This window comes from Ascaphus truei, chromosome 15 (genome assembly GCF_040206685.1).
Source record: "Ascaphus truei isolate aAscTru1 chromosome 15, aAscTru1.hap1, whole genome shotgun sequence".
Taxonomy (NCBI): domain Eukaryota; kingdom Metazoa; phylum Chordata; class Amphibia; order Anura; family Ascaphidae; genus Ascaphus; species Ascaphus truei.
The window spans coordinates 7,587,290-7,724,258 of NC_134497.1; the positions used below are offsets into that span (position 1 = coordinate 7,587,290).

At 45.0% G+C, this 136,969-nt stretch overlaps 3 long non-coding RNA genes across 10 annotated transcripts; 1 reads left to right on the forward strand and 2 right to left on the reverse strand.

Moving 5' to 3' along the window:
* Positions 1-30,251: 30,251 nt before the first annotated feature.
* Positions 30,252-39,264, reverse strand: LOC142466969 (uncharacterized). Of its 2 annotated transcripts, none has more exons than XR_012788281.1 (3): positions 39,135-39,264; positions 35,849-35,912; positions 30,252-30,508 (listed from the first exon to the last, which is right to left on the reverse strand). It is a non-coding gene; the product is annotated as an uncharacterized LOC142466969 (long non-coding RNA). The 2 variants fall into 2 exon arrangements; XR_012788280.1 differs by lacking the exon at positions 39,135-39,264 and adding an exon at positions 37,995-38,484.
* Positions 39,265-59,750: 20,486 nt separating this feature from the next.
* LOC142466461 (uncharacterized) lies at positions 59,751-109,918 on the forward strand. 7 transcript variants are annotated; one of them, XR_012788159.1, is made up of 8 exons: positions 59,751-60,204; positions 60,451-60,555; positions 60,822-60,998; positions 66,451-66,628; positions 104,106-104,205; positions 107,595-107,729; positions 108,547-108,724; positions 108,827-109,918. It is a non-coding gene; the product is annotated as an uncharacterized LOC142466461 (long non-coding RNA). The 7 variants fall into 7 exon arrangements; XR_012788160.1 differs by lacking the exons at positions 104,106-104,205; positions 107,595-107,729 and having other exon boundaries at positions 108,547-108,745; XR_012788156.1 differs by lacking the exons at positions 104,106-104,205; positions 107,595-107,729.
* Positions 73,611-120,294, reverse strand: LOC142466463 (uncharacterized). The gene is made up of 3 exons (XR_012788163.1): positions 120,124-120,294; positions 114,795-114,919; positions 73,611-73,774 (listed from the first exon to the last, which is right to left on the reverse strand). It is a non-coding gene; the product is annotated as an uncharacterized LOC142466463 (long non-coding RNA).
* Between the last annotated feature and the right edge of the window lie 16,675 nt (positions 120,295-136,969).

A 136,969-nucleotide genomic window follows, 5' to 3' on the forward strand; every position in this document is an offset into this window, starting at 1 on the left:
CACGTGGTAAACCTAGACAAGTCCACGTGATAACCCTAGGCAAGTCCACGTGGTAAACCTAGACAAGTCCACGTGATAACCCTAGACACGTCCACGTGGTATCCCTAGACACGTCCACGTGGTAACCAAGGCAAGTCCACGTGGTAACCCTATGCATGGCCACGTGGTAGCCCTATGCAAGGCCATGTGGTATCCATATGCAAGTCCATGTGGTAACCCTAGGCAAGTCCACGTGGTAACCCTATACAAGTCCACGTGGTAACCCTATGCAAGTCCACGTGGTAACCCTATGCAAGGCCACATGGTAACCCTATGCAAGTCACATGGTAACCCTATGCAAGTCAACGTGGTAACCCTAGGCAAGTCCACGTGATAACCCTAGACAAGGCCACGTGGTATCCATAGGCAAGTCCACGTGGTAACCCTATGCAAGGCCACATGGTAACCCTATGCAAGTCACATGGTAACCCTATACAAGGCCACATGGTAACCCTATGCAAGTCACATGGTAACCCTATGCAAGGCCACATGGTATTCATATGCAAGTCCACGTGGTAACCCTAGGCAAGTCCACGTGGTAACCCTAGACAAGTCCACGTGGTAACCCTATGCAAGGCCATGTGGTAACCCTATGCAAGTCACATGGTAACCCTATGCAAGGCCACATGGTATCCCTATGCAAGGCCACGTGGTAACCCTATGCAAGGCCACGTGGTATCCATATGCAAGTCCACGTGGTAACCCTAGGCAGGTCCACGTGGTAACCCTATGCAAGGCCACATGGTAACCCTATGCAAGTCACATGGTAACCCTATGCAAGGCCACATGGTAACCCTATGCAAGTCACATGGTAACCCTATGCAAGGCCACATGGTATTCATATGCAAGTCCACGTGGTAACCCTAGGCAAGTCCACGTGGTAACCCTATGCAAGGCCACATGGTAACCCTATGCAAGGCCACATGGTAACCCTATGCAGGTCACATGGTAACCCTATGCAAGGCCACATGGTAACCCTATGCAAGTCACATGGTAACCCTATGCAAGGCCACATGGTATTCATATGCAAGTCCACGTGGTAACCCTATGCAAGGCCACATGGTAACCCTATGCAAGGCCACATGGTAACCCTATGCAAGGCCACATGGTAACCCTATGTAGGTCACATGGTAACCCTATGCAGGTCACATGGTAACCCTATGCAAGGCCACATGGTAACCCTATGCAGGTCACATGGTAACCCTATGCAAGGCCACATGGTAACCCTATGCAGGTCACATGGTAACCCTATGCAGGTCACATGGTAACCCTATGCAGGTCACATGGTAACCCTATGCAAGGCCACATGGTAACCCTATGCAGGTCACATGGTAACCCTATGCAAGGCCACATGGTAACCCTATGCAAGGCCACATGGTAAACCTATGCAGGTCACATGGTAACCCTATGCAAATCCACGTGGCTCTTCATATCCTTCCGTTTCCACCAAATTCTGTAGAAAAAAAATCTAACTTCTGGCGAAATTAACACAACCCTGTGACACACTGATATATACAATGATATACACAGATATGCACATAAACATGTACTAAGATGCACACAAACCCACACATGCGTACATACTGTTGTATACTGCCACATTTGTTTGTAAACGTGCATTCAAACCCTTTCACTGTATGCCAGAGGTGTTCAACCTTTTTCTTGTTGAGGAACTCTATAATTATATTGTGAAATTCTGCGGAAACCCAACCCTCTCTCATAGCGCGTCTGAGATCAGATGCAGTGTAAGGAACCCCAACCCTCTCTAATAGCGCGTCTGAGATCAGATGCATTGTAAGGAACCCCAACCCTCTCTCATAGCGCGTCTGAGATCAGATGCATTGTAAGGAACCCCAACCCTCTCTAATAGCGCGTCTGAGATCAGATGCATTGTAAGGAACCCCAACCCTCTCTCATAGCGCGTCTGAGATCAGATGCATTGTAAGGAACCCCAACCCTCTCTCATAGCGCGTCTGAGATCAGATGCATTGTAAGGAACCCCTACCCTCTCTCATAGCGCGTCTGAGATCAGATGCAGTGTAAGGAACCCCAACCCTCTCTAATAGCGCGTCTGAGATCAGATGCATTGTAAGGAACCCCAACCCTCTCTCATAGCGCGTCTGAGATCAGATGCAGTGTAAGGAACCCCAACCCTCTCTAATAGCGCGTCTGAGATCAGATGCAGTGTAAGGAACCCCAACCCTCTCTAATAGCGCGTCTGGGATCAGATGCATTGTAAGGAACCCCAACCCTCTCTCATAGCGCGTCTGAGATCAGATGCATTGTAAGGAACCCCAACCCTCTCTCATAGCGCGCCTGAGATCAGATGCATTGTAAGGAACCCCAACCCTCTCTCATAGCGCGTCTGAGATCAGATGCAGTGTAAGGAACCCCAACCCTCTCTAATAGCGCGTCTGAGATCAGATGCATTGTAAGGAACCCCTACCCTCTCTCATAGCGCGTCTGAGATCAGATGCAGTGTAAGGAACCCCAACCCTCTCTAATAGCGCGTCTGAGATCAGATGCATTGTAAGGAACCCCAACCCTCTCTCATAGCGCGTCTGAGATCAGATGCAGTGTAAGGAACCCCAACCCTCTCTAATAGCGCGTCTGAGATCAGATGCAGTGTAAGGAACCCCAACCCTCTCTAATAGCGCGTCTGGGATCAGATGCATTGTAAGGAACCCCAACCCTCTCTCATAGCGCGTCTGAGATCAGATGCATTGTAAGGAACCCCAACCCTCTCTCATAGCGCGTCTGAGATCAGATGCATTGTAAGGAACCCCAACCCTCTCTCATAGCGCGTCTGAGATCAGATGCAGTGTAAGGAACCCCAACCCTCTCTCATAGCGCGTCTGAGATCAGATGCATTGTAAGGAACCCCAACCCTCTCTCATAGCGCGTCTGAGATCAGATGCAGTGTAAGGAACCCCAACCCTCTCTAATAGCGCGTCTGGGATCAGATGCATTGTAAGGAACCCCAACCCTCTCTCATAGCGCGTCTGAGATCAGATGCATTGTAAGGAACCCCAACCCTCTCTCATAGCGCGTCTGAGATCAGATGCAGTGTAAGGAACCCCAACCCTCTCTCATAGCGCGTCTGAGATCAGATGCATTGTAAGGAACCCCAACCCTCTCTCATAGCGCGTCTGAGATCAGATGCATTGTAAGGAACCCCAACCCTCTCTCATAGCGCGTCTGAGATCAGATGCAGTGTAAGGAACCCCAACCCTCTCTAATAGCGCGTCTGAGATCAGATGCATTGTAAGGAACCCCAACCCTCTCTCATAGCGCGTCTGAGATCAGATGCAGTGTAAGGAACCCCAACCCTCTCTAATAGCGCGTCTGAGATCAGATGCAGTGTAAGGAACCCCAACCCTCTCTAATAGCACGTCTGGGATCAGATGCATTGTAAGGAACCCCAACCCTCTCTCATAGCGCGTCTGAGATCAGATGCATTGTAAGGAACCCCAACCCTCTCTAATAGCGCGTCTGAGATCAGATGCATTGTAAGGAACCCCAACCCTCTCTAATAGCGCGCCTGAGATCAGATGCATTGTAAGGAACCCCAACCCTCTCTAATAGCGCGTCTGAGATCTGATGCATTGTAAGGAACCCCAACCCTCTCTAATAGCGCGTCTGAGATCAGATGCATTGTAAAGAACCCCAAACCTCTCTAATAGCGCGTCTGAGATCAGATGCATTGTAAAGAACCCCAACCCTCTGTAGTAGCGCGTCTGAGATCAGATGCATTGTAAGGAACCTCAACCGTTTTCTTGTTGAGGAACTCTATAATTATATTGTGAAATTCTGCGGAAACCCAACCCTCTCTCATAGCGCGTCTGAGATCAGATGCATTGTAAGGAACCCCAACCCTCTCTCATAGCGCGTCTGAGATCAGATGCATTGTAAGGAACCCCAACCCTCTCTCATAGCGCGTCTGAGATCAGATGCAGTGTAAGGAACCCCAACCCTCTCTAATAGCGCGTCTGAGATCAGATGCATTGTAAGGAACCCCAACCCTCTCTCATAGCGCGTCTGAGATCAGATGCAGTGTAAGGAACCCCAACCCTCTCTAATAGCGCGTCTGAGATCAGATGCAGTGTAAGGAACCCCAACCCTCTCTCATAGCGCGTCTGGGATCAGATGCATTGTAAGGAACCCCAACCCTCTCTCATAGCGCGTCTGAGATCAGATGCATTGTAAGGAACCCCAACCCTCTCTAATAGCGCGTCTGAGATCAGATGCATTGTAAGCAACCCCAACCCTCTCTAATAGCGCGCCTGAGATCAGATGCATTGTAAGGAACCCCAACCCTCTCTAATAGCGCGTCTGAGATCTGATGCATTGTAAGGAACCCCAACCCTCTCTAACAGCGCGTCTGAGATCAGATGCATTGTAAAGAACCCCAACCCTCTCTAATAGCGCGTCTGAGATCAGATGCATTGTAAGGAACCCCAACCCTCTCTAATAGCGCGTCTGAGATCAGATGCATTGTAAGGAACCCCAACCCTCTCTAATAGCGCGCCTGAGATCAGATGCATTGTAAGGAACCCCAACCCTCTCTAATAGCGCGTCTGAGATCAGATGCATTGTAAGGAACCCCAACCCTCTCTAATAGCGCGTCTGAGATCTGATGCATTGTAAGGAACCCCAACCCTCTCTAATAGCGCGTCTGAGATCAGATGCATTGTAAAGAACCCCAACCCTCTCTAATAGCGCGTCTGAGATCAGATGCATTGTAAAGAACCCCAACCCTCTGTAGTAGCGCGTCTGAGATCAGATGCATTGTAAGGAAACTCAACCCTCTCTAATAGCGCGTCTGAGATCAGATGCATTGTAAGGAACCTCAACCCTCTCTAATAGCGTGTCTGAGATCCGATGCATTGTAAGGAACCCCAACCCTCTCTAATAGCGCGTCTGAGATCAGATGCATTGTAAGGAACCCCAACCCTCTCTAATAGCGCGTCTGAGATCAGATGCATTGTAAATTCTTCTGTATTTGGTACAATTGTTAAATGACCTTAGAATTGCAGGAACCCCTGTTATAAAACACTGACGTATGTAGTGTTGCAGGCCTCACTAGCAGCCATGGTGCATTCACAAGTGGTAAAAAAAAATGTCCAATAACGTCAAAGACTCAGAATTGATCTGCTGGTGAAAGTGGAGAGGAGAGAATGGCTTGGGAGGCGGAATGAAGATTTGTTGCTGATAGTTAAGATAGCTTTATCTATAGCTGAAAGAAGCCCCCACCAGCCCTTCAGCACTGCACACCCTTTCCCTGCCTGTCCTGTCCACCCAGGCCTGTAAACATTTCCATGCGTAGATAGAAGTTAATACCCATTATCTGACTGACTTGTTATAATAGTAAGAAAGATAAGAAAGTAACCAAGTCAAACAGAATAATTTAAGGTAAGGACACACAATAACAAACAGAGATATCCGGAGAGAGATGAATTTCCTCCACTATTTGCGTCTGTATATTTCTGGGCGATGTCGAAAAGGCTTTTTCATTTTACACACAGCTAGTTTCTTTTTTCCCCTGCTTTATTTTGTTGAGTTTTAGGGGACTATATAAAATAGAAGTATAAGGATCCAGCGGGTTTATTATCTACTGATTACATACATAATAAGTCACCTCCCAGGATAAATATTAATTTTTATTTATTTATAAAAATGTTTTACCAGGAAGTAAAACATTGAGAGTTACCTCTCGTTTTCAAGTATGTTCTGGGCACAGAGTTATAAAAAATACATGGTTACATTAAAAGAACAGGGTAATACAGTGAACTCACAGACATTTCATGGACAACAAGTATGATGGGCTGAATATTTATAAGAGTGATTTAATTTCATATGTTCATCAAAAACAGGTCCAGGTGTAAAGGAATTTCCCATAAGAGGTCGCGGCAAAAGAGAGTCTTCTAAGTAAAGCCGTAATACCCAAGACCTGTATTGTCAAATATTAATCCATTGGTGAGTTGTTCACTTTGCCGGCTGTGACAGCCTTACTGCAGGGTTTGGAGACACATCATATTGCCAGCAGAGGGCAGTATTGAGAAATAATAGCACAAATATAGTGTCATTGGCTAGCGGCTCAATGATCTTCAGAGAATTAGACTAGAGCCGGTTGGAGAGTCGTTGAGTCCAGTGGAGCAGTGATGTGTCATTTAACCTCACAGAGGACCTGGCATCAGCACTTCAGCGCTCTATGCATTGATGGCTAATGAATACACTGCTGGCCTGAACATTCCTTGCATTTGAATTCTTGGCCGGTCAGAGAAACACAGGATCCGTTCCATATAACGCTCTTTTATTGCATATTATACAATACAGTATATCCTGTTATAAAGGATTGTCAGTGTAAATACGGTGCTGTATATAGCGGACACAGGCAAATTAAAACCATGCTCCAGAGAATATAACAGGAGGAGTTATCAGAGCCATGTTATAATTAAATATTATATGTATATAATACTATATATAACTGTGTGTGAATATATATATATATATATATATATATATATATATATATATATATATATATATATATATATATATATCACATTAAGCCCTTGGTCTTTTGATATCCCTTGGGATCCAGTTGACCACTGATGGTCGTTTCTTCTTGCAACATGTCCGGGCCACCCCATGTTCTTCTCGTCACCCTGATCAGAGTTTCGTTTCCTTTGGAACCCATTCCTTCTTTTCCCTGTCTCTTTGGGTAATACCCAGCATGCATCTCTCCATACTTCTTTGAGTTATCTGAAGCTCCTGAATTAGCTTCACATTTAGGGTCCAGGTTTCACATCCATACGTGAGAGCGGGCAGGATACACGGGTCACATCCATATGTGAGTGCAGGCAGGATACACGGGTCACATCCATACGTGAGTGCGGGCAGGATACACGGGTCACATCCATACGTGAGCGCGGGCAGGATACACGGGTCACATCCATACGTGAGAGCGGGCAGGATACACGGGTCACATCCATACGTGAGCGCGGGCAGGATACACGGGTCACATCCATATGTGAGTGCGGGCAGGATACACGGGTCACATCCATATGTGAGTGCGGGCAGGATACACGGGTCACATACATATGTGAGTGCGGGCAGGATACACGGGTCACATATATATGTGAGTGCGGGCAGGATACACGGGTCACATCCATACGTGAGTGTGGCCAGGATACACGAGTCACATCCATACGTGAACACGGGCAGGATACACGGCTCACATCCATACGTGAACACGGGCAGGATACACTTTCTTCTTGAGGCTTAGGGGAAGGTACCCTTGAAAGATTGCCTTGTTCTTTCTAATACCTCCATCCCATTTTCATTCTTTTATTGATTTCATTATATATAAAATAGTAATTATATATATATATATATATATATATATAGATATATATACATGCATTTTCTGTACCTTGGTGCGTATTTATTTCATCAAGAAATGCAAGAAACTTGCTTAACGAGTTACTGGCAGGTGGTGGCGATCAGCCACTTATCGGCAGGTTCTGAATCCCCCGCAATTCTAGTTGCCCCGATTAGTTTATCGAGGCTAATGGCGGCTCTAGAATGGCGAGTTTCTCCCAAAATCCTCACGCCAAGAAAAGTTGGCGTGAAGCTGGGGAGAAGCTGCAGAGTAGGCGATAGAGGACTTGGAAAAGAAAATGCATTTTTCCTGCCTCAGATTGATGCCGGGGGTCTCCGTAGCTGATACCCCTTAATATCAGCACCGGAGACCCCCGGCATGAATCCCATGCAATAAAAATGCATTGACAGGCAACTTCATTACCTTAGCGTCTAACCGCTAAGGCAATGAAAGGGTTAACTACCGGTGCAATGTTTATTGTGGGTAGTGGGGGTGGGTGAAGGTGGGTGTTTAGTGGGTGGGTTTAGGTCTTGCAGGGGGGTTGCGGGTGGAGTTAATCCCTTCATTACCTTAGCGGTAATGAAGGGGTTAACTCCTCCCGCTACACACCCGGTAGGTATAAACACCCACCAAGGGACAAATACCAACTTCATCCATCCTCGCTACCCACAATAAACATTCAAAAACACAACAACACTAATACCCACCTCCTCTACCCCTAACAACCCCCCCCCAACACATACAGTACATTAATGGGCAAAATGACTATTGTCCACATATGAATAATAGTGCATTTGCCCATTATAAAATCAAACATTAGCCAGCCAGCATAAATAAAGTAAATACAACTTTCTTCTTACCCCTGCCATCATGAAGGGCGTATTCGTCAGCATACTCCAGGTCCATGTCCTCCGTTGCCAGAAAGTCTTTTTTGAATTTATTTTTTAAGGATGTGATGTCATCTCCAAGGGAGGTATGTCACAACCTTAAAACTCCATGGCTGATATCACATGGTATTACAGCCAATGGGATTGCAGACAATCCCATTGGTTCCTGTACCAAGTGATGTCACATCCTTTTTAGAATGGAACATATGATTTTTATTAGGTTGACCATTGACTGCTATAGTGGCTTATCAGGCCCATATTATATTGGCTTGATGTACCACTGTGCCAATCAATGGGTAGAGGGTGGGTATAGTGGGCCTGGGGTGGGTGGTTAGGGCTCCCGGGTGTGTAGCGGGGAAGGTGGGTTAACCCCTTAATTACTATAGCGGTTATTAATCGCCAAGGTGATTAAGGGGTTAGGGGCCATTAGATTGTATTTTTTCATGTACATCGTACATGATGCCTCCTGGCATCAGAGGACATGGACCTGGAGTATGCTGACGAGGACACCCTTCAAGATGGCAGGGGTAAGTAGAAAGTTTTATTTACTTTATTTATGCTGGCTGGCTAATGTTAGATTTTGAATGGACAAGTTAGCTATTATCCATATCTGGATAATAGTTATTTTGCCCATTAATGTGCTGTATGTGTTGGGGGGGTTGTTGGGGGTAGAGGAGGTGGGTAGTAGGGTTGTTGTGTTTTTTTTTGTTTCTTGGGGGTAGAGGGATTGGGTGAAGGGGGTAGTAGTCCCAAGGGTGGGTGTTTAGGCCTTCCGGGGGGTAGCAGGACTGGTTAACCCCTTCATTACCATAGCGGTTCATACCGCTATGTAGTGAAGGGGATAACTCCTCCCGCAACATTCCAGACAGGCCTAACCCCCCACCCTGGGTCTACTACCCCCTTTATTCACCTCCTCTGCCCCAAGAAACAGGCCATTGAGGTTTAACCCCTTCATTGCCTTAGCGGCTAGCCGATAAGGTAATGAAGCTGTTTTACTATAAATTTGTGTAGATGAGCAGGGGGTCTCCAGAGCAGAACCACATCGATTTCAGGTCCAGGAACCCCCTGTTTCTGGAGATACAGGCCCCGTTATGGGGTGCCGGTATCTCCTACGCATTTAAATCCCACAGTGACGCGAGACAATTAAATGCATAGGAGATACCGGCACCTCATAATGGGGCCTGTTTCTCCAGAAGCAGGGGGTCCCCGGACCTGAAATCCACGCGGTTCTGCTCCGGGGACCCCCTGCTCATCTACAGTAGTATTAAAATGTTATTAAAACCCTGCGATCGCTGGTGAGATATGCGCAGGGAGAGCGGCAGATCGCCGCAGAGCGCCGGGTGAGCACTTCTGAGACAGGCGAACATCTCGTCGCCGGCTGCTCAGCAGTTTGGGGTATTTTGCTATCGCAGGTAATCGAGGCGTTCTGATACCGTGATAGCAACGCTCCAAAAACTGGCGGCGAAACCGGACCAGCGATTATTTTTAATGAAGGCTTCAAGCACGGGCCCCATAGTGTTACTCAGAGTACATAGGCCCCATAGTGTTACTCAGAGTACATAGGCCCCATAGTGTTACTCAGAGTACATAGGCCCCATAGTGTTACTCAGAGTACATAGGCCCCATAGTGTTACTCAGAGTACATAGGCCCCATAGTGTTACTCAGAGTACATAGGCCCCATAGTGTTACTCAGAGTACATAGGCCCCATAGTGTTACTCAGAGTACATAGGCCCCATAGTGTTACTCAGAGTACATAGGCACCATAGTGTTACTCAGAGTACATAGGCCCCATAGTGTTACTCAGAGTACATAGGCCCCATAGTGTTGCTCAGAGTACATAGGCCCCATAGTGTTACTCAGAGTACATAGGCCCCATAGTGTTACTCAGAGTACATAGGCCCCATAGTGTTACTCAGAGTACATAGGCCCCATAGTGTTACTCAGAGTACATAGGCCCCATAGTGTTACTCAGAGTACATAGGCCCCACAGTGTTACTCAGAGTACATAGGCCCCACCCATAGTGTTACTCAGAGTACATAGGCCCCACAGTGTTACTCAGAGTACATAGGCCCCACCCATAGTGTTACTCAGAGTACATAGGCCCCACAGTGTTACTCAGAGTACATAGGCCCCACAGTGTTACTCAGAGTACATAGGCCCCACAGTGTTACTCAGAGTACATAGGCCCCATAGTGTTACTCAGAGTACATAGGCCCCATAGTGTTACTCAGAGTACATAGGCCCCATAGTGTTACTCAGAGTACATAGGCCCCATAGTGTTACTCAGAGTACATAGGCCCCATAGTGTTACTCAGAGTACATAGGCCCCATAGTGTTACTCAGAGTACATAGGCCCCATAGTGTTACTCAGAGTACATAGGCCCCATAGTTTTACTCAGAGTACATAGGCCCCATAGTGTTACTCAGAGTACATAGGCCCCATAGTGTTACTCAGAGTACATAGGCCCCATAGTGTTACTCAGAGTACATAGGCCCCATAGTGTTACTCAGAGTACATAGGCCCCATAGTGTTACTCAGAGTACATAGGCCCCATAGTGTTACTCAGAGTACATAGGCCCCATAGTGTACTCAGAGTACATAGGCCCCATAGTGTTACTCAGAGTACATAGGCCCCATAGTTTTACTCAGAGTACATAGGCCCCATAGTGTTACTCAGAGTACATAGGCCCCATAGTGTTACTCAGAGTACATAGGCCCCATAGTGTTACTCAGAGTACATAGGCCCATAGTGTTACTCAGAGTACATAGGCCCCATAGTGTTACTCAGAGTACATAGGCCCCATAGTGTTACTCAGAGTACATAGGCCCCATAGTGTTACTCAGAGTACATAGGCCCCATAGTGTTACTCAGAGTACATAGGCCCCATAGTGTTACTCAGAGTACATAGGCCCCATAGTGTTACTCAGAGTACATAGGCCCCATAGTGTTACTCAGAGTACATAGGCCCCATAGTGTTACTCAGAGTACATAGGCCCCATAGTGTTACTCAGAGTACATAGGCCCCATAGTGTTACTCAGAGTACATAGGCCCCATAGTGTTACTCAGAGTACATAGGCCCCATAGTGTTACTCAGAGTACATAGGCCCCATAGTGTTACTCAGAGTACATAGGCCCCATAGTGTTACTCAGAGTACATAGGCCCCAAAGTCTTACTCAGTACATAGGCCCATAGTGTTACTCAGAGTACATAGGCCCCATAGTCTTACTCAGTACATAGGCCCATAGTGTTACTCAGAGTACATAGGCCCCATAGTGTTACTCAGAGTACATAGGCCCCATAGTGTTACTCAGAGTACATAGGCCCCATAGTGTTACTCAGAGTACATAGGCCCCATAGTGTTACTCAGAGTACATAGGCCCCATAGTGTTACTCAGAGTACATAGGCCCCATAGTGTTACTCAGAGTACATAGGCCCCATAGTGTTACTCAGAGTACATAGGCCCCATAGTGTTACTCAGAGTACATAGGCCCCATAGTGTTACTCAGAGTACATAGGCCCCATAGTGTTACTCAGAGTACATAGGCCCCCATAGTGTTACTCAGAGTACATAGGCCCCATAGTGTTACTCAGAGTACATAGGCCCCATAGTGTTACTCAGAGTACATAGGCCCCATGGTGTTACTCAGAGTACATAGGCCCCATAGTGTTACTCAGAGTACATAGGCCCCATGGTGTTACTCAGAGTACATAGGCCCCATGGTGTTACTCAGAGTACATAGGACCCATAGTGTTACTCAGAGTACATAGGCCCCATAGTGTTTCTCAGAGTACATAGGCCCCATAGTGTTACTCAGAGTACATAGGCCCCATAGTGTTACTCAGAGTACATAGGCCCCATAGTGTTACTCAGAGTACATAGGCCCCATAGTGTTACTCAGAGTACATAGGCCCCATAGTGTTACTCAGAGTACATAGGCCCCCATAGTGTTACTCAGAGTACATAGGCCCCATAGTGTTACTCAGAGTACATAGGCCCCATAGTGTTACTCAGAGTACATAGGCCCCATAGTGTTACTCAGAGTACATAGGCCCCATAGTGTTACTCAGAGTACATAGGCCCCATAGTGTTACTCAGAGTACATAGGCCCCATAGTCTTACTCAGTACATAGGCCCCATAGTGTTACTCAGAGTACATAGGCCCCATAGTCTTACTCAGTACATAGGCCCCATAGTGTTACTCAGAGTACATAGGCCCCATAGTGTTACTCAGAGTACATAGGCCCCATAGTGTTACTCAGAGTACATAGGCCCCCCACAGTCTTACTCAGTACATAGGCCCCATAGTGTTACTCAGAGTACATAGGCCCCCATAGTGTTACTCAGAGTACATAGGCACCATAGTGTTACTCAGAGTACATAGGCCCCATAGTGTTACTCAGAGTACATAGGCCCCATAGTGTTACTCAGAGTACATAGGCCCCATAGTGTTACTCAGAGTACATAGGCACCATAGTGTTACTCAGAGTACATAGGCCCCATAGTGTTACTCAGAGTACATAGGCCCCATAGTGTTACTCAGAGTACATAGGCCCCATAGTGTTACTCAGAGTACATAGGCCCCATAGTGTTACTCAGAGTACATAGGCCCCACAGTGTTACTCAGAGTACATAGGCCCCACCCATAGTGTTACTCAGAGTACATAGGCCCCACAGTGTTACTCAGAGTACATAGGCCCCACCCATAGTGTTACTCAGAGTACATAGGCCCCACAGTGTTACTCAGAGTACATAGGCCCCACAGTGTTACTCAGAGTACATAGGCCCCACAGTGTTACTCAGAGTACATAGGCCCCATAGTGTTACTCAGAGTACATAGGCCCCATAGTGTTACTCAGAGTACATAGGCCCCATAGTGTTACTCAGAGTACATAGGCCCCATAGTGTTACTCAGAGTACATAGGCCCCATAGTGTTACTCAGAGTACATAGGCCCCATAGTGTTACTCAGAGTACATAGGCCCCATAGTGTTACTCAGAGTACATAGGGCCCCATAGTTTTACTCAGAGTACATAGGCCCCATAGTGTTACTCAGAGTACATAGGCCCCATAGTGTTACTCAGAGTACATAGGCCCCATAGTGTTACTCAGAGTACATAGGCCCCATAGTGTTACTCAGAGTACATAGGCCCCATAGTGTTACTCAGAGTACATAGGCCCCATAGTGTTACTCAGAGTACATAGGCCCCATAGTGTTACTCAGAGTACATAGGCCCCATAGTGTTACTCAGAGTACATAGGCCCCATAGTTTTACTCAGAGTACATAGGCCCCATAGTGTTACTCAGAGTACATAGGCCCCATAGTGTTACTCAGAGTACATAGGCCCCATAGTGTTACTCAGAGTACATAGGCCCCATAGTGTTACTCAGAGTACATAGGCCCCATAGTGTTACTCAGAGTACATAGGCCCCATAGTGTTACTCAGAGTACATAGGCCCCATAGTGTTTACTCAGAGTACATAGGCCCCATAGTGTTACTCAGAGTACATAGGCCCCATAGTGTTACTCAGAGTACATAGGCCCCATAGTGTTACTCAGAGTACATAGGCCCCATAGTGTTACTCAGAGTACATAGGCCCATAGTGTTACTCAGAGTACATAGGCCCATAGTGTTACTCAGAGTACATAGGCCCCATAGTGTTACTCAGAGTACATAGGCCCCATAGTGTTACTCAGAGTACATAGGCCCCATAGTGTTACTCAGAGTACATAGGCCCCATAGTGTTACTCAGAGTACATAGGCCCCATAGTGTTACTCAGAGTACATAGGCCCCAAAGTCTTACTCAGTACATAGGCCCCATAGTGTTACTCAGAGTACATAGGCCCCATAGTCTTACTCAGTACATAGGCCCCATAGTGTTACTCAGAGTACATAGGCCCCATAGTGTTACTCAGAGTACATAGGCCCCATAGTGTTACTCAGAGTACATAGGCCCCATAGTGTTACTCAGAGTACATAGGCCCCATAGTGTTACTCAGAGTACATAGGCCCCATAGTGTTACTCAGAGTACATAGGCCCCATAGTGTTACTCAGAGTACATAGGCCCCATAGTGTTACTCAGAGTACATAGGCCCCATAGTGTTACTCAGAGTACATAGGCCCCATAGTGTTACTCAGAGTACATAGGCCCCATAGTGTTACTCAGAGTACATAGGCCCCATAGTGTTACTCAGAGTACATAGGCCCCATAGTGTTACTCAGAGTACATAGGCCCCATAGTGTTACTCAGAGTACATAGGCCCCCATGGTGTTACTCAGAGTACATAGGCCCCATAGTGTTACTCAGAGTACATAGGCCCCATGGTGTTACTCAGAGTACATAGGCCCCATGGTGTTACTCAGAGTACATAGGCCCCACCCATAGTGTTACTCAGAGTACATAGGCCCCACAGTGTTACTCAGAGTACATAGGCCCCACCCATAGTGTTACTCAGAGTACATAGGCCCCACAGTGTTACTCAGAGTACATAGGCCCCACAGTGTTACTCAGAGTACATAGGCCCCACAGTGTTACTCAGAGTACATAGGCCCCATAGTGTTACTCAGAGTACATAGGCCCCATAGTGTTACTCAGAGTACATAGGCCCCATAGTGTTACTCAGAGTACATAGGCCCCATAGTGTTACTCAGAGTACATAGGCCCCATAGTGTTACTCAGAGTACATAGGCCCCATAGTGTTACTCAGAGTACATAGGCCCCATAGTGTTACTCAGAGTACATAGGCCCCATAGTTTTACTCAGAGTACATAGGCCCCCATAGTGTTACTCAGAGTACATAGGCCCCATAGTGTTACTCAGAGTACATAGGCCCCATAGTGTTACTCAGAGTACATAGGCCCCCATAGTGTTACTCAGAGTACATAGGCCCCATAGTGTTACTCAGAGTACATAGGCCCCATAGTGTTACTCAGAGTACATAGGCCCCATAGTGTTACTCAGAGTACATAGGCCCCATAGTGTTACTCAGAGTACATAGGCCCCATAGTTTTACTCAGAGTACATAGGCCCCATAGTGTTACTCAGAGTACATAGGCCCCATAGTGTTACTCAGAGTACATAGGCCCCATAGTGTTACTCAGAGTACATAGGGCCCCATAGGTGTTACTCAGAGTACATAGGCCCCATAGTGTTACTCAGAGTACATTAGGCCCCATAGTGTTACTCAGAGTACATAGGCCCCATAGTGTTACTCAGAGTACATAGGCCCCATAGTGTTACTCAGAGTACATAGGCCCCATAGTGTTACTCAGAGTACATAGGCCCCATAGTGTTACTCAGAGTACATAGGCCCCATAGTGTTAACTCAGAGTACATAGGCCCCATAGTGTTACTCAGAGTACATAGGCCCCACAGTCTTACTCAGTACATAGGCCCCATAGTGTTACTCAGAGTACATAGGCCCCATAGGTGTTACTCAGAGTACATAGGCACCATAGTGTTACTCAGAGTACATAGGCCCCATAGTGTTTACTCAGAGTACATAGGCCCCATAGTGTTACTCAGAGTACATAGGCCCCATAGTGTTACTCAGAGTACATAGGCACCATAGTGTTACTCAGAGTACATAGGCCCCATAGTGTTACTCAGAGTACATAGGCCCCATAGTGTTACTCAGAGTACATAGGCCCCATAGTGTTACTCAGAGTACATAGGCCCCATAGTGTTACTCAGAGTACATAGGCCCCACAGTGTTACTCAGAGTACATAGGCCCCACCCATAGTGTTACTCAGAGTACATAGGCCCCACAGTGTTACTCAGAGTACATAGGCCCCACCCATAGTGTTACTCAGAGTACATAGGCCCCACAGTGTTACTCAGAGTACATAGGCCCCACAGTGTTACTCAGAGTACATAGGCCCCACAGTGTTACTCAGAGTACATAGGCCCCATAGTGTTACTCAGAGTACATAGGCCCCATAGTGTTACTCAGAGTACATAGGCCCCATAGTGTTACTCAGAGTACATAGGCCCCATAGTGTTACTCAGAGTACATAGGCCCCATAGTGTTACTCAGAGTACATAGGCCCCATAGTGTTACTCAGAGTACATAGGCCCCATAGTGTTACTCAGAGTACATAGGCCCCATAGTTTTACTCAGAGTACATAGGCCCCCATAGTGTTACTCAGAGTACATAGGCCCCATAGTGTTACTCAGAGTACATAGGCCCCATAGTGTTACTCAGAGTACATAGGCCCCATAGTGTTACTCAGAGTACATAGGCCCCATAGTGTTACTCAGAGTACATAGGCCCCATAGTGTTACTCAGAGTACATAGGCCCCATAGTGTTACTCAGAGTACATAGGCCCCATAGTGTTACTCAGAGTACATAGGCCCCATAGTTTTACTCAGAGTACATAGGCCCCATAGTGTTACTCAGAGTACATAGGCCCCATAGTGTTACTCAGAGTACATAGGCCCCATAGTGTTACTCAGAGTACATAGGCCCCATAGTGTTACTCAGAGTACATAGGCCCCATAGTGTTACTCAGAGTACATAGGCCCCCATAGTGTTACTCAGAGTACATAGGCCCCATAGTGTTACTCAGAGTACATAGGCCCCATAGTGTTACTCAGAGTACATAGGCCCCATAGTGTTACTCAGAGTACATAGGCCCCATAGTGTTACTCAGAGTACATAGGCCCCATAGTGTTACTCAGAGTTACATAGGCCCCATAGTGTTACTCAGAGTACATAGGCCCCATAGTGTTACTCAGAGTACATAGGCCCCATAGTGTTTACTCAGAGTACATAGGCCCCATAGTGTTACTCAGAGTACATAGGCCCCATAGTGTTACTCAGAGTACATAGGCCCCCATAGTGTTACTCAGAGTACATAGGCCCCATAGTGTTACTCAGAGTACATAGGCCCCAAAGTCTTACTCAGTACATAGGCCCCATAGTGTTACTCAGAGTACATAGGCCCCATAGTCTTACTCAGTACATAGGCCCCATAGTGTTACTCAGAGTACATAGGCCCCATAGTGTTACTCAGAGTACATAGGCCCCCATAGTGTTACTCAGAGTACATAGGCCCCATAGTGTTACTCAGAGTACATAGGCCCCATAGTGTTACTCAGAGTACATAGGCCCCATAGTGTTACTCAGAGTACATAGGCCCCATAGTGTTACTCAGAGTACATAGGCCCCATAGTGTTACTCAGAGTACATAGGCCCCATAGTGTTACTCAGAGTACATAGGCCCCATAGTGTTACTCAGAGTACATAGGCCCCATAGTGTTACTCAGAGTACATAGGCCCCATAGTGTTACTCAGAGTACATAGGCCCCATAGTGTTACTCAGAGTACATAGGCCCCATAGTGTTACTCAGAGTACATAGGCCCCATGGTGTTACTCAGAGTACATAGGCCCCATAGTGTTACTCAGAGTACATAGGCCCCATGGTGTTACTCAGAGTACATAGGCCCCATGGTGTTACTCAGAGTACATAGGCCCCACCCATAGTGTTACTCAGAGTACATAGGCCCCCACAGTGTTACTCAGAGTACATAGGCCCCACCCATAGTGTTACTCAGAGTACATAGGCCCCACAGTGTTACTCAGAGTACATAGGCCCCACAGTGTTACTCAGAGTACATAGGCCCCACAGTGTTACTCAGAGTACATAGGCCCCATAGTGTTACTCAGAGTACATAGGCCCCATAGTGTTACTCAGAGTACATAGGCCCCATAGTGTTACTCAGAGTACATAGGCCCCATAGTGTTACTCAGAGTACATAGGCCCCATAGTGTTACTCAGAGTACATAGGCCCCATAGTGTTTACTCAGAGTACATAGGCCCCATAGTGTTACTCAGAGTACATAGGCCCCATAGTTTTACTCAGAGTACATAGGCCCCATAGTGTTACTCAGAGTACATAGGCCCCCATAGTGTTACTCAGAGTACATAGGCCCCATAGTGTTACTCAGAGTACATAGGCCCCATTAGTGTTACTCAGAGTACATAGGGCCCCATAGTGTTACTCAGAGTACATAGGCCCCATAGTGTTACTCAGAGCTACATAGGGCCCCCATAGTGTTACTCAGAAGTACATAGGCCCCATAGTGTTACTCAGAGTACAATAGGCCCCATAGTTTTAACTCAGAGTACATAGGCCCCATAGTGTTACTCAGAGTACATAGGCCCACATAGTGTTACTCAGAGTACATAGGCCCCCATAGTGTTACTCAGAGTACATAGGGCCCCATAGTGTTACTCAGAGTACATAGGCCCCATAGTGTTACTCAGAGTACATAGGCCCCATAGTGTTACTCAGAGTACATAGGCCCATAGTGTTACTCCAGAGTACATAGGCCCCCATAGTGTTACTCAGAGTACATAGGCCCCATAGTGTTACTCAGAGTACAATAGGCCCCATAGTGTTACTCAGAGTACATAGGCCCCATAGTGTTACTCAGAGTACATAGGCCCCATAGTGTTACTCAGAGTACATAGGCCCCATAGTGTTACTCAGAGTACATAGGCCCCATAGTGTTACTCAGAGTACATAGGCCCCATAGTGTTACTCAGAGTACATAGGCCCCCATAGTGTTACTCAGAGTACATAGGCCCCATAGTGTTACTCAGAGTACATAGGCCCCATAGTGTTACTCAGAGTACATAGGCCCCAAAGTCTTACTCAGTACATAGGCCCCATAGTGTTACTCAGAGTACATAGGCCCCATAGTCTTACTCAGTACATAGGCCCCATAGTGTTACTCAGAGTACATAGGCCCCATAGTGTTACTCAGAGTACATAGGCCCCATAGTGTTACTCAGAGTACATAGGCCCCATAGTGTTACTCAGAGTACATAGGCCCCATAGTGTTACTCAGAGTACATAGGCCCCATAGGTGTTACTCAGAGTACATAGGCCCCATAGTGTTACTCAGAGTACATAGGCCCCATGAGTGTTACTCAGAGTACATAGGCCCCATAGTGTTACTCAGAGTACATAGGCGCCCATAGTGTTACTCAGAGTACATAGGCCCCATAGTGTTACTCAGAGTACATAGGCCCCATAGTGTTACTCAGAGTACATAGGCCCCATAGTGTTACTCAGAGTACATAGGCCCCATAGTGTTTACTCAGAGTACATAGGCCCCATTGTGTTACTCAGAGTACATAGGCCCCCATAGTGTTACTCAGAGTACATAGGCCCCATAGGTGTTACTCAGAGTACATAGGCCCCATAGGTGTTACTCAGAGTACATAGGCCCCATAGTGTTACTCAGAGTACATAGGACCCCATAGTGTTTCTCAGAGTACATAGGCCCCATAGTGTTACTCAGAGTACATAGGCCCCATAGTGTTACTCAGAGTACATAGGCCCCATAGTGTTACTCAGAGTACATAGGCCCCATAGTGTTACTCAGAGTACATAGGCCCCATAGTGTTACTCAGAGTACATAGGCCCATAGTGTTACTCAGAGTACATAGGCCCCATAGTGTTACTCAGAGTACATAGGCCCCCATAGTGTTACTCAGAGTACATAGGCCCCATAGTGTTACTCAGAGTACATAGGCCCCATAGTGTTACTCAGAGTACATAGGCCCCATAGTGTTACTCAGAGTACATAGGCCCCATAGTCTTACTCAGTACATAGGCCCCATAGTGTTACTCAGAGTACATAGGCCCCATAGTCTTACTCAGTACATAGGCCCCATAGTGTTACTCAGAGTACATAGGCCCCATAGTGTTACTCAGAGTACATAGGCCCCACAGTGTTACTCAGAGTACATAGGCCCCACAGTCTTACTCAGTACATAGGCCCCATAGTGTTACTCAGAGTACATAGGCCCCATAGTGTTACTCAGAGTACATAGGCCCCATAGTGTTACTCAGAGTACATAGGCCCCATAGTGTTACTCAGAGTACATAGGCCCCATAGTCTTACTCAGTACATAGGCCCCATAGTGTTACTCAGAATACATAGGCCCCATAGTGTTACTCAGTACATAGGCCCCATAGTGTTACTCAGAGTACATAGGCCCCTTGGTGTTACTCAGAGTACATAGGCCCCATAGTGTTACTCAGAGTACATAGGCCCCATAGTGTTACTCAGAGTACATAGGCCCCATAGTGTTACTCAGAGTACATAGGCCCCATAGTGTTACTCAGAGTACATAGGCCCCATAGTGTTACTCAGAGTACATAGGCCCCATAGTGTTACTCAGAGTACATAGGCCCCATAGTGTTACTCAGAGTACATAGGCCCCATAGTCTTACTCAGTACATAGGCCCCATAGTGTTACTCAGAGTACATAGGCCCCATAGTGTTACTCAGAGTACATAGGCCCCATAGTGTTACTCAGAGTACATAGGCCCCATAGTGTTACTCAGAGTACATAGGCCCACATAGTGTTACTCAGAGTACATAGGCCCCATAGTGTTACTCAGAGTACATAGCCCCATAGTGTTACTCAGAGTACATAGGCCCCATAGTGTTACTCAGAGTACATAGGCCCCATAGTGTTACTCAGAGTACATAGGCCCCACTAGTGTTACTCAGAGTACATAGGCCCCATAGTCTTACTCAGTACATAGGCCCCATAATGTTACTCAGAATACATAGGCCCCATAGTGTTACTCAGTACATAGGCCCCATAGTGTTACTCAGAGTACATAGGCCCCCTTGGTGTTACTCAGAGTACATAGGCCCCATAGTGTTACTCAGAGTACATAGGCCCCATAGTGTTACTCAGAGTACATAGGCCCCATAGTGTTACTCAGAGTACATAGGCCCCATAGTGTTACTCAGAGTACATAGGCCCCATAGTGTTACTCAGAGTACATAGGCCCCATAGTGTTACTCAGAGTACATAGGCCCCATAGTGTTACTCAGAGTACATAGGCCCCCATAGTGTTACTCAGAGTACATAGGCCCCATAGTGTTACTCAGAGTACATAGGCCCCATAGTGTTACTCAGAGTACATAGGCCCCATAGTGTTACTCAGAGTACATAGGCCCCATAGTGTTACTCAGAGTACATAGGCCCCATAGTGTTACTCAGAGTACATAGGCCCCATAGTGTTACTCAGAGTACATAGGCCCCATAGTGTTACTCAGAGTAACATAGGCCCCCATAGTGTTACTCAGAGTACATAGGCCCCATAGTGTTACTCAGAGTACATAGGCCCCATAGTGTTACTCAGAGTACATAGGCCGCATAGTGTTACTCAGAGTACATATGCCCCATAGTGTTACTCAGAGTACATAGGCCCCATAGTGTTACTTCAGGTTACATAGGCCCCATAGTGTTACTCAGAGTGCATATGCCCCATAGTGTTACTCAGAGTACATAGGCCCCATAGTGTTACTCAGAGTACATAGGCCCCATAGTGTTACTCAGAGTACATAGGCCCCATAGTGTTACTCAGAGTACATAGGCCCCATAGTGTTACTCAGAGTACATAGGCCGCCATAGTGTTACTCAGAGTACATATGCCCCATAGTGTTACTCAGAGTACATAGGCCCCATAGTGTTACTCAGAGTACATAGGCCCCATAGTGTTACTCAGAGTACATAGGCCCCATAGTGTTACTCAGAGTACATAGGCCCCATAGTGTTACTCAGAGTACATAGGCCGCATAGTGTTACTCAGAGTACATATGCCCCATAGTGTTACTCAGAGTACATAGGCCCCATAGTGTTACTCAGGTTACATAGGCCCCATAGTGTTACTCAGAGTACATAGGCCCCATAGTGTTACTCAGAGTACATAGGCCCCATAGTGTTACTCAGAGTGCATAGGCCCCATAGTGTTACTCAGAGTGCATATGCCCCATAGTGTTACTCAGAGTACATAGGCCCCATAGTGTTACTCAGAGTACATAGGCCCCATAGTGTTACTCAGAGTACATAGGCCCCATAGTGTTACTCAGAGTACATAGGCCCCATAGTGTTACTCAGAGTACATAGGCCCCATAGTGTTACTCAGAGTACATAGGCCCCATAGTGTTACTCAGAGAACATAGGCCCCATAGTGTTACTCAGAGTACATAGGCCCCATAGTGTTACTCAGAGTGCATAGGCCCCATAGTGTTACTCAGAGTGCATAGGCCCCATAGTGTTACTCAGAGTGCATAGGCCCCATAGTGTTACTCAGAGTGCATATGCCCCATAGTGTTACTCAGAGTACATAGGCCCCATAGTGTTACTCAGAGTACATAGGCCCCATAGTGTTACTCAGGTTACATAGGCCCCATAGTGTTACTCAGAGTACATAGGTCCCATAGTGTTACTCAGAGTACATAGGCCCCATAGTGTTACTCAGAGTACATAGGCCCCATAGTGTTACTCAGAGTACATAGGCCCCATAGTGTTACTCAGGTTACATAGGCCCCATAGTGTTACTCAGAGTACATAGGCCCCATAGTGTTACTCAGAGTACATAGGCCCCATAGTGTTACTCAGAGTACATAGGCCCCATAGTGTTACTCAGGTTACATAGGCCCCATAGTGTTACTCAGAGTACATAGGCCCCATAGTGTTACTCAGAGTACATAGGCCCCATAGTGTTACTCAGAGTACATAGGCCCCATAGTGTTACTCAGAGTGCATATTCCCCATAGTGTTACTCAGAGTACATAGGCCCCATAGTGTTACTCAGAGTACATAGGCCCCATAGTGTTACTCAGGTTACATAGGCCCCATAGTGTTACTCAGAGTACATAGGTCCCATAGTGTTACTCAGAGTACATAGGCCCCATAGTGTTACTCAGAGTACATAGGCCCCATAGTGTTACTCAGAGTACATAGGCCCCATAGTGTTACTCAGGTTACATAGGCCCCATAGTGTTACTCAGAGTACATAGGCCCCATAGTGTTACTCAGAGTACATAGGCCCCATAGTGTTACTCAGAGTACATAGGCCCCTTGGTGTTCAAAATGAAACAAAAACATGCTGAGAATGAACTTACCTGACTTCATTAGGAACATGTGTTGGTGCAATCCCTGGATGGTCTTACTTATAATTAAATGTCTTCTTAGTATTCGTATCGAGTGCGTCATGTTAAATTATATGGACATAAATATGTCGTAAGTGTTAATGAAACCCAATAAAAAAAAGTACATGAATTATAAAGATATATAAAAAGGTTTCCTCTTATCCAACCATTGTCCTCATATCTCACTAATATCCAAATGCGCAGCGCATCAATGATATAGAAAGAATGGGCACTTATTAGGTCAGGGGCGGCCAACTCCAGTCCTCAAGGGCCATCAACAGGTCAGGTTTTCAGGATATCCCTGCTTCAGCAGAGGTGGCTCAATAGGTCCCTGCTTCAGCACAGGTGGCTCAATAAGTCCCTGCTTCAGTACAGGTGGTTCCATCAGTCCCAGCTTCAGCACAGCTGGCTCAATCAGCTGTGCTGAAGCAGGGATACTCCTACTACCTGACTTGTTGGTACCCCTTCAGGAATGGAGTTGGCCACTCCTGGTCTAATTGCACTTGTTGTTTACCCCCCACTCCCCACCCCCCCAAAAAAAACAATTTTGACACATTTATGACACCCAGAAGTGGGGCCTGAAGTTTAATATTATATATCACTGATATATGTGTGCATAAACTCCCCCTCTAACTGCCCCTAGTAGTGTTATTTCTTTTTTTTGGGAAAAAGATGTTGACGCACAACATAGCAAAATTGGTTTTACACATTGCGGCACCGATACACAGAAACCCCCGGACAGAAACGCTTTACACTTTGCCCCCCTGATGTTTATGCACAAGGTAAATATTCACAAAACAAAAGAGCGAAGGTTGCGGTTTGTGTCCGATTAGTCACTTGATTAAAATGATCTTCTAAAATGATACAGTATTAAGTATATAGACGTGAGTTGGAAACAATAGGAAGGTTAAACAGTGACAAGATGGCACAAGGTTGTACAATTGCTGACTAGCATTGTCAGAGTGAATGCTCAAGGGGTGTCACTGTGCACCCCTTATCTTCAGCTGAGGGCATCCAAACACAGTATTTCATTTGGGATTGCCTTGGAATGAAAACCAGCCTGGCATTCCAGCATCACGTTGTGTGAAGCGCAGCAGGATAACTGATTGATGGGCTCTGCAAAAGACTGGGAATCTGCAAAGAAGTCTCCGTCTGGCGTGGAGAAGTCCCAGCAAATTAGCCATTTGTTCAGGATAGACTTGTAAGGACCAAGTGCCAAGAAGGAGACAGCGAAGTGCTTCGTTTAAACTGGGAAATGAGTTAATGCATGGAGATACTCAATATAATTATATACTGCAGCATGTTTCTATGCAGAGGTGCCGCTTTCCCTCCTGAGGAAATTTTTTGAGTAGTACAAGGGAACAGCAGCAGAACTGGGTTGGAATGGTACCCGCCAAGTAATGTATGAGGATATATCTAGCGAGGTGCAGAAGGAAGATACTGTATTTACAGAAAACAAGAAATTCTACAAAACCCGAGTTTTTATGTGATACTGGATAAGGCAGAATAGAAAATAACACAATTATATATTTGTTTGTAAACAGGAGGGTGGTTGCACAGACCAGCTAATCAGCATTCAATGAACCACACACAGAAGCAGAAATACATTTAGATGTAGAATATTTGGCAAAATTAAAAAATATCCCCATGGAATTAGGAGTAAAAATCAGACGTGGAAAAGGATGCTAGGTTTTACAGAAACCTGTTACAGCTGGCGTCCCAAGTGACTTGTACCTCCATTATTTTATGTGTGAATATTTACATATTACAATTGTGGGCGAGTGTACTTTATAACGTGTGTTGTTTACAAAGCCTACAAAGTCGACGAGGCACAGGGACACTAACGGTTAACTCCATAAAGTAATTCCATACCACTGTGCCAGAATATTACTTATAAAAATAAAAACAATTTGGAATCCACTCATTTTACTGCAGCAAATTCCAGTATGAGATCCGAGGGCAAAAAGAGCATTAAAATGCTGACAACGGGGTAGACGGTGACAATGACGTGGTCTCCTCGCAGCTGTGGAAAAGCAGGTAAGTGTCTGTGAAAACTTCACCAGCAATCAATATTTCTATGGAATGTGGTTGTGGTGCAAACAGTAGCAGTGCGTAATACACAAACAAGAGTGCTGTGATGGCAGCATCAGCTGTTACCCTATTAGGAATAGGTCTATACTGTATACAGGTGAGGAGGTGTTCGCTCACTACTCTACTTAGCTGAAACATCCCATGATTCTACCAATGGGAGCTGGAGTGCGACAGTGGGAATCTGCTCCCGATTCCACTCTGACAGCTTGGAAAAAAAGACAAATGATTTGGCATGAACGGGGTCCGTTTAGGTGTGCCAACGAAACCGAGGTCGGTGGGAGAGCTCGGACAGTTTCATTCAGCCCAGTTGTCTTTTCTCAAATGAAATAGAAGGCAACACATGCCATCTTAAGAAAGATAGGGGGGGGGAGAACAGAATTAACCTTGTTAATTGTTCCTGTTGTGAGGTGCACGGTAGGAGGAGGAGGAGGAGCGGCCGGATTCCTTGTTGAACCGTGAAACAGACTTTTGGAGTCAGAGCTTGTTCCGATAGGAGGGTAGCTTGCCCAGAAAGTATTTGAAGGCAAAACAGGAAAAATGTACTTTGCGTCTGGACGCAAGGATTAGTCAATCTAGTTCTTGGACCATTACACAGTGATGTGTGTTGCTGTTATATTGTAGGACAAAGCGGCATATTAAGTTGTAGATGGTGTCTAGTTTGCTAAGGTGGGTTTGGGGTGCTGTACCATATATTATGTCCCCATAGTCTATAATTGGTATTAGCATCTGCTGTGCGATGCGCTTTGAGACAAAGCAGGCTTAGGGAGGATTTGTTCCTGTAAAGTACACCTAGTTTGGCATAGGTTTTGGATGTCAGAGTATCAATGTGCAACCCAAATGTTAAATGGGAATCAAGCCATATGACCAGATATTTAAAACTAGTGATAGGGGTTAACAATGGTGTTAAAGAGTTGGTTCTGATCTGTAGCTCTGTTGTTGGAAGCTTTACAAATGTAGCCTTAGGCCCAAATACCATAGTTACAGTTTTGTCAGTGTTCAAAAACAGTTTATTTTGGGGAATCCAGTATTCAAGTCTTGAAAAATCAGATTGAAGTTCGTGTCCAAAGTCAGAGAGGCTAGGGCTGTGTGCATATAAGATTGTGTCCTCCGCATACATGTGCATTGAAGCTTCCTTACAAGCTGTAGGTAAATCATTAATAAAGACTGAAAAGAGTAGGGGCCCCAGAACAGAGCATTGCAGGACCCCACAGGTGACATCCAAAGGGTCGGAGTTAGAGCCTGAGATAGACACATGTTGGGATCTATGCAATAGGTAGGACTGAAACCAGTTTAAATATGTTATTCCCCTATTCCAGAGTACTAGAGCTTGTTTAACAAGATAACATGATCAACAGTATCAAAAGCCTTTGCAAAATCTAGGAATATTGCCCCAGTAATTCGTCCCAGTTCCATTCCACACTGAATCTCTTTGCAAACTTTTATGAGTGTGGTTACCGTGGAGTGTTTTGTGTGAAAGCCGGATTGGAGTTGGCTAAGGAAATTTGTCATGGTATAGCAATCGCTTAATTGGGAGTGGGCACATTTTTTCATGACTTTGGATAGTATTGGCAGACGAGATTGGTCTGTAGTTTGAGACAGTGTTTTTGTCTCCACTTTTGTAGACTGGGACAACTCTGGCAGTTTTCCAGGTCTATGGGATATGGCCCAGGATACTGTAGACAGGATACTGTAGAGTTGATTAGGGAGGCACGCGGGTTGGCAATGGCTGGGGTACCTAGTCGTAGGAACTTTGATTGCAGCAGGTCAGGCCCACACTGGCTGCTTAGTCTTAATGTTAGAAACGCCTATCTAATCTCTTCAGATACTGGGACAAATTGAAATTGTATGCACTGTTGGAAGGGGGTCGGACTATAGGGCTTCTCTCAGGTTGGGTTTCATGGTTGTAGTTCGGGTTGCGCTTGGGAAGTTGCACACCCCACAAAGTATTCATTTAATACGTTTGCTATGTCAGCGGGATTTGTCAGAGTGATATCATCCTTTTTGATATTAGATGGTTGTTGATGGCTAGAAGGCTGGAATATATTGTTGATAACCTTCCAGAAGTTTCCTGGATTTGGTGTATTCTTGTGAAGATTGTCAGAGTAATATTGGGCTTTTGCGTGTCTTGTTTGCCTTCATAAAGATCCTTGGTAGTGCCAGTTACTGTGTAACTTTTCCACAAGACATCCCTAAAATGGTAAAGTGCAGTAAGGTCGGATGTACCCTACGGAAGGTGGGCCCCCCGTACTCTCATTCTGCGTAGCGTAGCATGGGGTATCACAGAGATTTAAGACCTCTGCATGGAAATAATCAAGTGCAGAATCGGGGCCAGGCATGCAGTTGATTCTGTACCAAGGGCAGTTGGTAAGGTCAGCCAGAAACTGTGTTAACGTTTCTAAATGTTCTAGTGAGTACAACTTTAGGGTTTGATTTGGGTGGTTTGAACCTTGGGACTATTGCTTCTTCTAAATGTTCTCTGATCTGGCCCCTTTGGAGAACTGGTGGAAGAGCCCTGTTCTACATGTATAAATACAGAAGAGTTTAGCCACCAGTGTGAAACAGCTGCCTCGTACACAGGGCCCTGCCGAGCCGTCCATGTGTACACTCAACAACTACAGTATGAACTGTGACAGCGAATGCATACTGCCCCTCCAATGTGCTGATGTCCCTGATGTAGTCAAGGAATGTCCGTATTGGACTCTGTGCAAAAACTGCCAGGCTGGGTGCTACTTTGTGGCAACAATGACAACTGTATTTATAGGACCTGGCCAATGGATGCCCATTCATTTTTCAGCCAGATGGCAACAAGCATGCGGTCCCTGGCAGTGCCAGGTTGGAATGGGCAAAGCACAGTAGAAGCTAAATACTCCGACACACAGCCACAAGTTCACCCCCCCCCTGAGACTCTCCCCTTTCTCTTTCATAGCATAATTGTTGTATAAATCCTTCACAAACGTGGCCCAAATCGTTGCTCTGCAATGTTTAATACATTTAGCAATGAGGCAGTAAATTGGGAATCGTTTCTATAAACCACATCAACCACTGTTTGGCAAATATCAAACCCACATTTTATTTTTTTTAAGCACAGTAAAGATTTTACAAGTATTATTTGGAATATGTCAGCAATGTGAGTAACAGGATGGACGGATTTTAAAACTGCGGGGCCCGTTAATTAATGCAAAGGGACGTAGATGCGAATCTGATACAACTTGCATAGTTTTCCATTTCATCAATTGCTGTAAAACTGCATCAGTTGTGGGTCACTTGCAGCACAGATAACCTTGCAATCACTGCTTATGTGCAATACGAACCCATACAAACTGACATTGGTAAACACATTTACATTAGATGGTAGCGTGTGTGTAAACTGCCTCCGCTTAATGTCTGTGTCATTGCTCAGTAAATAATAAATGACACTGTTTGAATACTGTGCCTCTTTAGATTAAGATGCAAAATACTTTTTATTTTATTTATTTCCTCCAAGAAAACGTCAATTTTCTGACCAATAATTCTTAGCTAAAACACTACACGTGTTCTTGTGTATTGCGGCACACAGCTATACAGGGGAGTCTCTGCACAAACTGATCACATTCACTTACATTGTTTGAGTAAGAGCCAATACATTTCCCTATATTTTGTGCATTCTGACAACAAATGGGCTATAAAAGTCCCTTTAATCTGCCGTTTGTAATACTGGTTAATTACTAGCCTGGGACACATACATTTGGGCTTTATCTGCGCCTGTCATCTCACGCTGAGCATTTTATTTGACACTGCAGCAAAGTGTTCCCTTCCAACACAAGCTTGAGTCATATCAGAGTTTCGTTGCCAAATGCTGTAGCTGTGCGCCTTTCTTTTTTGAAGGACTTTGGCGCAAGTAAAGAAAAAACCCGGACTCAGCATCAACTGGTTTCTAAATCCTTGAACAAGGGTTCCTGCAATCCCTACCTCAGTCTGCAGGCCTTCCCCGAGACATGGGGTTACATTACGCAGCAACACACTGCAGGGCCATGTCATAGTTCAATGTTACAAAAGACCAATACATAGCTGTTTGATGGTAACAATGTTCCCTCCGTGAAGATGCCGGATTCCTCTCTTTGTACTGTTGATTATGTATATATATTAGGGCTGCCACATTTAAGTTTTTATAATATGGAAAACCCCCTTGCAATACACAGAAACAATCACCCCACAACACACACAGTCCTCCCCCACAAAACACACACAATCCCCCCCCCCCCCCACACACAATCACCCACAACAGACGCACAATCCCCCAACACGCACAATCCCCCCCACAACACACACACCCTTCACAACAGGCACACAATCCCCCCCACAACACACACACAACCCATCACAACACACACCCACAATCCCCCCTCCCTCCACAACACACACATACAATGCCTCCTACCACAACACACACTCACATACTTGGGGGGTTGAGGTCTCTGATACTGTCTCAATCCCGTGGGCGGGTGCAGAAGTTGGGCCTGACTTCTGCCGGGCCCAATTTCCGTCGCCGACTGGCACACGTTAGGTGGCATGGAGTGAAGGTCGGGCGCAGCTGGAGAGAGCTGGTGCCCAGCAACCAACAAAGACCCGGTAGCTGGACGCAGAAGGTCGAGTCCAACTTCCAGCGCCGGCTGGCCCACCTGCAGCCAACGGGCCCAGTACAGTTGTCCCAGCTCTCCCCCCGGAAAATACGGGACAGTTATGCATCCTGACAGACCTTTCAGGGAGAACGGGGCTATTCAATGGAAAAGGGGACAATCCCGTATAGCTAGGACATCTGCAACGCTAATATATAACTATCTAGAGGAAGCAAGCACAAACAGAAATGCCGCCACAAATAGTGCTGTAAGGTTTATTATATTAAAATAATAATTTGTAGAAGACAAATAAATACCCCCAATCTGTGCTTGTAAAAACAAGCATTAAGCACGGTTGGAGATTCAAGTAGGGGGAACCGCCGCTTCGCCAGCCTGCCTTGGTCCTCTCCGCTCTGCAGTTCAGGCTTCGCTGGGTCGCTGTGGTGACAACGGCGTCCTGATCTCCACAACGGGGCTTGGAACGCTCACAATGCCTGGCCGACGCATTTCACCGGTCTCTACAAACTTCATCAGGGGTATAAAGACGCCATTAAAGCATGTATTTATAGGCATATTCATCGGCATAACAACCATTAGCGCATATTCCCACTACTATATCAGAGCCAATGATATATATATATATATATATAATCAAAAAATAAATAGATGATACCGTTCTGTGGCTAACGAAATGCTTTTATTTGTGCGAGCTTTCGAGATACACTGATCTTTTCTTCCGGCGATGTTACAATAACATCGCCGGAAGAAGAGATCAGTGTATCTCGAAAGCTCGCACAAATAAAAGCATTTTGTTAGCCACAGAACGGTATCATCTATTTATTTTTTGATTATTGAAGCTCAGCTAACACGGTACTGATACCTCTACATGTATATATATATATATATATATATATATATATATATATATATATATATATATATATATATATATATTTTTTTTTTACCAGAACACCCATTCTTTTCTGATATTAAAGCTGATATTACAAATTCTACCTCAGGAATCCCAAATAGACTATAATTCCATGAGATTGACACACTCACTGATATCAACGGGGACCTAATCATAAATACAAATATAAATATCTCTATAAAAACACCTTTAATATAATAATGATAATATAATAATGATAATATAATAATGATATCTTTTTAACACTAACAATAAATAAACAGTCTCACATGTCAAATCTGTAGTATATCATATACAGTATATGGTTACGAACGGAAACGTTGATCTCTTTAATTAATAAATATAGTTCACATTTGCAAGACCTACTTGTGCTTTTCTTCATGCCTTGTAGGAATGCCTTGGCTGTGACCTATTAGGAGTGCCTTAAATGTCTTTGTTTTTTTAAATATATAACTACACATTATATAATAATGGGATGGGCAGTGTGGTCCAGTAGAGGCATAGAGACAGGGGGAGTTACAGTGTTATATGTATCGTCACTTAGCATCAGTATCTTTCACAGGGTATAAATCCTGTATTTCCCCATCACAGAGAGATCTCTAGGAGGGAGGGTTCATGTTGCCTTAGCTGCTGTACATGGCGTACAAGCAGGGCTAAAATAACGATAGCGAATTATTAGTACAAGCACCAGAATTTAGAACATATATCAAATAGTTTTTATAAACCACATTAACCACTGTTTGGCAAATATCAACCCCAGATTTTATTTTGTATGTACAGTAAAGATTTTACAAGTATTATTTGGAATATGCCACAATTTAGAACATGTATAATATATATATATCTATATCTATATATATATATTGTAGCAATACATTTTAAATGTGAAATATTTTTATTTATTTATAAAAATGTGTTACCAGGGAGTAAGACATTGAGAGTTACCTCTCGTTTTCAAGTATGTCCTGGGCACAGAGTTATAAAAAAAATACATGGTTACACTAAAAGAACAGGGTTATACAGTCAATTCACAGACATTTCATTGTATATCTATCTATATTTACTATATTTAATAACATTGCAGGTGCGTATCATTTTTCAGAAGCAAATCCATGTCGCGTAGCCGTCTGGGCTGAAGAGCTTACACTCCAAGGACCTTGTTCTTGTAGTGAATGTGCTCACTGCACCATTTGATGATTGAACCCATTATATAGATTAGGTCCCTAAATACAGGCAGGGCAGACAAGGCAAGGAATACAAAATTAAAGGGATACAGGGAGTCCTATCAGAAATAGTTAACCCTTTTTGTACCTGAAGAAGGGGTTAAACCCCACCACCTTACACCAGCAGCCCTGAGTACTTAGCATTATGCAGAGTTGAGAGAAAGTTCTTCTCTGATCACTGGCTTCCTGAGAGATTCTGCTGGAAGGTGTCCAGAGAACATGATTTATCTCACTGCAGAAATCCCAGCAGGCGTCTCCTTTTATTTCTCCCTTCTTTCCACAGCAGGGACCTGAGGGCAGCACGTCGTGGGGAGGATGGGCTGTGGGAATGCGGAGTGCTGGGGGGAGTCCTCCTCCCCCCCCCCCCCCCACTACGCTGCACTGCAGGTTTGGTGTGAAATGCATAGCTGGTGAGCAGCACAGGGAACCGCATGTGCAAACTGCAGAACATGAGCAGGCTTCCATCACGTCATCCCTGCTGCTACTACTTACTCAGGATGCTCAGTGCTTTGCTATGTGATCTACATTGCATGGATGGTGTACACTACATGAACCCATTCTTATGCTAATATACTGTTATATGTTGCTGGAGTTGAAGTTGTTCTATGGGGGGCAACACGCCTGATGTTGGCACTTGAGGTCAGGACCAGGCTCCTAGTTCTCTGATTATCCCACCAGAGGTCCAGTGCCTCTGGAGAGGGCTACTCTGCAAGCACATCAATGGTTCCCTTTTCCTGTAAGCCGCACGTTGTCAGCAGCGCTGAGTTACAATGACATGTTCCTGGAATACCCAGCATGCCAGGTGATGTATGGCTTTGCCAGCCAGGAGAGAGTGTTCTCGGTATCTCCAGCCCGGGCAGTGACAGATGAGCGGTTTGGAAATAAAACACCCCACTGACACCTGACACCATTTACCCCTTGTCTCTGCATTCAGAATCCCCTCCCCCCCCCCCCCCCCCATGTTCACCAGCTCTTACTGATCTCTCTCTCTCTGTGTAGCATCTCACTCCTGGGTTTCAGGTGCTGCCCATGTGTCTGCCAATGACTTTACTCGATTCCCACTGGATGTCACATAGAAGAGATGACATTGCATGTAAGGGACAGGCAGAGGCTTGGTGGCGAGCTCACTGTCATTGAAATGGACGAACCCAGTGTGAGCCCCAGTGGTAGATTCTTGTGACCTTGGGAGACCTCCCCTCCTGGTGCAGATACAGTAATGCAAAGGACACCATCACTTTCTTACGTACAGTGCCATGTCAGAACTGACACTTTTGGAGCTTGGCCCACAGACCTTGGTGACTGAATTCCCCTAAATAGAAGTCTGTTTTATATATCTAACTTTAGGAAGCTACTCTTGCTAAGCCCTCTAAAAGCATCGTGGGTTGTACATAACACAATATAAAGATTTGTATCACTTGGAAGGGTGAAGGAGATTACTACAGCAGAGAGGGGATCCAGCAACCAGGAGCCTTGCATGGCTAGCTTCCACTTCAGGGCGTGCTGTGTGGGGCACTCGTAGGGCCCTACAGATTAACTGTCTCTTTGTTTTAGGCATGCCCGAGTATTCTGCTGCAACATTTCCATGGAATACGATGGGAACTCTTGAGGTATGCCTCGTTATTTTGAGGTATCGGTGGAGTAAGGGAGTCTGGATACAACTGTATGCACTAGGGCAACATCGGAGCGAAATTAGCACATATTCCATCATTTTCGCATTGCGCCAATGTATCATGGATGTTGTATCAATTGCCATGTGGGTCTGCTTGTTTTTTTGGGGGTGTATCAATAGGAAGAGTTAGGGAGGTGTTACATAACACTTTTCTCCTGTAAATCTTCATCAGAACATCTGCCAGAATTGAAGTGGCAGTAACTTTCTATCTTGGAAATCTGTTCCCAATTTAAGAAAGTGGAGCCATGCACCACGTTTGGTACTCAACACAATTTTCAAGCAAAGTTGGTGGAGGATGCCAGTACAAGCTTTCCAGTGCGTTGATACACAGGCAAAGTTTTCTGAAACTTGATACCAAGGTAAAATCAGCACTTGTGACTTTGTTGTCCAAAACCGGGCAGCAGAAAGAATAATTGAGAAGTAGAAATACACAATATAGTGCAATAGGCCTAATGCAAGGCGAGTGGTGTGGATTGGTGATAGGTGTTATATTCACATATTCCCCAAACAATATAGGCTTTTCCCAAATCAGTGATAATGTGTTTCGCTGGTAGTCTGGTAGAAGAAGACCTTTTCAGAAAAAGCCAGAGAGAAAAGACTAATAGTGCTGACTGTAAAACTACTCTTTATATAGTACCAGCAATAAAAGTTAACACTCACACTGTGTCAATTCTTTAAAAGAACATTTGTGTCAAAGTGAAGCGATGTTTTGGTGGAAGGTAGCGCTCTCACCACCTCTTCCTCCCTTACAGACTTGGCGTCCCACTGGAGAGTTTCCGCACTTCGGCTTTGGGTCCCAGGATGTTTGCCTCCACTGCCCATGCGTCCCTCTCTATCTTGGATACCTACAGGCACTCTACGCGTTTCACCGCTGGCAGTTTCATCAGGAATATTTTCCTCTCCTCTCAGACTATTCCTAAATACAGCTCAACCCCCTTATAACGCTGTTCTTGGGGTCCAAAGAATCACATCGCGTTATAAGCGGATCGTGTTAGAAATAATGTACAATTGTATGCATTGTACAATAAAGTATTTAAGATACCAACAATTGTGTTGTAAAGTATTCATAAATAGGAAGATTGGGAGCCACGCTTGCATCGCGTTATAAGCGGATTCGTGCTGTAACAGACCGCGTTATAACGGGGTTGAGCTGTACTACCCGAAGTCCATCAATTGGACCAAATACCAACATCTATCAGATGAGTTTAAAGGGGAAAATGACTTTTTCCATTCTCAGCAGACTGTTAGATCAACATGCATCTTTCAGTCCAAATAGTTACAATAAAACAAATCTCATATACATAGTAAATCTGGTCGCCGTGGTACCAAAGTGATGGTTAACCAGTACGCATTTGAAATACCTGCAGATGAGAAAAGGCCTAGCTGGATATATATGCATTTACTGATGCAAATGGAAAAAATCTGCAATACCATCCAAAGATGTATCCAAATAAGGTCTACAATGAGACACCATGGATGTATAAACACCTGACCTCCATTTTTGGTACACAGTGCAATTTTGAAGCAAATTTGGTGGAGAATGCCAGCACAAGTTTTTCAGTGCGTTGATAAACAGGCAAAGGTTCTGGAACTTGATACCAAGGCAAAGTCATTGCTTGTGACTGCCTGAATCAGAGCTCTCTCTGACAGCTGCGACTTACTGAAATGGGTACTCTGAACATTTACAGGGATCCGGTTACAAGATACGATGTCCTCTTCTCAACCAGGACTGGTGTGTAATGTAACCTTTAAATCACTGATGAGGGAGGCATGAGGAGACAAAAAGGCACGGAGAACGAGAGCCACAGAAAGGGGGGGGGGGGAGGAGGGTGGAGAAGAAACAAGAAGAAGTGTATGAAGAAAGATTATTAAATATTGTACAGCTCAAAAGGTTAAAGGATACACATTTTAATCTTTACGTTCAGGAGGAGCTTAGGTTGCACAGATCAGCGAGGGCTGGAAGCCCATTTCACATTTTTAGGAGTTACATCAGCAATACATTGTAGCAGAGGAGAAAATGCTGCTTTAGCAAATATACTTACAGAGGGAGTGTACTGGGTTAAAAAGCTGCTCCTTGTATTCAGTTGCAGTATTTTCCATAGTGACCTTGAAGGTAAAACGTAAAAAATTAAAGGGATTTAGGGCCATATTTACGAAACAGTCCTGTGCCAAGGGGCACTTCCTGGCACCGGAGGCCCTGTGCCAAGGGGCACTTCCTGGCACCGGAGGCCCTGTGCCAAGGGGCACTTCCTGGAAGACACTTTACAGCCCATTGACTTGAATGAGCTGCGAGGCGTCTTCCAGCGCTGGAACATTATCTTATGGCGGAAGACCGCATAGTAAATATGGGCGTGAATAAAGTACTTCGCTAACTCCTTTCTAACGTCATTTCCATCACCGATACTTCTGAAAACCTGATTCCATCCCAACGCTCACCACAAGAAAAAGAAAACGACCTTCTAGTGAAAAATATGATTTAGTACCCAAATAAAGGCCATAACCATTCCACGCTTACAGGGAGAATTTGAGATAGGTAAACATGTGATTTAGGATGTATAGTGTGTATAGTGTGTCTGTCCATAAAAAGTGCTCAGCAAAGCAAATAAAATTCCGAGTGCAAACACTTTATCTCTGTCCCTCCCCCAGCAGAGGCCTGTGAGTTGCTGATGTTATGCTAGGGAGAAACAACCAATACAACTAAATAATGCATTCCCACTGCAATCATCTCTGCTTCCCGCCTCGCTGCACAGGGGGGCACTGAAAGGGTGTGTGGCATGAAACTGTCCTACATGTGACACGTCCAACCCCAGGGGCAAATAACAGCATAAGCATTACGTACGCTGCGTTACCGTACATTTCTATGTTACAGGCATCAAAAAAACCCCATCATTTGAAATGACTGTAAAATGCCCGAGATAAACACTCTCAAACCTTGGGCGCCTTGTATTGCTGGACACCCATTAATGCACAAGCCCAATAGCATCTTCAGAGGAGATTGCATCCCCCTTCATAGCACTATGTCATTAAAACGTCACACAACTTTACACAAACACGGCCCATCGCTACCAGATTTTGACCTGGCCGAGTGTACGTGAGTCAGCGATATATATATATATATATATATATATATATATATATATATATATATATATACGCGATACAGAGATTACAACTGGAATGTGTGATCATTTATTTCAAAGGTAACGGAGTTTTGGTGGCTTTATTTTCTGCTGGTCACAGTTGCCCTTCCCTTTGTGCCCCCTATGTGTAAGCCTGGATGGTGCGGGATAAACACGGATATTTAGTAACCTTGAGAAGTATCAGGATGGAACAATCTGCCACATTTGGATGCGTGTAAATGTGCCCCAGGGCGTGTGGATGAAGTGTGTTCATCTGGTTTCTGGGATTTTGTGCAGATTTCACACGAGTGGAGGACAACTCACACTCACCCTCACACCTGCCAACCTTTATTGGGTTTAAAAAAAAGACAGAAAAACTGCCCCCGTTATAGGCGCAAACCTTGATAATCTTATTATAGTATTATGCTAATTCTCTCCTCCCCCAACACCTTCTGTAACCGCTCCCCAAACCGCTCACTGGAGCACGTGTAACAAAGCAACTTGAAACATTGACACATATAAAGTGACACAACTGGACCAGTTTTTGAAGCAACATTAGTAAATTATTTCAGGTTACTATGTCTCCATAGCAGAAAACTACCAGATGATTTCATAGCACAGCGTGATCAATAAGAGAACAGGCGTCTTGTGCGGGAAATCTTTTTTTCTTAACAGGGGTGTGGATACAGGGAACAGCCAACCAGCAACGGTATTGTGGAGCATAATAAGGTTGAACAGTGCTTGTGATATGTGCACAGAACGCCTGTGAGGTTAGGACATCAACACAAGCCTGTCAGCTTGTCCACGATGTCCCACCACATGCAGTCACCCAATGTGACTGTTCAGCAAAACAAATAAAGACTATCATTATTACAAGGAGTGTTATATGTACGACCAAAGTGAGCTTCTGGCCGCGCTGTGTTGTTTACATCCAGGTGATTATGATGCCTTTAAAATAATGTCAGACAAACAGAAGTATTTCCTTATTATCTTACAATGATGTCGCACCTGGCCTAATACGGCACGCTGGCAGCGGAGGCCCCCCTGTAGAAATAGGTAAGGTTCTTACCCCGCCGGCCCGGGTGATTCTTTGAAGGGCGGCCTTCCCCCTGCAGTGTAGCGGCGTAATGATGTTGCGGCGTCATGGCAATACGGCATCAGGTGACATCACGTTGTCATGGCCATGCGTCACGTGACGTTGCTGCATCATTTGATGTTGGGCCGCCATGACGACGTGACGCTGGAAGGCCGTTCCAGAGAACGTAAGACCCCCCCTCTCAACACACACACACACAGCTCCCTTACCTCTCCGGAGGCCCTGCCCTACCTCCTCCTTCGGTCGGGCGGAGGTCGGGTCCCAGCGCCGACACGAGGAAGGAGAGGAGGGAGTGCGTGGCCCCCCCAAAAGCACGGGGCCCAAAGCAGCCGCCTTAAGGGCAGCGCTAAATAGTTGCAGCACCAAAAATAACTCCTAACTGTGGAATGGGGATGTAGTTTCTTTTCCTTCCCGTAGCAAACTTTCAGCACTTGTTTACCCCCAGAAGGCCCATGGGGGCGGGATCACGAGCTGGCACTCCAGACTTTTGCCAGGGATAATACAGTGTTGAAAATTCCAGAGGAGTTAAAAGTAGTGTGTTCTTTTCCCGTCCTCTATCATTAAAACCCAATCAATCCAAGGTGGAATAGATATAGCTATGCATATACATACAGGGGGGCGGCACACTGTGCTACTGCCTTTACAGCTGGCATGCAAATGTGTAATCCAATCATTTTTGGGAGACAATATTACTGTCATTGGGACCTCCCATAAAAGTTACCCATCCGTTGCTTCCCATGGCGTTACAGTGTTTCCGTTAACGCCGGCTGTAACTCTCGGCTAATGGATGACTTTCTGCAATGCTGAGATTAATGTGAATTAGGATGGCACTCTCATCAACTTAACCCTTTCTCTGCTGAGCTCCCTCTCCGGCAGTGAGTATATACGGTTCAGATGAGCAACACAAATGTAAAATGTACCGTGGGCAGGGAGTCATTAATATGAATCGACACAAACGCACACATAGTGCAACAGGAAAGGAACCATCGGCCTGCGTGATAACAATCCGAAGATTGATACAGGCATCCCTAAACCCTAAAATATATGTCCACAGAGTTGTAAAACAGCAAGTAATGCAGTGAAAGTATTAAATAAAACAAAGAGCATATCTACCATTGTGAATCCCCTTTCTGTGTCTCGGCATTGTGACTTCGCTCTGCCAGTGTCGCTGGACTCTGCCCATTTCTGGCTACATACTAGAAACAAAATGAGGAGTTGGTGGAAACCACTTGAATTTTTGGAGGTCCACTTGAAATGCCTAAAAGAGTTAGCAGTTCTGGCTTTAACATTCAAAGTTGCATGAACTACGGATGATCAGGTATCAGTGTCTGTTTACACGGCTGATTAACCAGGGAGAGCTCTCGTCAGCATGATTTCCACCAGCTAGGAGCCATGTGTCACTGCAACAGAACTCAGGCTCCTTATTATGTATGCATAGTTGTATTGGTGTAGTACCACCAATGTAAGCAGCCCCTTACAGAATTAGCAAGACAGTACAGAGAGATTGTAGGAGATGAGTGCAGAGGTACAACCACAGAGACATAGATTGGGGAAATAAACATTGGCTTTTCTTAACCGGTATCTTCCAAAAACAAAACAGCTTTAAGGCAGCACACAGATAAACAAAACAGCCTATCCCTGTGTAAGGCTGGGCCTCTTACCAGCCTGACCCAAAGAGGTAGCCATTATCTGGGGCTCTTTCCCTCAGTCTGGGTCGGTGTCCGTGGGGTGCACCCTCTTGCAGGTTCCAGGGCCCCCATGTGTCCTGATCTAGTTCCTTGGGAGCTCTCTCTGGCAGCACACACCTCCCCTGTGCTAGAGAGATCCCTGCAGTTTAGGAGGCTTTTCTACCTGACTGATGAGCCAGGTGGAAACTAGCTAATTGTCTGTAGCTGTAATGAACCAGCTCCCTGCTGGACACCACAGCCAGATACAGGCTTTCTATTGGGATCCCTTTGAGAGAGGAGTTAAGGCCCTGTCACAGAGATCTTATTCAGTTTCACAAGTGCTTTAAATAAGAAGTTAAATGGGAATTAGGGAGTCCCTGCGCCAAAGAGTTAACACTCTACATAGAATAATGGGAGACTTATAGAAGCAAGTGTAGTATAGAACATATTTCAGTGGGTAAGTGAATTAGGGGTGCGATGAGTAGTCACGGGCCCAAACTAACCAAATTATTTGTCGAATAGGTGAGAAATCAGGTGTGACTTGAAGATCGGGAGGGATGTGGATTGGTGATTGCTGAGGAGGGAGTTCCATAGGTAGGGAGCCACAATTGAGAAAGGTTTCAGGCCTACGAGTGCTGTAGAAACAAATGGAGCAGAGAGGAGACGGACGAGAAGGGGTATAGCAGGAGATTAGAGCCGAGATGTAAGAGAAGACATCCTTTCTCTCCACCTTTAGGACCTTTCTTAAAACACACCTCTTTAACAAAGCATTTGCTGGCTGATACTTTACATCTCGGATGCACTGACCCCTTGCAGATGCGGTTACCTTAATACCATCCTACTGCCTCTGTAAATTCCCCCTACTTAACACTTAGATTGTAAGCTCTTCAGGGCAGGAACTACCTTTCCTATTGTTACTTTCATGTCTGAAGCGCTATGTATCTGGATGGTGCTTAATAAATAAATACATCTATACATACAGAATAATGTAAGGCTGTGAAGGAGAATTTAATAATGATGGGGAGTTGGATGGGGCCCCATTGAGGGGATTTTAGGAGGAGAGAGGCAAAGACAGACTGCATGCTGCACTTTTCGAGCTGACTTTATAAAGGGTCTTCAACCCCCTCCAGCCTCTTTCGATGCAGGGGACTTTTTCAGTGTCCATGAGCAGATGACGCAGACTCTTGGAATTATTCAGCCATGTTGAAGATTACTTTATATTGCAATATATATTCATTTTGAGGTCCACAGAGCACCCGATCTGAAATTCCAATGTACACAAGTTTAATAGTCACCCTGCCCAACCTTTCCTTAGAACACTCCTCCGCCTCTCCAATCACTTACTTCCCTTCAGCATTTCCTTTCCCCCTTCCTATATATTTGCGTTGTCTCGAATATATCAATAGTCCCCTTGTAGCGGATTAAAAAAAAAAGTGATCAACAGAAGGGTTATGATTCACATCTCCTAATATACATACATATAAGTACAGGAGAAACAAAATAGCCCTAAGCATAGATCTGGGATACTACGAGGTTATACAGTCATATGTGGAAGTGCATGCACACCGCTAAATGGTGCTGAAAGGGGGGTACTTATCTGCCGGTGCGCTGTGTCCAGAGAGGACCAGACATCCCAAAGGAGATCAGCAAAGAAAATGGAAGCAGGCACACGGTCTTCTGAAGATGCAGTTTAATGTGCCACCAAAGGGACCCTTTGGTGGCACATTAAATTGCTTCTTCAGAAGACCGTGTGCCTGCTTCCATTTTCTATACTATAAGGTTATGACAAATACACCCCCATAAAGAAATAGGGGCAGAAAAGAAGTCTTCAATATGGGCCCCCTATTTCTTTCTGGGGGTATATTTCTCTTGTATTGCGATTTCTGCACAGGAGCACCATATATTCTGCTCTGGACGTATTTATTTTAGGTTGTAGTGCACTTTCTGTCTACTCTTTATACCAGTTGTTCTCAACTCCAGTCTCTTCGACTGAGCCACTGATTGACCCACCTGTGCTGAAGCTGGGTTATCCTCAATACCTGACCTGTTGGGGGGTCTTGAGGACTGGAGTTGAGGAAACCCCTGCTTTATACTATAAGGTTACCCAGAAACAGGCCTTCCCTTTTCTATTCAGCTATGAACACTATTTGTCTCCATCACTTTCCATTTCGGATGTTGGGCTCTCCCAATATTTGTTCCGCATACGTGCTTAAAATGATGAACTCTCAGGAGAAAATCCGCGCCAACTGGAGGCATTTCTTGAGCAGAATGTGCATGCTTCGTGTGTGAAGAGATTATTTAGGGCTTTTAATATTCGCCCTTCATTGAAATGCAATGAGGTGCTGCCATACAAATAGTCTAATCCCATCATTGGCACGTTTTTTGGGGGGTGAATCCTGTGCATTATGGCATTAATCATTTGTGATGAATAAAGATATTTACATGTTGTAATCTCTGATATCCCAAATCAGACATCCATTCTTTTATAATGAATTCCCGCTACCTATGAACAGCCTTTATTTTTAACTCAATATAGTTTCTGGCATTGTCCCTGTATATTGAAGTATTTTGCTTATTTATTTATTTTGTATATTTTTCATACCCTTCCATTTTGGAAGCAGATTATGGCATCACTTAAGAGTTCCAAAGATCCAACATTAATCATCGTTAATTTTCAGTTCTGCAGGATAATCCTGAGCGGCATTCTCTTATAATAGATTACTGTACTGATAGATGTCTCAGCGTCTCCCCTGCTGAAATCCCTCTTCTGGCTTCCTATCAAATCCCGTATCACACACTCTATTCTTCTCCTCACTTTTAAAGCTTTACACTCTTCTGCCCCTCCTTACATCTCAGCCCTAATTTCTCGCTATGCACCATCCCGACTCCTGTGTTCTGCTCAAGGATGTCTTCTTTCGACCCCCTTTTTATCTAAAGCCCTCTCCCGCCTTAAACCTTTCTCACTGACTGCCCCACACCTCTGGAATGCCCTTCCCCTCAATATCCGACTAGCCCCCTCTCTCTCCACCTTTTAAGACTCATCATAAAACACACCTCCTTAAAGAATATGAGTAGCACCAAGGCTAATACTATACACGATACATAAACCTTGACCCTTTGCAGACGCACTTACCAGAACACCTTCCTACTGTCTCTATTTACCAATTAGATGATAAGCTCTTCGGGTCAGGGACTCCTCTTCCTAAATGTCACTTTTATGTCAGAAAGCACTTCTTTCCATTATGTGTTACTTGTATTATTTGTTAATTATACTGCGGACGCACTATGTACATTAATGGCACTATAAAAATAAAGATATACATACATACATACATGGATATGGAGTAGCTAACCTCTGAAGTGGTTGTTCCCACATCCAAACCCAATGCCAGAACCTTGTGTAGATTTGTTTTATCTTCTGATACTAAAGTGGATTGTAAGCTGTTTGGGTCAATCTAAAGTGCTCTTTATAATTAAATACTTTTGACCACAATGCATACTCCTGAAGAAGTCCCGGTATTTACAGCAAAAGAATGGAAGTGATAGTTGAAGAGCTCTCTGCTGCTGCACAGATACACTAATCTTATCAGCGATGCTCTCTGGCCCAAGCTATCAATGGAAAATGTTTTTTCTAATGAAGTAAATGTATTAATCATATAATTAAATTAGGGTTCCTGAACCAAGAAGCCGCATGTTGGGTGTTCTGTTAGGTAATGTCCTTTATTTATGGTTCTTTCTGAGAAAAGGGAAATAAAATCCCAGCTGCTTTAAAGACCTCTTAAGATAAAATACATTTAAAAATAAAATCATTTATTGCATATTTGCCCTTCTGTCCCTGAAAATGAGCATAATACACTGTTAACCCTTCTCCAAGGTATTTATTGTAGCATATATAGAGCCAAAACCAGCACAGGTTCCCTCAGTTTGAACGTAATGACCCGTGTCTCCTTCCATTCGAAATGTACCGTGACCCCTTCAGCAGTGGAGGGGTTAATAGAACTGATTTACCTATCCAGCAGCAAAGGGCCGTTTCTTTAAAAAAAAAAAAAAATCTAATTATTTATATTCTACATCAATGAAACGCAGAGCACGTCAGCAAATCCAGCATCTCTGGAAATGTATGAAGCCAACATGTTTTTTTGTGTGAACAATTGGTTAAATGAATCCTGTTCTCGTGTCTGCGGTAATCTGCTCGCTTCTTCTTTTATGCGGCTTGTGTGCTCACTGTCCAACTCTTCCTGTTTAGCAGTGAGATTCCCGGATCATTTGTGGGAAAACGCACTTTCTCTGTAATAAAAGTTATTTCAGCCCGGCTGCAGTTCGGTGGGAGAAGAATATCTCTTCGCATATTCCTCTGAGATCCAACACGTGCGTGTGGTCAGTGTCTCCCAGTCGCCATAGTACAGCTCTACGGATTATATTGGCATCCTGACCCTGTCTCTGCCAGAGAAACCAGGAACGCATTGCAAAGCAATATAGTATCATGCATGCATGCATGTATGTATGTATGTCTTTATTTATATAGCGCCATCATGTACATAGCGCTTCACAGCAGTAATACACGTGACAATCATATAAATAACAAATAATACATAAAGGGAAGAAGCGCTTTCTGACATAAAAGTGACATTTAGGAAAAGGAGTCCCTGCCCCGAAGAGCTTACAATCTAATTATGCAACGCAATGCGTGCTTGCTGGCAGAATAATAATAATGACACCATTGCTTGGTCTGTTCTTACAGATCCCCCCGGACACCCGGTCCTCACACCTTCCCCCGTAAGCCGACAGTGAGAAATGATCGTCCTCGCATCCAGGGAGCCATGTGTTAGCATGCCACTACCGCCTAATTAATGGAAACGTGAGGTGACAAACACTAGCTGAGCCCCCTGCCCGGGCAGGAAACTATTATCGCTCAAAAAGGAATAATAAAACCAAAAAATAAATAAAAGACACATGCATGAAGCACGGCGATTCCAGCGGTGATATAATCAGCAGGGTTTGTAGTGGAGACGCAGTAAAGCCGCATAGAGCAGTGCAGGCAGGACATGGAAAGGACTTTCATTGTGTAAGGTGGGGGCGGGAGTTATAGCTGCGTTTAACACGGTTAATATGGCAGTAAAGTTTTTCCCCAGTGCAACGCACTTAAACCGTCTTTACAGCAGCAGTTCTTGTATGTGAGAGACAAGTGGCAATATAGACCATTTGATAATAAACGTATGGCTCGCTGTACAGACACTGAGTATTCACTTACCCAGGGTAAAGTTACTGTCATGCTTCACATGTATTGTCATGGTTCACAGACCAAGCACATAGTGTCATTATTATTATTATTATTATTCTGCCACATTACTGCTACATTACTTATTGGGATGTACCTTTTAAGAGAAATAAATTATTAAACTTTTTTTTTTTTTAGGTAAATACATTTTATAGGAACATTTAAAAATAAACAAACTGATAATACTAATTATGACCGATAATAGTCATTATAATGAAAACAAATCCATCTATGTTTAACTTCCTCACTGGTTAAAGGTGTTTGTAACAGTAATGAGGCTAGAAAGCCCGGAATGTTACTTTCTGATAATTTATTGCAAAGTCTGTGATAACAGCATCATATAGCATCTTTCTAAGGCCTCGGGCATGGTCAGCGCATAATGCTGACGCGCGCTGCTGCTCGGCAGTGAGCCCCCGCAGCCGCAATGAGAGCGGCTTTAGCAGGGGCTCGCTTACGCTTACGCAAGCGTGCGGAAGCGTAAGTCTTAGAACATTTTTAAATTCAAGCGCTCACGGGAGCGCAGGGCCGGTCACGTGAGTGGTTCGCCCAATGAGGGGGAAACCAGCTCCGTGACGTCACTGGCCCGCCCCCCGACACGCCCCCGGACGGCGTGCTAACCAAGGCCAGGGAAAGCACCCGCTTTCCCTCAGCCTCAGCGCGCCTCCGCACGGGCTGAGTCACCATGGACTCAGCCTAATGGCCATAGAACTAGTGAAGAAGAATTGAAGGGGTTTCAAGGGATACCTCCTGAGAATGACCATGCTCAAACTAACAATGAAACGTGTAACCGCACATTCCACCCACTGAATTCAGCTCCTGGCTACTGCCACAGTAACCTCAGACCTTTCTGTTGTTGTGGCAATAAGGCACTCAAGATGTAATAAACCCAATGTGACATTACTATGTATTAAGCCGACTGCCGGAAACACAAGTTGCTGTTGTGTCTTTCTTTAGGTTGGTGATCCACATTGGCTCCTGTAAGCTCCAGGATCTAAAGCAGCTCACATCAACGCAACACACTTGATACGCTGGTACCTGGATGTATGGTCAAAATGCTTTCCTTAGTATCAATTTAACTGCAAAAATGCCACCACGGTCATCGATAGTGCTACAGTACTTACTCCGCTATTTGCATAAAACAGCATGAATTCTTTGCAGTGCTATTTTAACAATGCACTGTATAGAAAGTATTCCTTTTAAACTGTACCATCGCCTGTCTTCATATTTTTTGCAAGCCAGCTTTTCTTGGGCAAATCTCTTTTCCCGGGAAATTTAGAAGAGTTGTGACTCCTCTGACATCCATGGGGCCCACAGTTAAAGCGATGGAAGCCGCACAGTGCACAGTTCTAAATATCAAACCCAGTATAAATTCTGCCTTTTCTCTAACTCATCTCCTGGAGGGATGCTCCGGGTGCCTGAAGAGACGAAGTGCTTCTAGGGGACCAGCTGTTCACATTGGGGTTATTCCATTTCATTTTGCTGGAAGATGGATGAGGCTCAGGAGATATGCAAGACTGGCTGCCCAGGAGTCACTGCAAGAAAATATCCCTTCCATTGGGTTATTATAGTATCCTGGAATGGAACCATTGAACACAACAGAATCCACTATAGTAAGAACAGAGTACACTTTGGGGCCTATGCTATAAGCGTTCATATAGAAAACCGCCGGGCCATTTAAATCACCTGTTTTTTGAGCATTGCAATCACGGTATTCAGAAAGCCTCGATTATCTGTGATAGCAAAATTCCCAAAACTGATTTCAGGTCTGGGGACCCCCTGCTTCCCGAGATACAGGCCCCGTTATGGGGTGCTGGTATCTCCTATGCATTTTATTCCCACGGCCACGAGACGCAGGACATTTAAATGCATAGGAGATACCGGCACCCCATAACGGGGCCTGTATCTCGAGAAGCAGAGTGTCCCCGGAACTCAAATCAATGCAGTTCTGCTCCGGAGACCCCCTGCTCATACACTACTATTAACATTTATATTAAAACAGCTGATACCCACAATAAACATTAAAAACACAACAACACTAATACCCACCTCATCTAACCCCACATGATTGATACCAGAGGCCGCGGGTGCCCGGGGGTCTCAGGTGGTCCCCGTGGGCCCTCGGGTGGTCTCCGTAGGTGTCCGGAGGTCCTCAGGTGTCTGTGGGCACTTGAATGGTCTTTGTAGGTGTCCTGGGGTCCTAAGGTGGTCCACGCAGGTGTCTGTGGGCCCTCGGGTGGTCCCCGCAGGTTTCCGGGGGTCCTCAGGTGGTCCCGCTGGCCTGCGGTACCAATCCTGTGGCAATTGTTTTTGCAATACATTGAAATAAATACACCCAACACATACAGATATGGACAATAGCTCATTTGCCCATTATAAAAGCAAACATTAGCCAGCCAGCATAAATAACGTAAATAAACTGTTCTACTTATCCCTGCCATCATTAAGGGCGCCCTCATCCGCATACTCCAGGTCCATGTCCTCCGTTGCCAGAAAGAATACAAGAAAATATACAATCTAATGGCCCCTAACCCCTTAATCACCTTAGCGGTTAATAACAATGGCAAATAGCAAAAAAGAATTTGACACAGGATTGGTACCACAGGCCAGCGGGACCACCTGAGGACCCCCGGACACCTGCGGGGACCACAGGAGAGCCCCCAGACACCAGCGGGGTCATCTCGAGAGCCCTCAGACAACTGCGGGGACCAGCTAAGCACACTCGCGGCCTCTGGTATCAATCATGTGGGGGTAGAGGTGGGTATTAGTGTTTATTGTGTGTAGCGGGGGTGGGTGAAGGGGGTATTTGGCCTTTGGCGGGTAGCGGGAGCGGGTAACCCCCTCATTGCCTTAGCGGTTAGTTAATGCATGGGATTCATGCCAGGGGTCTCCGGTGCTGATATTAATGGGTATCAGCTCCGGAGACCCCCGGCATCAATCCGATGCAGAAAAAAATCATTTTGTTTTCTAAGTCCTGTCTCGCCTTCTCTGCAGCTTCTCACCAGCCTCATGCCAACTTGTCCTGGCGTGAGGATTTGGGGAGAAACACACCATTCTAGAGCCGCGATTAGCCTCGATAACCTAATTGCGGCTACTAGAATTGCGCGAGTTTCAGAACCTGCCGATAAGTGGCTTATTGCTGCTCACCCGGCGATTTTTTTATGACGGCTGAAATTTGGGGCGATTCACGCCTGTATCGCCCACTTATCGAAGCTTACTGAATAGCAGTGGGCATTTTGGCCGATAAGTGCTCAATAAGTGGCTTATGAACGCTTATAACATAGGCCCCTTTGAGTCAGATGCACGAAGCCCGGTAAATTAGAGCAAATAGCGACAGGTTACCTAAATAAGTAAGGGATGCTATTTTCTCTGAGTTTAACTGGTATCCACTAAGCTCATTATATGCTAAAAGGATGGTCATCATTTAACTCATTAGGAGGGAATGTGAGAGAGACAGAGGGAGAGAGTCCCAAGTGCTATATATATCCCCTCAAACCCACCTTATATATATATCCTCTCAAACCCACCTTATATATATATATCCCCTCAAACCCACCTTTTATATATATCCCCTCAAACCCACCTTATATATTTACCCTCAAACCCACCTTATATATATATCCTCTCAAACCCACCTTATATATATATCCCCTCAAACCCACCTTATATATATATCCCCTCAAACCCACCTTATATATATATCCCCACAAACCCACCTTTTATATATATCCCCTCAAACCCACCGTATATATATCCCCTCAAACCCACCTTATATATATATCCCCTCAAACCCACCTTATATATATATCCCCTCAAACCCACCTTATATATAACCCCTCAAACCCACCTTATATATATATCCCCACAAACCCACCTTATATATAACCCCTCAAACCCACCTTATATATATATCCCCTCAAACCCACCTTATATATATATATCCCCTCAAACCCACCTTATATATATATCCCCTCAAACCCACCTTATATATATATCCCCTCAAACCCACCGTATATATATATCCCCTCAAACCCACCTTATATATAACCCCTCGAACCCACCTTATATATAACCCCTCAAACAACTTCTGGTAGAACACCTGTGTTCAAAAAGTTGCACACCTGAGATACCTGGGGGGATATACAGCATGCTACTAGGATATACAAAGTATATTTTAATCACTACTATTAGCATATCTCACAGGTATCTACCTCCGTTCTCCTTTTTGACCACCTGTGCCTCTCTGTCCCCTAAATAATGTCAGGTTAAATCCCAGTGCGATAAAATGAGTATGCGCTCTAAGTCACTGCCCATAATACATCCAATAACAAAATAAAATCAGAATAAAGTCACCAAAAACCCATGTGTTTACATCTGGAACAAGAGAGCTGTGAATGGAGATCCTCAGATCTTAAATCAGGGGCGGCAAACTTCCAGTGCTCCGCCCCGTCTCTCTCCCCCCGGCTCTCGCGCTCCCGCCTAACTTCACCCGCGTCAAATGACGCCGCAGATCACGTGACGTCACATCACGTCAGATGATGCCGCGTTGCCATGGCGACGCGTCAGAGCGTTGAATCCCGGTAAGTAAACAGTTGTAGAGGCCTCACGCGATCCCCCGGGGGGGAAGAGCGCGGGACCTCTGCCACTGCCCACGCCCCCCCAAGCAAAATCTCCCGCCCCCCCTGGGGGTGGCGCCCCCCACTTTGCATACCGCTGTTGTAAATAATGGAAGGAAATCTTCTTCCGTAGTCCAAAAAGTTGTGTCTGGCGCCTGTAGCTCTTCTTGATGAGGCGCTCGATCCTCCCAGCGCTATTTATAGAAAAAACAAAAAGGGAAAGCGCGCCACACGCCAATTGTTTAACTCCGTGTTCTTTATAAATTCATTAAAAGGGTAAGTAATACACTTACAATTTCCAAGATCTTTTACAGCTGATGAAGTGACCTGACATCACGAAACGCGTTGGGAGATTGAAGCCAGCTCGTTCACACCGGACCCTCCTGAGCTGCCGTACACTTGAAACTTGTTACCTTTTGTGGAGAGTTCCTGAACGCTGCAGCCGCATGTTGGCAAGGCTGGGGAGATCCGCGTAGCGCGAGTGTTTACCGGGGGCCTGAGCTGGAGCAAGTGCCCATTCTATATTGTTATGCGGTATAAGAACATGGAGATTGTAAGTGTGTAAGTGACCCTTTAATTAATCTAGAAAAATACAGAATTACACTATTGGCGTGTCGCACTCTTTTGCCCGTTTGTTTTTTCTATAAATCCCTGCGTTAACCTGAATGGCGAGTTACTGCACATGCGATGTTACGGGGAACGCCGCTTCTGTATGTCATTAGCCCTAACGACCGGAAACAAAATAACCATATGTTATTTAGTGTAACACTGGGGTAACGTTATGTTATTTAGTGTAGCACTGGGGTAACGTTATGTTATTTAGTGTAGCACTGGGGTAACGTTATGTTATTTAGTGTAACACTGGGGTAACGTTATGTTATTTAGTGTAGCACTGGGGTAACGTTATGTTATTTAGTGTAACACTGGGGTAACGTTATGTTATTTAGTGTAGCACTGGGGTAACGTTATGTTATTTAGTGTAACACTGGGGTAACGTTATGTTATTTAGTGTAGCACTGGGGTAACGTTATGTTATTTAGTGTAACACTGGGGTAACGTTATGTTATTTAGTGTAGCACTGGGATAACGTTATGTTATTTAGTGTAGCACTGGGGTAACGTTATGTTATTTAGTGTAACACTGGGGTAACGTTATGTTATTTAGTGTAGCACTGGGGTAACGTTATGTTATTTAGTGTAACACTGGGATAACGTTATGTTATTTAGTGTAGCACTGGGGTAACGTTATGTTATTTAGTGTAACACTGGGGTAACGTTATGTTATTTAGTGTAGCACTGGGGTAACGTTATGTTATTTAGTGTAGCACTGGGATAACGTTATGTTATTTAGTGTAACACTGGGGTAACGTTATGTTATTTAGTGTTACACTGGGGTAACGTTATGTTATTTAGTGTAACACTGGGGTAACGTTATGTTATTTAGTGTAGCACTGGGATAACGTTATGTTATTTAGTGTAGCACTGGGGTAACGTTATGTTATTTAGTGTTACACTGGGGTAACGTTATGTTATTTAGTGTAACACTGGGGTAACGTTATGTTATTTAGTGTAGCACTGGGGTAACGTTATGTTATTTAGTGTAACACTGGGGTAACGTTATGTTATTTAGTGTAGCACTGGGATAACGTTATGTTATTTAGTGTAGCACTGGGGTAACGTTATGTTATTTAGTGTAACACTGGGGTAACGTTATGTTATTTAGTGTAGCACTGGGGTAACGTTATGTTATTTAGTGTAACACTGGGGTAACGTTATGTTATTTAGTGTAGCACTGGGGTAACGTTATGTTATTTAGTGTAACACTGGGGTAACGTTATGTTATTTAGTGTAGCACTGGGATAACGTTATGTTATTTAGTGTAGCACTGGGGTAACGTTATGTTATTTAGTGTAACACTGGGGTAACGTTATGTTATTTAGTGTAGCACTGGGATAACGTTATGTTATTTAGTGTAGCACTGGGGTAACGTTATGTTATTTAGTGTAGCACTGGGGTAACGTTATGTTATTTAGTGTAACACTGGGATAACGTTATGTTATTTAGTGTAGCACTGGGGTAACGTTATGTTATTTAGTGTAACACTGGGGTAACGTTATGTTATTTAGTGTAGCACTGGGGTAACGTTATGTTATTTAGTGTAGCACTGGGGTAACGTTATGTTATTTAGTGTAGCACTGGGGTAACGTTATGTTATTTAGTGTAGCACTGGGGTAACGTTATGTTATTTAGTGTAGCACTGGGGTAACGTTATGTTATTTAGTGTAGCACTGGGGTAACGTTATGTTATTTAGTGTAACACTGGGATAACGTTATGTTATTTAGTGTAGCACTGGGGTAACGTTATGTTATTTAGTGTAACACTGGGGTAACGTTATGTTATTTAGTGTTACACTGGGGTAACGTTATGTTATTTAGTGTAACACTGGGGTAACGTTATGTTATTTAGTGTAACACTGGGGTAACGTTATGTTATTTAGTGTAGCACTGGGGTAACGTTATGTTATTTAGTGTAACACTGGGGTAACGTTATGTTATTTAGTGTAACACTGGGGTAACGTTATGTTATTTAGTGTTACACTGGGGTACCGTTATGTTATTTAGTGTAACACTGGGGTAACGTTATGTTATTTAGTGTAGCACTGGGGTAACGTTATGTTATTTAGTGTAACACTGGGGTAACGTTATGTTATTTAGTGTAACACTGGGGTAACGTTATGTTATTTAGTGTTACACTGGGGTACCGTTATGTTATTTAGTGTAGCACTGGGATAACGTTATGTTATTTAGTGTAGCACTGGGGTAACGTTATGTTATTTAGTGTAACACTGGGGTAACGTTATGTTATTTAGTGTAGCACTGGGGTAACGTTATGTTATTTAGTGTAGCACTGGGGTAACGTTATGTTATTTAGTGTAGCACTGGGGTAACGTTATGTTATTTAGTGTAGCACTGGGGTAACGTTATGTTATTTAGTGTAGCACTGGGGTAACGTTATGTTATTTAGTGTAGCACTGGGGTAACGTTATGTTATTTAGTGTAACACTGGGATAACGTTATGTTATTTAGTGTAGCACTGGGGTAACGTTATGTTATTTAGTGTAACACTGGGGTAACGTTATGTTATTTAGTGTAGCACTGGGGTAACGTTATGTTATTTAGTGTAGCACTGGGGTAACGTTATGTTATTTAGTGTAGCACTGGGGTAACGTTATGTTATTTAGTGTAGCACTGGGGTAACGTTATGTTATTTAGTGTAGCACTGGGGTAACGTTATGTTATTTAGTGTAACACTGGGGTAACGTTATGTTATTTAGTGTTACACTGGGGTAACGTTATGTTATTTAGTGTAACACTGGGGTAACGTTATGTTATTTAGTGTAGCACTGGGGTAACGTTATGTTATTTAGTGTAGCACTGGGGTAACGTTCATGTTATTTAGTGTAGCACTGGGGTAACGTTATGTTATTTAGTGTAGCACTGGGGTAACGTTATGTTATTTAGTGTAGCACTGGGGTAACGTTATGTTATTTAGTGTAACACTGGGATAACGTTATGTTATTTAGTGTAGCACTGGGGTAACGTTATGTTATTTAGTGTAGCACTGGGATAACGTTATGTTATTTAGTGTAGCACTGGGGTAACGTTATGTTATTTAGTGTTACACTGGGGTAACGTTATGTTATTTAGTGTAACACTGGGGTAACGTTATGTTATTTAGTGTAGCACTGGGGTAACGTTATGTTATTTAGTGTAACACTGGGGTAACGTTATGTTATTTAGTGTAGCACTGGGGTAACGTTATGTTATTTAGTGTAGCACTGGGGTAACGTTATGTTATTTAGTGTAGCACTGGGGTAACGTTATGTTATTTAGTGTAGCACTGGGGTAACGTTATGTTATTTAGTGTAGCACTGGGTAACGTTATGTTATTTAGTGTAACACTGGGGTAACGTTATGTTATTTAGTGTAGCACTGGGATAACGTTATGTTATTTAGTGTAGCACTGGGATAACGTTATGTTATTTAGTGTAACACTGGGGTAACGTTATGTTATTTAGTGTAACACTGGGGTAACGTTATGTTATTTAGTGTAGCACTGGGGTAACGTTATGTTATTTAGTGTAACACTGGGGTAACGTTATGTTATTCAGTGTAGCACTGGGGTAACGTTATGTTATTTAGTGTAGCACTGGGGTAACGTTATGTTATTTAGTGTAGCACTGGGGTAACGTTATGTTATTTAGTGTAGCACTGGGGTAACGTTATGTTATTTAGTGTAACACTGGGGTACCGTTATGTTATTTAGTGTAACACTGGGGTACCGTTATGTTATTTAGTGTAGCACTGGGGTAACGTTATGTTATTTAGTGTAGCACTGGGGTAACGTTATGTTATTTAGTGTAGCACTAGAGTAACGTTATGTTATTTAGTGTAGCACTGGGTAACGTTATGTTATTTAGTGTAGCACTGGGGTAACGTTATGTTATATAGTGTAACACTGGGGTAACGTTATGTTATTTAGTGTAGCACTAGAGTAACGTTATGTTATTTAGTGTAGCACTGGGGTAACGTTATGTTATTTAGTGTAACACTGGGGTAACGTTATGTTATTTAGTGTAGCACTGGGGTAACGTTATGTTATTTAGTGTAGCACTGGGGTAACGTTATGTTATTTAGTGTAGCACTGGGGTAACGTTATGTTATTTAGTGTAGCACTGGGGTAACGTTATGTTATTTAGTGTAGCACTGGGGTAACGTTATGTTATTTAGTGTAACACTGGGGTAACGTTATGTTATTTAGTGTAACACTGGGGTAACGTTATGTTATTTAGTGTAGCACTGGGTAACGTTATGTTATTTAGTGTAGCACTGGGGTAACGTTATGTTATTTAGTGTAGCACTGGGGTAACGTTATGTTATTTAGTGTAGCACTGGGGTAACGTTATGTTATTTAGTGTAACACTGGGGTAACGTTATGTTATTTAGTGTAACACTGGGGTAACGTTATGTTATTTAGTGTAACACTGGGGTAACGTTATGTTATTTAGTGTAACACTGGGGTAACGTTATGTTATTTAGTGTAACACTGGGGTAACGTAATGTTATTTAGTGTAGCACTGGGGTAACGTTATGTTATTTAGTGTAGCACTGGGGTAACGTTATGTTATTTAGTGTAGCACTGGGGTAACGTTATGTTATTTAGTGTAGCACTGGGGTAACGTTATGTTATTTAGTGTAGCACTGGGGTAACGTTATGTTATTTAGTGTAGCACTGGGGTAACGTTATGTTATTTAGTGTAGCACTGGGGTAACGTTATGTTATTTAGTGTAGCACTGGGGTAACGTAATGTTATTTAGTGTAGCACTGGGATAACGTTATGTTATTTAGTGTAGCACTGGGATAACGTTATGTTATTTAGTGTAGCACTGGGGTAACGTTATGTTATTTAGTGTAGCACTAGAGTAACGTTATGTTATTTAGTGTAGCACTGGGTAACGTTATGTTATTTAGTGTAGCACTGGGGTAACGTTATGTTATTTAGTGTAACACTGGGGTAACATTATGTTATTTAGTGTAGCACTGGGGTAACGTTATGTTATTTAGTGTAGCACTGGGGTAACGTTATGTTATTTAGTGTAGCACTGGGGTAACGTTATGTTATTTAGTGTAGCACTGGGGTAACGTTATGTTATTTAGTGTAGCACTGGGGTAACGTTATGTTATTTAGTGTAACACTGGGGTAACGTTATGTTATTTAGTGTAACACTGGGGTAACGTTATGTTATTTAGTGTAGCACTGGGTAACGTTATGTTATTTAGTGTAGCACTGGGGTAACGTTATGTTATTTAGTGTAGCACTGGGGTAACGTTATGTTATTTAGTGTAGCACTGGGGTAACGTTATGTTATTTAGTGTAACACTGGGGTAACGTTATGTTATTTAGTGTAACACTGGGGTAACGTTATGTTATTTAGTGTAACACTGGGGTAACTTTATGTTATTTAGTGTAGCACTGGGGTAACGTTATGTTATTTAGTGTAGCACTGGGGTAACGTAATGTTATTTAGTGTAGCACTGGGGTAACGTTATGTTATTTAGTGTAGCACTGGGGTAACGTTATGTTATTTAGTGTAGCACTGGGGTAACGTTATGTTATTTAGTGTAGCACTGGGGTAACGTTATGTTATTTAGTGTAGCACTGGGGTAACGTTATGTTATTTAGTGTAGCACTGGGGTAACGTTATGTTATTTAGTGTAGCACTGGGGTAACGTTATGTTATTTAGTGTAGCACTGGGGTAACGTAATGTTATTTAGTGTAGCACTGGGATAACGTTATGTTATTTAGTGTAGCACTGGGATAACGTTATGTTATTTAGTGTAGCACTGGGGTAACGTTATGTTATTTAGTGTAGCACTGGGGTAACGTTATGTTATTTAGTGTAGCACTGGGGTAACGTTATGTTATTTAGTGTAGCACTGGGGTAACGTTATGTTATTTAGTGTAGCACTGGGGTAACGTTATGTTATTTAGTGTAGCACTGGGGTAACGTTATGTTATTTAGTGTAGCACTGGGGTAACGTTATGTTATTTAGTGTAGCACTGGGGTAACGTTATGTTATTTAGTGTAGCACTGGGGTAACGTTATGTTATTTAGTGTAACACTGGGGTAACGTTATGTTATTTAGTGTAGCACTGGGGTAACGTTATGTTATTTAGTGTAGCACTGGGGTAACGTTATGTTATTTAGTGTAGCACTGGGGTAACGTTATGTTATTTAGTGTAGCACTGGGGTAACGTTATGTTATTTAGTGTAGCACTGGGGTAACGTTATGTTATTTAGTGTAGCACTGGGGTAACGTTATGTTATTTAGTGTAACACTGGGGTAACGTTATGTTATTTAGTGTAGCACTGGGGTAACGTTATGTTATTTAGTGTAGCACTGGGGTAACGTTATGTTATTTAGTGTAGCACTGGGATAACGTTATGTTATTTAGTGTAGCACTGGGATAACGTTATGTTATTTAGTGTAACACTGGGGTAACGTTATGTTATTTAGTGTAACACTGGGGTAACGATTTGTTATTTAGTGTAGCACTGGGGTAACGTTATGTTATTTAGTGTAGCACTGGGGTAACGTTATGTTATTTAGTGTAGCACTGGGGTAACGTTATGTTATTTAGTGTAGCACTGGGGTAACGTTATGTTATTTAGTGTAGCACTGGGGTAACGTTATGTGATATAAGGCGTAGCACTTGGTAACGTTATGTTATATAAGGCGTAACACTGGGGTAACGTTATGTTATTTAGTGTAGCACTGGGGTAACGTTATGTTATATAAGGTGTAACACTGGGGTAACGTTATGTTACTTATTAAAGTGTAGCACTGGGGTAACGTTATGTTATTTAAGGCGTAGCACTGGGTAACGTTATGTTATATAAGGCGTAGCACTGGGTAACGTTATATTATTTACTAAAGATGATGATGACGATGATGATGATATAGACAAACAGGAACGGGCAGTCTCATATATCTTGATAACGGTCCCGCTGGGGACCAGAACGGCGATCAATAAATCCATCTCATTTGCACATTGGTATGAGATTGCTGGGTCCTGTTTACCTATACCCATGTATTAGCCATGCTATAGGTACGCTGTAACCTGTAAAACCTCTTCTTTGCAGATACCGCCATACACAAGCATTTAACATCTCAGAGGAAGAAGACGCGAGAGTACAGCCATACCAAATTCCCACACAGCTGTTACTGTAACAATATTAGAATAACCTTTCCACCGTCTCCGCAGATGTGGTCAGGTTCACCTACATGGTGCAACGGTCTTTGTTTCGTTGTATTTCACCCTAAAATGTGCTGCTGTGAAAATGCTGGTTTTTGGTACACAGGGCAGCGAAAGGAGTACTAAAATGGTTATTCTGGAAATACGTGCACGACTTTCCAGTTTTTTACATCGAGCGACAATTTTTTTGGGGAAAAATGTACCTATATTTTGCGGATCTCTGGGGTACAACGTTGCTATGAGAAAACGACCAGCGCTCGGGGCTTTTGGGTAAAGTTTATTATTTTGGTGCCTCGTTAGCTGCGAATGTCCAAAATCTGACGTGAATGCGCGCGAATGTTCCACACGTCTGCACAGAGAAGAGATTTGGTACAGTACGAAACAAAGAGAATAACAGCTCACATGCAGACATCTCAGTTTTTAGACTGGGGCCACGGTTTCATTACCATCCAAGAAAGATACACTTTCCATATAACAGACTGATCGCTGAATTCTGGCGGACGTGGCCATTTCAAAGCAAAAAGCCCTACAATGGCCGAATGACGTCTTTCCCAAACTAATTAGGTTGTTTAGAGCCGTTACAGGGAAACAAAAGTTCAGATAGCATTTTTACACGCTATCTATCTATCTATCATTGATATTCAGTTTACCAATTGCAATACCAAATGTTGTACTTCCTTTCTCTTTACTTTGGACCTTCCATTTCTTGCCGGACTAGGAGTCCTAGGGTACACTGGAGCACACTGTAAAAGTTTGTGGGACTTTGTATACAAATACTGCATCCTGGGAAGCACTGGTCTAGTAGTCTTATAGTTACCATGCTGTGATAGAAAAGACAGTCATATACGGTCTTTTCTGCCCCTGTGTCCTTATATCACCTGGAGCTGGGGGGATCCGATGGGAGGGGCAGATTTGGTAGGCTATAGTTTTCTGTGCCTTATGGGCTCACTAGACATTGCTAAATTAAAAAGAATGTGTCTTTGTGCTGCTGTATCAGTCTCTAATTTGCCAGCGCGATGCAAATAAATGACATTAAGTTCTAGGGACGACAAATGCAAACATGAATAAGAACCAGGAAGCACTGCAGATGCTAGAAGACGCCAATATTACTGCAAGCTCCGGGATACACTGCAAGGGCAAGGAGCGGAAAGCAACGTAACAGAAGGTGATCCTCATACACAGGAGTGGCAAACTCCAGTCCTCAAGGGCCAGCAACAGGTCAGGTTTTAAGGATATCCCTGCTTCAGCACAGGTGGTGCAGTCGTTGACTGAGCCACTGATTGAGCGGCCTGTGCTGAAGCCGGGATATCCTTAAAACCTGGCCTGTTGGTGGCCCTTCAGGACTGGAGTTGGCCGCCCCTGCTCATATCGTTTGTGAATGTCTGCTATTGGGAATGGAGTATTGAACATAGAAGGTCCCTTAAAGGTTCCTGCCCAGTTACAGAGTTAAGAACAGAATCATTTGTCAGCGTCTCTTTTTGCTGCTGAGAGCTGCTTACCACAAAAATCTTTATGTGGTCTACAAAGGGGGGAGAAGCTATCTCTCTGCAGAGGTACCTTATTATGGCAGCCTGACCTTCACAGGACTTTGTGCACAGAATTGTGTTTTTGCCATTAAATACACAGCTAGAGCATTAAACAGCAGGTCTCAGGGGCAACATGAGGCACAAAATACATTGTGGGCACACACCACAACTGCTCGATCCTATTCTCAGTCTTAACAAATGACCACAGTATATGTTAGGTTTGTTTTCCATGTGATAGCTGATTTATATAATTTGTCTGTACCGCTGAGATGGCCTTATAGGTCCTATTGATTATTGGAATATTGGTTTCAATTCCCTACAGTACTTCCTTCAATACAAAGTACATGTATGTAGGTGTGTATATATATATATATATATATGCAGTAACACATGCAGCAACATGCCTTGTATATACTCACATGCCAAGACACCAACACATACGTGGACAAACACAGCAGAATGACCACGGTTGCCTACAATGAAAGCACAACACACACACAAATACAAGAACACAAAGATGTGTTCGAACACGTCAAGAGACTAGTGAAAAAACACCAAGATCCATAGTACCCATGCAAACTCACCAACGCACGCATGTTTAGAACACAATACACACACACACGGATACACATGTCAGGGGTTATCTGTCTCCTATCACACTGCTGGGCTGACCATACATAGCAGGAGACCAGGCAAGCAATTGGGGAAGGCAGAGAGGCTGCAAGAGGAGATGTCTCTTTATTTGGCCTGGCTAAAAATAGCCCCAAAACTAGGAGAGAAAAAGGCCAAGTCGGGAACTTGCAGGACTAGTAGTCAATGGGCTGAAAGACGCAATGCTCCACACACCCTCCCAGCCTCGGTGCTCTGCAGCTGGCAGGTTATTTTTGCCATGGCTTACTAAATATGGTCAGGGAGGGAATGGCACGAGAAGAGGCCACTTGCTGGGCTGAGCATGCTTCAGATGCTTAGCTGGGTATATAAGCACTTGAAAGGTGGATTTCCTTTCTGATCACAGGGTTTTCGGATTTGCTCGCCCCCCTTTCCCGTTCTGTGCCTTCCACTTCTCCTGCCTACTCTCCCCAACATCTCTTGCACTTTCTTTACTTCTGGTTTATTCTGTCTTCCTCCCCACCCCCACCCACTTTTTTTTTTTTTTTTTTTTGCTTTGAACTGTCCGGTTTAACCTTTGGAGAGGAACAAATTAACACAGCATTGGTGCAGCCAGCACTAGGGTGCAGAAGTTTTTTTTGGAATTTGGGACGTGCTACTTACTGTACAAGTGAGTTTTGATATTTTTACAGGTTGTGTGACCAAAAGGGATTATTTAAAGGTTTTGCATCTTAAAGCCGCTTATCGCAGCAATCTGTAAATGTTCGCCACAAAGGTGGTAGAATGGGCCGTGTCCACCTTCTCGGCTCTCGGAAGCAAAATGAAGCTGAAAATGCAATGTGGCCACAAAGCAGAACTGTTTAATTTCTCTCTCTTGCAAAATGACCCCAGTGTATTTTAACCTCTGTTTTTCAAGGTGAGAATTGATTAACACTGCAATCTATGAATAAGCACAACCTTCAACAGGGCTGGGGCCTCTGGACACCCACTTCTTAGCAATGTCCTTTTGCATGGAGCTACAGTATGTATCTATGAATGCTGCCTCTATTTCAGGCACCTCTCAGTGCACCACTTCCCATCTTTCTCAAGATCCTTAGCCTCTCCATTCCATCCCTCATAGCACTCCATCCTCTGGGAGGATGCAGAAAGACTTGGGCTGTGTTGAGGTGCCTGCTACGAGGGTGAGGGGGGGTGGGGGGGGAGGGTAGAGAAGCAGATGAGGGGGTGGGGGGAAGCTGGTAATGTCTCTCTCTCTCTCTCTCAAAGTGTGGACTAATACCATTACAGGGCCTGTTCTCTTTCTCCCTTCCTGCATTAGAGATTGGCTCTGGGAGAGGGGAAGGCGGTTGCAGCATAATATTACCTTGTGATTCTGTGACCCTCCTCTATGCATCCCTAACTCTCAAAAGCTGATTCAGCTAGTGCTCTGGTGACTCCACTGCTGCAACAGACTCTTCTAACAGGGTATGTGTCTCTCTCTCTCTCTCTCTCTCCCTCCCTTTGCTCTATGCTGTTCTCTCTTCCTCTGGCTTCACCAGCTCAGCTTGATTTTAATGCTGCCTAATGCTAACACAGGGTTTACCTGCTCCATCCAAACTTGCCTGGTGACTCTGAGCAGCTCTCATCCTAAGTGGATGCATGTGTGGGTTTTGTACCTGGGGGTGCATTAAAATGTTTCTTTTTGTGCTTTGGTACAGAAAGAAATTCCCCATTGCAGAATTCTGCAGAGCCAGCAATGAACTGGGTGCTGCCACCTTACAACTTTGACATGCAATCAGTTGGGGAGGTTAATGCTTTCAGTGCTGACAGGGGGCCTCCTTTCTTCCTGCAGCAGTGAAGGGGTTAGCGTGAGCTTTATTATGATAGGGGATATTGTACATGAGCCGGAGAAAAAATGTGTGTTTGTTTAATTAGCCAGGAACATCATTGTATGAAAATACATACAACCCCATAGTAGCGGACGCAGCATGCTTATTCTGACATTTGGTTAATAATAAATGACTGTGTTTGTTGCATTATACATGTGACTATTAGCCTTCATTACATGCCGTGATATATGTGGATATTTTCTGCAAACATTATAAATCCATACCATGCAATGCTAAAACATTGCAATTGCAGTATGTTGTGAGTACCTGGTGACCAATAGAATATCCCATCTGTATGCTACAGTATTATGTATATCTATTTGCATAAACTCAACGTATATGTGTGTGCCTGCGTGTGTTTGTGTATTTGGCTATATATATATATATGATTTTGTGTGAACGGTATCGTGTATATATATATACAAATATATATATATATACATGATACCGTTCACACAAAATCAGCAGACTGCACTCAGGTTAAGCAATTTAATTGATGTATAATGGAGAAAAGAGAAAGTGAGAGAGCAAGAAAGAAAGTCAGAGAGGAGAGGAAGTGAGATGTAAAAGTGAATGATAAACCATTCATTATGTCTGTTTAGACTTCTTGAAAAGAAACCCATGAATATGGTTATTGCTATATCTGCATAGAACTAGTTGCATGTTCAATTTCACACTTTAGAGCCACTCAGGGCCCTGTATCTGACTATGGAGGGAGACAGGTTCCAGTTACTTTATCCACTGACAGGCGGAGGTCTTCCTAAATGTCACCACAATTTGCTGCTATGTATGTATGATTGTCGGGCTCATTAGGATTCAAAGACACTAGTTAAATTCAAGAGACTATCGGTGATATTGAATGGGCTATCCCTTGCACATTACAAACATGATCTGACAACTCGGTAATAGACATCTAAGTCATTGTGTGTTTCCAGATATCTGTTAGAGACTATTTGAGAGCACTGCAAACTGCGAGGTTTGTTTGCAGGTCTCTTAAGTGAAGGTGTTCCAAAAAGTAACAGAGCAGGGGGGTGATGTCCGCTTCCAATTCATCTTCTTTTGAGATGCCTCAGCAACATTGTGTGTGTGACCCTTTCGTACATATGGTCATCGTAAATGTTTCTTTGCACCAGCCACCCAAATTGAAGAGGGCTGCATGTGGCAGATTGCAGAGAATCCTTCCCATCAATTTGAGTCGGCTGTCTTTCATAAATATTATCATTATTAATACACTGCAGGGCTACATAGTATACAGGAAGAGGAGAAGCAGAAATGCAGGAAACACTGATACACGGGCACCCCCTGCTTTAACATGTAACATATAAGTAATATTACGGGACATAAAGACACTGCAACAGTATATATAGTTATGGCAAAGGACGACAGAGAGGTCGCGTGAGGATTTTCTGTAAGGGCGTGACATGCTGAAGTTTTTACACCGTTGCAGTGCTTCATACAATGGAAACTTGCGGTTGGGGGCAGAGATTTAAGTAATGTTTGACTTAAAATAGTAACATTATTTGATTGAATTGACAAGGTTTTTTTTACCCCTGCAATGGACTATGTAGTATCTTGCCTGAAATGATCCCCAGTTATCTCCCTATCCTTGCAGTCCCTCATATCCCAGCCTTCGTGCACCTCATCTGTAAAAAGCCACAGGGGATGTAAGATTCCTCTTCACTGCAACATGCTCCCCCCCCCTGCCTAAAGCCCAGCTCCCCCCCTGCCTAAAGCCCAGCTCCCCCCCCCTGCCTAAAGCCCAGCTCCCACCCTGCCTAAAGCCCAGCTCCCACCCTGCCTAAAGCCCAGCTCCCCCCCCCTGCCTAAAGCGCAGCTCCCACCCTGCCTAAAGCCCAGCTCCCCCCCCTGCCTAAAGCCCAGCTCCCCCCCCCCTGCCTAAAGCCCAGCTCTCACCCTGCCTAAAGCCCAGCTCCCACCCTGCCTAAAGCCAAGCTCCCACCCTGCCTAAAGCCCAGCTCCCCCCCTGCCTAAAGCGCAGCTCCCACCCTGCCTAAAGCCCAGCTCCCCCCCAGCCTAAAGCGCAACTCCCACCCTGCCTAAAGCCAAGCTCCCCCCCCGCCTAAAGCCCAGCTCCCACCCTGCCTAAAGCCCAGCTCCCACCCTGCCTAAACCCCAGCTCCCACTCTGCCTAAACCCCAGCTCCCACTCTGCCTAAAGCCCAGCTCCTACCCTGCCTAAAGCCCAGGTCTCACCCTGCTTAAAGCCCAGCTCCCACCCTGCCTAAAGCGCAGGTCCCACCCTGCTTAAAGCGCAGCTCCCACCCTGCCTAAAGCCCAGCTCCCCCCTGCTTAAAGCCCAGCTCCCACCCTACCTAAGGCCCAGCTCCCCCCCTGCCTAAAGCCCAGCTTCGATGCTGCCTAAAGCCCAGCTCCCACCCTGCCTAAAGCCCATCTCCCATCCTGCCTCAAGCCCATCTCCCATCCTGCCTCAAGCCCATCTCCCACCCTGCCTAAAGCTCCGCTCCCACCCTACCTAAAGCCCAGCTCCCACCCTACCTAAAGCAGTCAGTGAAATGATCCAGTGGATGCGGGAAGCAGAGCTTGTGATATAATGTCTAAATCCTTTTATTCTACATGGAGTAACATTGTATAGAAATGGAATTCACTAACAATTCCCAATCTTTACCGTCCCACTATATAAAGAATCACCTAACATAGCGGAAATTGGGCAGGTAAATACCCTTCAATATATTTTAGTCTAGCAAAAAAGTCTCCCCAACTATTTAAGTGCTTACTCACTATATAATCCTAGCCCAAGAAAATAAAACAGCTAGAAATGAAATACAAACAAATTCAATGATGAAGTTTCAGGGCAGAGAGGGTACACGATTTTCATAAACCTCACAAAAAGATGTGGTAATATATGTTATATTTAACCTTGAAAACCAGGGGGACAAGTTGCAAGTGTTGGAGAGTTGGAGGAGATCAGGAGGAGATCAGGAGAAGATCAGGAGAAGATCAGGAGAGCAGGGCCTGTTTAATATTTCTTGCGGTTATTACACATACGGGGTCACTTAAACATCACTGCCTAGAACGACTAAATTTTACTATAACACGGTGTAAACGTGGACTGATATCTCAGACTATTTAACTGCACATCCTCATCCCAACATTAGCTGCACCTAAAGTTTAACATTTTTCCTGTTTTCTTGCTGCAAAGCAAATGCACTGCCTGCCGTCCCAGCCATGAAGTGTTTAATATATTAGGCTAAAACGCCCTTTACCTGGTCCCAGCAGCTCACCGAGAGCAGATGAACCTGGTTTCCTGTGGTGTGATGAATGCGGTGCGCAGTGAGGGATTCATACCCCACAGGCGGCATTGTGACATCATTGTGCACGCAGAATCCAAGGATTTGGATACCCTCATAGCATGGAAAACTGTTTCTCATCGTTCAATTCAAACTCCTGTAGCAATATATAGCGTGGTTAACAGAAATAGGATTTATTTTGTTACAGCAGGGGGTGGCTAACTCCAATCCTCAAGGGCCACCAACAGGTCAGGTTTTCAGGATATCCCTGCTTCAGCACATGTTGGCTCAATCAGTGGCTCAGTCATAATGAGTGATCCACTGATTGAGCCACGTGTGCTGAAGCAGGAATATCATGAAAACCTGACCTGTTGGTGGCCCTTGAGAACTGTAGTTGGCCGCCCCTGAGTTACAGTCTAAGAATAACTCAGATACAAAATAAACATCATTTGCAGCTGATATTAATTCTATGTAACTCAATTTTTGTCCAGCTTTAGGCACCTGCCGCGAGAAAGCCATACAACGCCATACAAGGCGTCATATTTTTGCCAAGCTAATCTCCCTTTTTTTCTTAATTTTGTGTTTCATTGCATTTTCAAATGGAGTTACGGGACAGAAATGAACCAGGGGTTGGGGGGTATGGGGTACAGTTCCAGTAGATCAGTATCACGTTAGCGGGTGCAATTGGTCACGTAATTCACATACTGTATAGCAGTTTATCGTGTCCCTTTTTTAATTCGTGTCTCCTGAATGTGACACAGGTAATCCCCATACATAAAAACCAAGCAGGTGAAATCTATGGGGTCGATTGTATCAAGTCTAGCGTAGTGCAAGCCTGAAGCAAAAAGTTGCACCATACAGTATGTATCGGAGAAAATCCTATATCTTTAATTAAGACTTTTCCTTCGGTACATACGGTCTGTATTTTGTGTCCCAATTGTACAACTTTTGCTTGATACCTAAGCTCCCAATTAACCCCCATATCTGTGTAGCTGCAAGACTCAGGCATTGGTCATATAAAAATAATGACACCCTGTGGGTTACGGTTTCACGCTCCCCATGCGATCTTCTGGGATGACAGATATTAATAAAGATAAAGCTCAGGGAGGCAATCCAGCCAAATAATTGAATCATACTTTTCCTTGTCATTAGAAAATGCATCAGATTGTTGTCTCAATTAGCGCGGCTTTTCCTGGAGACTTACGAGGCTTCTCCCGCAGCAACGGGGTTAAAAATAAATGCTCTGCTTGTTACAGTCATTTTACATAAACCCTCTTTAAAGGGTTTATTAAAGGGCCGTGACAAAAGCAGCAAAATTCATTAACACTAAAGGAGCCGTCCCCCATTTGCCTGTAAATTGGTATTGATCGGCGCAGCTGTGTGTGTGTGTAACGGGGATGGGAGGAGGGTTGTAGGGGGACGGTGGAATGAGGCAGGTAAGTTCACCAGCTGAGCATACCATTACAGCAATGCTGAGTGAGCAGGAAACGCCACGGTGACCTCTTGCTTTGCCAGATGACTAAATCCAGCTCATAATGGTCTTCTATTCAGTCTGATCATCATTTTCAGTAGTGGCACTCACTCTACATTGTTAGGGGAGCTTTAAAGCTCAGAGTAGTGAACAGACAGCAAGCCAGAGAGAGAGAGAGAGAAAGAGAGAGAGAAAGAGGGGGGAGACAAAGAGAGACAGATTGGTGTAAAGTAGTGAGACACACAGACTTCCAAGCATGGCCTTTACCTGTCGCTCCTCCTGGCTACGCTCATTTATCTTTCATTTCAGACGCCTGCTCATGTAATAATAATGTCCCTGTTTGGAGAAATAATGGACAAACGTAATGCCATTTCACATAAAAAGAAATAAATCAGAGCAGAGGGCACAGCCTTTGTCTGTAGCGCGGTGAGAGGCACTTGGTCTGAAGCACCGGCCAGCAGCGGAGCATCGTCTCTGGACCCTAGAGGTAAGGATTCTCCTTCTATTCTCTTCCTAATTCTGTGTTTGTTTGCTGCTCATCCTGCCTGTCTGCTCCCCATGCTTAGCTCTCCCCCCCCCCGCCCCTCCTGTTGCCAGCCATCCACCTGACACTCCGTTTAAGTTGAGAGCGTACAATTTGGTTTCAGGGCTGTGAACCTTTACAACCTCCCCTGTATAACACAGAGCTTCCCAATCTTCTTTGCAAGGAGATCTTCCAACGCCTTGGCTATCCGTGACCTGCTGCACGTTGCACAGCAACACAGATATTAGATATACCCCATGGCTTTGTATCACAGAGCTAATTCTAGCTAGTTCCTTGTGGTTATCCGGCCAGGGCATAATACTGTTTAGTATCCGCCTCATTTTATTTATTCCTGTTTTGCTAATTTTCATGACACACCTGGCCTGGAATCATTAGACAATCACACACGCAGGCGAGCTGGCTGCTGAGTTGGTGACAATCACATTATTTGGCGTCTGGGATTTTGCTGAAGGGTGCCTATGAGGCAGTGCCCTTGATGCACAGTTTCGGACACATTTTGCCGCATAGAACTGCTTTGTGAACGAGCGGCATCCAAGCCCAATGCCCCCTTTGCGTTCATTATATACGAACAGTTTTCAGAATTTCTGAACTAATAAATTGTATCACAACAACTGGGTGAAGAAGAGGGTGCAAAGGGTATAACGTATTTGTGATATTATTCGATATTAAAATGAATCCTGTATTCCTTGCAGGTCAGGGATCCCAGTCATATGACAAATTATAAGCATCAATATTTTATATTAAAAATAACAAAATAAGACTGTTGGGAATTAAGTAATTAACACCTTACTACTCAACTCCGTACTGTTGAGCGTACACCAACACCAATTCGGTTTGGGGGAAATAACCTCACAGTTGAGGCACTGGCCTCTGAAGTGGTACGTCTCAGTGTGAGCCCGATTGCAAGCTCTTTGGTAAAGTTCCTTTATCTCAGGAGTGGACTTTATACTGTAGAATATCGGGCCTGTTATGTATTGTGCCTGCACTGCTGTATTCTTATGTACAAAACTGTATATGTGTATACAACTAAACTATGTATCCGTTCACAACCTTGTGTACAAAAAACATCTATTTGCAATATGTCCACCATGCCAAAGGATATGCCCACCTGCAAGGAATACACCCCTGCCAGTGGCCTGCAATGTGTTACTGCCCCCCCTGGCAGTAGTGGGGGGGGGGGGGGAGGGGGCGGGAGAGGTTACGTTATGACAATATCAGAGCTGATATGTAGGATCATTTCCGTATGTCTGCATTATAAACTTTTCACTTTCTTAGAAGTGGCAGATTGATATATAAAGATGAGGAATAAAGGGAATTATTAACCCCCTATCCAATAATCTCTGCCCCATTGGAATTATAGCAGCACATATTTCCTACATAGTGCATATTCCCTGCCAGAATTCATACTGTACAGTTCTAGGAAGCCACATTTTGGAAGATCACTGGCTGATTTGTGGAGGATGATTTAGGCTGCTTCAGATTGAACTGAATTCTCCGCCCTTGGGGCTCCTGTAACCACCCTTTTCCAGCGCTTCTTTCTTCCCCTCAACACAGCTCCGGACCTGCAGAACGCGCAGACCCTGTTTGGGAGACATACTTCTTTATAGCTCCATATGAAACTGCCACTGCTATGGAATGTAAAGAAGTATGTATCTCAGGTGGGGATTTTGCTGCACTGGGATTAAAGGGCACCGTTCTGTTAGAGACATTAAAACCTTCCAACACTGGTTTTGAACTCAACTTGTAGCAGTGTTGTGTGTGACTGTGACTTCGCACTGCTGGTGGGTTTGAAACATATTGCTTCAGGCCTTGTGTGCTTGGTTTATTGAAATGCAATCTGTTGATTTAGCAACTCTGCTCAACGCTCATGTAAATTTCCACCTTCTGCCAGTGGTAATGTGCTGGAATCCTCTATTGCTGATCTAACCAGTCCGGGACAGAGAGGTGCATTGCAGGAGTTGGGAGATCAGTGCAGCCTTTATTTAATGAAATGAAGATGCAGGTTCCAGGTGCAAACTGGTCCTTCCCCAGACATGCCTGTAAAGCTTTAGAAACGTTGTGTTGCATCTCTGCATCTTCAATACCGTAAACAAATGCTTCACTGAAGCGGCAGCTTGCGCCAATGATGGCAATATAACCCCTTTAGTGCCGAACAGAATCCGGTGTGCGTTGCAAAGTGCTGCAGGCGCTTTGTGCAATTGAAATATTGATCAATGAAAACATGAATGTCAGCATCATTTAACCCTTTTATAGCGGGGATGGACTGCAGTGACCCCTATACATTTAGCAGCATGTGTAGGAGTCATTCTATAGCCGTTAGAGACCTTTACAAGTCGTTCAAATGAACACTGGTAAAGATTGTGGCGATCCCAGCTTAGCAAATCACCATGAGTCACTTGACCTGTTCACAGTCGGATGCTTCTTAACACCCTGTAGCTCCATCCGGCAGTGAAAGGGTCAAAAAAAAAAATAAGTTCGGGGGTTAGAATAGACAGAGAGAATTATATATTTTTTTAAACAGAAAACCCTGACCTAGCAGACTGGGAGAAGAGTCAATTGATGATCTTGTGCTAGTGTGTGTATTGTTGTACCACTTTGACTGTGTCAGCAGGTGGAACTGCTCATCAAGGCATTAAATATTCAAAGAGCTGACTGCGGCAGGACCGGTGAGAGAGAGACCACACCAGGAAAACGCGTCCAAATTCAGGGTCTTTCCACCCAGCGTGTTTCTGTGTTTTTAATACTCTTTCCCCTTCTTTTGCAGAGCGGCAGCTTTTTATTGGGGGGGGGTTTGAAAGCGAGCGGGACTGGCGTTTCCGGTAGGTTAGGCGGGTGTTTATGATCCCCGAGACCTATTAAATGGAAATCTCATTTTTTTTTTTAACCATTCTAAACCCGAGGTATAAAATAAAGGGGAGCGCCTTCGCTGGATTTTTTGGGGTCTTATCTCGATTGGTTTTGATTTGAACTTTTTCATAAAGTTTGCACATTTTGTTGTTCGTGATCTCGAAACGTTCTTCCTTGTTCCCTAATAATAATAAAATAAAAAATATACGCCAGATCCGAGGATGAGTCTTTCTCCAGATTCGTCCAGATTCAAAGGTTTGTTCTGGAGTTTGTCTCAAACGTCTGGACAGGCTTAAAGGTTTGGATTTCGAACCCGCAAACCTGCCCATCCTTCGTTTAACGTGTCATTAATGGAGATGGAATTGCTCCAGAGTGCAGTTATTTGGGGCAAAAGTGCCAGCCTTTCTTTTTTCATATTCTTATCTGTCGGGAGTTTTTTTCTACACCAAGTATAATGATATAATTATATGATAATGTATCTTTATTCCCTGATTCTTCCCTGAGCGGTAAAGTAGGAGTAGAGTGTAGGGTACAAATCTTTTTGGGATAAAGAAGTTGATACTGCTGTGTGTGACCGATATCCTTTAGAGATGATATGGGGAAGGGTATATATCCCTGTCATCTGTGAAGCAGAGGAAGAGGGAGTGACGTATGTGTCCCTGAAGTCTGTGTATTAGATGGGGTGAGAGGTGTGTCCCCGCCGTGTCTGTGTATTAGGACAGGGGTGTGCATGATTTTCCAGGGGGGGGGTGCGGCAGTTGTAGAGTCCCCGCGTTTTCCACCAAGGCATGTAAATTAAATGCCGGGGGACAGCACGAGGCCTCTGTAACTTGTCCTACCTGGTCTTTGGCGGCGCGTCGCCATGGTAACCCAGCATCAAATGACGCGGCGCGGTCGCGTTGCCATGGCAACATGATGTCACATGACCCCCGTGGCGTAATTTGACGCCAGAGCCGAGCAGGGGGTGGGGGGCACGAGCAGAGGAGGAGAGCAGGCAGGGGGGTGCAGGGGGAAAACTTTGTGCACCCCTGTATTAGGAAGTAAGAGGTATGTGTCCCTGATGTCTGTGTATTAGGTGGAGGTGAGAGGCATGTGTTCCTGATGTCTGTGTATTAGGAGGGGGTGACAGGTATGTGTCCCTGATGTTTCTGTATTAGGAGGGGGTGAGAGGTGCGTGTCCCTGATGTCTGTGTATTAGGAGGGGGTGAGAGGTGCGTGTCCCTGATGTCTCTGTATTAGGAGGGGGTGACAGGTATGTGTCCCTAATGTCTGTGTATTAGGAGGGGGTGAGAGGTGCGTGTCCCTGATGTTTCTGTATTAGGAGGGGGTGAGAGGTGCGTGTCCCTGATGTCTGTGTATTAGGAGGGGGTGACAGGTATGTGTCCCTGATGTTTCTGTATTAGGAGGGGGTGAGAGGTGCGTGTCCCTGATGTCTGTGTATTAGGAGGGGGTGACAGGTATGTGTCCCTGATGTCTGTGTATTAGGAGGGGGCGAGAGGTTTGTGTCCCTGATGTCTGTGTATTAGGAAGAGGTGAGAGGTACGTGTCCCTGATGTTTCTGTATTAGAAGGGAGTGACAGGTATGTGTCCCTGATGTCTGTGTATTAGGGGGGGGGGGTGAGAGGTTTGTGTCCCTGATGTTTCTGTATTAGGAGGAGGTGAGAGGTATGTGGCCCTGGTGTTTCTGTATTAGCAGGGAGTGACAGGTATGCGTCCCTGATGTCTGTGTATTAGGAGGAGGTGAGAGGTATGCGTCCCTGATGTCTGTGTATTAGGAGGAGGTGAGAGGTATGCGTCCCTGATGTCTGTGTATTAGGAGGAGGTGAGAGGTATGTGTCCCTGATGTTTCTGTATTAGGAGGAGGTGAGAGGTATGTGTCCCTGATGTTTCTGTATTAGGAGGACGTGAGGGGTCTGTGTTCCTGATGTCTCTGTATTAGGAGGAGGTGAGAGGTATGTGTCCCTGATGTTTGTGTATTAGGAGGAGGTGAGAGGTATGTGTCCCTTATGTTTCTGTATAAGGAGGGGGTGAGAGGTACATGTCCCTGATGTTTCTGTATTAGGAGGGGGTGAGAGGTATGTGTCCCTGATGTTTCTGTATTAGGAGGGGGTGAGAGGTGCGTGTCCCTGATGTCTCTGTATTAGGAGGGGGTGAGAGGTATGTGTCCCTGATGTCTCTGTATTAGGAGGGGGTGAGAGGTACGTGTCCCTGATGTCTCTGTATTAGGAGGGGGGTGACAGGTATGTGCCCCTGATGTTTCTGTGACAGATAATGAGACGAGTGACCATGACATCAATGCTACATATAAATGATGTCACCTACCCCAAAAAGTAGTTGGCCTGGGGAGAGAAGGCTGCTCTCGGCTTAACGATCAAAGGAGACTTTCTCAATTTCCTCTCCAAGCCAAGGGCAGAGCAATGCGCTGCAGCACCCTCCAGCATGAATGGGGTTAATAACTTAAGATGAAATCCAACCAGTTTGGACACAACTAATGTAAGTAAGGATATAGAACTGCAGTGTGCAGGTCTCTAGGAACAGAGACTCAATCCATAATGTTACAAGCATTGTGTAAACTATATGCTACTTAATCTCACTTTATAAGGCGGCTTGGCTGCAGCTGTGGTTGGTTTTGTATCATTATAGGCAGTGTTCGACAAACCTATACATTTGCTCGCCCCGGGCGAGTGGATTTAACCCCCGGGCGAGTAAATATTGGCTCAAGCAGCACACGTTTGGTACTAGGTGGCGAGTAGATTTTTTTGTGTGGCGAGTAGATTTTTTTGGTGATTTGTCAACCACTGATTATAGGGACTGGTTCAATGTAGCAATTAGCTACGGAAGACATTACTTGATGGACAAATATATTACATTGTTTCAATTCCTGCCTCTTATGGGGGGTTATTTATTACACTGCGGTAGTGCCAATCGGGGAACCTTTGCCCGGTCTGCCCTGTTGCTGTTCAGTTAATCACCCGCTTGGTCTCACTTTCCTCTTCCTTTTTACTATCAGTTGAAGCAGCGATCTGCGCTTCCCTGATCCATGGTCCCCCAACCTCTGGAGACCCCCTAATTTGCGGATCGACCAGCAGGCATGTCCACTGAGCAGAAATACTTGCACGGTGGACACAAAAATGGCCGCTGGGTCAGGGCTTGTTCCGGCGGACGGTAGAAAGTGAACAATGGCGCTGTGACTTTCTATTCACGACCCCGTGGCCACATTTGTAGTATTGTACAAAACCAGAAGGAAAAAAAAACTATGAATAACGTGGGAGCTGGGAGGTCCTTAAAGGTCGGGTGACCACGGGTCAGCTCTGGGGAAAGGGAACATCCCGCTTCCGGGTCAGCTCTGGGGAAAGGGGGGGGAGGGAACATCCCGCTTCCGGGTCAGCTCTGGGGAAAGGGGGGGGGAGGGGGAGGGAACATCCCGCTTCCGGGTCAGCTCTGGGGAAAGGGGGGGGAGGGAACATCCCGCTTCCAGGTCAGCTCTGGGGAAAGGGGGGGGAGGGAACATCCCGCTTCCGGGTCAGTTCTGGGGAAAGGGGGGGGAGGGAACATCCCGCTTCCGGGTCAGCTCTGGGGAAAGGGGGGGGAGGGAACATCCCGCTTCCAGGTCAGCTCTGGGGAAAGGGGGGGGAGGGAACATCCCGCTTCCGGGTCAGCTCTGGGGAAAGGGGGGGGAGGGAACATCCCGCTTCCAGGTCAGCTCTGGGGAAAGGGGGGGGGAGGGAACATCCCGCTTCCGGGTCAGCTCTGGGGAAAGGGGGGGGGGGGGGGAACATCCCGCTTCCGGGTCAGCTCTGGGGAAAGGGGGGGGAGGGAACATCCCGCTTCTGGGTCAGCTCTGGGGAAAGGGGGGGGAGGGAACATCCCGCTTCCAGGTCAGCTCTGGGGAAAGGGGGGGGGGGGGGGGGGAACATCCCGCTTCCGGGTCAGCTCTGGGGAAGGGGGGGGGGAGGGAACATCCCGCTTCTGGGTCAGCTCTGGGGAAGGGGGGGGGGGGAAACATCCCGCTTCCGGTAAGCAAAATGTAAAATATATATATTGTTTTCTGCGGCGGAAAAACGGTGATACCCGAGTGTTACCGGTATTCCAGATCTCAACCACGCCATTGTTTGGTGTACCGATCATGTGGTCGAAGGGAAGGCACCTTGCCCCAAGGTACATGAACGGAAGTGGAGGTTATTTCATATCCGTTCCCATCGTGTTCCCCGCTTCATTGGAGTAGGTAACGGCGATCTCCACCTGAAATAAACAAGCATTCCTAGCATGACGTGCCCTGTATCTCATAGGGCCCCTACAGTGTCGGCCATCATGGCATTCAGGGCACGTCTGGGGGCACTCATAGGGTTAAATCCCGGAGTCTGAGCCATTGCCAGACAGAAGCCTGATGCAGGCGCCAAAAAAGGGTATGGTTAATCACGGCATGTTCTGTGGCATCCTCTATTCCTGATACATAACCCTCAGGCTGCGCTTATGGCGACGCGACGTCAGGCTGCGGTCGCTGGAAAAATCAAATTGAGATGACTTCCAGCGATCGCGACCAAGCCGTCGCTCCGTCGCGTCGCGCTTACTATAAGCGCACGCACCGGCGGCAATGCACTTGTTCTGACGCGATGTCGCCGGCGCTATAAGCGAGGCTTTGGATGTCAGTCTGTAACAAAGGGGTGGGCAACTCCAGTCCTCAAGGGCCACCAACAGGTCAGGTTTTCAGGATATCCCTGCTTCAGCACAGGTGTTGCAGTCAAAGATTGGGCCACTGATTGGGCTACCTGTGCTGAAGCAGGGATATCCTGAACACCTGACCTGTTGGTGGCCCTTGAGGACTGGAGTTGCCCACCCCTGCTGTAACAGATGGTGCGCCTCTCATCTTTGGTAATATTGTAACACTATATCGTCCTTTTAGAATCTAGAGCAATTTGTTTAAATGAGGTTTATATCAAAACGTGATGGAAGCAAATGCATCCGAGCTGGTGGCAGGAGCGTGCAGTGGGGAGGTCAGGGAGCGTGCAGTGGGGAGGTCAGGGAGCGTGCAGTGGGGAGGTCAGGGAGCGTGCAGTGGGGAGGTCAGGGAGCGTGCAGTGGGGAGGTCAGGGAGCGTGCAGTGGGGAGGTCGGGGAGCGTACAGTGGGGAGGTCGGGGAGCGGGCAGTGGGGAGGTCAGGGAGCGTGCAGTGGGGAGGTCAGGGAGCGTGCAGTGGGGAGGTCGGGGAGCGTGCAGTGGGGAGGTCGGGGAGCGGGCAGTGGGGAGGTCGGGGAGCGGGCAGTGGGGAGGTCGGGGAGCGTGCAGTGGGGAGGTCGGGGAGCGTGCAGTGGGGAGGTCGGGGAGCGTGCAGTGGGGAGGTCGGGGAGCGTGCAGTGGGGAGGTCGGGGAGCGGGCAGTGGGGAGGCCGGGGAGCGGGCAGTGGGGAGGTCGGGGAGCGTGCAGTGGGGAGGTCGGGGAGCGTGCAGTGGGGAGGTCGGGGAGCGTGCAGTGGGGAGGTCGGGAACTTGCTGCTGCTGCTGCTGCTGCCTGTTGCATTTGTATGGACAGAGCCCCCTACACAGAGCATCTCAGAGAATCAACAGGAAGGGTGTGAAAGCAGCTGAGTTTAGAAAAGATAATACTGCATTACAAGCTGTGTCACAGTTACTTTGCCAGACAGTGGGGGGGGGTCTCAACATATCGTTTAATTCAGGTGAATTTTCCTTTGTACTGAGCTCCCCCTGTTAGAAAATATTTGTTTTATGAAAATCTAATTAATTAAATCTTATCGCTGCCTCATCAGACTATCGCTAACAAACCTGCACGACCGATCCCAGGCAGTATGGTGTCCTGAGCTAGTGGAGGGAACACGCGCTTAATAAGGCCCCAAACTGCTCCCTCCGTGTGTGCAGGCAGCATGGGGGGGGATAAAACTGTCACTCACTGTGAGAGCTTCCAAAGTCACGCCCCACAATGCATTGCTGCTGTGGATACAAAGCATTGTGGGGAGTGACTTTGGAAGCTCCTGCTGTAAGTGACAGGTATACCGCCCACGCTAAGGTGCAGTTTGGGGCCTTACTAAGTGCGCTGCCCCCGCACGGGCTCAGGACCCCGCTATACTGCCGGGGATCCGCCAGTACAGATTTGTTTTGCTGAAGCGCTTGGAGACCCCTTACGCACCCCCTGTTGGGAATCACTGCTCTGGTGTTTTATCCAATACACTACTTCCCTGTCTCTTGATTGTCCCATTTCAATGTTTCAGAGAAACCACTAACGCCATTCACAGATAAAACCGGGCCATGTTTATTAAGCAGTGCTATACGTGCCGTGATGGAAGACACCCGTCAGCCTATGTAAAGGAAGGTGTCTCCTGATGCGAGAAGGTGTTTCATGAATTAGCACCATTTAGTAAATATGCCCAATATGTTTCACGTAAAGCAAAATACATCACTTTACTGGATCATATTTAGGATAGCTTAATTCATGATGTTTTCCCACCCTAATAACTATCCACAATTTAATGGCATCGATTCTGTTGTGCACAAAGTATACAAACACCACCACCGTTTTAGTGTCAGTGACCCTGTATTTGTATATGATAGGGGAGCACTACATAGGTTAGTTTCCCTGAGTTTAACGGGAATCCACAAAGATAATTGTATGCAAAACCACAGGCCGTTAGTGATCTCATTTAGCACAGGCGTAACGCCATGTCAAGTTGGCACTGCCTGGCGTTGGCTTCAAATAACATGGCGTCACGCCTGTCTTACCCCAAGGCGGCGTTACTCCCATCAGGTCCCTGAATACATGTTTAATTAAAATAAAAAAAGAGAAGACCGGGGAAGGCAGAACCCTGTAAAAAAACAGTATGATCGTTAAATCAGACCTAACTGCGGCCTTACACTTATCCAGACCCGTTAACATAGGGATGCGCAAATTCCTTGAGCTGCGTCCCCCTGCCTGGCAGCCGCAAGGACTTGGCGTCAAATGACGTTGCGGGTCATGTGACGTCACGTGACCCCACGTGTTGCCATGGTGACGCGTCGTCGAAGACCCGGCAGAGAGCGGGTAAGGGAGTTACGGAGGCCTCGCGCCTCTCCCGGCATTTACTTTAAATGCCGTGGGGAATTGCGCGGCGCCTCTGTATGTAACCGCCGCGCCGCTCCTAGAAATTCTTGCACCCCCCAGTTTGCGCACCCCTGCTCTAACAGACCTGTGTCAGGGCGTGGATGGGAGTAACGCCACGTTTAGCGCTGACCCAACTAACGTAACGTTAAATCCCTGCAGTAACTATAACAGAGCGCTGGGGATCTGCGCTGTTAGAGGGAACGCCTCTTGTATATCATTAGGACGAGCGCCATTATAGAAACTAGTGAAGGAGATAAGGATTTCCACGATGGCTAGTGAAGCAGATAAGGATTTCCCACGATGGCTAGTGAATGAGATAAGGATTTCCCACGATGGCTAGTGAAGGAGATAAGGATTTCCCACAATGGCTAGTGAAGGAGATAAGGATTTCCCACAATGGCTAGTGAAGGAGATAAGGATTTCCCACAATGCCCTAGTGAAGGAGATAAGGATTTCCCACAATGCCCTAGTGAAGGAGATAAGGATTTCCCACAATGCCCTAGTGAAGGAGATAAGGATTTCCCACGATGGCTAGTGAAGGAGATAAGGATTTCCCACAATGGCTAGTGAAGGAGATAAGGATTTCCCACAATGCCCTAGTGAAGGAGATAAGGATTTCCCATAATGGCTAGTGAAGGAGATAAGGATTTCCCACAATGGCTAGTGAAGGAGATAAGGATTTCCCACAATGCCCTAGTGAAGGAGATAAGGATTTCCCACAAGGGCTAGTGAAGGAGATAAGGATTTCCCACAATGGCTAGTGAAGGAGATAAGGATTTCCCACAATGGCTAGTGGAGGAGATAAGGATTTCCCACAATGCCCTAGTGAAGGAGATAAGGATTTCCCACAATGACTAGTGAATGAAATAAGGATTTCCCATAATGGCTAGTGAAGGAGATAAGGATTTCCCACAATGCCCTAGTGAAGGAGATAAGGATTTCCCACAATGGCTAGTGAAAGAGATAAGGATTTCCCACAATGCCATAGTGAAGGAGATAAGGATTTCCCACAATGGCTAGTGAAGGAGATAAGGATTTCCCACAATGGCTAGTGAAGGAGATAAGGATTTCCCACGATGGCTAGTGAAAGAGATAAGGATTTCCCACAATGCCCTAGTGAAGGAGATAAGGATTTCCCACGATGGCTAGTGAAAGAGATAAGGATTTCCCACAATGCCCTAGTGAAGGAGATAAGGATTTCCCACAATGCCCTAGTGAAGGAGATAAGGATTTCCCACAACTGACAGTTACCAAGACTAATACACACATTCTTTATGCTTAACATTTACAATATTTGTTTCCCTTTTTAATGACTGTTTCAGCCATGTCGTTCTCATGGGATTGTTCCGAGCTCAAACCCTCGGACTGAGCGACAGGGATGTTTTCTGCCCAAATTCCCCATTGACATCAATAGGGAATTTCGGGCGATAACGGTGCAATCCGCCGCTTTGGCGGGTACAGAACAAGCCCCTTAGTCCGACTACACTTCTGAAACAAGAGAGGACTAATGGTAAACAGTCAGACTTCCACGTGTTGCTAGTGTACGTAATGCACATACTCCCATCCAGCCATGATGAGAGACACCTCACTCCGCCATGTTTCCTTCTGGTGCGTGTACCTGTTCTGAGTATACACGGAATACGCAATGATATTGGCCTTGGCTCTGTACACAGGATTACTTCTTGGCTTTTGTTTCCATTTTTGAAAAGTGTTATGAATGAAAGGTGCGTACAATTTATATATCATAGAAACGGGGGTCCTGCTATCGCAGTGTGTGTTACTGTTGTATTTTATTGCTTTTTGCTTTGATGTTTGTACTTCTTTGGATTAAGTTGATGTGTTATCAGTACATGATAATTACACTTATCTTGCACATTCCATTATGTGCTAAGAAAGTCAAACAGTCCTGTAGACCTACCAACTTATTTCCCTTTTGGCAATGAAAGGGTAAACTATACCGCCTTCTGAATAAAATGATCAGTCTATAAGTCATTGAATTGTAATATTATTACGCTTATCAAGAGCAATATAAAGTGTTTGAGTTTTTCAAAGCTTGTGCTAGTAGCGGCAGAGACATTGAAGAGGGCTGTACCAGCCATCTCATTTAAAACTGTTGAAGTAACATGATGTTGTTTTGAAGAGCAAATAGCTATTAAGCATGATTACACTGACCTACAGGATGGGTTATTTAAGATAGTGAAGTCGATAAAAGTTAGTATGCGATGGAGCTGTATAATTTTGTCTTATATAAATGCCCTAAATTAAAACACACAAAAAAAGCGCCATGGGAATCTTTTTGAACGCCGGACAAGGCGGTTGGCTGGAAGGAATCTATGATTTAATTATTATTATTTTTTCTCTTTTGGCTGAGGTACGGGAGACAAGGGGGAAGCATTAATGAATTGCTTCGTTCTAGAATAAATTGAAAGTGTGTTATTCGCAGATCATCCAATCAAAAAAAAAAAAAAAAAGAAGAAGAAAGAAATTGTGCTGACTCAGCCTTGGAAACCCGCACGTCTGATTGCAGGAAAAATCCTCAGTGCTGCAGTGCAGTCTGTGACTGGCTAACAAGCAGCTGAAGTCCAATGGGTTCCATTGTGAGCCTGGAATACTGCAGGGTGCACGGGGTGTTAGGCCTAGGATGTTAAGAACTGTTTGGCTCACAGGAGCTGCAACCACATTTTTGTAACTTGGAGGGAAAATTGCAGGGCAGGCTGGAGTAGGCATCTCGCTGTGGTGATCAAACAAATATGGGGCATTAAAAGATTATTAAACAGTATGGATTTTAGGCGTAGGGTACTCTGTAAAGAAATTCCCCCCCCGTAAATAAAGGGTATCCCCCAAAGTAGATGCTAGTGGCTGCACGAGTGCCTGTTTAACGGCATCTGAACTGAGAACATGGTGCTTGTCCTGACTGTGACCTTGATGTTTGTCTGTGACAGCACAATGACCTTGATGTGGTCTGTGACAGCACAATGCAAGGTTTCTGTGCTGTGCGGAATCAGGCAGCTTCAACCCAATTGAAGAAGGATGGGATGCGGAACATAAACAGTATAGGCTCAGCCAATTCTCATTGAGATCTTCTACCAAAATTCAGATTTATACAATGCTGCACTTCCAGGTCTTAATTGGCAATGACAGTTGGACAATCTTCGTCCGAGTCTGTCTATAACAATCTATATCCTGTGTGCCTTTATTATTCTGTTGTGTGTGTGTGGTATGGCATACACTGGCAGCTCTATAGAAAAACACATTTGTGTTGGAGTCATCAATTACTCATAAGACAATGAATTCCCGCAACCACGCTGATAAGCTCTGTTATTCGTAGCAGAACAATGTGCAGCATTAGCAACATGCAGAGCAATGTATGGCTGTGGGACACGTTGCAAAGTCTGCAACAAGCAGTGTAATATTGATCTGTAATCAACAGAAAAATGTGCATTTGTAAATTCAGAGACATCTCAGTAAGAGGAAGCACGAGGATTATTATTATAATAGCCAGTTATAGATTGCTGCCTGCAACCTGCAATCATTCATAAACCGTCCAGTACTCAGAGGCGGTGAGGTTACACACCGCTGTTCTTTTGGTTCTGGATGTTTCATTTCAGCATTGGTTTTTTCTAGAAACCCCGGTGGAAATGGGATTTTAGACATTGAAAGCAGCAGATCTAATTTTTACGTTGAAATAGTAAAACTGTTGCTTTAAAGTAGCAGTTCCATAGTATATCGGAGAGGAAATAAAGTAAATGCAATTAATACTGTTATATCTTCTTTGAAGCTTATGTCCAATAGCTTTCCAAATTGCAACCCAAAATACCTGTGTGCAGAAGTTAACAGATGGGAAAAAATGGCAACGCTTCTAATGACCCAATCATGTTAAAAAAAAAAAAACCAGTATAACGTTAATAGTTAACAATGGCCACATTTTAATGCATCCTGTGAATATTATTTCCCATTTTAATGTGTCTCTTGAGTAAATAAGCAGCAGGAGGGTATCATGGCACAATGAGTTAAATTGTTGGGATGAACAGAAAAAAAAAAGAAACCTAATTTGCAAAATAAAAAACTGTTTTATTTTTGGCCAGAGTAAAGAGAACGGCTGCTTTCACATATGTGCATTAGCAAGCTCATCATTCATGCTACCGAGAGGCTGGCCTGAAACTCCATGCATGCCAGTACGGCATACACATCCAGTACGCATCCAGCGATCTGGGTAAATACATCTTACTCCCAGAGTTTATCTACATCGCCATTTGCTCCAATTATAACTAATTGGACACATATTGCATTTTCATGGCATCTCATTTTCTATTGATTTTAACGGGGAGGCTGGTGTTTTGCCATGTAAAGCAGTATTTAGAAGCCGTGGCTGTTTGGAAATGCTGAGTGTACTACACTGCGGGATTATGTAGTCAGCAGATGTTTTAAAACCTATTTAATTGTTGCTCTGTTTAAAAAAAAAAAAAAAAAAAAAAAACCTGCACTGTGTTAAGAACAAGCCTATTTCCCATGTCATGGAAGGGATTAAGGGGTGCATGTTTACGCATATATTCATGGGGGGTCGTTTACCATGTACCTGGACGGCATGCAACACCAAACAGACAATGTTTTATTCAATGTTCAGCTTTATCGTGTTCCCATAATAAAGGAATTACCTTAATGAATAATGCTATTGCATCGTAAAAGTAACACCCTGAAACTATTAGGCACATGCATCAAATGCCGGGACAGACTATTGCCCTTGTCCTGGGGTTACCTCCCATTCAAGTCAGCGAGAGTTAACACCGGAATGGGTTGTATAAACCATACCGGCGCTTGATGCGTGTGCATCTATGTGTTTCAATTTTATCATTTGCCACAAAGTGCATTGTTTGGTTCTGGAGCAATTTCCCCCAAACACAACGGGGGTGGGGAGACACTGGCAGGCAAATATCATGTTTCGGAGAAATTAATAATGACATTATGCTGAAAAGCAAGTAACCAAATCAATGGCCTGCATACATATAACAGAAGCTCAATGTGTACCTTAGCCTTGAATTATGTCTGCATTGTCAAAACGCTAGGGCCTTTATTCTCTTTATCATATTTCCTGTGCGCAATGATTAAATAATCCCTTCGCCACCTGGATTGATAATGTAACTGGTAAAGATTAGGGCAGAGACACAATAGGAGTAAGTGTAAGCACATTAAGGATATCATTGCATGTTAGAGACGGAAGGAAGTGCACTTCTTGCGTGGTTGGTATAGCAATGTTTGTTAGGCTAATGAATATGGGGTTTTAATGAATACTTGGAGAGAATGACAGACAAGATGTTACATTTTTGGCCTCAGTACTAGGAGTGAATGGATTTACATCAGGGGTGGGCAACTCCAGTCCTCAAGGCAAGGGCCACCAACAGGTCAGGTTTTCATGATATCCCTGCTTCAGTACAGGTGGCTCAATCAGTGGCTCAGTTGTTGACCGAGCCGCCTGTGCTGAAGCAGGGATATCCTGAAACCCTGACCTGTTGGTGGCCCATGAGGACTGTAGTTGCTCACCCCTGGGTTACATCTTGCTGCTTAAGTCCATCTACGTCACAACAAGTGATGGTGCTGGCCACATTAGCAGATCGTTGTCATGGATTGTAGGTGATTTATGCGGTCTTCATTTTTAGGGCTGGTGGTCCATGGGAGGTACAGATAAATCCATGGAGGAGGAGCAGTTGTTGGTGGAGTAAAAGAAACAAGAAGTAGTCTAATTTGTATTTGGGTTTCTATGCTTGTTCGAAATATTACTCTGGACATTGTAAAAGTCGTGCTGTACATTTTGTCATTGCAACTTGAGTAACTGGGAGAGGCCTTGTGTGCTTGCATGGCATGCTTAGTATGGGTGCCTCGCTAGAGATGAAGAAGTTCTGCCCGCACCGTTGATCGTCCAAGAAGAACCTTCGGCTGCTCCCCACAAGACTGAATGCTTTGCTAAAGCTGGTAAAATGGAACCAAATCAACTGTTCAATGGGTTTGGTCCCCTTCAACCAGCTGCAGCTGTGCATTGATCACTCTGACGCGACTGAGGGGTAAAAGGAAGCACTTACTCCGCCAACCAACCGGCAACATCAAAGACAAACAGCCACTGGGCTGCCGTCGATAATGAAATGATGATGACTGACATCTTAAGATCCATCACCCGCCGCTGCTTTAATCTGGGGGGTTGAGCTTGAAACATTAAGTGCTTGCCGGTCAATTCTGTGTAAGTGAGACTCCAGAAGATTAATAATCTCAATATTCCTTTCGTATTGATCTCAGAAGGCTGGAGGATTGGGGGAGGGGAGGGTGGCTGCAGGGAGATCTCTGTGCTGCACTGGCGAAGAGTAGAGAAATGTTGCATGTACTGTATTCTGTAAGCCTGTGTCACATGGTGCAGTTACAGAGATAACTTTAGTTCACACGGGATTCAAAAAAGCAGCCTTTTTTTGTCTTATTTTTTTTTTAGTTTTATAGGATTGAACAATAAAACCCACCTCTTTATATATTAAACATTGGCATTCTTCAGTTTTTTGCTTGGTTGCCTGCTTCTTTTTTTTTTTAAGTCTCTTTGTAAACCTACCGCAATTGTATAAATGGGCTTATTTAATATTTACTTTGTCACCGTGTACAGCCGCCCTGGGTTACAATAAGTGACCGGAACAGGGGTTTAATATTTTAAAATAGCCCAGCAGCGCTTGACCACTTTATCGTCATTACGTAGCGCTTCACGTAGCCAATCACGATAAAAGTTGTCAGAGCTGCTCTTTTGACATGTTGGCTTCCAAAGAGTAATGAGATAAAATGACTTAGTTTCTAGTCTTACAACTATTTGCTTGTTTTCTTTCTTCAGTCATTCCTTGGAAGTTCATGTTTAAAACAATGGCGTGTTGCTCCAGCACAGGGAGGGTTAAGGGGCATAACATCATCGTTATCTGTGAAAACAATGAGTGACACCGCGCATCTGGCGTAGTCTCTGTTTCTCCTTCTCCATGACCTTCTCCTCCCTAAGATGTGTCCCAACGGCATCTAATGAGCATTGACATTATGGTAATGTCTTAAAGGCAATCAGTGGGTTTCTCGTGTAATAAAGATTGCTGGGAAAAGTTAGCCAGCTGTCATCTTTCCCTCACTTTATTGTAAATCCATAGAACAAACACACACTACAAATGGGCCCATTGAGCAGAAAGACGGACGCTCACTTGAGTAATATTAATTTCTGGAGGGTCTTGCAATCGCCAGTTCTTCAGAATGGAAAATAATGTGGTGGTGCTTTGGGCTGGTCTAGATGGCAGTGTAACAACCCAAAAAGTTGAAGTACATCATGGTCCCACCCAAAGGAGTAGCAGGTGCTGAGTAAATGTGGGAATGTCGGGGGTGGGGGTGGTGAAGATGTTGAGTGCTAAAATATTTGTTCAATTTATTTGATGCTTTTTTTGTTAGCAAAAACAGAACATGAATTTTGGCTTAAAACATTGGCAGTTAGGCACAAGTAAAACGTCACAGGGGTGTTTATAGGCCTCATTCACTGACTAAACCATTGTAACATTAACTTTATTAGCATTGCCATGCACTAGACTTCTACAAGGGTTGGTTGAGTAGTAGGTAATCGTTAATTCTCACAGATTCAAAAAACATTGTAATGCTTTTAATTGCTAGCTGATGTTTTTAGCTGTATGAATAAAAGACACATATGCACATACACTGCCTGTGGGTTTGGTACAGATTATGGCAACTTTAACCACACCATCTTTAAAATACTGTAATATGCAGGTGACAGTATTCTTATGTTAGGGGACAGACACAGGTCCCATCGTCAGATGCACACCGAACCCTGCTCTGCCGGAGAGACAGTTCCATGATGCTGCACTGACAGCAAGACAGTGCCCAGCAAAATCACACGCCCAACCTTGCTATCTCAAAATACTGCATGTTAATAAGCTCATCTACGTAACTAAACAATCCAATAAGCAGAGCAAGACAACACTGGTGATATCTGCTCAACCTCAGGAAGTAATACGTAGGTGTACTAGGGGAAATAATGAGCCAACGTAACAATACTCCCAACAAAGACGTAGGGAAGAGAGAAAGCCCCCAATTATATGCACACTAAACCTATACTCCACCAATCCATTAGTATAACTGTTAGAAATCCATTTATTGTATTAAAATGTATGAATGAGAACTTATATCAAGACAATTGAATGAGAGTATGTTGTAAGATTTAGAATTCATATCTAAGCCAAAAGCGGTGAATTCCAGTTAAGGTTTAATGCAGAACAGATGTTGGAGGTTGGCTTAGCTATCCCATCTCAAGGCCTAGTCTGAATCCTAACACGAAAACGTATTTCTTCGGAACCCACGAGGGGGCGGAGTTAGCGACAATAAATACAGTTGTACTCTGATCAACTCCCTCTCTTTGCAAGACCCCTCTCTGCAAGAAACATCAGCAGCACGTGAGACAAGGGTTTCTTTGTCTTTGATCTATCATTACCACCTGAGCACATGTTATCATCATTGATTGAACTTTGATCTGTAAGTAATGCTATAAGAATAAACCATAACTTTGTCGACTGTTTTAAATTCTAACCATTATACACTATTTCCTTACTAGGGGTTTGCTTATGGTAAACATTATACTCTTATAGGTCTCCCCCATATTTAGGGGTATATGCTAATACAGGGGTGGCCAACTCCAGTCCCCAAGGGCCACCAACAGGTCAGGTTTTCAGGAGCACAGGTGGCTCGGTCAGAACTGAGCCACCTGTGCTGAAGCAGGGATATCTATAAAACCTGACCTGTTGGTGGCCATTGAGGACTGGGGTTGGCCATTCCTGTACTAATAGATTGGTGGACATATGCAAGAATAGGTTTAGTGTGCCTCTATAATTGGGGACTTACTCTCTTCCCTACGTCTTTGTTGGGAGTCGTGTTAGGTATAAACAGAGCAATGCTGTGATCACTGTGCAGAAGAAAACATTTTCTTACCAACTGTTCTCAATAAACCAGGGCCTCAACAGGACAAATGTCTGGGACTAACATGAGTCTTTTACCTGCCACTTGCTGCCACTAATGAACTGATCTGTGCTTTACATGAATTGGCGTATTTCACTGCCTGTTACAAATGTACAGTGCTGGGCAGGTTGCCATACACACTGTTAAGCATACGCTTATCTTAATTTATAAAGCGCCGTCTATGTACACAGTGCTTCACAGCAGTAATACACGTGACATAATAATATCACACGTAATGGGAATAAGCGCTTGAGACATAAAAGTAACATTAGGGAAAGGAAAAAATATTAAATGTATATGTTAATCTGCATATTGATAAAAAGCTGCTATGCATATGCCACCAACATATTATGTATTTATGTATAAAAATGTGTTACCAGGAAGTAATACAGTGAGAGTTACCTCTCGTTTTCAGGTATGTCCTGGGCACAGAGTTATGGTGACAAAGACTTGGTTTCGTTAAGTGACCAGGGTTATACATGATATACAAGACATTGCATGAACAGTTGAACATATTTGATCTTTTAGGCGCATTGCTGGTATATGTTGCACTCTATCTTTTGTGATGAATCATATTTTGCAACGTGTTACTGGCCCCCAGCGAGGAAGATGCTGTAGAATGCAGTTTGAAACATGTTGCCTTTGTTTTCCATGCAACGTCTCCCTTGCTGTCCCTGAATTGTAATGTGCATGTGAGTGATTTGCATCTCTGATTTATTTATGGGCTGCCACTGATGTCTCTGTCAGAGGTCACCAGCTGTAAAATCACAAGTCTATTAAAATGTGGCTAAAATCTCAAAAATAGAACCAAGAGATCCATGATAATTCTACCTTGTTCCTCTCTCCTCCCCCTGCCTCCCCTTGTAATCTGCATGCTACTGTTTCATCCCCAAGGGAAGCGTACTATATGTCAACACCACCGTTAATAAATCCTAGGTAATGATAATTAAGTTACTTAAGAAAATGTCAAATGGGGGCGCGGGGGGGAAGCTGAAGGCATCATAATTAAAGGCAGTCAATGCAAATTAATTGGAGTGATTCAATGTCCAGGTGCCGAGCTGAGAAGCAGCACATCTGGAATGGGCGTAAAATCCTGCTGATGTTTGCGGAGGGTCAAACAAGGAGGGACATAGTGCATTTTACAAACGTTCTGTCACTGTGGCTGCCCAAGTCTGATAGCAAACTTCTGAAACACACAGTATTCCCTCCTGTTCCTCATAGAGCAGAGACCTTGATTACTGCAGCAACGCCACCTACCCGCCCACAGTGGAAACGGTAAAGGTGCTCTAACTCCCAGGAATAACTGGAGTTTGGAGAGAGCAGCAAAGTAATCAGCGCACAGAGCAGAGTAAGTCTCCACAGTCCAGGACGATATAGGTATGCCCTTCTGGTTCCTGGACGATATAGGTATGCCCTTCTGGTTCCTGGACGATATAGGTATGCCCTTCTGGTTCCTGGACGATATAGGTATGCCCTTCTGGTTCCTGGACGAGATAGGTATGCCCTTCTAGTTCCTGGACGAGATAGGTATGCCCTTCTGGTTCCTGGACGATATAGGTATGCCCTTCTGGTTCCTGGACGATATAGGTATGCCCTTCTGGTTCCTGGCCGATATAGGTATGCCCTTCTGGTTCCTGGACGATATAGGTATGCCCTTCTGGTTACTGGACGATATAGGTATGCCCTTCTAGTTCCTGGATGAGATAGGTATGCCCTTCTAGTTCCTGGACGAGATAGGTATGCCCTTCTGGTTCCTGGACGATATAGGTATGTCCTTCTGGTTCCTGGACGATATAGGTATGCCCTTCTAGTTCCTGGACGATATAGGTATGCCCTTCTGGTTCCTGGACGATATAGGTATGCCCTTCTGGTTCCTGGACGATATAGGTATGCCCTTCTGGTTCCTGGACGATATAGGTATGCCCTTCTGGTTCCTGGACGATATAGGTATGCCCTTCTGGTTCCTGGACGATATAGGTATGCCCTTCTGGTTCCTGGACAATATAGGTATGCCCTTCTAGTTCCTGGACGATATAGGTATGCCCTTCTGGTTCCTGGACGATATAGGTATGCCCTTCTGGTTCCTGGACGATATAGGTATGCCCTTCTGGTTCCTGGACGATATAGGTATGCCCTTCTGGTTCCTGGACGATATAGGTATGCCCTTTTGGTTCCTGGACGATATAGGTATGCCCTTCTGGTTCCTGGACGATATAGGTATGCCCTTCTGGTTCCTGGACGAGATAGGTATGCCCTTCTGGTTCCTGGACGATATAGGTATGCCCTTCTGGTTCCTGGACGAGATAGGTATGCCCTTCTGGTTCCTGGACGATATAGGTATGCCCTTCTGGTTCCTGGACGATATAGGTATGCACTTCTGGTTCCTGGACGATATAGGTATGCCCTTCTAGTTCCTGGACGATATAGGTATGCCCTTCTGGTTCCTGGACGATATAGGTATGCCCTTCTGGTTCCTGGACGATATAGGTATGCCCTTCTGGTAGGTGGGGCTATTATTTGTTTAAAAAGCAACTTCATGTTAAAATGATTATTTTGCATCAAAGCTCTGCCCCATTCATTACTTTTTATTGCACTGCTTGCTGATGCCTTATGTAAATCTAAGGCCCATAAATGGGAAGGCAAAGGGAGACCCGCTCAGAGTAACGGATTTATGACTCCTGTGGGGTGTCGTTTATCCATCACTAAATCTAACACTCAGAGTACTCACCATCAATTACCACATTCTCTTTGCAAGAAATTCCTGAGCACTCACAGCAAAAAACTCATCCATAGTATTCACCAGAATGCAGAATTGCAGCCGAATGCCAATGTTTGGTCACAGTTGCCTTTGCCAGAAGTCATTCGGTGACTGCGCTGTTTTCACATCCACATAGTAACCACGGATATACCTTCTGTTTCGCTTGTATATCTGTTATTAAGCGCCCTAAGCTGCCCTTTGCACTTGGGCAGGGGAGGCCAACTCTAGTCCCCAAGGGCCGCCAACAGGTCAGATTTTCCGGATATCCCTGCTCTAGCACAGGGGGTGCCGTCAACGATTGAGCCACCTGTGCTGAAGCAGAGACAACCTGACCAGTTGGTGGCTCTCGAGGACTAGTTGGCCACTCCTGTGCTATCCCCTTCTCCTAACAGCACCAGTATCTCTGATCACCACTGATCAAACTCATGGAATAAAAGTACTCACTCCATTTATATCAATCTGGATTGATATAATCTTCTGTGCCAACAATATTAAATCTAAAGAACAAACCCAACCTACTGCCCCCACCCATCAACATGGCACCCGCTATTAAAAGGGGGGCAGCTGTCCGTCAAACTCCCTCACACTTAAAACTTTACATACCACTTCTTCAAACGTTAAAAAGCAAGGAAAATACATAACTCTTCAAAAAGAAAAACTATTTATAGCATCCCTAGCACAATCTCTGCTCTCCGACAGCTTCTTAGCAAAGCCCGATAATAGCAGGGTGTGTGCAGAAAGGGCTCCAGCTCGGGCGCACATGCAGCACAATAAATATCCCACTTAGTAGGGAGCAGTAAATCTTAATCCAAGGCAAAGGGAAGTCGGCTTTCATGGCGAGGAATTTACATTTGAAAATTTGCTTCGGGTTCTCTTAGGCTGCATATTTCTCTTTAGTTTACTTACAAAGTACAAGATGAAGGAGCTCATCTCTTTGTAGAGATTTATCCTACCCTACAGCTATTTAGGGCATGGATAGCATGAAAGAGCAATGGTTTAATTCTATTAGTTCATCGTGGGAACATTAACCCATGATGTGTGAGGCAACGCATCGCAATGCTGGCAGTTCTTAACACCTCCGGCATCAAAAAGGTTAATAAGACTTCGCTACACAGGCCCTGGATGTGGTAGCATCGGAAGCCTTTGATAATATCCCATGATTTCAACTACTGCTCCTTATAACAAATGTTGTTTTCTCTTGAGCCTCCCTTTCCTAATAAAGGGCAGGGGGAGGGGGGCAATATTTGCCAGAGAGTAGTGAATAGTGTCAGGTGAGCTAAATAGGTAACGGATGTTATTGTGTATCCACTAAGCTAATTATATGTAAAAACAACAGCCGTTGTTTAACTCTTTAGCGTGGGTGAACATTCGCGTCCAATAACCTAATTCACGTCTTACCTAAAGGTGGCGTTAGGTCCATCCAGACCCTGAAAAGTGAGAGTGTGTGAGAGAGTGAGTGTGAGTGAGACCTGTTTTAGTAGAGTCCAAAGTGCTATATATCTCTCCTCAAACCCACTTTGAAACAACTTATTAATAGACACCTGTGCTGAATAAGGAGCACACCTGAGATACCTGTGCTGAATAAGGAGCACACCTGAGATACCTGTGCTGAATAAGGAGCACACCTGAGATACCTGTGCTGAATAAGGAGCACACCTGAGATACCTGTGCTGAATAAGGAGCACACCTGAGACACCTGTGCTGAATAAGGAGCACACCTAGGACACCTGTGCTGAATAAGGAGCACACCTGAGATACCTGTGCTGAATAAGGAGCACACCTGAGATACCTGTGCTGAATAAGGAGCACACCTGAGATACCTAGGAGATATGCTAATAGGATTCATTAAAATATAATTTGCATATCCTATTAGCTTATCTCCAGGGACGCTCCTTTTGCCACTACTGTATCTACAATCTCATTTTATGAAAGTACAGCGTTATCATAACTGACTGACTATAAATATACTTGTAAAATCGCAGTTTTTCCGTTATATGAAATGAAATGCAAAATCTTTCATCAGTAATAAATGAATAAAACATTGCAGCATCCGGGGTGATACACTAACAGCCCTCCGGGGTGATACACTAACAGCCCTCCGGGGTGATACACTAACAGCCCTCCGGGGTGACATGTCACCCTTAATAACAAACACCGGTGTAGCTCTGGTTGTGCAAATGGCCATTCAAGTTGAAAGAGCTCCTGTTGCTTAAGTAAAACAACTTCTATGGAAGGAGGTGGAAACCCTACATTTATGTGCAATTTAAGGCCTCTATTCAGCATGGGTAAGTCAGTTACTGATTCCAAAAACTTCTATTCAAGTCAATATTCGCTGGATCAATATTTGTGCATTATACACACTCACATATAACTCAAACATTGGTAACAGTAGGCACACCTAAGGTAGTCCACACATGATAATATTCAAACAGAGGTATACATTACCCAAACCCACGACTCAAAGTAAAGAAAGACGCAGCACATTGCAGATAACTGAAAAGAAACAGTGTACAGTATTACGAATCCAACGCTTTGGTCCTTAATATACAGTAGGACTTTTAAAAGGGTGGAAAAGTAAGTCCTCTTTTGAGGACCGAACCATTGGATTATTTTCTTAATACACTGATTTTTTTCACTTACCTACAATGTGCTGCATCTTTCTTTACTTCTAACTGTGGGTTTGGGTAACGTATGCCCCTCTCTCTCACTCTATTATATGATTTTAATTTAAAAAATAAATAAATAATAATATATATATATTTAAGCAGTGAAGTGGTTAACTTGAAGAAAAGCATTCATTTGTGGCTATATTTTTCCCCATCATTCCCCATTACTGAGTCGTTACACAGGGAAGATGTGAGCTTATGAATAACATGCTCTTTATTACCTGAAGGGACATATAATTACGTAGCAGTTGCTCGGTTATGGAGCAGTTAAAGCGTAATGATTGTCACATAATTAATTTAAAAACCTGAAGAAGATCCGTAAATGTTCTGCAGTTGGATGAAATTAGTATTTTCTGGAACAGAACACGTATAGTATCTCACTGGATCCCTCAACCAAGAATCAGATGGATATCAAAATTGCCCAAAAATCCTCACTGTGTGAAAGCACGGTACCAAAATATCACAGCAAATGGGATATTGGTTACTTGTAAGTGGCACTGCCGCTGCATCCTCATGGGAGTGATATGAATAGAAGCAGGAGAAAAGCGTTCCCATTGTTCATATCCATTTCTCATGTCCTATCCGTTTCCCATGTAAATGACGTGTCTGCAATGTGCCAGGACCAGAGAGGTAGGGGCAGTTTTCTCAGCAGCTTTGCCAGTTCTACCTAACAAACCGGAAAATGGAACTTCTTGATCACCTAAAAAGTGTAATTTTTGCACAGGCCAGCGGGAAATTAAAGGTGACAAGTACACACATTTACTAACGAGCACGTTAGACGGTATTAATTAGCTGCAACGTGGAACGGAGGGAGTAATATGACTGAGGCACGGCAAAAAGTACTGGAGATGTAAGCAAGATGTAGTAATTAAGGCAATGAATCACTTGAAATACATATATGGAATTGAATACTTGGCCCGAATGATACAGAGTAGCAGCCCTGCACCCTCGACCTTCATATATCCTTACTAGTGAAATGAATAACACGTGGGAGCTTCATGCACGTTGTATTGCAATAGAGTGCGGTGAACAAAACAAATCACAAGCATAGTTACATAGTAGAAGAGGTTGGAAAAAGACATAAGTCCATCAAGTTCAACCTCTCGTGAGATAACGGAATATGGTGGCATTGCTGCATAAGGCAGCGCTTATAGTGCCGGCGACGCGACGTCGCCCGGAAACAAATGCATTGTCGCCGCCACGTGCGCTTATAGTAAGCGCGACGGCGACAAAGCAACGGGGCGACGCGATTTTTGGTAGTCGTAATTATTTGATTTTTCAGGGGCTGTCGCCTCATGTGACAGCCCCTGAACCAATCAGGAGCCTGGTCGCCCGCGACGCCGACGCAAAGCGAAACACAACTTTCGCTTGCAGCGATGGCGACGAGTGATGTCACGCGTCACGTCGCCGGCATTATAGGCGTGGCCTAAGGATTGTCTGGAATCCATCTTCACACATTTTCATGTCTACGCTGCCTTTGTTTTTAACCATTTCAGTGAAATGTGTTAGCCCGGCTCACTGGGAGATTAAGGGGTTCATTATATTGAGAAGGGGGTGCACTTCCTCTTTTTACCATTAGTCTCTGGATGAGGATCACGCGATGAGTTGGGCAGGTCAGAGTGACGAGAGCCCATTATTTGTAGCGTGGCAATGGGGATACACTAGCCTGGGACAAAGCTAATGATCTATGAACACTTTCCATGAGACCCTGTATCCAATCTGCAGCTGTTTCTATGTTCAGGTTCCTCCATACCATAGAGTACCCTTTCTTATCTTTCAGTGTCTTATGGCGTTGACCGTTTGTAGAATTAAATCATTGTATTTAATTGCTAGTTGTCTTGGCTTTAATGAACTCTAGCTCTTGAATTGGCTAATGTAATTAGGTGCGCTAAACCTCTCAACTATTTAATGTGTTCCTACATTGAGAAGTTAAAACTCCATCGGGAGAGGATAACACAAGTGTAACAGCCTTGATTAATGTATTCAGTTAAATATACTATAGCATTTCAGACCTTGGTAGTAATGAATGGAGTTATAGGGTGCTGTTCCGCTGGGGGCTGATGTATACAGTACATTGCAATAATATGCAGTCAAACCACTGTGGTTAAAACCATTAGCATTTATGATTGTCCAGCAGTTGTAGGATTGTCATGGTTATCATCAGAACCAGCTAATAACTTGCAGAATTTACTCAGCACCCTCAGACATTTTACACACAGATTATTGCCTCTTGCAATCTGCCAAAACCCCACATTTTGTCAAAATGATATCGCGGCAACAATGTTGCTTGCATTTTTGAGGACTCAGAGTCACCATTCGTTGCTATTCCCTATACTCTACGTGAAGATCTTAGTGTTTAGCTAACTTGAATCATAAAACAGATCATGGGATTTTTGTGTTTTACATTAAATGCACATTAGAGATGCTCAGACTTTAAAAGCACTGTCTGCAAATTGGGAATTTAGCCAAGTAAGTCATAAAACAAATCTATTTTTAAGAATCAGCTGCACTTGTTGAGGAAGACAATAAAACCGAGTGATGAATCATAAGTGATAGAGAGGGTGGAGGGCCCTGCTAACCCGGCCAGTAGCATACAGGTTATATGCTCTTCATGGTAGCTGAATTTCAATGTATCTCATTTATAGTAGAAACAGTGCTTATCACAGGTACGGAAGCATAGAAGCAGACCGAGAGCCTTCTATAAAGGCAGAAATAAAAGGTAAGAACATTCCATGTACTCCACACGTTCCATAACACGCCCAGGGGGTGGTGCCAGCCAGATAATCTAACTGTTTTAAGGCACCAGTCAGCATATGTGCAGGCGGTTCGGCTCCACTAGGGCCCACCACCTTTTGGGGTCCACAACCTTTAGGGGCACTTATTCTAGCATTTCTAAAGGCCCCCATCTCTGCACACCCCCTCCTCAGGCGCTACCTGTGGTGTGGGGCCTTACCTGGCAGTGAGGGAGCCCACCCAGGTGGTCTTACCACAGACATTAGGCCCCACCGGGTCCAACTTCCACAATCACCACCTTGGTGGGCTCCCTTCGTTGCAGTCACCGCACTCGCTCCACAGGTATAGCCCCGAGGGGATAGGGGGACCTTTTTTGTACACTTGCACCGGGGCTCACCGGTGACTAGTTCCGCCCCTGGGACCAGTGAAAACTGCACAGATACGTGTTAAGTTGGTGAGTGTGTAATACTGATTTTGGGCAAATCATCTGTAGAAATGGATTGTGTCTGGAGAACAATAGTGCCCCTTTAGCCCAACTAAATTTTGGGGCATATGTATCTGGAATTCCACTGGAACCTTTCTGAAAATCCTGTTGGTTTGACAAGCATGACTGCCATTCAAATAGGACACAGTGCTGTGAAGCTTTTTGTGCAACCACTGTCAGGGAACATAACCCTACAATTAATCAGATAAGATGATATTAGAGAGTTGCAGTGCTGAGTTTTTATCAGCTGCAAAAATGCACAAAGGTCTCCTTTTTCCACCTCCTTTTGCAGGGTCGTTCTTTGCAAACTCACAACTCGGGTTCGTAGATAATGAGTAGTTTATTGCATAGTATACTGAATGATCATACAGGAGGGTTAACAAGCGACTCTGCAAGGGGAGGGCCCAAGCAAGCTTTATATACACATTTGATTTTCTTTGTCTAACATAAGTTGCTAGGCAGAATATAATGTCTCCTCCCTATTCTTAAGCCTATCATCTAAAAGCTCACTACAGCAATTGAAAATGGAGTTAAAACAGCTCAGTAGAAATAACAAAATATAATAAGATACATAAGATACAATTTATCCAATTATGTTATATATAATTATAGAATGGTACTTCTGGGCGTTGAGCAAAGCACATGGCCTTATGGGTCAGCTGATAAACTCACTCGCTACACCACGTTCTTTCACACAGAGATAATGAGTTCTGGAACACAGCATGAAGAAATGCATATGGGACATGACCAAACAGACAAAATGGATTCCAAAGACTGCTAACAAATTCCTCTCCAGGGACCCCCCCCAGTGCAATTCAATAATATGTCCATATCAACATTATTATTTCAACAGCAGCTTATCCTCGCAATCTTTAAAAAGATTGTGTTCCGTTACTCCTGACTTTATTGCTTTAAACTAAGGAGCACAGTAATGGTCACAGACAGTGGCCACACGCTCCCCGTCCTGGATGTGTGAATGTTATCATTTCGGGGGGGGGGGGGGAGGTTCCACAGACCTCACTTGAACCTCTGCCTCCTCCTTTGCATTTCTGGTCTCCTCAGCTCACTTAGCATTACCCGGCTCTAGCCTGTGACGGGAAGCAGGAACATTAATACGGGAGGGACTATTGATTACGCTTTGGTGATATGAAAAGGCATAAGCCGGCTGGCAGAGCATGAAAAGGTCAGGCAAGGTCGGGGTTAATAAAGAGGCTCAGGGGAGGTTAAAAACCATCTTCTTTAACCTTACACCCTTCCCAGCTTCTATGCATGCAGACATACTCTCTCATTCCCAGTGCTCACGGAGCCCGCATTGCAGAGCATAATTCAGAAGCCACTGACAGTTTTCTTCTTTGCCTGGTGCCAAAACTGCAGTTTTTTCCCCCAATTTTACTAGACTGCCATTTTTTTCTTTTTTACTATGTTCATTTCCAGTAACTCTCTCGCCTCATTATTCTCACCCCCTCCTCATTCCGTCTTGGTTTTCATCCCTTCCCGTGAATATAACTGTCCTGGTTTCATTTCACAGGTGTCCCAGGGTGCCAACTGACACAATGTTACCACCTCTTGGTACCATGGAACACAACAGAATTAAAGTAGGACGCATTTAATTCTCCTGTATTAACCCACTGACTGCCAGAAAAGCCTTGAACACCTGAGGTTATCTCTAGAGTTGGTAAGATGGGTGAAACAACTATAACGAAAATATATATATTTGGATTTTGTATGTATATCTTTATTTATATAGCGCCATTAATGTACATAGCGCTTCACAGCAGTAATACACGTGGCAATCATATAAATAACAAATAATACATATAACACGTGATGGGAAGAAGTGCTTCAGACATAAATGTAACATTCAGGAAAAGGAGTCCCTCCCCCGAAGAGCTTACAATCTAATTTGTATAATATTTCTACGTTAGGTTGCAATGGGATTCATGATTGTAAAGATGATGAAAATATTTGTGCATGGGGATTTTACTGGAACTCACTCTTAATCTATGCATCTAATCGCACAGAAGGACCCAACTAATATCTTCTATAAGATCCTGCCCAGACAGACCTCAGTCATTAGCAGGGTACAATGTGTGCTCGCAGAGGAAGAGGCATAGTGGCCAAACATGATGCCATGCCAACACAGCTGCCAAAACATCTCAGTCATCCCCCCTTCCCATCAACCTTGCACAGGTTCTCTCAAGATGTATAGATGTGTAATTTTCTACATATTTTAAGGGATACTTTCTGCCACATGAAGCTTCTTAGGATGTATACGGACAATCACAGAACAGATCAAATATGCCGACACCGGTTCGGTGCCAGAAGTCCAAGCAATGCATGAAATAATCCCTATATTTCAGCATTGCAAATATTCTCTATCACTTAACCCGTGTTTGCCCTTCTCTCTCGTCTTGCAGTGACAGCATCTTTCTGTGTCTTTCCTTTCTTGCTACTGTACATTAATAAGACAATATGAGATAGTTGAAAGAGGATTGGACACCACCAACATTTCAACATTGGGTTGATATGAAACTTTTATATGGAGTGTTGCCTGGTACAGTAGTTAAAGTGTAAAAACCTTTTGGCAATGCACCTTTCCAAATTGAGGTCTGGATGTCCTTGTAATCTACTTTATTAAGGTAACACCAGAAAAAAAATGTACTATTGCAGTATACCATCGCAGTACAATCATCACACATCATCATTTCTGTGCTCATTTAATGAAGTTTTATGTAGTACAGTCTGAGCACAGCAAAGTATCAACAGAACACAGAACAGCAAGCAGAGCTTGAACGAATACACATCCACCAGATGTACTATACATGAAACTGCAGAACTGTAACATTTATTGAATGCTAGTTAAATGTTGGTTCACGGAGCTGTAAATACAGCAACCTGCTCTCTCTCGGCAGTAGGAATGTCAACTAAAATGAATTCCTTGTTTTCTGCAAGCAAGCTTCTTGTCAATCTTTTCAAGAAAATATTTCATCATCTCCCCCACAAGTAAAAAGCCACTTTCCGCCTTAAAAGCCCCCCCCGACCCCCATTACCGGCTCAATAAGTGTGTCTGGGGTGTCAGGTCTGTGTCACCAGCATAGTATCGCATGTCAAATGTAACCTTGATGGTCTAAAATCATTACTGGTCTCTACTGGAGGAAGTTACTGTAGGTGATGAGGTTTGATCCATCATCCCATCCCAGCCTAACAGTCTGCCGGATGTACTTGTTAGTATTAAAGTATACTTTGTTGCTCTGCAACGAATTTCTCTTTCCTAACAGTTTTTGGGTTGAAGATCTAACTTTTATTTAGTTATATCAAGTTTATTCTTGCATGATAGGTGTTGGCTGTAATACTTTTTTTGTTAGGTCCTTTATGCCCACGTCTCAGTAAATTCTGGGTATGCTACTATCACCAGCACAGCAGTGGTACTACTTGGCCTTATTTCAAGGTCACAGTGCTGAATCTCAAGGTCACGGTGCTCCACAGTTAACATGCAGACTCAACTCCTGCACATGAACACTCTACAAATGCACTACAAAGCAAACACAACGATTAATACAAAAACTAATTCATTGTGAGCAAAGACCTAGTACCAAGCGGTAATCCATAGGTTCTAACACATTTTAAGCTGCAGTACTCGAATAGGTGATCTTTCTGCAGTGAAAGCCTTAAATATCATAATGAATATGAGCATCCTCTATCTGGGTTTCTTACCAAAGTTAAACAGGGTCCAAACCAGCAAAGAATGATGAAGAAGACGCTATTGGTCTAACCAATGACCCTGGACCTGCATTGGCTGGGACTGTGGCCAAGAAAGCACTATGCTAAGATGTTGGCATTAACTAAGCCCATTTTTTAAGTGAATTATTGTTTCTCGGGTGATTTTAATCAGTTAGCTGGCAGGACTTCAGTATTCGCGTCCCAGAAGGTGTCACAAGTTGTTGTTGCGGTATTTTCCCTGCCACTCTTCATTATTTGTGCAGGACGGGAATTCATAAGACTTTCATCATAGACACATTGTACAATGCGTTGGGTGTCCCGAAAAGAGAAATACACAGTACATTTGGCCAGAATGACATCCACTCTCTATCTATAACACCTTTATGATTCTTCTGTATTCAATATTTTCAGAAACAATGGCTGCTCTGTTATTAAATGCAAGTTTAGTCTGATGGAGATATAGTAATATACTTTATCAAATGCTCTGCACCAGCTCTGGAACAAGGCACGATTCAGGAGAGGAATTCAGTACATTGCACTACGGAAATCCCCACCAGATCCCAAGATGTTAATCTGCAAGTTTCTGCTGAAAAGCTTTTTTTTGTTTTTGTTTTTCTATCAGGTAAATCTATGTACTAAAATGTGATCATTTTTCTTTAAGACAAGGAAAACATCCCAAGACAAACCATTCTAATATGACAAGTAGAATCTGTATCCAATCTCTTGTTTTTTCCTACAGCAACACAATCTATTTGACATAAAATTGGTGATGCCGGGATTCCTATATACCAGGAGTGGCCAACTCCAGTACTCAAGGGCCACCAACAGGTTAGGGATTTTTCGGATATCCCTGCTTCAGCACAGGTGGCTCAATCAGTCTCTGCTTCAGCACAGGTGGTACAGTTGTTGACAGCATCACTGATTGAGCCACCTGTGCTGAAGCAGGGATAGCCTGAAAACCTGACCTGTTGGTGGCCCTTGAGGACTGGAGTTGGCCGCCCTGCTCTGTACTACAGGCTTTCCTAGTACATCATTAGTATACAGAAAGTTACCGATCAAAGGATGCAGAAATTCAAAGACTACGGTGGTGTCCATGCTGCCGAAGACCGCGGCACGATCACATTGCCTTAAGGCATCGGTACGCAAACTGGGGGGCGCGAAAATGACGACGGGGGGGGTGCGAGGTTTACAGAGGCCCCGCGCGCTTCCCGAAGGCACTTAAATTAAGTGCCGGGGGAGCTGCAGGGCCTCTGTAAACCTTACTTACCTTGGCTCCGGCGGCTTCCTTCCTGCGTCGCCATGGCAACGCAGCGTCAAAATGACGCCGCGAGGTCATGTGCTGTCACGTTGCTATGGCAACGTGACATCATGACGCCGGAACGCGGGTAAGTGGGGGGCGCGGGAGTGAGGGGACCGCTGGCAGGGGGGCACAGGGAAAAAAGTTTGCGCCCCCCTGCCTTAAGGCATTGGTCGCGCCCATAGACCGCGCGGGTGCACACGCGCGTCAGCAGGAGTAGGCGTGCGGTGCGTGAGGAATCAGTTGAAACTGATTTCTCTGCACGACGGACAGTTCATGTGACCGGATTGCCCAATGAGGGCGAACCAGCTCCGTGACGTCACAGCCACGCCCCTAGACACGCCCCCACGGCGCATCTACCATGTCCTGAAAGCACACCCGCTTCACGCGGGTGACGTCACGCACACGCACACCTCCGTGCATTCGAAGGCTGTATGGACGCAGCCTTAAGAGGCACAATGCTACCCTACCTATATGTGGCGTTATATATAGTCACATCAATTATGGCATGTAGCTATGTTAGTATTTTCACTATCTCTGCAATTAATGACAACCCCCCTGCACAGAAGGTACTATTGACACCCTTCCCTAAAAAAGCATCAATGTCAGACACCATCTTTCTATCTGCCTTTAATTGGCAACATTGTAATCATTTTAAACCTATTTAATCCTGGGAGTCACTATAAATTCATTGGTCAGCAATGTATTGTTTCACCATAAGCAGGGAATGGGTTAAACCTACGCCTAACACCTCCAACTCATGGCTTCTCCGCATACCTCACAGGCTCCCCAGTATTCACCCCAGCCTCCTGCAAAGAGGAGAAAGCCCCACGTCGTTAGATTAACAGAGGCTAGAACAGCAGCAGAGCGGTTTCTTAAAAACATAATTTTCTGCGTTACTTATGAGCTTATTTCCCAGGTGAACCAACTGTATGCCTCGGTGGGCATCTCCTGCCTGCTTCCCTCTACATCAGAGAGCAGACGGCAAGTGGCGGCACTCCCAGAGACAGCATGGCATGCCCGTCATTGTTTGCATGGAAATAGCTGAGGGCAGCAAATGGAAGAAACTGCTCCAATATGTGCTGTTAGTTACTAGGCGTTCTAATGATGCACACACATGCAGTCAACATTTACAGGCGCTCACCGGGGGGAGGTTAGTCATTGTGGTTTCATTTAAATGGTTAGAAATCAGTATAGATGCAAGTAAACAGAAAATTGACATTAGCGTCACTGAAAGATTACAAATTCACATATCAGTGGCCCAAACGTTTTTATTCTGCAGGATATCATGCCATGTTCATAACAACCATCATAATAAAGTGTGAAACATGCAACACACAATAAAGTTAATTATTGTATTAGTTACAATAAACCGTTAAGCACTATGGCCCATATCTACTAAGCACTGCTATGCCATAAAACAATCTACGGCCTACTTACTTGAATGAGTTGGAAGGTGTCTTTTGGCACAGGAAGGTGTATTTTTTTTAGCACAGCATTGCTTAGTAAAAATGGGCCTAGATACCAATGGGAGTTTCACACATTCACTGTATATGGACTTTTTAAAATAAATACTGTATGCCAACAACAAAAATTGCAAGCCACAAGCACACTGCCATTTTCCTAGCTGGTAATTTAAAGATTGCTGCAAGATCTCTGCAGCGATGTAAAAAGGTCTCCACCAATACATTATATATCATCATATTACCCAACCAATAGCAGTATCCAAACACACTCATGAACATGCAGTGATAGATTTGTGTAGACATATGAGAAAGCAGCATATGATACTTGGTGTCCTTGTCTAAAAGAGAAATTAAGCAGGGGCTTTTTAAAGATGATCACACTTGTCAGTGTTGGAACCTGTCCGAGACATCTTGCGTTAAGCCAAAAAAACACATTGAACTATTTAGCTGAATAGCTGGCAGGTGCAGGCAGGCGTATTCTAGAACTAAGTATCATTATTTTAACAGGCTGCAGATATGCTAAACATAAGATTATCTTCCAGTAAAACTGCTGACACGCTGAAACAGGATGTATAATGTACAGCCGATCTATAGAGAGTCTGGAGTAGGGCAGAACTTAATCAATTTCGCTTCTGAAAGCCAAAATGTCCAGTTTTCATTAAGTCTGTAACACATACCGTATTCCCTTGTTTTCTTTTCCCACTGGTAAAGCTGGTACAGTGTTGAATTCTGTATATAATTACTCAGATAGCTGTGCAATATAGCAGAACATTTGATAGGGAATCAGTAATCCCCAATATATCCATAATGCTCTAAAAGAGAAATAAATCCATGTTCACATGTATTAAAACAGGTGCAGGAAATAGAGGCATGGCATGTAAGATTGTTTGATTGGTTTGTTCTGAAGTCAGAAGCCATCGAATGGAATGAAACAGCTTTATTTGAGCAGTACAAATCCCGTACTGTCACCATCCATCGTAGAGTCTGTAACATTTACACTGCAGGTGTTTGTTAACATGAAATGAATACACCTTGGGTTCCATCATGCTTTTAAGGGGCTGACTCTTTAACTGTATCCCTTGCCTTTTTGCCAAGTTAACTGGATTCCAATAATGGGCCATAGTTGAAGGTACAGTATACATAGCCTCATGTTCCTGCTATGTCCTAACTACTTCTTCAAACAAGTCTAAAATGCCAGTTACCAATACCGATTCTCATCACTCTTTTGTCAAGAATATAGCTCTATTTCTCGGCCATGGAATACATTTAATCTCTTGGCGATTGGAGATACTATACCTACAAGATATTACTGTACACCACAACTACTCCTCCACCACTGCAGCGTGCATGCTTTCTTTGCATGCAGTGTGTGTTTGATTGTGTTGTTGAGTATGGATTTGTGTGTACCTGCCATTATCTATTTGAAGAGGTATCACACCCCCATAACAAACTTTGAGTCTAGAGAACATTTTAAACAGTTATTATTTTGGAAATACCAATAAATAATATAATAATAGCATGTTTACAGAGTCATTTTGCAGGCACAGGTCCCTGCCCTGTGGAGCTTACAATCTATGCTTTTGGTGCCTGAGGCACAGGGAGGTAAAGTGACTTGCCCAAGGTCACAAGGAGCTGACACCGGGAATTTAACCAGGTTCCCCTGATTCAAACTCTCAGTGCCAGTCAGTGACGTTACTCACTGAGCCACTCCCTCTCCAATATGATAACCTTTTCTACCCACGCATAAACTATCCACTTTGAATAGGAAATTTGTTTTTCACAAAATAATGTGAGGCTGATACTTTCAGTTATGAAAATGATAATTCAGTGATAATCCAGCTGGCGACATCATGTTAGTCCGGGAATGTAAGAACAGAGGTGGAACAAATTCAAATATCATAAAGCCAGGGTAGCAAATGCCAGTCCTCAAGGGCCACCAACAGGTCAAGTTTTCAGGATATCCCTGCTTCAGCACAGGTGGCTCAATCAGTGGCTCAGTCTTTGACTGCACCACCTGTGCTGAAGCCGAGATATCCTGTAAACCTGACCTGTTGGTGGCCCTTGAGGACTGGAGTTGTCCACCTCTGTCACAGAAGAATCACGATACAACGCGGCTATGGAGCAATGGGAATTGAAGAGAATGATTAGATGCGATCCCCTTGAGGAGAAGAAAGAGAGGAAGACGAGGAGTTTCCTCAAAGGTAATGCAAATACAAATGGATTGCTGCATTGCCTAACAAATCAATACAATTTAGTGTCCCGCGCATGTCACATTTGATTGCACCATCATTAAACTCTTTTCTGTCTGAGGGGAGACCTGCACGGGAATGCGGTGCTGAACGTGCAGTGCTACAATGACACACGAATGCTGCTATCATGCACGAGACTCCTTTCTCAGCTGCGGCTTTGTATGAATCCCCATTCTAATCAGATTATAATCCATTGTAGCATACCGAAGAAATGTGATCTCACGCAAACACAGTGCCAGAATGCTGCCTTCGCTGCAAATGATATGCGGTGCACCTCGACAGCTTTTATTGTACAAAATAATCACATTCCAGCCTGTTCATTTTCAGGAGTGGGGCAAACGGGTAATGCCCATTTAATTACCTAATTACCGCCGGCGTGCGGCATCGGCGAAATATCTTTTTAGATTTCTGGCTTGCTTGGTGTCATAAGTCTTCATGCCCTGTCTTTATAAATCACTGGGGGTATGGTGCACTGACATCACCGTCACCCACAGTAATTAAAGGTGACCTAGAGGCGGCGGATGCTGCTGCCGTTGAGTGAAAGAGCTGAATGCTGCGGCCCATAAAAAAAATATAAGCACCAATTTTCCACTTGGAAGTAATGCCTATTACAGCCATCCCCACTGGTACAGCACTGCAGCAATAGCCTCTTGTTTGCTTAATTTTTAACCTGCTTGTAATAAGAAAGAAACAATAAAGATGCCGGTGTATAAAATAAATCAACGCCAGGATCTCCTGACTGATAAATATATATGGAATTAGTTTTTTACGGCAGAGCATGATCTCTTGTTCCAGCTGGCGGCTTCTAAAACATATTGATTTTGCAACTGCAATCAGGATATATAGAGCTCACCTCATTTTAGGAACCCGGGGACAATAAAGGAGGAAATGGTCAAATACGGTGGTGCTCGTTACCAGTTTGTAGGCGGCATAAAAACACAGGAGTCTGCTTCTGCCCTTAACGCGGGTAAGGTGACTTTGTGTGTTTCTATAAGATTCTTAAGGTTGTCTGTTACACGACTTCTAGACGGGAAATTTCTGGTGTCAAATATGAACAATAATGCAATGCGTAAAATCTTCTGAAGCATTACAGAGTTATCTCCGGTGCTGCCAGGTAGAAGCTTAACATGGTAATAAGGGCTGGGCTGCTTTGATGTGGATGCTGAGATTGGAACAAACCAAAACCTAACAAGGTAGGTGTCTGTCCCAGAGAAAACAAGGGCACCCAGGGGTGTGGAAAAAATGAAAAGGCTATTTATTATTACCTAAAACACAGCAAGATACATAATACCATAAAACCAATGTAAACAGACCACATCAAAAGGAGAAGCCCCCAATCACAGTTAAATACACAATGAGATAATACTGGATGCTATATATTGTGAGGGGGGTGCCACGAGGACCCCCCCCCCCCCCCAGGAGATACGTGAAACGGTACCCGGGAATAATGGTGTATGTATGTTAAAAACCTACAAAAATCCCCCAGAATCAGAGGCAAGATAAAGTGCTAGATGGCATATAAAGCTCGCGCAATCTAACACAGACAAGGACGATATTGCTCAAGAGCAGATCGAGATGTAAATCGAATCCAAAAAGAAGCCAAATTTTGGCTTAGAGCAGGGGTGGCCAACACCGGTCTTCTAGCGCCACCAACAGGTCAGGATTTCAGGATATCCCTGCTTCAGCACAGATGGCTCAATCAACGCCTGCACTACCTGTGCTGAAGCAGGGATAGTCTGAAAATCTGACCTGTTGGTGGCCCTTGAGGACTGGAGTGGTCTACCCCTGGGTTAGAGGTTAAGCACTAGGTATATATCCACCTAAGAACAAGTATATCCCACCATATAGAGCAGGGTCCCGATTCTGACTTGTAACTGCAGATCCGCGATGGGAAGAACATTGCAGTCCCCAGCCGAGAGGAGTAAAATATTCATTTAACGGCTTAGGCTGCGCTTATAGTGCTGGCGACGTCGCGGTGAAACAAATGTATTGCCGCCGTCGCGTGCGCTTATAGTAGAAGCGGCGCGACGGCTTCGTCGAGATCGCTGGCAGTCATGTCAATTTGATTTTTTTCCAGCAACCGCTGCGTGACGTCACCGTCGCGTCGCTGTGTCGGCGCTATAAGCGCAGCCTTACTCGCCAATCTCTCCATTTCAATACGAACTTTAAAAAAAAGCAAGCCAGGCAAACAAATGCCCCAACGGGACATCATGTCACTGTGTCATTTCACAGTGACAACCTGGAAACTAGCTTTTTACTGTTATTTTGTGATACTTCTCCAACGAGCCTTATAAGTGGGTTTAACGTGGACAGCACTGCCCTCATCTGGTGGAATGAAAGTATGAACATTCTGAGGGTAAACCAGTCAGGAAACTGGACATCTGGACTCCGACTTTAAGCTTGTTTTCAGTGAACCTGATATAGCGCCACAGGTAGAACCCTTATGTAAATGTGAATAGTTCTGCTTGATATTTGGGGAATTATAGTAAAATGTGCAGGTAAGTGATATCTCACCCCAAGCTAAAGCAGCAATATTGCTAAGAATACCATACATCAAAGATCTGGGAGATATAATCTAATTTAAAGGGGCACTACAGGTCTCATTTTTTGATTACAGAATTGAAGCAGGAAGATGAGCAGTGATAATTTCAGCTCCGGGGACCCCTTGCTTCCAGAGATACCTCCGTAGGTGATGCATGTAGAGTTTAAATGTGCCAGTCACGTGGGCCAATAGGAGGCTGCAACGAATGACGTCATGGCTTCCTATTGGTCCGCGTGATGCGGGAGCTTTAAACGCCACCATTTTGTTAGGCACACAGTTCCCTGGCTGCATAGATACCGGCATCCCTATGGAGAAGGTATGTATCTCTGGAAGCAAAGGGTCTCCGGGGCTGAAATTAATGGGGTTCAGCTCCGGAGATCACCTGTTTAATTATGTAATAATAATAAAAAAACAATAATAGAAACCTGTATTGCTGCTTTACAGATGTAATCCAATGTAGAGAGAAATAAATAACACTATATCAAAGTAAATTACTTCCTTGGATAAGTTGAATCTTCTTTAAAGTAAATTGTGCGTAATGAGGCCTGTGAAAATAATATCAGATTGGTTATTGACAGTATCCTTATCTTAATATATAAAATTGAAATTTGTGAGGTTGGTGCTAGATGTAGTGAATCTGATTGGTCCTTAGCCTCTGGCCAATCAGATTGGTGGCTCTATGACGTCACTCAACTGCCACTCTCTTCTTCTCCTCACCTGCAACTCACATTCCCCCTCGGCCTCACCCAACTGACACACACACACACACACACACTCCTCTTCACCCAGCTCCACTCCCCGCCGGCTCCCCCCCACCCCATCACCCCCCCAGCTCACCTCCCCCCAGGGAATCCACCAGGCTCACCCGAGCCCCGGCCAGCAGCAGCATGCGGGTAGTGTCGCCGCCAACACAGCTCCGCGTGCGGGGGGTGGGGGGAACCGCCTCCAGCCGCCCCTCCCCCACCACACCGTTTCTCAGCAGCGCCTCACCTCCCCACCCGCCGCCGACACAGCTCCGCGCGGGGGAGGGGGAACCACCGCCGACGACGACACCCGCCTCTGCCCCACCACCCCCCACCCTCTCTCAGCAGCGCCTCACCTCCTCCCCACCCGCTGCCAACACAGATGCGCGCGGGGGAGGGGGAAGGACAACACCACTGTAGCCGCCTCTGAGCCCACCACCACCCCCCCCCCTCTCAGCAGCGCCTCACCTGTCCACTCGCCGCCGACACTAGCGCGCCACCGCCAGTCAGCAGGGGGGTGGGGGGAGGAAGTCAGGAGAGAGGGGGGGGAGAGGGAGTCAGGAAACGGGGGGTGGGGAGGGAGTCAGGAGTGAAGGGGGGGAAGCCCACACATAAATACATACTGACTGACACACACTGACTGACTGACACACACTGACTGACTGACTGACAGTGACTGACTGACACACAATCACTGACTGACTGATACACACTCACTGACTGACACACTCACGCACTGACACACACACTCACTGACTGACACACACACTCACTGACTGACTGACACACACTCACTGACTGGCTGACACACACTCACTGACTGGCTGACACACACTCACTGACTGACTGACATACACTTCCCGCCTCAGTTAGCTCAGCTGCCAAACACACGGGGGGAACGGAGCTGTGAACGGGGCGGGGGGGAGGGGGGAAACAAAGCATTGAATGGGGGGGGGGGGAATCGGAGCTGTGAACAGTGGGGGGAGGGGGTCGCAGCTCTGAACCGCTGTGAAGAGTGGGGGAAGGGAGTTGAGAGGGAGGATGGGGGAGCCAGAACATTACATCACGGGCAACGCCGGGTATATCAGCTAGTTAATATATAAATATATAAAAAAGGAAATCGTGGTGCCGATTGCCGCATCCACAAGCAGCCTTGTCGAGAAAGAGAATATATAAATATATAAAATCCCTCCAAACATTAAGAGCTTTTGTTTGGTGAAAAATACTTTAATTGATTTATTTAAGGAGCCAATCAAATATGTTTAACCTAATAAAAACACGACTGCTGCTATTTCAGTTTGTTCCTCGCTGGAACGGCCGACTGGACATGGTTGCGTGAAATACATTCCTGGAGCCACACTTGGAAAACCGCCATAACAATCTGAACAGAAGAGGATCATGTGACACGGGTAGCAAGGATCATGTGACACGGGTAGCAAGGATCATGTGACACGGGTAGCAAGGATCATGTGACACGGGTAGCAAGGATCATGTGACACGGGTAGCAAGGATCATATGATCTGTGAGAACAGAAGACATCCTGGCTTTGCAAGTGTTGACATGGGGGGGGGGGGGGATATAGTGCGGATTCGCTCTGGAGAACCTTACAGTCCGGGTCTTGTAAAGAAATAGGTGGGTTCGGTTTGGGAAATTGCTGCTTTAACCCTTTCAGCGCCAGAGTATCGGGGTCAGGACACCGCTCTTTCGGAGAATTCACGTGATCAGTTCTCTGTTGTCGTTATCCCCCCTGTGGTTCGCGATCGGCACTCCACTGGACCGCTTACCGCCCCTAAAAAATTTGCAAATGGCAATGACATATGGTGCCCCTTTTATTGACCTATACCATATGTCAATAGGGCACTGAAGGGGTTAAATCCTTTGGGATGTTAAATAGAACCTGCAACAATCTGAGACAGGGGAGGAGTTTCCATTTTTGTAGCCCCTCCCTCTTTATGATGTCACTAAGTGTTAATTAGGACAGGGGTGCGCAACTCAAGGCCTCCAGGTCAGACTATCCCTGCTACAGCAATGGTGGCTCAATCAGTCCCTGCTTCAGCACAGGTGGCCCAATCACTCCCTGCTTCAGCATAGGTCGTCGACTGAGCCTCTGAAGCTGGGATATACTTAAAAGCTTCACCGGCTTATTATATTTAGTATCTACCAAATCGGCCGATAGGGCTTTTGAATTCCAGCCAGAAATCCCCATTCATTGCTCCACTCTCCTTCTCCATCTTTGCTACCTTTTACAGGCAGGAGGTGTGCATAACCGTGCGGATATCGTCCCAGGGGCCGCAGCGGACAGGCCAAGGGAGGAGAAGATGAACAATTCAGTTCTTACTGGGGAAGAAAAGACAACCTTTCAGAGCAACAGAACATTTTAGGCTTAAGAATGATTACCTTTGTGTTACAGGAACTCGAGTTATCTTGGTATGTTTTCTGTAAGCTACAGTAAGTGGGACTGTCCCCAAACTGCTGATTATTTCCCCCCCTTTTTCCCCATTTCATCATGTTTTCTCTGATCAACTGCAGGTTGCTGCCATGATGTCTCACCAAAGATGTCTTCAAGTGACACACAAACCACAACTAATAATAGCACGCAGCCAGGGACTGAACAGACGTGATTCGCCGTATGACTGCTCACATTTTCCTACTGATGCCGGAAAACCTTAAAGCTGTAATAATAAAATTTCATCAAAACAGCCTACACATGACCTGCCTTTCCCCTCTCCTGGTTACAGGTCACAAACCCCTTCACTTAATGTAATGCCGCAGTGGAAACGGCAACAAGCTTGTTCCAAAGCCGACATGAATCCTGTTACAATGTATCTCTACCGACCTACTGTATCAGTAGAGAATTCTTATGGACGTGACAATGGGACCCTTTATTAGCTGACGGGGTTATCTACCTACTTGGCCAATTATGAAAATGGTACCAAAAATGCAAAAAAATCGAGTTTTTACTCTTAACCATAAAACTAATGGAGTGTGTGATCGGCACAGAAAAGAAAACAGTATGTTCGTGTATCTTTGCTCTAGGTCAGGGCGCGAACTTTTAGTGCTGCACCCCCCCCCTGTCTCTCTCCCCCCGGTTCTCTCGCGACCCCCGCCTACCTTCATCCGCGTCAGATGATGCTGCGGGGTCATGCCACGCAACACAGCCGGCTGAATCCCGGTAAGTTAACAGTTGGAGGGGTCTCACGCCATCCCCCCGGCATTTAATTGAAATGCCTGGGGGAAGAGCACAGGGCCTCTGCAACTGCCCGCGCCCCCCCTAGCCAAATCTCCCGCCCCCCACTTTGCGCACCGCTAGTCTAGGCTCAGCAAGTAAGAACTTTAAGGAGATCTTTATTAACCAATAGGGTAGGAGTATCATACAGAGCTCATTAAAGGAGCAATCCCAGCTCGCACATTTATTTGCATATTGTTTCACCAATACATGTGTGTCACCAAACAAAAACATGTACCAACACATGGCAGAAACCGATAAACTTTGACCCCCAGAAAATAGATGCTTATGTTTTGTACAATAATCTGTTTCAGAGACAGCTGCAGTTTCCTCTGTTAGAACTTGTGGTTGTTGCTACACAAACTGCACCAAATGAAAACTTCAATCATACTGATTATTTTTAAGAGTTGCATTTTCCCTGTGCTTTTCCGCCCAATGTGAGTATTTCCTTTCTAGCACTTTAGTGGCTTTGGGGGGGAAAAGGTGGAATTTGCGGAGCAACACCAGTATCCAGCAGGGTAGAAAAAAGGATCAAGAGAGGTCAACAACTAAAAATGATATTTATTAGGTCACATGTAACCACCAATGAGGTTACAAAAAAGCACCAACGCGTTTCATGCACACTGCGGTTGATAAAGCACGTCACCTAATAAATATATTTTTATTTAGAGACCCCTCTAGATCATTTTTCCTACCCGGCTGGATACAGTGGGTGCTCCGCAATTCCACCTTTTCCTCTACTGATTTTTACCCCAGCGGATTGCACACCGAAGGACCTCCACAGAGTAGAAGGATGGAAAATGGGCACTCAGGAATAAATATGCCAGTTAACCATTTTTTGGACCCCCTTGAATTGTGACAAGTTTCAATTTCTTTATTATTGTGCCATTGTTCTCTATAGGTGGTGTGATATACCACTAGGCACTATTTTCCTTATTTCTATATATATTACACTCATCTTCTGGAAAGGAGGTTCTGGATTTCATATACTGTTATTTGTATTGCTGATGGAGTAGGTTGTGTCTAGAGCAGAGGCTTTACAGAGGCCCTGCAGCTCCCCCGGCAATTAATTTAAGTGCCTTCGGGAAGCGCGCAGGGCCTCTGTAAACTGCGCGCTCCCCGCAGGCAGCCTGGCGTCCCCCCTGGGGGTCACGCCCCCCAGTTTGTGCACCGCTGGTCTAGAGCACCGGATCATTCTGGACATTTATTCTTTAGTAGCTTTAGCCTGCAGCACACCGATAACGATGACCAGAAAATATGGGGCCCTAGTTTGTACCAAGATTATATTTGGATTTTTATTGTGCGTTAACATTTCAGTGCTAAAAAGTAGTACACCCCTTGATAAAATGTGAGTCGCGTGTACGAAGGTGGTGAAGCATGGCGTCATGATCAATACGTGATTGACACAATTTCAATGAAAACAGAAGGTTTATTTTTATTTATAATGAGCATGTAAGTATGCATTATTAGTGTAATATTATTTATAATAGCCATACTGTGAAAATAATACATTTTGTTATATGAAAGATAATGAAAGATCTGAGCTACGTCAAGTACATTTGTAGGTTGATACATAGCGACTTCGTGCAGCGCCTGGAATGGAAGCTGCCACCTCAGAGGCCCTTAGGCCAGGGGAGCGCAATCTGTTTTCCCTACGCCCCCCTGCCGGCTGTCCTGCTCTCCGCGTGTCCCCCTCCCACCCTTCTCCTTACCGTGGTTCGCGGCGTCTGGGCATCATGACGTCACATGACCGTGCGGCGTCATTTGACGCCGAGTTGCCATGGCAATGTGTCTCCAGGTGCCGGCTGAACCACGGTAAATAAAGGTTTACAGAGGCCTTTGTCGCTTTCCCGGCACTGAATTTAAGTGCCTTCGGGAAGCGTGCAGGGACTCTGTAAACCCCACGCCCCAGCAGTTAATCTCGCGCCACCCCAGTTTGCGCACCGCTGCCTTAGGCTGTGCGCTGTACACCATTTGCTTGTTTCTTTAGAACCCGTCCCTGAATTACACTGAAGGTGGACCCGCCCCAGCGCGTGTGCGCCTTCACTTCCGGTCCGGAAGGGATCACGTGATCGCTTCGAATAGCCTAGCGCGGCCAGTCTCTGTGCACGTCTAAGGCGCGGCCCATGTCTGTGCGGCAAGCGTAGTCTCTGTGCGCCTAGTGCAGCCCATCTGTGTATGCCTAGCACCGTCCGTCTCTGTGTACCTAGCACCACCCACCTCTGTGCGCCTAGCGCAGCCCGTCTCCGTGCGCCTAGCACCGTCCGTCTCTGTGTGCCTAGCTCTGCCCATCTGTGCGCCTAGTGCCGCCTGTTTCTGTGTGGCAAAAATAAATACAGTAATAATAATAATTTTTGACGCTGATGGGGCAGATTTATGCATTTCAGGGTGGTACATATCCGCACAAAAGCGCAATTTAAAATGCCATTTCCAATTTTGCACATATGTGTAGCAGCAGAAATGTGCCTCACCAACTAGTTTTACTGCTCTTACTTGTTTAACGATGATGCACAAAGCAGCCAGTATTAGGCCTCGTTCAAGGTGCTGGCTTCGGAGTGCGGGCGTGCTGACGTGCGTGCTGCCGTGAGCAACAAAGTATTCAATTTGAATACTTGTTGTCAGGGTAGCAACTGCCCTGCCTCCGAAGCCAGGAGTTGCCGCTGACGACAGCTTCAGTAAACGAAAATTTCGTTTCTTGGAGCTGAAGCAGTGTCACAGGGACCAAGGCAGCCAATGAAATCATTCTTCAGAATGATTTCATGACTGCAACTTGGATACTTTACCCTGCCGTCTGTAGCCCCGCCCCCTCCCCAACGCTGAAAAGTCTGCTGGGGGATAATCACATGTCGCCCAGCAAACTCCCAGCACTGCCTCCCGCACGCCCTCCCTCCGAGTCCTCAGCTGGCTCCCTGAACGAGCCCTTAGTCATAGCAGCAATTCTAAGCTTCCACTAGATGGGGCATTGTGATCTGCAATATAACAATACTTTCCCATTGCTAAAAATGCGACCGCTGGACTTCTGGATCCACAACCGTGTGATCGCAACAACCAACCCCAGGATGATGACGGAGTGCCCTACACTTCCATTGCCAATCGTGTCAGAGAGCTGAGCAAGATCTCCCTTACAAAACGAGCGCCTGACATCACCTTATACGTCACAAGAGGTCCTGACATGCTGGCTCTCATGATGTACCAGGTACATCAACAGGGCAATGTAAGGGTTAAGGGTAAAGATACTAAATATTACAAAACCAAAACAAAGGTGCACAACAATATGAAGTAAATAACTCAACCTACCTTACCCCCAACCTTACACTCAAAACCAATTAGTCAATGATTAAAGATAATTAATTCAAACCATGGTTGGCCGACTCCAGTCCTCAAGGGCCACCAACAGGTCATAAATTCAGGATATCCCTGCTACTGAAGCAGGGATATCCTGAAATCCTGACCTGTTGGTGGCCCTTGAGGATTGCAGTTGGCCACCCCTGATTTAAAGCAGTAATCAAGGCAGGGGGTGGTCGACAGAATATATAAATTCAATACAGTATATAGAAAAAAAAAAGCACCACTGGAGAAGTTGGGAAAAAAGAAATCTTCATTATGTGGCCCACAAAAGGATGGTCAGACTGTCATAGAAAATGTATTATTTTATTAAATATCAATGCAGAAGGGGCGCGACGATATATTAAAACCCAAGTAAAAACAGCCACAATCCTGGACGAGCAAATAATCAAATACACGCAAAGATAATTTAAACCCAGTGATATACTATGTCAGATCCAGGTACAGCATGTGCGGGATCATATAACTTTCCACATATCTCCCCGAGTAAGTACCGGGTTTCATCATTATTATGGTTTATTTGTGACGCGCCAATATATTCCGCAGCGGGGTACAGAGTGACATCAGTTAGGCCGCGCTTATAGTGCCGGCGACAGCGACTTCGCGTCAAAACAAATGTATTGACGCCGTCGCGTGGCGCTTATTGTAGCAGCGGTGCGATGGCTTGATCGCGATCGCTGGAAGTCACTTTAATTTGATTTTTCCAGTGACTGCAGCATCACGTAAGCGTCACCATCGTGTCGCAGTCACTCTAAGCGCGGGCTTACATAAAGAGCATGACATACAAATAAAGCCTCGGATACAGTAGGTGCGCCACGCCTGCTGCAGAGGCGATCCGTGACCACAGGGATCTGTGGAGATTCGAAGGGGAGGCGTCCCCAATCAGCTGTGATTCACAGTTCCTTACGGAGGCGTGCCCGTGACGTCACGTGAGCAGCTCGCCCTCATAAGCTGAACCGCGCACGTGACCCGGCCATCGCGCGAAAAAATCAAAAGATTTTGTCTCGCGAAAAATCGGCCGCGCCGTTGCCCTTGTGCCCGGGCGCTCTGTGGCCCTGCTCATTGCCTTACAGCCTTATGTTTGCGCCGCACGCATCGCGCTGACCATGGCCGCGGCCTACGGACACACAAACATACAGAAGGTAATGAGGGCTCTGATCCGGAGAGCTTACACTCTAGACGGAATAAGGGGCAATGTTGAAACAAAAGGTAAAGTGGCTGCACGTTGTGGGATTGCGTATACATCAAAATGGAGTATGGTCCAGCCGCACCACTGATCCCATAAAGGTTTGGGTGTGTGAATGTTAGGGGGTGTTAGATAGCATGGAATTGTGTCCAGGGTACATAGTCGAGTAAGAGCACTACACAGCTGGAAGAACACAGCGTATATATTTATGTCGGAGGGGAAGAGCAGGCTGCTGGGGCGGCATGGTTAGAGGCCGCAGCTGAAGTCCCTGCGGGCGGAATGGCACATATGGTCAAGGCCGTTTGGTCGCAAGCAAATGAATGTCAGCGTTTGGCCGCAGACGGGCCTTCTGGCTCAGCCGGTCCGCCACTGAAACCACCGTTTCTATGGTAAGTTTTACTAGTTAGAGTAGGGGGTTCATTTAAGGGGTTTTAGCAGATACGGGTAGGGGGTTAATTTAACAAGTTTTCGCGGTTAGGGGTTTAATTTAAGGGCTATTAGTGGTTAGGGTAGGGTTTTTTTGGAGGGTAGGGGTTAAGGTAGGGGGTTTAGGCAGTTTTCTAGCTGCAAAGTGGACGGCGACGGCAGCGGCAGGTCCCGGCGGCAGGGTGAGATGCGGCAAAGCGCCAGCGATCATTTGCTTGTGGTGAAACGGCCGTGACCTGTACTAGACCGCCTGCGGGCCACATGCAGCCCCCGGCCCACCTGTTGCTGACCAATGAAATAAAGTATCACATTACCTTTTTAGCGCAGCGTCCGACTCTGTTTCCAGTACGTTGCCAGGCCATGGAAATTTCTGATAGTATGAAGGCATATTGAACTCGGTATTCAACATCTGCTGTACAAGGCCTGTCTTATTTCCTGTCTGCTGAGACAACAGACAAGATGTTGGAAGAATACAAATAGTGAACTTTATAGATCCAGAGACATCTTCCAGTCAAATATGCTATATTACTAGTTTAGTCAAAACTTGTGGAGGAAATAAGACTGCAAAATGATCCACTGATAAGGAATTAAATGAATAGACTATTTTATAGTAGCTGGTTAGAATATCTGGATGCTTGATTTCCAGGGAATAATATTATCTAGACACAAATCCCTTTGCAATGCCAGACCTCATATCACCTCAGGCACTTGGGGATGAATTTGGTGAGAGACAAACAAAGCCCTCTCAATTTCTAGGAATGGGTGTTCTCTGGTATCCTTTGGATTTTTATTACTTGGATAATATTATTACTATGGTTCATGTCCCTGTGATCCATTTCCTTTGGTGCTGTGCACCAGATGGTGGGATGTATTGTGCAGGAACAGGAGCTTACCTCCAAAATCATACAAAGGATTTTTAAAGCAGCAGTCTATAAAAAAAAAAAAAAAAAGTGTTTCCCCTTTAATATGTGCATCAATACAATCCACACAATGGTAAGTGATTAGCTAAGCTGCCGATCGATCCGTTCTCCTGTGATCGATCGACGAAGATTCGGCTCTGGGGGGTTCACTAAATGGCCGTCAGTGCAGCAGAAGAGAACCAAAGATGCAAAGTTCTGTGGGGAAGATCATGTGACCAGGCAGTCACTGGATACAATTGGTGCACTGCTAGAGAGAGGGCAGGGCTCAAAAAGCGGTGTGAATTTGGAAATAGTTGCTATAGAAACAAAAAATGCTTGTTGCATTATAATACATTAAATATTACATTCAGAGTTTGTTTTTTTAAGTATTTTCTCATAGTACAGAGCTGATTTATTTAAAAAAAAACAAAAAAACACATGTAGGATATTGCTTGGTCTGCAGCTTTAACGTTACAAACACATTTGTAATGTTCTCTCACATTCCTAATTCTCTTTATAAATTATTATATAAGGTATTCACTTAATAATAATAATAATAATAATAATAATAATAATAACACATAGCCTTTACATAATGTAATATCATTGTCGCTTAGAGTTCTAGTAGCTGTGTAGCTATTTTCCAGGTAAGTTTGGATTTGTTGTTGTTCAATAGACCAACATGAAAGTTCTTCATTTATTACATTATTTTGAACAAACCACGCAGATCATCACAGGTCTCTTCTTAAAATGTACAGCCTACATGCCTGTAGAGGGAGAAAGGGGGTGGCCCGGTATTAAAGGGGTTGCACCCCATTTGGCCACCCCTGACCGCACCAGGGAGACAAGGTTAACTGGACTGAGGTCCAGAAATGTGATTTAACCCTTGTTATGACCTGTAAATGTATTTTCCCGTTCCCCTGTTCCATTGTAATGTCTGTGTTAGTCAGTGTCTGCATCACACACACACTAGAATCCATCCGGGAGCACAAGGGTTAATAGTCCTTTAATGATTATAGCTCTTTGTGAAGTTTTCCCGCCTTTTCAGGCACCATTTTGCAGGTTCCCATAAGCCGCCATTAGGGCTCAATGCTTTTTAATGGTGAATCTTGCTGTGAAGTCCGGTTCCTGAGAAGACCAGCAGATGGCGTCCGAGGGAGAGCGGCGGTTTCCCATTGAAAGTCTATGGGCTCATTGACTTCAATGGAGAAACCCTCGAAAGAGCTTTTCAGGAATGAGTTGGCTGCCGTCCAAACCGCTTAACCGCAAAGCAGATACAATGTCCTTTAAAAGAGTTAAAATCACTTGAGTCAAGTTCAACGTCAATTAGCGTGGGAATAAACAGTTCTGGGGGCCCTAGAAATAAAATTCTTTTTGCCCCTAGTTCCTAGGCTTCCCCCCACTCGACCACAACCGGGTCCCCGAATCCTGGACCCCCGATAAGGGTCGAACCAGATAGAGCGGGTCGCGCCATAGGCTTTGCCGGCGGCGGCAGAAACGGCTCAGAAAAATGACCAAGTGTGAAATGCTGAATTTTAGGAATCCATATCTCCGGTTCCGGAGGGACCAGAGGATCAAGGTTTGGGGTATCTGTAGTCACTGCTCCGGCATCACTGCAGAACCATCCTTGACCCTCTTGGACCAACCCAACGGAGTAGGGACCCCCTTGAAAGTTCGGGGCTTTTACCATTGATTCCAATGGGAGAAAAACCGCATGGTGAAAAAATGACTAAGTGTAAAATGTTGAAATGTGTAAGTCCATATCTCCGGTTCTGGAATGCCCAGAGGGATGGGATTTGGGTGACATGTAGCCAAGGTTCCGGCTTTAATGCATGCCCATTTCCAGCCCCCTCAGACCAACCAGACGGAGTATGGACGACTGTAACGATTTGTGGATTTTCTCATAGACTTCAATGGCGGCGGTTCCCCATTGAAAGTCTATGGTAGGAAACCCCATTGACTACAACGGCGGAGTTGCTCCATTGAAACCCATGGCGGCGGAGCCCGTTGTTTTCAATGGGGATTTAGTGAAAAGCTGAGATTTCTTTTTCAGTGGAGATTTTTGTATTAAAATGATTTAATGTGCATTTGTGTAACTCCGGCTCCATAGGTCGTAGCAAGTCGCTTTTTGGATCACATGGTGTCCCAGTTCTGACAATGAGAACTGGGAAGTTTGGACCTGCTAGACCCAACGGAACCGGATATTTTAATACGTTTATGTTTTATGCTTTATATTGTATTTTAAGGTATGGATAAGTTCCAGAGGAAATTCTTTTGGCCATAAGGTAGCAGATGGCCCTAGGAGACGCCCAAATGTCTAGGACTTAAGTACTGTTCAAAGGATCTTGTCACCCTCCCTTTTTACCTAAGGGCGGAGGAGGCTCAAGCCAGAGCAGTCTTTAAGTGTCCCACTTCACACCTTTCAACAAAGGTTTTCCTGCCAGAACTCCAAATGGATAGACTGGCTGGCATTCCTGATGCAAATGTGGGGCTTCAGAAATGAGACCCCAGAGTTCTACTGCGCATGTGCCAACTAGCAGGGGGGCATGGGTCAGAATGCTTTCCCACGTTAGTGAGTGGCTGGAGGTAATTGAAAACCAATCACCTATACTTAAGGTTATGGATAGGGCCACAAAAGGTATATAATCTGTGGTCAAGCCCTTATCCATTGTTGTTCATGTTGTTCATGCAAATGTCTTCATGCATGTGTCCTGCCTGTTTTGCTGTGATGTCAGCTGAAATATGGGAGAAGTGGCCAGTCTGTAATCCTGCTGGCTTTCTTGCCATAATCTTTAAGTAAGTGTCTATATTTTGCCTGTTATTTGTACATATTTGCTGTGTTCACCTTTATCAAGGAATAAAATCACTTTATTATATCTTAAGTCTCGTCCCAGTTCAAACCCAGGTATATATATATTTATATATAGTTTTGGTGTAAATTACAACCTGTCACAAGCTACCGTGACAATGCCCGCATGAATTTCAGAGTTTAGTATGCTATCATCTATGAAGAATTTGCAAAGGTATCCCTTGGAAGGTATGGTAATGTACCACAACTCTACATGGTAATGTCATTGACTGATAAATCCATGGCCCAGATCCACCAAAGGGTGCTAAGCTTTAGCACACCCTTTCTCCCATTGAAATGAACGGTAGCCGAGGCGTGCTAAAGATTAGCACCCTTTTATAGATCTGGGCCTGTGTGTCCATGTGACTAAACCAGCTAAGATTATTTGTGAAGCATACAATACTTTAGGAGGGGGGGGGGGGGGGGAGTTTATAATGCCATACACATTTGCTTCCATACCCTATTACCCATGAACACTACTGATTTCGTTTCATGCACTGATGCTATGGGAAAAACCTATTTTAAGAAAGGTCCCTTTGGTTTCTTTGTGTTCCAGTGTCCAGAGGGCAGTTGCCAGATGCTGGCAGAAGAACGTTTTTTACGGAAGCCTGACAAACATCATAAAATACTATTTGCGCAAATGTCGTATTTGTGGAATTACATCTGTTGGAAAATTCAAATTATCTACAAAGATAAACAAACAAGAACATTTACAATCAAATAAATTAACCACTTGCTGTCAGAAAGGCCTGCACAGTATTGATACAGAGGGCTGTACAGGGCCACATGGCAGCAAAGTGGATGAGTGACCAATTATAATTCAGTATGTGACATACACTGGTTACCCTCTACCATAGATTCAACTTTTATTATTGATATTGTAAGTTATAGAAGCTATATATGATCTTAACAATATATTTTGTGAGATTTAACCCCTCCCCCCCCCCCTCTCCCCCCCACACCTCCACGGTGCCCTGTATTTCACTTTACATCAAAACTAATATTAACTCATGCTGCCTCTTCCCTGTTTGTTGCCGGAAGAGTTAATCACAAGCCACACCTATCACCTGAAAAGCTCAGAAAACCCAGCGCTGACATTACAGGAGCAAATTCTAACTCCGACGTATTTCTGAGATGGGATTATGATGAATTGTTTTATTATGAGTGCCTTTTTGTTCTGCTGCTCATTATTAGCCAAGACTATCTGCGGGATTAATGATGCAGCACTTGTATTTTTTTTTCTTGGTACGAAAATCTTAAAATCCTCACTCTATTTACAGTCTAAGGGCTTTGTGGAATACAGCCAAAGAAACCCTGAGAAAGAATAGAAACATACTCTGCATGAATGAAGGCATTGTAACCTAATGGCTTTCAATGAACTCTTCCTCTGTACATATATTGTATAGAAGGTACATTATTTAAATGCACATTCCAAATTGAAATTTTTAATTGAATTGAATTTTTTTTTTAACATGGGTGCGAAGCAGGGGGTTACAGAGCTGACCCGCAAAAAAATTCAGCACCTGGGATCCCCTTGTTTCTTGAGATATTTCCTGGGGAAAGGGCCACCGTTACTTCCTGGTCGCTTAAATCCCCACGGGGGGGCAATAGGAAAACACAACGTCATTGGCCAGCGAGATTTAGACCTCCCTTTTGGACGCCAGGAACCGGTCGCACTTTGTCCAGTAAGAATTTCAGGAACTAAGGGGTCCCCAAAGCTGGATCGGAAGGAGATAGATAAATGCAAGAGGGGATTCACAACATACCATAATGGGAGCATAAAAATTGCCTAATTACTTTGTTTTGTCTGGTCAACTTGTTCAAGCAAAATCATTAACATTGGTTTTGTAGATGCATTAGTTATAAATATGCAGCATTATACTAACAAATACTAACTCTTTGCTTTTGTGTGGGATGGATAGATACAAATCCAGCTTGGAACCTTCCAGGTCTCTGTCCTGTAACCTCAGAGGCCTCTCTGTCCTGTAACCTGAGAGGCCTCTCTGAAGTCCAAGTTGCTTTTGCATTGTTTCTGAACGAGCAGAATATCGGACGGACCATTACTTTCCACTGAAAAGATAACACCGGGAAATGCAGTTGAGAAACGTATTACATAAGAGAATGTGCTGTAACAAGTTCCTAAGTAACGATTACTCTACTGCTCAATGCTTTGTGACATATGCCTAACCTAGGTTTGAGCTGCCGGGGAGCCTGGAAATTCAATATATTTCAGGTTTACATTTGTATGTTTACGAAATGTTGTTGTTTTTTTTTTTTTGTAACCTGAGGTTTCGGATATAGAAGGCGCGGCGTAACGAAGCGCTTGACGTCACGCCGCGCCTGCTGCAGAGGCGATCCATGGCCTGTGGGATGTGGAGGAGGAGACGCGACGGGGAGGCGTGTCAGAGGCGTTCCCGTGACGTCGCCTGAGCGGTTCGCCCTCATTGGCTGAACCGCGCACGTGACCCGGCCGTCGCGCGACAAAATCAATAAGATTTTGTCTCGTGAAAAATCAGCCGCGCCGTGGCTCTCGTGCACGAGTGCACTCGCACGCTCTATTGCCGTCCCCATTGACTGACAGCCTTATGTTTGCGGCGCACGCGACATCGCGCTGACTATTGACGCGGCCTAAGTTGGTTGAATTGTGACATGGGCTTCCTAACTCCAGTCCTCAAGACCCCCCAACAGGTCAGGTTTTCAGGATGTCCCAGCTTCAGTGCAGGTGGTTCAATCAGTCCCTGCTACAGCACAGGTTTGTCAATCAGTACCTGCTTCAGCACAGGTGACTCAATCAGTGGCTCAGTCTTTTCAGTCAAAGACTGAGCCACTGATTGAGCCACCTGTGCTGAAGCAGGGATATCCTTAAAACCTGACCTGTTGGGGGGTCTTGAGGACTGGAGTTGAAAACCCCTGGCTTGAGTGTGTGTGTTTTAATAAATCAGTTCTGTACTATGAGAAAATATTTGTAGCATTTAAAAAAAAAAAAAAAATGAAAGACATTTTTTATGTTTTTAATGTAACAACCATTTTTGTTTCTAGAGAAACCATTTCCAAAGTGACAGCCCCCTTCCCCTTCTGATAGGCTCTGGCTCTTGAGCCCCGCCCTCTATCTAGCAGTGCATCAATTGTATCTAGTAAGTGCCCAGTCACATGATATTGCTGGACTACATTGCCCACAATGCTGTGCAATAAGTGAATGAAATAACCCTGAGCAAAGCGATCGATTATAGGAGAACGGATCGATCGGCAGCTTAGCTAATCACTTGCCAGTGTGCAGATTGTATTGATGAACATATAGAATGGGAGAAATAATTAATTAATTAATTAAAACGGCAGCTTGAACTGCAGCTTTAACAATTACATTTGTAGCCTTGCCCGCTACTCAACTACATTGGCTAAGCTGCAGAGGTGGTAACCCCAAAGGAAAATTACCCACCATTCTCAACTCTAGCCTGCCAATATCTTTATCCTGCAAGTGCACTGGACAGCTTCACCCCCTCTGCTGTAACCCAAATAAAAACAGCCGCTCTTTTATGGCATATGGTCCACGTGGAGGCCGAAACCTGGCACGCTACCCAACCCAAGTTGACGATTGTGGTGACTTGAATCGATGATCTTGGTAAGAGCTGTTAATTGAATTTCATGGGTGACAATGGAGATTATTTGTTAAACTGCGATAGGGCCGATCGGGGAATTATTACACAGAAACTCCCATTGATTTCAATAGCAGTTTCTATGCTATAGTGCCCCGTTCGGCACTATTGCAGTTTAATGAACGACCCCCAATGTGTAGTGATACCCATTCACCTGCAGTTGTCAGAGAAGATGGAACTGCTGCTGTAGCTGTCACACCTTTGTTTTTTGAGATATCCGTTAAGCGCAGTATAGCGATGATAAGAGGGATCTGTCTTAGTTTTCTTGCTTAACCCAGGAAAGAAACACAGTTTAATCTACCTGTCAACAGCAAAACTCAATAAACAGAACGTGAGCAGAGATTTCTCCTGTTTGGATCGTGTTTCTTGATATGCCACCTGTAAAGCCTAGCAGCTATCCAATACACAGGCAATTTGTCTGTATAACCAGTACAATGATAAAGGGTGTGCAATGCATTTCTTACTCAGAGATGGGAGCAACGCACAAGCAATGGCGTTCTGGTTCTACTGGGGCCATGGAGTTAAGTCACTACTTTGCAAAGTAAGTGTACATGTGACATACTGAGAGCTATTCCCATCATTCATACCAGTGGTCTCTAGGACGCCATTAAAAATGAACAAGATGCATTATTTTGTATAAGCTTCCGCGTTTGATGGATGCTATAGAATCGTAGGCCTCGTACGGAAGACCTACATTTGAGTAAAATAAGTAAAATAATGAAACAGCGCTGTGTATATTGTTGTAATCATGATCTACTGGGGTAAAAAATGATTTCATTCCACAAAATACCTGAATTAGCCCCAAATATTACTGTAAGCGCTTCTGGACTTTGCATTGACATATTTATTACACAGCACTGTGTATGCTTTTTGTCTCAAAAGAGGAACTCTATAACAGCTTTCTACTGTTTCTCATAACTACAAGCTCACTATATGAACATAAACGGTCAATATTGCAATTTAGTGGCACACATTTTGAGACCAGATCCTGCAAATGATCATATACAAATGTTACATCAATGTAAGTACAGTATTTGTAAACCCAACAGCAAGAAGAGGAAGATGTTCCTCTACCACCAAATCCTTGGTGCCAACATAGTGATAGTAACCCTTTGACCAGCAATGGGTGTGAATCCCCAGAGTCAGGGTTTTTATGCTTCGTACAAAAATGTTCTAAAAAATAAAACATACAGGGGATTAAACAATGCATTTGTATAGAAAAAAACAATCCCATAATAGTGGAAGTTTTTAGGGTATCTTGAAAAAAGGTCCCCATTATGGAACAAATATTTTCAATTACAACACGGGATAACATGGTCCCAAGCCTATTTCTCGGTCGTCTCCACCTGAACTGGTTTTATTTCTGTGTTATCAAGTGTTCCATTTTATTGCATTTATGAATCTGTCCACATTTCACAGAAAAGAGACAAAGGGAATCATAGTACTCACAAAAGTACGATTTAATAAATATAGATAAAATACCACAGCAACAGTACACTTTCACATGGATTTCATTGGGCTTGCTACAGAACATGAATGCAGAATGGACGTAGTCATATGCAAATCACAGGGGTCATGCACAATTGCATACACACAAGCATTGTTAAAACTGCTGCTCTGTGTGGGGTTGGTTATGTATAATCTAATGAATATGCACAAACCTTGTTGCACTTGTTAGGTGTTGCCATTCCGGGAAGGCTATCTCACAAATGTGGGTATTCATGGAATTAGATGGGGTATGAGTGTGATACTTTTTTTAATAGAACAACGTGGGAGTTCTTTAAAGATTAAATTATAGTGTACAGAGATTTTAAACCCCCAGTGCTCTCTTCATGTGCACACATGAAATGCACGGTACACATCAAGTGAACAGTAAACACAAGACAAAAAGACCTACAGTATATTGTTTGGACAACAACAGCAGGAGTGGCCAACTCCAGTCCTCAAGGACCAACAACAGGTTAGGTTTTCAGGATATCCCTGCTTCCGCACAGGTAGCTCCATCATTGGCTCAGTCATTGACTACACCAACAGTGCGCAAACTGGGGGGCGCGACTCCGAGACAGCCGGAGGGGGGGCGGGGGGTTTACAGAGGCCCTGCGCGCTTCCCGAAGGCACTTAAATTAAGTGCCGGGGGAGCTGCAGGGCCTCTGTAAACCTTACTTACCTAGGCTCCGGCGGCTTCCTTCCTGCGTCGCCATGGCAACGCGGTGGCAAAATGTCGCCGCGAGGTCATGTGACGTCACGTTGCTATGGCAACGTGCCGACATGACGCCGGAGCGCAGGTAAGTGGGTGTTAGGGGGGGGGGCGGGAGTGAGGGGACAGCCGACAGGGGGGCGCAGGTAAAAAAGTTTGCGCCCCCCCTGGACTACACCACCTGTGCTGAAGCAGGGACTGATTGAGCCACCTGTGCTGAAGGAGGGCTATCCTTAAAACCTGACCTGTTGGTGGCCCTTTAGAACTGTAGTTGCCACCCCTGCTTTAACGGTATTATTTCACCCATGAAGAACTCTCATGTTTGTCCATTAAAAAATAATAATACAACAGACACAAAAATGTACACTTCTCCAGGGTCAATAACACGTTCAGAACATTAACCGGCTGCAATGTCCAGTAATGAGAGTGGCTTATTGCCCACAACTGGCTAATCTCGTTGTAGTTAACATATTTTCCTACAAGTTAAAGTGCAAACTACAACCAACATTTTACCTAATTGAAAGTATATGTAAAATGTGCATAATTTGAAACATTCAGTTTTATTTAAAGGAACAATCCATGCAATATTCTACGTGTGTTTTATTTTTATTTTTAATTAATCAGGTGTGTAGTATTAGATAATACTTACTACATTTGATTATTATTCAACTTTTAATGCCATTTATAGTGCGTTTTAATACTCTGAGCATCCTTTGATTTCTATAGCAGGTTTTAGCCCACCTCCCCAGAAGTGGTGTAAGATCGTTGCAACACTTTCCTGTTTGAGATCATTTGTTGCCAATATTCCCAGCAGTTAAGCTGCAAACTGAAACAATAGATAATGTTACCTTAGTACAGTGATATAAGAATACATTGTAGCTGCTGAGTTACACTGACTAAAGGACTGGTTGACACTGAAAGGCAGCCATTTAGGGTAGGAGGGGTAGAGTGGAGGGGAGAAAGGTGTGCCGGGTGAAGGGGGATAAGTGGGGGCAGGGTGAGGGGGAGCACGATAGCGGGCATGGTGGGGGAGCAGCAGGGTGGGTGGTGCAGGGGGTGGGGATGGAGTAGGGTGTGTGCGGGGAGCAGGGTGGGGGGGCAGAGTGGAGAGGAGAAGGGGGGCAGGGTGAGGGGAGCACAAGGGTGGAGCAGGGTGTTGGGGGCACCAGGGTGGGGTGGAGCAGGAAGGGGAGGGCAGGGGGGGAAGTGCAAAGAGGGCATGGGGTGGAGAAATGTGGGTGGGGGGAGCAGGGTGGAGGGGGCAGATTGGAGGGGAGAAGGGGGGGCACACGGGTGAAGCAGGGTGGTGGGGGCAGCAGGGTGGGGTGGAGCAGGATAAAGGGGGCATGGTAGGGGAGCAGCAGGGTGGAGGGGAGCAGGTGGGGTGGAGCAGGGTGGGGAGGGTGAGGGTGCAGGGGAGTGGGGGTGTAGCAGGGTGGGGGGGGAGCAGGATGGAGGGGGCAGAGTGTAGGGGGGCAGGGTGAGGGTGCACATGGGTGGAGCAGGGTGGGGGAGCAGGGGGTGTGGAGCAGCGTGGGGAGGGTGGGGGAAGCAGGGGGCGTGGGGGTGGCACAGGGGGGTGGAGCACTGTGGGGGGAGGGAGGATGGGGGGGAGCAGAGTGAAGGGGAGGATGGGGGGAGCAGCAGGGTGGGGGGGGGGGCATGGTCAGGGGAGCAGGTTTTAAGACAAAGTCTATGGTGCTTGAAAAACTGTCTCCATCCAAGCACAGTCTAAATGTTGGCATTAATGCACTGAAACCATTAAATCCATTATAAAGAGGAGATATCAGACAGGAAATTGCAGCGTTCTGTTTTACTATTCCTGGTGCAAACACAAAGCATCTCAATAGCACAGGACATATCCGTGTCCTGTGGGTCATCATACACAATCCCATCCTCATCATTAATACGGGCTTGCCATCCAATCACCTTCTTATCATTAATACAGACTCGCCATCCAATCACCTTCTTATCATTAATACGGACTCGCCATCCAATCACCTTCTTATCATTAATACAGACTCGCCATCCAATCACCTTCTTATCATAAATACAGACTCGCCATCCAATCACCTTCTTATCATTAATACGGACTCGCCATCCAATCACCTTCTTATCATTAATACAGACTCGCCATCCAATCACCTTCTTATCATTAATACGGACTCGCCATCCAATCACCTTCTTATCATTAATACAGACTCGCCATCCAGTCACCTTCTTATCATTAATACGGGCTCGCCATCCAATCACCTTCTTATCATTAATACGGACTCGCCATCCAATCACCTTCTTATCATTAATACAGACTCGCCATCCAGTCGCCTTCTTATCATTAATACGGACTCGCCATCCAATCACCTTCTTATCATTAATACGGGCTCGCCATCCAATCACCTTCTTATCATTAATACAGACTCGGCATCCAGTCACCTTCTTATCATTAATACGGACTCACCATCCAATCACCTTCTTATCATTAATACGGACTCGCCATCCAATCACCTTCTCAATAGCACAGGACATATCCGTGTCCTGTGGGTCATCATACACAATCCCATCCTCATCATTAATACGGGCTTGCCATCCAATCACCTTCTTATCATTAATACAGACTCGCCATCCAATCACCTTCTTATCATTAATACGGACTCGCCATCCAATCACCTTCTTATCATTAATACAGACTCGCCATCCAATCACCTTCTTATCATAAATACAGACTCGCCATCCAATCACCTTCTTATCATTAATACGGACTCGCCATCCAATCACCTTCTTATCATTAATACAGACTCGCCATCCAATCACCTTCTTATCATTAATACGGACTCGCCATCCAATCACCTTCTTATCATTAATACAGACTCGCCATCCAGTCACCTTCTTATCATTAATACGGGCTCGCCATCCAATCACCTTCTTATCATTAATACGAACTCGCCATCCAATCACCTTCTTATCATTAATACAGACTCGCCATCCAGTCGCCTTCTTATCATTAATACGGACTCGCCATCCAATCACCTTCTTATCATTAATACGGGCTCGCCATCCAATCACCTTCTTATCATTAATACAGACTCGGCATCCAGTCACCTTCTTATCATTAATACGGACTCACCATCCAATCACCTTCTTATCATTAATACGGACTCGCCATCCAATCACCTTCTTATCATTAATACGGACTCGCCATCCAGTCACCTTCTTATCATTAATACGGGCTCGCCATCCAATCACCTTCTTATCATTAATACGGGCTCGCCATCCAATCACCTTCTTATCATTAATACAGACTCGCCATCCAGTCACCTTCTTATCATTAATACAGACTCGCCATCCAGTCACCTTCTTATAATTAATACAGACTCGCCATCTAGTCACCTTCTTATCATTAATACGGGCTCGGCATCCAATCACCTTCTTATCATTAATACGGGCTCGCCATCCAATCACCTTCTTATCATTAATACGGACTCGCCATCCAATCACCTTCTTATCATTAATACGGACTCGCCATCCAATCACCTTCTTATCATTAATACAGACTCGCCATCCAATCACCTTCTTATCATTAATACGGGCTCGCGTCCAATCACCTTCTTATCATTAATACGGACTCGCCATCCAATCACCTTCTTATCATTAATACGGACTCGCCATCCAGTCAACTTCTTATCATTAATACGGGCTCGGCATCCAATCACCTTCTTATCATTAATACGGGCTCGCCATCCAATCACCTTCTTATCATTAATACGGACTCGCCATCCAATCACCTTCTTATCATTAATACGGACTCACCATCCAATCACCTTCTTATCATTAATACGGGCTCGCCATAAAATCACCTTCTTATCATTAATACAGACTCGCCATCTAGTCACCTTGTTATGATTAATACGGACTCGCCATCCAGTCACCTTCTTATCATTAATACGGGCTAGCTATCCAGTCACCTTCTTATCATTAATACGGGCTCGGCATCCAATCACCTTCTTATCATTAATACGGACTCGCCATCCAGTCAACTTCTTATCATTAATACGGGCTCGGCATCCAATCACCTTCTTATCATTAATATGGGCTCGCCATCCAATCACCTTCTTATCATTAATACGGGAGCGCCATCCAATCACCTTCTTATCATTAATACGGACTCGCCATCCAATCACCTTCTTATTATTAATACGGGTTCGCCATCCAATCACCTTCTTATCATTAATACGGACTCGCCATCCAATCACCTTCTTATCATTAATACGGACTCACCATCCAGTCACCTTCTTATCATTAATACGCCATCCAATCACCTTCTTATCATTAATACGGACTCGCCATCCAATCACCTTCTTATCATTAATACGGAATCGCCATACAATCACCTTCTTATCATTAACTAGCTGAGAGACCCGGCGTTGCCCGGGATGTAATGTTCCTGCTCTCCTCTATCTCTCTTTTTCCCTGTCTGCCCTCTCTCTCTTTCCCTGTCTCCCCCCATCTCTCTCTCTCTCTCTTCCCCCGTCTCCCCCCCCTCTCTCTTCCCCTGTCTCCCCCCTGTCTGTTTGTCCCCCGTTCCCAGCAATCCAGCTCCCCCCCCCTTTACAGGTCCGGTCCCTCCCCCCCATTTTCCAGTCCGGTCCCCCAACCCCTTTCCAGGTGGGTGTGCGCGCGCATCAGTCGGTGGGTTTGCGCGTGCGTCAGTTGGTGGGTTTGCGCGTGCGTCAGTCGGTGGGTGTACGCGCGCCAGTTGGTGGGTGTATGCGCGCGTCACTCGGTGGGTGTGCGCGCGCGTCAGTTGGTGGGTGTGCGCGCGCGTCACTCATTAATACGGACTCGCCATCCAATCACCTTCTTATCATTAATACGGACTCGCCATCCAATCACCTTCTTATCATTAATACGGACTCGCCATCCAATCACCTTCTTATCATTAATACTGGCTCGCGTCCAATCACCTTCTTATCATTAATACGGACTCGCGTCTGTGACAGGGTGAAGTCAACCCCTATCAGTTATGCCTGGGAAACATATGTCTGAGTGCTTCATCCAGCACTCATAAGGGTTAACTCAGGTGGAAGCTAGCTAATCATGATGTAAGCTGACACCTGAGAGCCAGCAAGGTAGATAAGGATCTTGTTACCAGCAGTAGCTGCCTGTGTCAGAGGAGAGCACATGGATAGATGTGCTGCTAGCCAGAAGGATACAGCACACTACTTACTGCAGCCAAAGTAAGATTTCTTTCATTTGTTTGCATGACTGCTTAAAAAGACTCTTACGGTTTGGGTATGGTTTAGCCAGCCAGCCTGCTAGCTAGGACTGCTGTGTTAGTCAGTTTTCTCCCAACGTGGAGCAGGATTTATTTGCTTAAAGGGACAGTGTACCCGCATGTTATGTTGCTGTGGAGAAATAAAGCCACTGAACGTTTTCATTTATCCTGAAACTACACGTGTGGACTGTTCCCTGACCTCGGCTACAGGCCGTCCTGCCACAGGTGGTATCAGAAGTGGGATATTGGACGGGCCCTGTATCTGAAGGGCCACACACACACAGACGGGGAAATAAAATGGAGACAATTTTTTCTCAGTTCCTTGAGCAACAGCTCCAGCTAGCAGAGAAACAAGTTGAGCGACAGGCCCAGCAAGATGAGCGACAGGCCCGGCGAGAGGAAAAGCTACTCCAATTGCTGGCCGAAGGCCCAGCCCCAGGCAGACCAGGGATTCCAAATAACCCACCGGTGATGCTGCATAAAATGAAGCCAAACGAAGACCCAGAGGCATTTCTCCTCACTTTTGAAAGGGTAGCCACGGCCCACGGCTGGTCAGTTGATCGCTGGGTAACGACTCTGGCTCCACTCCTCATAGGGGAAGCTCAGGCAGCCTACCAGGCTCTTCCAGCAGACGAGGCCATGGACTATCAGCAACTAAAGGCTGCTCTTCTGGATCGCCTAGGCCTCACTCCAGAGACCTACCGACGGCGGTTCCGGACAGTCAAATATACAAACAGAGACAGACCCCGGGTCGTAGCCCACCGCTTAGTAGACTTATGTACCAGGTGGATACAACCGGAAAAACATGACAAGGCAGAGATCCTTGAACAGTTTGTGCTCGAGCAGTTCATACAGATACTGCCCCCCTCCTCCCGCTCCTGGGTAAAAAGACACGCTGCATTTTCCCTGGATTCAGCGGTCGGCTTGGTGGAAAACTTCCTGGGCGACGACACCCAGCAGGATAGCTGGGAACGGCCGGTGCAAACACCAGTTGCTTCCGGTGATGCTAGAGGCAGGAGAGCAGACAATCGAGGGGTCTACAATCCGCCAGCTCGGGAGATCCAGTCAACCCGATCGGAAGACACTTTCCCATCTCGGAGGGTTCCTGGTACAAACTCCCGCAGAGACGCCCATCCTGGGTCCGAGGCCACTGGATCACTCAAGGGAGGCCGCCACCCACAGTATTCCCCGAGAACCTGAACTCCTGTCACCCACCCGGTGGAGAGGATTAACCAACCAACCAGAAGGGAGGACCCCATCCAACAGCGGAGAGGTCCAAACACCGAGCCCCGTCGAGAGCTTCCGCTGACGACCGAGGTTGCGGATTCAGGAGATGATGAAATGGACTGTTCATATGGCAGAACCACTGCCACAGCTTGTCTCCGAGGGGACCACAATCCGTGGTTAGTCCCAGCATCTCTGGAGGGGGCAAAAGTAAACGCCATGCTGGACTCGGGCTCTGGAAAAACCCTGATCCTAGAGGGCCTAATTCCAAGCAATAGACTATCTTATGACTCTCCTTGGAATATCGAGTGTATCCATGGGGATACAAAGAGATACCCGACGGCGAACGTTCTACTGCATATCCAGGATCAAGAGGCTAGCCTACTAGTGGGAGTTGCTCCTTGGCTACCTGCTCCTGTTCTACTTGGCCGAGACTGGCCCTACCTCGAAACATTGTTGGCCCCTACTCCTACGGAGCCTACTTCTCTGGTACCGGAGAAGCCCGGAGACTTGTTCCCTTTTTCCCCGGAGATTTTTCCCCGTAGACACCATGTCCCAAAGACACGTAAACAGAGACGTGCGGAAAAAGAGGACTGGTTAAGAAAGGCTGGGACTCTTGGTAACATTAGTCAGCCCAAAGGACTGCAGGTCATGGCCGGGGATGACCAGGGTGGGGAACAGATAGATATAGGAATTTTGCCAGACCTGGATCTTCCTGACTTCCGTCAGAGGCAGAGGCAGAGGGAGGACCCAGCTCTGGCTAGATAATATGAGAAGGTGGTACAAGTCAACAACAAGATAATGGATGAACAGGGTATAAAAGTGTTTCCACATTTTGAACTGTTGAATGACATTCTATATCGTGTGAATAAGGTTACACAAACAGGGGAGGTCATTCGACAGATGCTAGTCCCTAAAGGGTTGATTAAAATGATGTTCACCCTAGCCCATACTCTCCCATGGGGTGGTCATTTGGGCAGAGATAAAACCACGGACCGCATCTCGTCCCGGTTTTACTGGCCAGGCATACATGGTGACATCATGAAACTATGTGAGACATGTCCTGAATGCCAGTTAACTAGCCAAAAAGGACAGAAGCCGGCTCACTTGGTTCCTCTGCCCTTGGTAGCCGTCCCGTTCAAGAGAATTGGGGTAGATCTGGTCGGACCTTTAGAACCCTCTGCGAATGGACATAAATTTATACTCGTTGTGGTAGATTATGCCACCAGATATCCTGAGGCCTTCCCTCTGAGATCAGACACTGCTAAACAGGTTGCTCACAGGCTGTTAGAACTGTTCTCTAGGGTAGGACTTCCCCAAGTAATGTTAACTGACCAGGGAACAAATTTCATGGCAAAGTTAATGCATGATGTCCTAAAGTTATTGGAGGTAAAATCCGTCCGGACCTCAGTCTACCATCCTCAGACTGATGGATTGGTAGAGAGGTTTAACCGTACTTTAAAAACCATGCTTAGGAAGTTTGTGGACACTGAAAAGCGAGCTTAGGATGAACTTCTCCCTTTCCTGTTGTTTGCAAGAATACCCTTCAGTATGTCATAGACCTTAGAAACCGCCTAGACATGATAGGTCGGTTTGCTAAGGAAAACCTCAAATCTACCCAAGAACGTCAAGAGAGGCAGTACAACCAAAATGCTCGCTTGAGGGTCTTCCAACCTGGGGACCAAGTGATGCTACTACTACCGACATCAGAGAGTAAACTCCTTGCGAAGTGGCAGGGTCCTTTCCAAGTTCTCCCCCGCACCGGGGAGGTGAACTATGAGATCTCTCAACCAGGGTCCAGGAAGGGTAAACAAATCTACCACGTGAACCTCCTGAAACCCTGGAAAACGATGAGATCGCTGTTCATCCACCCTCGGGAAGGAGAGACGGATTTGGGTCCGCAGCTTCCAAAGGGTAGTACGTACCATGACCATCAGATTCCCATGGGAGGGCAGTTAACAACGGAACAAAGGTCAGACCTACTAGAATTATGTGACCAGTTCCTAGATGTTTTTTCGGAGCTGCCAGGGCGGACTAATTTAGTGTCCCATAGGATTGAGACAGAACCTGGCGTAAAAGTACGGTCCCGTCCCTATAGATTGCCAGAGGGCCGAAAAGACCTGGTAGAGAGGGAGATAATAGACATGTTGGAATTGGGCGTGATCGAGGAGTCCCACAGCGAATGGTGTAGCCCTATCGTGTTGGTCCCTAAACCAGATGGGAAGGTGAGGTTTTGCGTGGATCTGCGAAAGGTAAATGCTGTATCCAGATTTGATGCATATCCAATGCCTAGGGTGGATGAATTGCTTGACTCGGTTGGGAAAGCAGAGAATATCTCTACCCTAGATCTCACGAAAGGATATTGGCAGATACCTCTAGCGGAAGAATCCAAATGCAAAACTGCCTTCGCCACCCCTCTCGGGTTATACCAATTCGTCACTATGCCATTTGGGTTACATGGGGCTCCAGACACATTCCAAAGGTTAATGGACAAGGTACTACGACCCCATAGGGCATATGCCGCGGCCTACTTGGATGACATTGTCATCTATAGCAGACACTGGCAGTCTCATATAAAAAGGTTAAGGGCAGTCCTAACGTCCTTAAGAGAAGCAGGGCTCACTGCAAATCCAAAAAAATGTGCCCTGGGTAAATCCACTACAAAGTACTTGGGCTATGCCGTTGGGGGAGGGATAGTAAGGCCACTAGCTAGCAAGGTGGCCGCCATAAAGGAAGTCCCCACCCCACAGACAAAGACACAGGTCCGCTCCCTTTTGGGGTTAGCAGGGTATTACCGGCGGTTTATCCCCAATTTTTCAGAAATATCTGCACCCCTAACAGATCTGACAAAAAAGAGTGCCCCGACCCAAGTTAAATGGTCTTGGGAGTGCCAAGACGCCTTTGACATGCTAAAAAAGTGCCTGTCAGAGGGCCCCACTCTTCGGAGCCCAGATTTTAAAGAGCCCTTCATCATCCAGACGGATGCCTCAGAGGTAGGACTGGGAGCAGTGCTGTCTCAGCAATTTGATGGTGTTGAACACCCCATACTGTTCAGCAGCCGGAAGCTGTTCCCAAGGGAAGTGAGGTATTCCGTTATTGAGAAGGAGTGCCTCGCTGTAAAATAGGCAATTGTGGCATTAAGACATTATGTCGCCGGAGTACACTTCACCCTGGTCACTGACCATGCGCCCTTGAAGTGGTTAAACACCATGAAGGACACAAATCCAAGGTTGACCAAGTGGTATATGGCCCTCCAACCCTTCTCTTTTGATATTCAGCATAGACCTGGAAAAGACCATGGAAATGCTGATTTTTTGTCAAGAGAAGGAGTGGAGGGTCGGGCTTCAGCCGTGTGGGACACTAGCCACACACAAACAGGGGAGGTATGTGACAGGGTGAAGTCAATCCCTATCAGTTATGCCTGGGAAACATATGTCTGAGTGCTTCATCCAGCACTCATAAGGATTAACTCAGGTGGAAGCTAGCTAATCATGATGTAAGCTGACACCTGAGAGCCAGCAATGTAGATAAGGATCTTGTTACCAGCAATAGCTGCCTGTGTCAGAGGAGAGCACATGGATAGATGTGCTGCTAGCCAGAAGGATACAGCACACTACTTACTGCAGCCAAAGTAAGATTTCTTTCACTTGTTTGCATGACTGCTTAAAAAGACTCTTACGGTTTGGGTATGGTTTAGCCAGCCAGCCTGCTAGCTAGGACTGCTGTGTTAGTCAGTTTTCTCCCAACGTGGAGTAGGATTTATTTGCTTAAAGGGACAGTGTACCCGCATGTTATGTTGCTGTGGAGAAATAAAGCCACTGAACGTTTTCATTTATCCTGAAACTACACGTGTGGACTGTTCCCTGACCTCGGCTACAGGCCGTCCTGCCACAGCGTCCAATCACCTTCTTATCATTAATACGGACTCGCCATCCAGTCACCTTCTTATCATTAATCCGGACTCGCCATCCAATCACCTTCTTATCATTAATACGGATTCGCCATCCAGTCACCTTCTTATCATTAATACAGACTCGCCATCCAGTCACCTTCTTATCATTAATACAGACTCGCCATCCAATCACCTTCTTATCATTAATACAGACTCGCCATCCAATCACCTTCTTATCATTAATACAGACTCGCCATCCAATCACCTTCTTATCATTAATACAGACTCGCCATCCAGTCACCTTCTTATCATTAATACGGGCTCGCCATCCAATCACCTTCTAATCATTAATACAGACTCGCCATCCAATCACCTTCTTATCATTAATACGGGCTCGCCATCCAATCACCTTCTTATCATTAATACGGACTCGCCATCCAGTCACCTTCTTATCATTAATACGGGCTCGCCATCCAATCACCTTCTTATCATTAATACGGACTCGCCATCCAGTCACCTTCTTATCATTAATACGGGCTCGCTATCCAATCACCTTCTTATCATTAATACGGGCTCGCCATCCAATTACCTTCTTATCATTAATACAGACTCGCCATCCAATTACCTTCTTATCATTAATACGGGCTCGCGTCCAATCACCTTCTTATCATTAATACGGACTCGCCATCCAATTACCTTCTTGTCATTAATACGGGCTCGCGTCCAATCACCTTCTTATCATTAATACGGACTCGCCATCCAATCATCTTCTTATCATTAATACGGACTCGCCATCCAATCACCTTCTTATCATTAATACGGACTCGCCATCCAATCACCTTCTTATCATTAATACGGACTCGCCATCCAATCACCTTCTTATCATTAATACGGACTCGCCATCCAATCACCTTCTTATCATTAATACGGACTCGCCATCCAATTACCTTCTTATCATTAATATGGACTCGCCATCCAATCACCTTCTTATCATTAATACTGGCTCACGTCCAATCACCTTCTTATCATTAATACGGGCTCGCCATCCAATCACCTTCTTATCATTAATACACTCGCCATCCAATCACCTTCTTATCATTAATACGAGCTCGCGTCCAATCACCTTATCATTAATGCGGGCTCGCCATCCAATCACCTTCTTATCATTAATACGGGCTCGCCATCCAATCACCTTCTTATCATTAATACGGACTCGCCATCCAGTCACCTTCTTATCATTAATACGGGCTCGCCATCCAATTACCTTCTTATCATTAATACAGACTCGCCATCCAATTACCTTCTTATCATTAATACGGGCTCGCGTCCAATCACCTTCTTATCATTAATACGGACTCGCCATCCAATTACCTTCTTGTCATTAATACGGGCTCGCGTCCAATCACCTTCTTATCATTAATACGGACTCGCCATCCAATCATCTTCTTATCATTAATACGGACTCGCCATCCAATCACCTTCTTATCATTAATACGGACTCGCCATCCAATCACCTTCTTATCATTAATACGGACTCGCCATCCAATCACCTTCTTATCATTAATACGGACTCGCCATCCAATCACCTTCTTATCATTAATACGGACTCGCCATCCAATTACCTTCTTATCATTAATATGGACTCGCCATCCAATCACCTTCTTATCATTAATACTGGCTCACGTCCAATCACCTTCTTATCATTAATACGGGCTCGCCATCCAATCACCTTCTTATCATTAATACACTCGCCATCCAATCACCTTCTTATCATTAATACGAGCTCGCGTCCAATCACCTTATCATTAATGCGGGCTCGCCATCCAATCACCTTCTTATCATTAATACGGGCTCGCCATCCAATCACCTTCTTATCATTAATACAGACTCGCCATCCAATCACCTTCTTATCATTAATACGGGCTTGCCATCCAATCACCTTCTTATCTTTAATACGGACTCGCCATCCAATCACCTTCTTATCATTAATACGGGCTTGCCATCCAATCACCTTCTTATCATTAATACGGACTCGCCATCCAATCACCTTCTTATCATTAATACGGGCTTGCCATCCAATCACCTTCTTATCATTAATACGGACTCACATCCAATCACCTTCTTATCATTAATACGGGCTCGCCATCCAATCACCTTCTTATCATTAATACAGACTCGCCATCCAATCACCTTCTTATCATTAATACGGACTCGCCATCCAGTCACCTTCTTATCATTAATACGGGCTCGCCATCCAATCACCTTCTTATCATTAATACGGACTCGCCATCCAGTCACCTTCTTATCATTAATACGGGCTCGCTATCCAATCACCTTCTTATCATTAATACGGGCTCGCCATCCAATTACCTTCTTATCATTAATACAGACTCGCCATCCAATTACCTTCTTATCATTAATACGGGCTCGCGTCCAATCACCTTCTTATCATTAATACGGACTCGCCATCCAATTACCTTCTTGTCATTAATACGGGCTCGCGT